Source organism: Oryctolagus cuniculus, chromosome 11, assembly GCF_964237555.1.
Source record: "Oryctolagus cuniculus chromosome 11, mOryCun1.1, whole genome shotgun sequence".
NCBI lineage: Eukaryota > Metazoa > Chordata > Mammalia > Lagomorpha > Leporidae > Oryctolagus > Oryctolagus cuniculus.
Window position 1 is genome coordinate 119699376 of NC_091442.1, and position 136577 is coordinate 119835952.

General features: G+C 66.5%; 3 protein-coding genes across 17 annotated transcripts in view; 2 read left to right on the top strand and 1 right to left on the bottom strand.

The window, feature by feature from the left end:
- Window positions 1-10499: 10499 nt before the first annotated feature.
- PRR5 (proline rich 5) lies at window positions 10500-49506 on the top strand. Of its 5 annotated transcripts, none has more exons than XM_070051520.1 (9): window positions 10500-10605; window positions 25640-25759; window positions 32703-32783; window positions 37217-37265; window positions 37648-37705; window positions 40688-40779; window positions 41000-41140; window positions 42541-42676; window positions 48733-49506. In XM_070051520.1, the coding sequence occupies exons 2-9, from the start codon at window positions 25650-25652 to the stop codon at window positions 49503-49505; spliced, it is 1440 nt and encodes a 479-aa protein (XP_069907621.1). In that variant the 5' UTR covers window positions 10500-10605; window positions 25640-25649; the 3' UTR covers window position 49506. The 5 variants fall into 5 exon arrangements, with proteins under 5 accessions (XP_069907621.1, XP_069907622.1, XP_069907620.1 ...); XM_070051521.1 differs by lacking the exon at window positions 10500-10605 and adding an exon at window positions 15533-15860; XM_070051519.1 differs by lacking the exon at window positions 10500-10605 and having other exon boundaries at window positions 25340-25759.
- Window positions 49507-49554: 48 nt separating this feature from the next.
- On the top strand, window positions 49555-88566 carry ARHGAP8 (Rho GTPase activating protein 8). 9 transcript variants are annotated; one of them, XM_070051527.1, is made up of 13 exons: window positions 49555-49651; window positions 63015-63207; window positions 64679-64822; window positions 65633-65720; window positions 67436-67567; window positions 68977-69063; window positions 73016-73114; window positions 73916-74026; window positions 81562-81635; window positions 84102-84179; window positions 84910-85038; window positions 87142-87245; window positions 88165-88566. In XM_070051527.1, exons 2-13 carry the CDS (start codon window positions 63111-63113, stop codon window positions 88480-88482), a joined length of 1461 nt encoding a protein of 486 aa, XP_069907628.1. In that variant the 5' UTR covers window positions 49555-49651; window positions 63015-63110; the 3' UTR covers window positions 88483-88566. The 9 variants fall into 9 exon arrangements, with proteins under 9 accessions (XP_069907628.1, XP_069907624.1, XP_069907626.1 ...); XM_070051523.1 differs by lacking the exon at window positions 49555-49651 and adding an exon at window positions 51661-51815; XM_070051525.1 differs by lacking the exon at window positions 49555-49651 and adding an exon at window positions 51822-52454.
- A 4244-nt stretch (window positions 88567-92810) lies between these two features.
- The window catches only part of PHF21B (PHD finger protein 21B), a 53521-nt gene continuing 9754 nt past the window's right edge, over window positions 92811-136577 (bottom strand). For 2 of the 3 annotated variants that reach the window (XM_070051536.1, XM_070051533.1), the window contains exons 3-13: window positions 112084-112176; window positions 109077-109403; window positions 108264-108407; window positions 103230-103281; window positions 102543-102619; window positions 100581-100635; window positions 99020-99042; window positions 97677-97835; window positions 96841-96916; window positions 96542-96645; window positions 92811-94591 (exon numbers count right to left, since the gene is read on the bottom strand). In XM_070051536.1, the coding sequence (XP_069907637.1) occupies window positions 94373-94591; window positions 96542-96645; window positions 96841-96916; window positions 97677-97835; window positions 99020-99042; window positions 100581-100635; window positions 102543-102619; window positions 103230-103281; window positions 108264-108407; window positions 109077-109403; window positions 112084-112176 (1329 nt within the window). In that variant the 3' untranslated portion in view covers window positions 92811-94372. The remainder of the gene's footprint in view (window positions 94592-96541; window positions 96646-96840; window positions 96917-97676; window positions 97836-99019; window positions 99043-100580; window positions 100636-102542; window positions 102620-103229; window positions 103282-108263; window positions 108408-109076; window positions 109404-112083; window positions 112177-136577) is intronic. The other variant, XM_070051534.1, reaches the window with a different exon arrangement.

Here is a 136577-nt window from a genome sequence, read left to right on the forward strand (position 1 = left end):
TCAAGTCAAGGAAGAAATTGTGTGGGGGGGTGGTAAGGTGCATCCCCAGGCCCTCATCAGGAGCCCACCCCCACCGTGCACAGTGCAGGGCTTCACTCTCCTGCCCGCCGAGGGACAGCGTCTCCAGTGAGCATCTGTGGTGCCTGTGCGGGTGCCAGGCCAGCTGCTCCGCCCGGCGGACACCGAGAGCCACAGGGGCCAGACACAGCCCCGACACTCTGCAATTACAGTCTGACTTAATCCCCACGGCAAACACTCGCCTGGTTTAAGGTGGGGCCCGAGAGGCAGGTGCACAGCTGCGAGGTGGCCACATGGGCGTGATGGGGGGGGGGGGGACAGAGGGAGGAAGCAAGGGCATCCAGGTGCCCTGGGCCTGAGAGCCCAAGCGCAGGCCAGCGCCCGAGCCGATTCTGTGACGCCCTGAGCAGATGCACAAGCCTGCAACTGGAAACATGGGTGACAATGCGGCAAAGATGCCCACCCGCGGGGCGCAAACGAGCTCCATTGGTGGGTGGGACACACCCCACACACACACACACACCCCTGCTGAGGGCACCAGTTCCCGATGCGCCCCGCCCCTCCCTGCTTGGCTTTTCTGGCGCCAGTTCAAATCCCCTGCTAATTCACCTGGGAGAGCGGTGGAAGATGGCCTAAGTGTTTGGGCTCCTGCACCCACGTGGGAGACCTGGAAGGAGCTCTGGGCCCCTGGCTTCCCATTGGCCCAGGTCTGGCCGTTGCGCCCATCTGGGGTGTGAACCAGCGGATGGAAGCCTCTCTCTCTCTCTCTCTCTCTCTCTCTCTCTCTCTCTCTCTCTCTCTCTGCCTCTGCCTCTCAAATAAATAAATAAAACCTTAAAAAAGAAAATTCTCCCAGTATCATGGCTGAGAGACAGTGGAATTTCAGGCTCAACAGAAAACCTCTGTCAAAAGAAATCAAACGGAAGTCGCACACCTGAAAACCGATACCGAGAATCGACTCCCGGACGGGCAGGAGCCGGAACCAGAGCGTCTCAGCTTCCACAGGCGACCACACAAAAGGGAAAGACGTTTCACAGGCCGAGCGTCGGGGACTGAGGCGAAGTCTCGAACGCTCTAATAACTGAGCCTTGGGAAGACAGAGAGAAGAATCGGGGGGAAACGGGTAAAATAAATGATCGAAGACGTCTCAGACCTGACGTCCACGGGTGAACGGCCCAGGTTCAACATCAACTTCAGGGCGCGGCGGCCACTCGAGAGGTCGGCGTCCCACGAGGGCGCTGGTTCCAGTCCCGGCTGCTCCGCTCCCGATCCAGCTCCTGCAATAGACCACCTCGCTCGCTCTCTCTCCCTCTCTCTCCCTCTCCCTCCCTCCCTCTCCCCTCCCCCCTCCCTTTCCCTCTCTCTCCCTCCCTCCCTCCCTCTCTCCCTCTCCCTCTCTCTCTCTCTCTCTGCCTCTCTCTCCTCTCTCCCTCTCTCTCTTCCTGTCCCTCTCTCTCCCTCCCTCCCTCTCCCCCTCTCTCTCCCTCTCTCCCTCTTCTCTCTCTCCCTCTCTCTCCCTCTCTCTCCTCTCTCTCCCCCTCTCTCCCTCTCTCCCTCTCCCTCACTCCCTCCCTCTCCCTCTCTCTCTTCCTGTCCCTCTCTCTCCCCCTGTCCCTCTCTCCCTCTCCCTCACTCCCTCCCTCTCTCTCTCTCTTTCCTCTTTCTCCCCTCCCCCGGCCCCATCATTCTGCCTTTCGAATACATAAAATAAATCATAACAAAAAGAAGAATCAGAATCCGGCCATAGCTGGTGACAACAGAGAGCAGGGGCGAGGCGAAAGGGAGGGAGGAAGAGAGAGAAAATTGCCAATGACCCATCCTCAGCAAATGTCCACCGTGGGACGGGAGGAGGAATTTTTTTTTTTGACAGGCAGTTAGACAGTGAGAGAGAGAGAGACAGAGAGAAAGGTCTTCCTTCCGTTGGTTCACCCCCCAAATGGCTGCTACGGCCGGTGCTGCGCCGATCCGAAGCCAGGAGCCAGGTGCTTTTCCTGGTCTCCCATACGGTGCAGGGCCCAAGCACTTGGGCCATCTTCCACTGCACTCCCTGGCCACAGCAGAGGGCTGGCCTGGAAGAGGGGCAACCGGGACAGAATCCAGTGCCCCGACCGGGACTAGAACCTGGTGTGCTGGCGCCGCAAGGCGGAGGATTAGCCTAGTGAGCCGCGGCACTGGCCTAGGATGAGGAATTTTTAATATACAATTTCAGTAGATGCAAAAACAAGTTTTAAAAATCTTCCAGAAAATAAAAATAAGGAATGGAACAGAACTTCACCAACCAGATAAAGATAAAAATAAATAAATGAAATAAAATACCCTATAGCCGACATCACGGTGAGTGGGGAGGGACCAAAGATTCCCCAGAGGCCAGGAACAAGACAAGGCCACCTCAGGCTGGCCCTGTGGCTCACTTGGTTAATCTTCCGCCTACAGCGCCAGCATCCCCTATGGGCACCGGATTCTGTCCCGGTTGCCCCTCTTCCAGGCCAGCTCTCTGCTGTGGCCAGGGAGTGCAGTGGAGGATGGCCCAGGTGCTTGGGCCCTGCACCCGCATGGGAGACCAGGAGAAGCCCCTGGCTCCTGGCTTCGGATCGGCGCAGTGCCGGCCGTAGCAGCCATTTGGGGGGTGAACCAACAGAAGGAAGACCTTTCTCTCTCTCTCACTGTCTATAACTCTACCTGGCAAATAAAAAAAAAAATTAAAAAGACAAGGGCGCCAGGCCGGCGCCACGGCTCACTAGGCTAATCCTCCGCCTAGCGGCGCCAGCACACCGGGTTCTAGTCCCGGTCGGGGCGCCGGATTCTGTCCCGGTTGCCCCTCTTCCAGGCCAGCTCTCTGCTGTGGCCCGGAGTGCAGTGGAGGATGGCCCAAGTCCTTGGGCCCTGCACCCCATGGGAGACTAGGAAAAGCACTTGGCTCCTGCCATCAGATCAGCGCGGTGCGCCAGCAGCAGTGCGCTGGCCACGGCGGCCATTGGAGGGTGAACCAACGGCAAAGGAAGACCTTTCTCTCTGTCTCTCTCTCTCACTGTCCACTCTGCCTGTCAAAAAAAAAAAAAAAGACAAGGGCGCCATACACACCTACACACATGCACACATACATACACCACACACATTCATACACACATACATGCACACCCATAACCACACACACACACACCCATAGCCACACGCACACACATGCACACGTCCTATGACCTCGTCCCGGTCAGTACATGCTGACCACGTGATCGTCCACTTAGCAAACCCTAAGAAAGCTGCAGACCAGCACCCGGGGCCTGGCTCCCATGACCAGCATGGAATGGGCAGGAGAAGGGGTCCGGAGGCCTGGGGTGCTGAGGGTGGGGGCCAGGAGGGGCCCAAGGCTGCAGGTGGTTGAAGGAGTCTGTCCGGGGTTCCTGCAGAGGCCCCCACGGCCTGCCAGGCTCTGCCAGGCTCTCGGGTGTAGGGGCAGGGGCTGGCTGCAAGTGACAGCCATTAGCCCAGGCTCCTATTGTCCCCAAGTTAAACCCCCGGGTGGGGGAGGGGCAGCTGTGCTGCCACAGCCGTTCCCACGGGGAGGGGGCAGTGACTGCCCCTCAAGACAAGGGTCTCAGGAACCAGATCCCGCCGAGCCCCTGGCAGGCACCCTCCTGGGCTCAGAGCCCAAGACCCCTACTGGCAGGTGACAAGCCTCGGCCTTGGCCAAGGGGGACCTTGGGCTGCGGGCGGAGCCCTCTCCCAGCAGTCCCGGGCCTGGGGCCTGCTCTTTGAGGGAAGTTTCTACTGAGCGGCCCCCTCCCCGCTCCCAGGCCCCCCTGCAGGAGTGCTGCAGCCTTGGTCACACCAAGCGGCACGGCTGGTTCCGAGGAGGGCTCCCAGCCCCCTCTCTGACCGGGGAGCTCCAAAGGGCAGGTCGGCCCCACACAGAGCCTGGGGCCTGTGAAGCCAGCAATCAGCAGAGAGAGACCCGGCCCCTGCGCCCAGCAGGCCCACGGTGCTGGCCAGCACCTCGGACGGAAGGATCCCTGGGTTCCAGCTGGGATGCAGGCTGAGAACAGAGGAACCAATGCCGGAGCCACAGCCAGCAGGGGGGAGGCAGGAGGCTGCGGCTCTCCACCAGGGGGACAGCAGCAGACGGCCAGCTGCACCCCCCACAGCCAGGCTCCAGCCTCTTGCTCCCCTCCTGGCCCTCCACCCCCGTCAGAGCACCTGATAGAAGAGGCTGCCTCTTGGTGGCCCCCGGGGCAGGCTCCCTGTCGCCACAGTCCCCCCGTGGCGGCCCAGGAGGAGCCCTGTGGGCAAGCAGGCTGGGCTCAGCACGGGGGCAGCAAGCCGGCGTAACAGGGGACACGCAGGGCAGCTCGCTGCAGGGACAGCTGGGGACGGCATGAGCGGGGGCTGCGCTTTGGCCAGCACAGCGTCGGGAGGCAGGAGGCAGGGGACATCCCACGCTGGAGGTCACGGCCTGTCCACAGGGCACAGAACACGCCGGTTGGAGAAGCGGCTGTAGTCACGCCCGCTAGCCCTGGAGTGGGAGCAGAGTGGGGTCCTCAGGCCTGGCCAGACCTGCGTTTTCTCTAATTCTTAGAGACCACCGTGATCCACAGGTGTGGGACCCAGGTGTGGGACCCAGGTGAGGTGCTCAGGTGAGGTGCACAGGTGAGGTGCACAGGTGAGGTACACAGGTGTGGTGCACAGGTGTGGTTGCATGTGTGGTGCACTGTGGTTGCACAGGTGTGGGATACAGGTGTGGTGCACAGGCGTGGTGCACAGGTGAGGTGCACAGGTGTGGTACCCAGGTGAGGTACCCAGGTGAGGTGCACTGTGGTTGCACAGGTGTGGTGCACATGTACACCCATCTGCAGGGTACACTCACCAGACGTTCACTGAGCACCTGCTGTGCGCCCAGCCCTGGTGTCCCTACCCCCAAGGGCTTCCCTCTGTAGCAGGGAGGGGTAGGGGTGGGGGTGGGGGAGGCACAGCTCGGGCTCCATCATCAGTGCGGCACGGCTGGGTGTGGACGGACCCTCCCCCCACCGCTGCCTGGGGAGGCGCCCAGCTTGAGCCAGGAGCGCAGAAGCGACAGCCAAGCCCGCGGCCAGGGCAGAGGCAGGGCACAGCCGGCCCAGCGTAGCTGCCCGGACCCCTCGTGTGCCCCAGAGCACGGCGCTGTGCAGAGGTAGCGGTCAGCCACAGGACAGCGCCCGCGGCCGTGGCAGGAGCCAGGGCTGAGGCTGAGCCACGGACACCCGGCCCTCAGGCCCGGCCCCGGTGAGTCCCGGCCCCTGTACCCCGGGGACAAGCTGTGTCTCAGCCTCTGGAGGCAGCGTCGTCCCTGCCTCGGCCTGCACAGCCGCCGTGGGCGGAGCATCCGCCACTCTCCGGTCACTTCCATGTCTGCTCACCCTTCTCGACTCAGGCTCCCAGCCCCCCTCAAAGGCCCACAGGGCTGAGCCCAGGTCAACTCATCACATCTGCAGGTGTCACGAGGAAGCTGGGAGGCCACGTGTCCACAGGCCACAGGGATTAGGACGTGGACATCTTGGGGGTGGCTGGTTTGGCCTAGCAGACAGCACAGCCCTGGGCACATCACTGCACACCATGGGGGCCTGTCCACTGGCCACAGGGCCTGTCCACTGGCCACGGGGCCTGGCCACGGGGCCTTCCACTGGCCACGGAGCCTTCCACTGGCCATGGACACTGGGGATCCAATCCCAGCTCTACCACCATGAGCTGTGTGACCTCAGGCAAGCACTTCACCTCTCTGTGCCCAGATGCCTGAGCCCCAACTGAGTTTCAAAGGAGACTGAGGAGGGCACCGCCTTGGTAGGTTCCCTGGGGTTACACAGGACCACCCACAGGCAGCACAGACGCCCTGGCCCAGGTGGGGGCGGGGCCAGCAGGGTGTTGCTGTCATGGACGCTGACTCGGAGTGCAGTCATCCACCCGTATCCACGGGGGGGGTCCCAGGCCCCGGGCAGGTGTCCCAGTCCGTGCAGGCTCAAGGCCCTTGCAGGAGTGCTGCGCTGTGTGCCTAGAAGGTACGCAGGGGGCCGGCGCTATGGCACAGCCGGTAAAGCTGCCACCTGTGGCTCCGGCATCCCATACGGGCACCCGTCTGAGTCCTGGCTGCTCCACTTCTGATCCGGCTCCCTGCTAATGCGCCTGGGAAAGCAGTAGAAGATGGCCAAGTGCTTGGGCCCCTGCACCCACGTGGGAGACCAGAGGAAGTTCCTGGCTCCTGGCTTCAGGCTGGCCCAGCCCTGACCATGTGGCCATCTGGGGAGTGAACCAGCAGGTGGAAGACCTCTCTCTCTCTCTCTCTCTCTCTCTCTCTCTCTGCAACTCTACATTTCAAATAATAAATAAATCTTAGGGCAATAAAGAACCTACACACGTCCTGCTGCGCACCAGAAGTCCTCTCTGGATGGCTGCGATGTCTCGCCGTGCCGTGTGGACGACTGTGGAGCTGCACACTGAGGAGCTAAGTATGAGAACCCTGGGCAGCTGTGCTCCCTGAGTGCGTTGCCTCTGTGGCTGGCTGTGTCATGGCTAACAGGGCTGGCCGCACCATGACTACCCAGGGCTGGCCGTGCCGTGGCTAACAGGGCTGGCCACACCGTGACTACCCCGGGCTGGCCTCGCTGTGGCTACCCAGGGCTGGCTGTGTCATGGTTACCCAGGGCTGGCTGCACCATGGCTACCCAGGGCTGGCTGGACTGTGGCTAACAGGGCTGGTTGCACCATGGTTTCCCAAGGCTGGCCGCGCCGTGGCTACCCAGGGCTGGCTGGACTGTGGCTGACAGCTGGCCGCGCCGTGGCTAACAGGGCTGGCCGCGCCGTGGCTAACAGGGCTGGCTGCACCATGGCTAACAGGGCTGGCTGCACCGTGGTTAACAGGGCTGGCCGCACCATGGCTAACAGGGCTGGTTGCACCGTGGCTACCCAAGGCTGGCCGCATCGTGGCTACCCAGGGCTGGCTGCACCGTGGCTACCCAGGGCTGGCTGCGCCGTGGTTAACAGGGCTGGCTGGCGTCCTTAGGCCCCAGAATAAGAAGTCTGAAGGTGAGGGCCGCTCCTCCAACACTCAGAGGCCCCGAGCTCTCCTGGGAGGTGGCAGGGGGCCTTGGGGGCTTGGGGCTCCACCCTGCGTGTGCCAGGGGCCTCCCCAGGAGGCAGGGCGGGTGTGCCGCCCTCTGCCTCCCTTCTTGTCTTTGGAAACCAGACTCAGCGGCTGCATCTGGGCGCCGTGGCTCTGCCTGCACTGCGTCTGTTCCCTGCAGAGGTCACAGGTCAGCAGACGAGGCCTCACTTGGCCACACGGGGTTGGCCCCTGAGATGCTGAGCTATAGAAGTGCATGGGCGGAGCCTACGCTCCAGTGAGAGGGAGCTCCGCCCCCACGTGCTGGCCAGAAAGGGGACAGGCTTACATTGGACTTCACTCTTAAAAACTCGGGCCATTCAGAGAATGGAAGACAAGCCACAGACTGTGAGACAGAGTTTGCAAAAATCACATCAGAAACTCCCAACAGTCTGCGGGAGACCGGAATGAAGGGAGTGGGCACTCGGTGCGCAGTTACAATGCCCACAGCCCGCGTCAGAGCACCTGGCTCCTGACCCCGGCGTCGCTCCCACACAGGCCCTGGAGGCAGCAGGGTGGCTCCGGTAATGGGGTTCCCACCACCCATGTGAGAGACCCGGATGGAGCTCCCAGTTCCTGGCACCAGCCTGGCCCAGTCCTGACCACAGGAGACATTTAGGGAGTGACCCAGCAGATGGGCACACTCTCTCTCTCTCTCTCATGGTCTCTGCCTCTCTAAGTAATGGTTTTCCAGAAGTTTTAGTTTTTAGTAAAGTTTATTTTTGATGCAAAAAAAATTTAAAATCCATGCATATAAGAGTTCATCAAAAATGGATGAAAGATGGCATTATGAAAGAACTATGCACATATATTTCAAAATATTTCACAACAAATTCAACTTATCTTCTTTTAAAAAATCAATTTTGGGGGCCAGCACTATGGCTTAGTAGGCTAAGCCTCCGCCTGCAGCACCAGCATCCCACATTGGCATTGGTTCGAGTCCCAGCTGCTCCACTTCCCACCCAGCTCTCTGCTATGGCCTAGGAAAATAGTAGAAGATGGCTCAAGTCCTTGGGCCCCTGCAGCCATGTGGGAGACCTGGAAGAAGCTCCTGGCTCCCGGCTTCAGCCTGGCCCAGTTCTGGCTGTTGCAGCCATTCGGGGAGTGAACCAGCAGAGTGAACCCTCTCTCTGCCTATAACTCTGCTCTCAAATAAATAAATGAAAAAAATCACTTTTTTTGAGAGGCAGATGGAGCTCCTGTCCACTGGTCCACTCCCCCAGATGTCCGCAATGGCCGAGGCGGGGCCAGGGGGAAGCCGGGAGCCAGGACCTCAATCCAGGTCTCCCCGTGGGGGCAGGGTCCTAACTACTGGGGCCATCGCCGCCGCCTCCCAGGGTCTGCAGGAGGAAGCTGCAGTCAGAAGCCAGAGCCAGGCACCAAATTCAGGACCCCAGTGCGGGAGCCCGGCTGAACCCTGCTCCCAAAGTCAACTTCAGCTTCTCACCCTGGCTTCCCATGAGCCTTTCAAAGTGTCCTCGTCTGTCCAGCAAAGGACCAGTATCTGGACTACGGAGAGAACCCTTAACAATCATCACTTAAAAAAAAAAAAGGCCAGGTAGAAAACGGGTAAAAGTCGTGAACAGACACTTCACTGAAACAGACTTGCAACCGGCAAATACAGCCGTTTCAGATGCCCACACCATCAGGCACCCCGGGAATGCAAACGACGCGGCAGTGAGGGGCCCCTTCAGGACGGCGGAAACCCAAACGCAGTGGCAACACCAGATGCCGGGAGGACGCTGGGCGAGCGAGCCACCCACAGTGCTGGCGGGCGCGGGTAGCAGTTTGGGTGCCCCTTAAAAACCAAAACACCGCTACCATACGACCTGGCAGCTACACTCCTGGGCATCTTTCCTGGACAACTGAAAACTTACATTCACAAAAACCCTGCACGGGGGGTGTATAGCAGGTTGATTGGCAAGAGCCCCCGTCATCCTCCAACAAACGCACTGGGACCCCTCCAGCCCGCAGAACCACCTCAGTGACAGGCCACAGGCCCCTCAGAGCCCGAACCGAGCGGGAGGCTCTCTGGGGAAGGCTGGGAGTGGGGAAAAAGGGGACCCCAGAAGGTCGCACACAGTAGGATGGCATCTCCACGACACCCTTAGCAAGCCAGTCACAGAAATGGAGAATCGACTCGGGGTGCCGGCAGTCAGGTGGGGGGCCCTGGTGGGCTGCTCTGTCGGGTGCCAGGCACCAGCTGTCAGGTCCCCTTACTCATGAGGGGCCTTCAGCAAGTCCATGGGGCCGGCGCCGCGGCGTAGTGGGCTAAGCAGGCTGGACGCACGCAGGCTGCCCCCTTGCCCGGAGCGCGGTCACCTTCAGGAAGGCCAGCCGCTCTCCTGTCCCACCACGACGCCGGGTCTGGAGCCGCCGGCTGAGCTTCAAACAAGCACAGCACGGGGAGAGGAAGCCTGCTCCGGTCCTGGGTCCGTCCCAACACGCACCTGTGCACAGCTGCCTCCCAAGCGCTCGGTGGCGGCGGCACGCACCAGGGACCACGAGGCGTCTTGGCCTGCACGCGGCACTGCCTGTCCCGGGACCGGCGCTGCCGTCAGCCCCGGCCCCCACTGCAGCAGAGAAGCCGTGAACGCCTGTCATAAGGCATGAAAAGGAACACTGGGGCGCAGGGTGTTGGATGTGACCTGGGGTGCAGGCCGGGGGTGAGGGGCGGGGTCCTCTCCAGGACGGGAAGTCTCAGAACTCGGGCATCAGGAGAGCCGGGGCCCAGCCTGCAGGTTTGACTCGGCGGGGGTGGGGGTGCAGGGCGGGGTCAGCAGTGCACGGGCTGCCCCGGGGGCTGATGGAGCTGGCCGGCCTGCACTTGGAGCATCTCGGCCCTCCTTTAGCCGCTGGACCGGCTGCCACCTTGCCCAGCCTGCCCCTCTGCCCAGCTGGGATCCGCCACAGGGCAGAAGTGCTGCAGCCCCTGGCCCCCAGCTCGGGGTGAGGCTTGGGGAGGGGGCGCTAGGCGGGCGCTTGAGGATGGGTTTCTGCGGGTTTCAGGCCTGGGCCCTGGAAGCCCCCAGCCCTGTGGGCGGCGCCCCCAGCCTGAGCGGTGACCCAGGTGAGAGACCTCAGCGACCCCAACCGGGGCCTCCTGTGGGAGCCAGGGGCGGGTGAGACCAGGGGGTGTGGGGGTGGGTGCCGGCGCCGGGGGAGGGTGCAATCCCGAAGGGGCGGGGGCGGGTCCTGGGGTGGGCGCGGGCGCCAGGGGAGGGTGCGACTCCGGGGTGGGGGATGGGCGCGGGCCCGGGGTGGGTGCGTCCGCGGCCCGGCTCGCTGCGCGTATCCCCAGCAGCACCCGGGTCCCGGCGGCGGCGCAGGGCGCCCGGCGCGGGCCCGGGGGCGGGGCTTGGCGGGGAGGGGCGGGGCCTCCGCGGCCCCCTCCCTCGGCCCCGGCCGGGGCTCCGGCTCTGCGCGGCGGCGGCGGCGGCGGCGGCGGCGGCTCGGGGATCGAGGTGAGCGGCGGCGGCGGCGGCGGCGGCGGCCCCGGAGGCCGGGCCGCGAGGGCCGTGCGCGGGCGGCCGGGTGTACGCCGGGCGCCGGGCCGTGGGCTGAGGTCGGGTCGCGCGGGATCTGCCGGGCAGGGCGGCCGCCGGGGTGGGGGTGCAGCCTCTGCAGCCCCAGGTCCCCCGGGACCCCCGGACCCGCCCCTTCTCTGAGTTTCCCTGCGTCCGAGGCGGGTCTCTGAGGATCTGCATGCGGGCCCCTGCCCAGCGCCTGTCCCCCACCCCCTCCCAGCGCCGCCCCTCCCCAGCCAATGCCCCCCCCTTAATGGACCAAACAAAGATGGTGAGGGTCCCCCTCCCTCTCCAAGCCCTGCCCCGCTGGCCTCCGGCCTGGGCCTGGCCACCTTCCTGGCAGGGCAGTGGCCCTGCGGAGCAGGGGGAGGCAGATCCCAGGGCAGAGGCCTGGGGCTGGAGCGCCTGAGGGATTGCGCGTGAGAAGCGGCCGAGACCCCTCCGGGGGCTGGACAGGTGGGCGCGTCTGTGGCCTGCGTGGCCCAGGCTCTGCCTCTGGCCACGTCAGGGTCCTCACTGCACCCTCCTGCTGCAGGGCCTGGCCGACGCTTTCTACGGTTTTTTTCCCCACCAGAGCCAAGGTGAGGCGCATGGTGCTGCACAGGGGTGGGGGTTCCTGGCCTGCGGGTCACAGGGTGTGGCCCCACCCCACCCCGCGGCTTCCTCCGGGCAGCCTCTGCATCCCCATCTGTGGCATGGGCAGCAGTGACATCTGTGCCCCGGATGTGAGAAGGCTGTGGTCGGTGGCAGGCGTGGTGTCGTGGCCTGGCTGTCCAGGTGTTAGGGACGCCCCTGGCGGGAGCGCGGCCCCCCAGGGCCCAGGCCTGGATCTGCAGGCGGGTGTGTTCCGGTGCGGGGCTCAGCGCAGGTGCTCTCCAGGGGCGCTCAGGACCCCCGGGCCGCCCTCCTTAACCGCGGTGCATGACAAATCGCCCCACCGATTGTTGTGGGGCACCTGGAATCGGCATTGTGCCAGCCTCCCAGCCCCATCCCGGTGCCTCCAAATGGGAGCCTCCTCCCTGTGGCTGGCAGCCACGGCCCCCGCCCTAGAAGGGCCCATGCTCAGGGCTGCTGGCCATTTCCTCTCCCAGAGCCCGAGTCCCCACCAGTCGCAGGCCGTCCCTCTGCTGCCAGATGGGCTGTCTTTTGTTTCCACTGTGGGGCTGGGGGTTGCTGTGGAGTCCAGCAGGCCTGGCTGGCTTCCCGGGGCCCTCAATGCTTCTCTTCGTGGTCCTCAGCTTCCTTGCGTGGACACCAGGGGTCATGGCGTCCCCCTCCCCCACACAGGGGCAGCCAGGGGGCAGAGAGGCGCCATGTGGGACGTGTCCCAGGCCAGCACCACATAGACCAGCAGTGGCCAGCGCGTCAGCCCCTGGCGGCTTGCACCTGTGCAGAGGCCCCGGCTGGCTGGGGGCGGTCTGGTGCGTGACAGTGGCTCCGCGGGCCTGGGGGTGGCCGAGCGGGGCTTCCCCGGGCTGAGCCGCCCGCAGGCATGGACCCGGCTTTCATTTTTAAGGCGGTTATTGTGTCTCCCAGGGCAGGGTCAGAGAGGAAGGCCGGGCCTCTCCCGGCGCCCCAGGCCATGCGGGTTCGTGGCATTCGTGGACTCAGACAGGGTCCGCTTCTAGGAGGAGGCCTGTGCTCACGAGGGATCCCAGAGAGAGACAAGCAAGCCGCTTGTTAATGCTCCCGCGCGCCCGTTTGCAAAGACCTCCCTAACCCAGCAGGCGGCGCCGGAGCCCCCAGTGGCAGAGAGACCCACGCCGAAAGGGGCAGCCACAGGCCACGTGGGAACAGAGCTGTCGGGGTCAGAGGGGGCCAGCGGCAGTCCTGCAGGGCACACTGCCCCGAGCCCCACAGCGTGAAGCCGCAGGGGTCTGGGTGCTGGGCAGGTCCCACCTCCCGCATCGGAGGCGGTTCTTGTCCATCAGAACCCAGCACCGTCCGTCCGGAAGCCCCGGGTTAGCGGAACGAGAGGGTGACTTCTCCTGTGACCTCACTGCCCATTTCGGTCTCCACATCGAGTCTTGGTGGGGAGCAACCAGCAGGATGGGCGCTTTGAAGGCTGTGGCTGCCGGGGGACTGCCAACACCCTAAGTCTCAGGGGCAGTCCCAGGGCTGGGGCTGCCCACAGGCCTCCACGTCCGGCCTCAGCCCCTCAGCTCCGGCCTGCCCGGGAGGAGGAGCCAGCGAGGGGACAAAGGGTGGAGCCAGAGGCAGGTGCACCTGCCATGGGAAGCCGCGTCACCTCCCAGAGCTGCAGCATCCGCGTCAGCAAAGCGTGTCCTGTGGGGCGCTCTGGGGGCCCCGTGCCCTGCCTTTCACACCTGCGTGGCCCCGGCGACTTCCCTGACCTCTGTCTCTCTGCAGTGGACAGGCAGCATCTTCCTGGTAGGAGTGTTGTGAGAATCCAGTGGCGTCACACCCAGGGCTCGGGACAGCCCCCCGGGGAGCGCCCCCTGCTGGGGAAGCAGGGATGTGGTGTTGGAGTGACCGGAGTTGTAGCAAGCCTGGCTGGGGTGGCCCTGCAGCCCGCCGTGCCGTGGCCTGGTGCTCTCGCCTCGAGTTCGTGTGCCCCCACAGTGCCACGCGCTTGTGGGCCCACCGCGCTGTGGCCTGCGGTAAGGCCTTGCTGTGGGCCCTGGCGTTGCCCTCGGCATTAGGATTCAGGGGTGTGCTGCACCTGCCGAGGAGTGAGCACTGGGCCCCCTCAGGTGCCTGGCGGAGGGAAGTGACAGCCCTGTCCCCGCGGGCGTGGGGACAGAGATGGGGTCGCTCTCGTGTTGTCTCTGACACCCACGGGGAGGGCGGGGCCAGGACCCTTTGTTCTGGAAAGATCGTCAGGGACGACTGTGCCCTGTGTCTCTTCCCCCCGTCCGGCCCCATAGCCAGGGCTGCCGCCTGCCGTGCGCCGGGCGCCGTCTCACCCCGGAGGCGGTCATGTCCATGTGCAGTTAACAGATGAGCAAAGAGGCCAAGTGGCCGCCCAGAGCCCGGAAGGTGCAGACGGGGGCTCCAACCGGGGCTGCTCTGGCACAAGGTTCGGGCCGCCCCGGCCCCCCACACAGGACGGAGGGCGCTGCTGACGGCCGCACTCTCGTTTCCCAGAACGCCTGGGCCGCGACGGGGCTGGGTGAGACCTTCCTTGGCCTCCAAGAGCAGTATCCTCGCGCCCCCAATCCACCGGGAGAAGACCCCAGGCCGGAGGGAGAGGGGCCCAGCCGGGGGAGGCGGCCCAGTTCGGGTCCCGGCTCCACCACGTGCACCCCTTTGAGTCAGGAAGGCTGCTCTCTGCCTCAGTTTGGTCATCTGTAAAACGGGAACTTTGATTTGCTCCCGGGGGGCTCCCGGGGCTGGGTCAGGAGAGGCGGCGGAGAGCGGTGCCGCCGAGCGGGCACCGTGGTGGTGCCCCCGGAGGCCTCTCAGAATTCACCCGTCTGCCCTGTCGGAGCCCCGGGAGGCCCTCTGGAGTCACGGTGCCGATGAGGAAGGGGAGACACAAAGACCACAGCGTCTGGCCCAGGGCCACACAGCTGGTGAGACCTCGGGCCCTGATTTGGACGGCCTGAGAGCTGTCCACTGCGGCCGCTGCTTGGCTGGTCCCAGTGACGGGGCACTCACTGCTCCACAAGCCCCTGCCACAGGACTTGGTAGTGGGGTGACAGTCGCCGGGACAACGTGGAAATGGAGATGGGTGGAGGATCCTGGGCTTGGCTTTGGCCCTGCCGGGAGCCCCCCTGTGAGGAGGTGGGGAGGGGGTCCCCTGCTCACACGGCGCCCAGGTGGGTGTCTCTCATCCCCCCCTTCCCCCACAGAGCAGACCCAAGGCGGAGAGCGAACAGAGCTCCCAACAGGAGAGCAGACAGCAGGTGCACTGTGGGCCCTTGGGATGGACGGATCCCGTTCCCAAGGGGAAGGCAAGCCCCGAAGCCTGCGCGGGAACAGCCCCGCGTTGTCGGCCACCTGTCCAGGGACTGGCAGGGTCCCGTGTCTGCCTCACCCGGGAATGTCCCGCGGAGACCTTTGCGCCGGCCCGGACCTCAAAGCTCCGGGGAACCCCTGGGCGTGGTGGCCACGCCCCTGCCCCATGGGCCCTGCCCAGTCTCGGTCTCAGGTTCCTCCCTGCGCAGGAGGCAGCAGGAAGCTGGGGGTGGGGGGGAGGGCCAGGGCAAGGGTGTGGGGGTGACGCACCTGGCCCGTGGCCACAGCCGCTTGGGTCCCATCCCCCCCCATACACGGCAGCTGCCGGGGTCTGTGGGCGCCTGGGCCCCACCCCCATACACATTCAGTGGCAGGAAGGGACTTGGAGAATTCCGGAAATGGAATCAGAAGATAGGTTCATTTTAGGGCAAAGAAGTTTGAAATCCACGCGTTCCCTCACAAGCCGGCGCCGTCTTCTCAGACTGGGTCCCACCAGAGTGCACCACAAGTGAGCGGGGCCCTGCACGATCTGGTGAGCCCCTGGGGAGTGCAGATCATCAGCTCCGTTGTAGACCCAGAGAGGGTGATGGTCCTCCCAAGGTCACAGAGCAGTAAGGGGAGAGCCAGGAAGGCTTCCCAGAGGAGGAGGCAGTGGCACTGGGCCAGCAGGACGGGGGACCTGCCTGGTGGAAGGCTGGCGTGCCAGGCAGGGGAGCTGTCTGCCGTGCACGGCTGAGCCGGCGCCCCGCCCTGGGCGTGGTCGGGTGTAGGTGCAGCTCGTGGGCGTTGGCAGAGCTGAGCTGACCTCAAAGTCACAGCCAGGCAGGAAGGAGCCCTGTGGACCCTGACCTCACCCTGACCTCACCCTGACCTGCCACGGCCACTTCCTTCTGTCTGGGCAGGAAAGGGCGCTCTGTGGGCTCCCGGCGGCAGGCCCCTTCCTGGGGCCTGCAGTGAGCGCTGATAAAATATTCATCAGACGAGCAGGCAGCTGGGCTTCCCGGGGCAGCACCCACCCCGGCCTGAGTCCCGCTGAGTCACAGAGCGCGTGCCACCTGCCCCCGGCCCCTCTGCCCTTTGGCCGCTCGGGTGCCAGGTAATACGTAAGCCATTCGGCCGCCCCGCAGCACGGGCACCCGGCAGGCTTGCAGAGCTCAGCGGGAAGGCGCAGGCCTGGCCAAGGCCGCAGGGCAAGGGGCCAGCGGAAGCCCACCTGGCGCCCCACCGGGGCGGCCCGCTGCCTGAGTCCTCTCAGCACCCCGCAAAGCAAGGTAGGTGCTCGGTCTGCCCGTGGAGCAGCAGGGGCGCCGAGGCGCGGGGAGGAGCCCCAGCGGCCGACCCCGAGGCCCCGGCCCGTGCCCTGCTCCGTGCTGGCCGGGCAACAGGGCCAGGACGGGCATCTGTCCCGCGTGGGCTCGTGGGGCCGTGCTGCGGCCGGCCTGGTGCCTTTGATTCCCAGAGGCACAGCAACAGCGGATTCGGCAGCAGATGGCTTCCTCCCCTGCACGTGGAGGGGGCGGCGGCGTCTTTGTTCGCTCATTCATAAAACGCGCTCCGGGCGCCCTGTCCCCGGGAGTGCAGCACCCGGACCCGCGCACGGGCTGTGTGGCCTCGGCCAGGTTGCTCTGCCTTTCTGGGCCTCTGTCTCAGGGTGTGGCCTGGGGACAAGCCGCTGCCTCCATCTCCACCCTGTCCTCGCGTCCACCGGGGCCGGACGGGCACCGAGTGGCTTTGGGACAGCTCTGGTTGACGCCTCTCCCCCCGCCCTGGGGAATAGCCCGGAGCGCGTGCCGGGACCTTCAGGGTCAGCTCCTTTGCAGGTGGACATTTGCTAAGCACAGAGCTCGGAAGGGAAGCTCTCTGGTCCCAGCTGAGGGAGTGGGCGGCAGGGGCTGGCCTGGGTTCTTGGGGCGCTCGTGGCTGTGTCCCATAAGCATCCCTGGCCTGGCTGAGAAGACTCGGGGGTGGGGCGGCACCTGGCGCAGCAGCTGGGGAGACCACGGGAGACCCCAGCGTCCCACACCAGAGTGTCTGGGTTCAAGTCCTGGCCCGGCCCCCTGCTGGTGCCCACCCCAGGAGGCAGCAGGGGGCTCGAGTCCCTGGGTCCCTGCCAACCATGGGGGAGACCTGGATGGAGTTCAGGGCGCCTGACTTGAGCCTGGCCCGGCCCCGTCTGTTGTGGGCACTTGGGGAGTGAATCAGTGGATGGAGGACCTGTCTGCCTGTCTGTCCGATCCGTCTCTCCTCTCTGCTCACCCGTCTTCCTTTCCGAGAAGTCAGAACACCGGTAGGAAGCGCGCCCGGCCACGGAGCAGCTTTGCTTCCTGTCCGTCCCGTTTGTGTTTTGTGCCCTGTCCGGCGTTCGCTCGTGCCGCTGAGTGAGGGCTGAGGGCTCTGTGCTTGGCCCCGGGACACCTGCCGCCCACGCTGCCCCCGGGACACTCAGTCTATGGGGGAAGCTGGCCAGACCCAGGCCGGTGGTGTGAGCTGACCGTCGCCAGGGAGGGCTTGCAGAGCTGGCTCCGGGCTGAAGCTTGGACTTGGTGGTGTGGCAGGTGTGTGGCGCTGGCTGCCCACGGGGAGCCGCCCAGCTTGGCGAGCCTGGCTGGGACGGCTCAGGGCTGCTGGAAGAAGTGGTTGAGGGGCAGAGGGACGGACACCTGCCTCAGCCCCTCCCACACCAGGCCCCCTTCCCAGGCCTCGCTGGGAGCTCAAGTTGACACAGTGGTGGCATGTGCCCGGGGAGCCTGGGTGGGCAGAGCAGGGGTAAGGCCGGGCTTAGGGTCCACACACACACAGGCAGCTCCTGATGGGCCCCGGCCTTCCAGGCCACAAGTGTCCAGGCCACAAGTGTCACCAGGCTCAGGCCCCGGGGCAACCAGCCACCTCCACTGTGCACCACTGAGGGGCTCTGGAGCCAGACAGCCCTGCCCAGCCCCTCCCAGTCTGCATAACCCCTCCCCTCCCCTCCCCTCCCAGCCTCAGCTTCCGCACCTGCAGCATCAGAGGGAGGCTGAAGGGGGCGTGGCGGGGGCGTGGCGGGGGCGTGGCGGGGGCCTGGCATGCTCTCTATGGGAGGGGCAGCCCCCTCCTGCGGGCTTCCTGGGGGCCCCGGGAGGGGCTCCGCGCCCTGAAAGAGAGCAATGGGGGAGTTTCCGTCCTTCTTGAGGGGCCCGGTGCGGGGGGGCATCCGAGCAGGCGCGGCCCTGGGAGGCAGGCGAGGTCGCCCTGGAACTCTGACTCTGCATTTGCCAAGCCCCTGGGACCGGCTGAGCGGGAGAAATGGGCCCAGGAGGCCCCTCATGGCCGGGGCCAGGTCACAGAGGCCCCTGGGCCCACGGCTCGGAGGTGCAGGCGCAGCGGCGAGAGGCCGGCGTAGAAAGGGGGACCGGCAGCAGGGTGGAGCCAGGGAGCCGGCCAGAGGACGCCTGCTCCCTGTGGCTGCTGACCAGCCTCGCCCTGGCTCCGCTCCGTCCCCTCTGCCTGCTGAGTCACCCAGGGGGCGTGGCCAGCAAGCGTGAGGGCGGGAGAGGGACCAGAGGTCCCTGGGGAGGTTGGGGGGAGGGGGCGGAGTGCAGGCCACAGTACCGGGTAGGTTCGGCGGGGGCGTCACTGTCACCCAGCCCCGAGACCTCTCCTCTGCATATGTGGGCGCTGGCGGCAGAGGCTGCGGGGGGGTGGGGGGGTGAGGCTGCCAGGCCCAGGCAGGGCCTCCGTCCCCTCCCACACTCAGGAGAGCGCTAAAGTCCTGTGCCGCTGGTGGTCAGCTCCACTGTGCTCCCAGCCCAGCAGAGTGAGGCCCCCACCCCACATCCTCCTCCCGGAGCAGCCCTGGAGGCCCGTGGCTGGCACGGGCACTGGGGTGGCCAAGGCGCAGGGCCAGGCACGTGTGAGGCCCTCGGGAAGCACTGGTGCCCCAGGAGGGGCTGCAGCCGGTCCCCCCAACCCAGGCACACTGCAGGACAGGACTGGCGCCCAGGGTGTGGCGAGAACCAGGTGCCGCTGGCTGACCGACGCTAACAGGGGCAGGGCCCAGCTGTCCAGGGGCTGGGCGTGGTGCAGGCCCAGGTGTGCAGGGGCTGTGTGGGGCCCAGGCCCAGGTGTGCAAGGGCTGGGCAGGGCCCAGGTGTCTGGGGCTGGGCGGGGCCCAGGTGTCCAGGGGCTGGTCGTGGTGCAGGCTGGGACTTGACCAGGGAGCCCCGGTGGCCTGGGCAGAAGCAGTCTCAAGTCAGGGGTGGGATTTTGCTCTGAGAAGGAGGTGCCGCCAGGTGATTTGTGGTCTGGGGGCGGGGAGCAGAATGTGTCTGATTGGCAGAGGCGGGGGGGGGGCAGAAGCACCTGGGCCCCGGGGATGGAGAAGAGAGGCTGCAGCTGTCGGGGGGGGGGGGGAGCCGGTGGCCAGCTGGCCAGGGCAGGGGCAGAGGGGAGACCACGTGGGGAGGCGCAGGGGCAAGGGGGCAGGTTTCGTGGACAGGAAAGTGCTGAGGTCAGCAGAAACAGAAACCGGAAGCCCATGGGTCACCCCAGAGTTACTCGGCTGTGCAGGTTGGCACCGAGGGGAGGAGCTTGCTTGGGGGCGTGGCTCACGTCTGGATCTCTCCTCCTCCCAGGTCGCACTCGCTGCGGCCTGAGTAACTCTGTTTCGCTGCGGGGCCTCAGGTGGGAGGAGGCGCGACACAATCCCACGTGCGCCTGTGGGTTGCAGTCAGCGGCTCGTGCTGAGCGAGCACCCGCGTCAACAGGTGCACTTACAGCCGGACAGGAAGGGGTTACCGTGACCCCTGCTGTGCAGGCGAGGACCCTGAGGCACTGTGGGGTGGTGGCAGCCACCCTGCCTCCCGAGGGACCCAGGGCAGAGGGCAGAGCTGGGCGGGGCCGGGAGGTGGGGAGCAGGCAGACCACCTGGGGAACCCACACGCCTTGTCTCTGGCTTCGGAGGCGTGGGTAGTGGGAGAGCGGCCTGGAAGGGTTAATGGGAGTTCAGGCAGCGTCAGAAGGAGCCGGGGGCTGTGCCCAGACCACCAGGGTCTTGAAATTGGGAGTTTATCCCGCAGGCAGGCGGAGGGCCTGGTCCGAGCCTCTGAGCGGGCAGGGCAGGGTCCCCCCTGGGCGTCCGAGTGGGTGTGCTGCCCCCTAGTGGAAGGTGGATGCCACAGGCAGAGAGGCCCGGGGAGAGCCGGGGTCTGGGTGTCCTGAGCCCATGGGGCCTGGGGCTGTAGGGGGTGGGCGTGGTCCCGGCAGGGGCGAGCCTGGGCTTGCTGGCTCAGGAGGCCCAGGGGAGCAGGGCGCCCCAGCAGCCTCCAGGAGGAGCCGGGTCCCCAGCCTGCCATCCAGGAGCCAGACGCTGGGATGGGCACTCCAGGGTCAGCCCCGGCCCTGCCTGTCGTCAACTTGAGGCCCTGCAGGTGAATCAGTGGCCTGGGGGAGGCCGCAGCGCAGGCCGGCACAGGCCGGGCCTCAGTAAGGGGCATTCCCTACCCTAACCCGCGTGCCCCAGCCACACCCGGGCCACTCCTCCCCCTCCCAGGGACCCCAGCAGCTGCAGAACAAGAGGAGCCCCGCTGGGTAAGCCTGGGGTGCTCTTGGCTCCGCCTGTCCCCGCGGGGCTGTCCCGCTCCCCCAGGCCAGGGGACCGTTCTCCAGGGACTTTTTGTGGGCGGGGCTGTGGGATTGCTCCGCGGGGCGGCCGGGGGACACCCCTCCTCCACCCAGACCGCCCCCCCACCCCCCGACAGCTCTTTCAGCTCCACTTGTGAAGTCCGGTTGCAGGCCAAGTTCCGGCCGGCCGACCCCCGTGTGGGATCTGATTCGCCGGCGGCTCGAGGCCGTGAGCAGGGGGACGAGACGCTGAGGACCCGGCTGGCTCAGGAGGCCCCTGCTCCCCAGCCAGCCCGAGCGCGGTGGACAGGCTGGCCGACGGGAGGCTGCGAGGGCCGCGCACCTGTGTCGGCTCCCGCACCTGTTCCCTGCCGCGTGGTCTGAATCGAATCGCGATGGGCATTAAAGAGGAGGAGGCTGTGGCCGCTGGTGCCGGCTGCTGGCTGACACTGCAGTCCTGGTGCGTGGAGGGAGGCTCGGGGCTGCAGCCAGCTGGCTTGCACCCCAGCCCCGCTGTGTGACCCGGGACAAGTCACTTAACCTTTCTGGGCCCCAGTAAGCCAGGACGAGGGCGTGGCTGCCTACCTCGTGGAATTCTAGCGTACCCAACCTGCTCACGCGGGCGGCCCCCTGGGGTCTAATCTCCCCATTTGAAGGAGGGGGAGACTGAGGACTGGATGGGAAAGTAGTGCAAGGAGGTGGGGACAGACCTGGCGTGGGGGGGCTCCGGCTCTGACCATAACCTGCTGGTGGACGGGAGCGGGGCTGTCGGACGCCCCTCCTCTCCCCGCCACGGGAGCCTCTGCAAACCGGCCAGGACCTCAGCTCCAGTGGACGCTGGGCTGGGACCCAGCCTGCTCTGGCGTGAGCCGGTGCTCCTCGGAGCCCCCGAGGAGGGGGAGCCACGGCCAAGGGGGGCCGTGAGTGCAGGGGCGGGGCCTCAGGGCGGGGAGGTCCTGGGCTCAGCGGGCAGGGGGTGGGGGCTCTGCCTGGGACCTGTCACCTGTCCCAGGCCAAGGAGGACATGAGGCAGCACCTGGGTGGGGCCCTGAGCCCACCGCCCGGCAGCACCCAGAACCCAGAACAGCCTCTGTACCGGTTCTAACAGTGAGGTGGCCCCGTCTCACGTGTGTGTGTGTGACCCAGCTCCCCTACTTTGTAACTAACAGCCCTCCAGCAAACTCCTTAGCCCCACCCAGCCTCGGTTTCCCCGACTGTGAAACGGGATAATACAGCTGGCGCGGCCCCCAGGCCCCTGGGAGGGAGCACTTCTCTCAGAAGACTTGGGTGGAGCCAAGGGCCCACCCCAGCCCAGGCGTGGCCCCGAGCAGCGTCTGTGAGGTCCCCCCATTCACACGATGCGAAGCGTGTCACTTCCTGACCCACGGCCATCCTGCCCGGGGCACTGCCCAGCCAGCCCCACCCGATTGGTGCCCCGGTCACCACGGGCAGCGTGTCCCCTCCCTGACTCGCCTGTGGGTCTCCATCTCTGTCCTCCCCAGGGCGAGGGCGGCACGCGCCGGGCAGGTGCAGACTGTAGGGGCAGAGCTTTGCGCCCTCAGCACGCCTGGGACCGGGGTTCGGAGCCAGCGTCCTGCCCCAGAGGGATTCCCCGTCGGCTTTGGGGAAGCACCTGGCTTCGCCACCAGGGGGCAGAAGTGCCCCCTCCAGAGCAGGCAATGCCTGGGAGGTGGGCGGGGCTCCGGCAGTGGGCGGGGCTCCAGTTTCAGTGCTGCCCCCTGCTAACTAACCCCAGGCCTGCGTCCCCACTGCGCTGGCCGCCTGGGGTTGGCTTCTCCCCCTCGGATGACACGAGGAAAGGGGCTGGCGTCAGGATCGGGAACGCGTCCTGGTGGGCCCCAGGTCTGGAGCTCTGGTCTGGGAGCTGCTGGTGACTCCCTGTGGCCCCTTCCAGCTCCGGCTTCCAGTCCGTCTGTCTGTAGTGGGGGGGGACAGGGCGAGGCTCAGCCTGCAGACCCCAGGCACCAGCCCTGAAGATTCTGACTCCTGAGAATTTTTGAAAATAAATTCAAGGGTTTTTTTTAATTGTATTTATTTTCATTTTATTTGAACGACAGAGATACGGACAGAAACAGAGACAGACAGACCTTCCACCTGCTGGTTCACTCCCCAGAGCTGGGCCAGGCTGAAACCAGGAGGCTGGCGCTCCATCCGGGCCTCCCGCGTGGACGTGGGCCATCCCCTGCATGTCAGCAGGAGGGCGGGGAGAAGCGGAGAGGACGTGGGAGCAGGCGTCCCCACCTGTCTCAGCCACTGCCCCAAACACCCTCCCTGCTGGCTGTGAGCCTGTGCACAGGTGCCGGCCCCATGCTGACAGTCGAAGCCAACCCAGCACTGAGGACGAAACCCCCCAGGCCAGCCCCTCGGCACAGCCCTCAGCACCCGGGGGTCTCCACTGCCCGTGGGGGGCGTGGCCTCCACGGGTCGGATCTCACCTGCCCCTCACACTCACCTGCGGGAGCCACAGCCGGAGGGCCCCAACCCTTGACCCCATCTTCCAGACGGGCAGACTGAGGCACGGGGGGTCACCTGACGTGGGAACAGGGCCAGGCTGACTGCAGCCATGGGCCCCGGGGACATCAGGGTCCTCTAGGGAACTGGCGCTGTACTTCTGCTGGCCCCCAGGGAGTTGGGAAAGAAGTACAGGCCCCACGGGAGGAGAGGATGAGGCCCTGGGGGGGGGGCGGGGGTGTCACAGTCTGCTGGCTTTGGGGACGAGGGAGTGACCCCCCATGTCCGCCGTTTCTTTAGCATGTAGCTTCCCTTCCCGGAGTGAGACACACTGCCCAGGGCCACCCCCAGTACAACTGCTCGGACCCCAACTCAGGCCCCAGAAGGGAGCAGAGGGCCGCTCGCGGGGGCAGCAGCAGCCCGGGCGGGACGTCACGCGGCCCGGCCCGGGAGGCGGTCACCTGACACCTCCGGCCGCCTCTGCCCCTCTGCAAAGCCCAGACTGCTCTGGCCTTTCCCTCCCCAGCACTGCAGCCCCGGAGCACGCGTCTGGCTGGCTCAGCTCTCGGCCCGTGCCCCCTCTCCGGGGGTCTGCCCGGTCCCCTCTCTGTTTCCGGCCTGGGGCGCCGGCTGCTGCCCTGGGTCCTCCTGCCCCGCCGTGTGCCTCTCTGCCTGCGAGTACTCCCTCGCTCCCGGCCCTGGCTGCAGACAGAGGCCACGAATCTGTGGCTGGGACCTAGGAGAGGTCGCCCGACTCCTCAGCGCCGGCTGGACACGGCCCTGAAGCCCCTGGGCCAGGCCGCTCCCGAGTCGTCTCCTCCCAGGGCCTCCTGCACCCCAGTCCCTCCCCGCCTCCTCCCCCGGCTGTGGGCTGTCCCCACCACGGGCCTCCCTTTCTACCGTAGCCGGCTGAGCCGGCTGAGCCCTGAGAACCACCCCCCCCCCAGCGGCCGCCATTCCCAACCGGGCCCCCTTCACACAGCGGGAGACAGCGACTCTGTCACAACCATCAAGTGTTTCCACCAACGTGGGCTGACTCCAGCTCTGTACTCTGTGAAGCACATGTTTATCCAACCGAGCACTTATTGAGCACCTACTGTGTGCTAGGCACGGGGCATGCAGCAGGGGAACAGTCCCCGTCGTCCTCAGTTCTGCTGGCTTCGTCACGGAGCCAGAGGGCGACCAGAGCCCGAGTCAGGGTGAGACAGTCAGAGAGGGGAGGCAACCCTCGGCCTTCGCTGAAGACTTCCTGTGGCTGGAGAGGGAACAGGAGCCGGGGTGGGGGCGCCGCTGCCGAGCAGGTGTGAGGACCTGAGATGGGGACAGAGCGCAGGAGGGTGTGCAGGGGGGGCTTGTTAGTGCAGTGTGCCCTCCTCCCCAGGGGGCAGGGGAGACAGTCAAGGGGTATCGTCGTCCAAGCCAGCTGGCCCAGGGGCTGGGGGAGGGGTGGAGCCAGGTCTCCCTGCGTGGGAACTCCGTGAGACCCCTGCCCGCAGCCCCTCGGGCCTCCGCCCCACACCAGCCCTGAGGTCTCAGTGGAACTCTTTCCAAAGCCGACCGGGAATGACTTTGATAACGACCTTTTTAGACTCTAAAGCAGGACAGGTGTCCAGTGCGTGCGTGGGAGGGTGTCCAGGATGCCTCCCGACTCCAGGACAGCACCGTCACACCTGTGCCTTCCAGCCGCTGGGGGCAGCGCGCCTTGGTCCCCACGGCTTCACCCGGGGGCGCCTCCTCCTGCCACCACGATCCCCTGCTCGGCGCAGCCCTGCCGCCCTCTCTCTGGCCCCTCACCCTGGCTGGGACGTCCTGGGCAGCTGGGCGCCTGTCAGAGCCCGGGGGTCTGGGCCTGGGGTGAGCGGCTCCGTGGGACAGTCTGCACGTGTGGCTCTGCCTCCGTAGCAGCAGGGGGCCACAGCGGGCACACAGCAGGCACTCAGGGAGTGCGGGCTGATTTGAAGCCAGCAACTCTCACGGGGTCTCTGGCTTTTGGCACGGGGCCCTCCAGCTGCTGAGCCATGGTCCTTGCCCCTGGTTTGGTGGAGGGGGCAGGTGAGCCGTGTGGGAACCCCAGACTGGGGCTGGGCACTCTGTCCAGGAGGCCTGGGTCAGGCCCAGCTCCGCTCCCTGTGGCTACACTATGTCTGGCACATTGTTCCGGGGGGGGGGGGCTCAGTTTTCCACAGAAGCAAGTCCCAGTGTGGTCAGGCAGCCAGCACCCAGGCTGGGCCCCCCGAAGCTGGGAGGGGGCTGCTGCAGCCACGGGGACTCCCAGACCTGCGAGGGAGGGGCGGCAGCAGCTCGGCGGGTCTCTGCCGGGACGACCACCCACTCCAGGTAGCCAGTGGGGCTGGAGCCCTGCCCCAGGGGCGGATCCAGGGGGCACCAGGCCCACCCCGGGGGCTGAGGGCCTCCACCCTGGTCTTCCAGACAACCGTGGAAGAGCCTGCGTCTGAGTTAAGGGGTCTCAAGGGAGCTGCCCGCGAGGGGCGACGGCGGCGAGAGGGGTGGTCCCAGGGAGGGCGCCGGCCCGTGCGTGCCGTCTCCCTGCGGAAGAGCGAACCGCGCTCAGCTGGTCCCCCGCGCCGGGCCCAAAAGGGCGGCGTGCGGCCACGCCCCCATGGTGTGGCCCCGCCCCCGCCCGGGAGGCCCCGCCCCGCCCCGGCGCGGGCCCCGCCCCCGGCCTCCGTGTGCGCCGGGGTCGGTGTGGACCGCGTTCCGGGCGCTGCACGCCGCGGCCGCTCGGAGCAATGATTAACCCTGCGGGGCGGCGGGCGCGCGGCCCGGGGCGGAGGCGTGGGGCCGGGGCGGGAGCCCGCGGGGCCGCTCGGCTTCCTGCTCTCGCCCAAGTTTCCTCGTAGAGCGCGCAGCGCCGGCCCGGCCCCGCGGCGTGGCGTGGCGCAGGGCGCAGCGCCGGGCGCGCGTGGGCGCGAGCTGGCCCCGAGCTGGCCCCGGGGTCAAACATGAGGACTCTCCGCAGGTTGAAGTTCATGAGTTCGCCCAGCCTCAGTGACCTGGGCAAGAGAGAGCCGGCCGCCGCCGCCGCGGACGAGCGGGGCACGCAGCAGCGCCGGGCCTGCGCCAACGCCACCTGGAACAGGTAAGGCCGCGCCCTCCCGGCCCGCGCGCGCCGCCGGGGTCCTGGGGCCGGGGAGGGGGCGCCGGAGCCAGGCCGCGGGGCCGGGGGCCGGCGCGAGCGAGGAGAGCGCCGGGGCGCGCGCGCTGCACAGTCGGCAGAGTTGTGTGGCCGGGAGGGAAGTTGGTGCGGCTCGCGCCGCGGGGTCTGCACGCGGGGCCGGCGCGGGCGGCGTCTCCCCGCGTCCGGGGCGGCGGCGGCGGCGGCGGCGCCCGCGCCGCGCTTCCTGTGCCTGCCTCGCAGGTCCCGCTGGCTGGGGGCGCGCGGCGGCTTCCCTGCCGCGGGCCCCCGGCCGCCCAGCTGTCTGCCGGGGCGCGGCGGCCGCCGGCATTCCTCGGAGGACCCTCCCCCCGCGGCCGTGCCCGGACCCGCAGCCGCGTGGGAGCCCCCCGCCCGCCTTGTGTGCGGGCCAGGGCTGGGATCCGGGAAGGGGACGCCTTGTTTTTCTGCGGGATTCCCCCAGCGTGTCTGCTTAGGCGCCTTTCTCGAAAATGGCCATTTCCACCGAAAGGAACGCGGGGGAGGGGTGGAGCGAGGCCGACCGTTGCGGGGGAGGGGCTGTGTATGCCGGCCTGGCGGCGAGGCTGCGCCAGATGCTGCGCCCCTAAGGACTCCAGGGCCGCCACTTGGATGCACTGAGACCCCCGCACACCCGGCGGGGCGTGGGCGCTCCTGGGCTTGTCTCCCTCTCCTCCTAGGTTGCAAACTGCTGGTGGGCCAGGAGAGGCCTGCCTCAGTTTCTCTCTCTGTCTCGGATGTGCAGCGTTCCTTGAAGCCGGACTCTTGCCGAGGGCTTGGGTCTGGGTGCCCGCAGCTCCCCCCAGCCCCGAGCTGGGGTCCCCAGATGGAGGTGGGGCCCTGGCAGTACATTGGCTTCCAGACCCCGCCCCCACGCACCTGTGTGACCCTGGTGGGTGAGCTCCCGAGTCTCAGGGCGGCGGTGCAGGGAGACCTCGCCTGGGTCCTCGGAGGGGTCTCGGATGTCCCCCGCCCCCATACCTGCAAGGCTCCGAGGTTCCTGGCCCTGGAACCCACGCCAGTCGCCACCCGTCTCCGGGAACAGGACCACTGCCACCTCCTGCGCTCTGCGTGCCGGGCCCAGGCGGCCCTGTGCACGGCCTTTAGCTGGCTCTGCCACCGTCCTGTCACCCCACCATCACCTCCGAGCTGCAGAGTGGCACCGGGAGCACCTGTTGCTGTCAGCCCCGCGGGCGCGAGGCTGAGCCGGGAGAAGCGCGGTGCCTTCCTCCGCCGGCCGGGCACTCTCTGGGGCCCCGCCTGTCAGGCCGGGCTGAGCTGCGGCCCCCTGTGGGACCAGGGTGTACCCCTTTTCTGTGAGTGCGTTACTTCCTGGGGTGCTGTCACACACAGCTCCCCTGGGGGCTGCAACCTGGGGGCTTCAGACACCAGGCTCTGTTCTCTCTGATCCGGGAGGCCGGCAGCCGGCACCAGGGTGTGGGCAGGGCCGCCGCCCCCTCCCCCCGAAGCCCGCCCGGGAGGCACCTCTGGCTTCCGTGGCCTTTTCTGAGTCCATCTCGCTCTCTCTCACCAAGACCCCCGTTCCCGGGCCCCCAGCTCCAGAGTGATTTCCTCTCGAGGACCTTACCGACTCCCATCCACGAAGACTCCCATCTCCAAGTCAGATCTGAGCTCTCAGGGGACAGGAATTCCTGGGGGCTGCTCCTCTGGGGGCCCCAGCGGTGACCTGGGGCTCCTGCCCTGACCTTCCTGCACCTCTGGTCCCTCACCTGGACCTGGGCAAGAATCCACAGCCCGCGGCGCCCTGAGGAGGGGGCTGGGTGCTCAGCCAGTCACTCCCTCCTCCTCCACTCATTCACTCGGCGCTGCGCGGGGCTGGCAGCTTCAGGTCCCTGCAGGGAGGAGTCGGGGACAAAGCAGGAGGCCGGTGGGGAATGAGCCGGGTGACGCGGGCACCGACCTCCCCTGGCCGCGCCCGGCCTCTCGACCCTGGAGGTGGCTCTGCAGGCGTGGCCAGGTGTTTGGAGTGAGCGGTGGCTGCAGATGGAAGCCAGGACCCTCAGAGGTGGCTCGGGCACCTGCTGCTGCTCCACAGGCTGGGTTTTGCCGCAGCCCCGCCTGTGCCCGGCCCTAGAGCTGGGCGCCCTTGACAGGTGAGGGCGTGGGTCTCTTGGGAGGCTGACCCGCCCTCTGTCTTCAGGGACCACGTGTCTGTCTGCTCCTGCACCCGCCATGGGCAGCCCCAGCTCCCTGTCACGGGGTCTGGACTCTGTGCCTGTGTGGGGCCGCCTTATAAGCTGTCAGGCCCTTCCTGGCGGTGGGGGAGGGCTGTGGGCCCCGAGAGCTGGGCGAGGCTCCCCCATGGTGGGCTCGGTGCTGGTCGTGCCCCAGGCCCAGCCTCTGCCCCTTGGCAGGAAGCCCTCGTCCATTCCTCCTGCCTCCCCCCCCTCCCAGGTTGCAGAGAAACTGCCGGAAGCGGCCTGAGACCCACAGCAGACCGAGGGCTGCCAATCGACACGTGGGGGCGTGCCGGCCCCTGAGCCAGTGCCCCCACCTCTGATGGGAATCCTCAGCCGGGGTGACTGAGACCGTAGCCCCAACATGTGGACAAAGAGTGGACCCCAGTGGACACGCTTCCTTGCCAGGCCTGGGTCTGTTATGGTGCTTGAGAGCGAGCCGTGCCCACCCCACCCCACCCCCCCGCACACGCCAAGTGGAGGCCTGGGCAGGCAGGAGGGAGTTGGTTGGTCCAGGGCACCGAACCTGGGCAGGCGCGCGACGCTTCACATCTCCCTCACTCCACTCGTGCACCCCCACGGCTGGGGTCAGCTTACGGGTAGGGAAACTGAGGCCAGAGGTGGGGGGAGACCTGATCAGGGTCCCCTGCTCACGTCGGGGTCTGGGGTCCGAAGCCAGGTCTGACAGGAGACGGCTGCCCAGGGCGGCACGTGCTGTCTGGGGCCAGGGTGCGGCGGGTGGTGGTGGTGCCCTGTGTGCACTCCCAGGTTCCTGGGCGGGGGCTGCCTGGGCCCTGCCGCTCTGCCACTGGCCCCGGTCCTCCCCGCAGACCCGCACCCCAGCCCGTGCAAGCCCACCTTGCCGCCCCCTGGGAGCTCCTGCCTCCTGACTTCAGCCTGGCCCAGCCCTGGCTGTGTTGCGGCCGCTCGGGGCGTGGACCAGCGGATGGAAGGCCTCTCTGTCTCGGACACTCTGCCTTTCAGATAAACACATCTGTAAAGTGGACAGAAGAGAGGACCTCGCAGTGAGGGGCAGAAGCTGGGACCCACCCAGCGCCTCCACCCCTGCTTGTGGGGGTCTCTACAGGACTGGAGGTGTTGGCGGGGGTGGGGTTGGAGGCCAGCAGGACTGCCTTCGGCTCTGTCCCTGTCCAGTCCAGCCTCGCCTGCCTTCCCTGGGCCAGGTACTGGTCCTGAGCCCCTCTGGGTGTGGTCAGCGTGAGGCTGGGCTTGGCCCAAGGGACCTTGAGGACGTGAGAGTTAGGGATTGGGGGGAGGGGGTGTACAGGAGGGCGGGGCTGCCAGCCGGAGCACCGGGGACTGGGGACTGGGGAACGCCCTGCCCTCTCTGCTTGGGCTGTTTGCATATTGATGACGCCTGCGCGGGCCATGCAAAATACTTGGCTTAAAAAACAGGCCTGCTCCTCACGTGCTGAATTTCCCGCCTGGGGCTGCCTTGTTGGGGCGGGGCCCACGGCTGATTGAGCAGCACTCGGGCCAGCGGGGACCTCCGCCCCCAGCGTTGGGAAGCAGCCAGCCCCTTCAGCACTGGGACTTTGGTGCAGCTGTCAGAACTGGGGGAGGACAGGGTGGACTGTGGGGGGTGCGAGCAGACGCGGGGGCCCTGCCCCGCTGGGCTTCTGGCCCCACCCCAGCCTCCCAGCACCCCTCCAGCTGCGGGCAGGGCCCCGTCCCCCTGCATGGCCTGTCCTGCCCATTTGTTCTGAGCGGGTTCAGGTGCCGGCCTCCCCGGGCAGGGGAGTCCCTGGGGAACAGCACAGGCCCCTTCCTGGGACTGGGGTGGAGAGTGTGGGGCCGCTTCCTGCTCAGCCAGGTGTGAGGGCACCTGCTGAGCAGCTCCCCCCCCCAAACACACAGGCCTGGAGCTGGTGTCTCCCCCAACCCCCCCATTTTCTTTAATTAACTTGAAAGGCAGAGCAAGAGAGCTTTTCCATCCGCCGGTTCACTCCCCAAATGCTGGCAACGGTCAGGTGGGAGCCAGGAGAGCCACCCGGGTCTCGCACGTGGTGGCAGGGGCCTAAGCACTTGGGCCATCATCTGAGGACCTCCCAGGTGCATTAGCAGGGAGCTGGGCTGGAACTGGAGCAGCTGGGACTGGAACCCGCACTGGGTGTGGAGCTTAGCCCACTGCGCCCCAGCGCCCTCCTACCCCCCCCCCATTTTCCAGAGGTGGGACTGGGGCAGGGGCAGCAGGGGTCCCAGGCCCCCTCCCTCCCTGATTTTTCCATCCTGAAGTTGAGAGTGGCCACCTGCTGCGTCTCGGGCTGGCCGTGCCCTCCAGGACGCTGGGGCTCTGGGCACCCTTTGATGGACAGCACCGCGGGAGGACGGAGGCGGGCCCCGCCATGCCCGGTGGGCATACACCAGGCAGGGGTGCAACCCCAGGCCCAGTAGAGCCGCCTGCCCTCCCCCCTCCCAGCCTTCCCATGGTCCCAAGAGGGGCCCGCCCAGCCGGGGGTCCGGGTCAGCCTCTTGGGAGGCCTGGAGTGCAGAGGGGTCTCTGGCAGAGCCCCACCCCGCCCCCCGCAGGGGCCCCAGGAGGCACACTGGTGTGACCCACAGGAGACCTGGCTCTGGGCGGGCAGGTGGCCACCACAGAGCCCTGCTGAGCCCTGCACCTGTCTGAGCCCGGCTGGCCACAGGCAGGAGCCCCCACCGTCAGGCCCTGGCCCCCAGGCATCAGCAAACCAGGGTCTCGCCAAGGGCCTCGGCTCCTCCCTCAGCGGTGCCCACCCTGCAGGCACTCAGCAGGTCCCAGCCCCACCTCCCGGGGCAGGAGGGTCTGCCCTGTGCTGGTGGTGGGGAGGGCTTCCCGGGGGAGGGCTGCTTCCCCTTGGGCCTGCTGTGGAAGCCCCTCTGCAGTGGCCTCCGGGGACAGCCGGGTTTCACTTCTGCCTGGGGCACGAGCGGCCCGCCCCTCCCTTCCTCTGGCCAGCAAGGGTTTTTTAACTTTTAACGGGGGGGGGGGGGGGGGGGGGCGGGGGCTGGGCCCTGGTTCAGCTGTGTGATCCGGGCAAGTCCCTTGCCTTCTCTGAGCCTCGAGTTTTCTGCTGTGACCTCCATCTAACCATCTCCACGTGTGGGCAGCCACGGGGAGGCGCAGAGACCCCGTGCCGAGTGGCCGGGTGTGGCTGGGGTGCCCCGGCCCAGAGAGGCAGGCCCTGTGCTCATTCGTCCCACCTGAGGGGCGGGAAGGTTGGGGTGCAGAGCCATTAGGGAGCGCGGGAGGCACACAGCCAGGAAGCCCAGGGCTGGGATTCAAACCTGGGCGGCCCCACCTCGGACCCCACCCCTCTGGGCGCCTGGAGACCTTCAGGGAGACCAGCTCAGGGGGTGGCCAAGGGCGTGGGCTCATTCATTAACTCCTGCATTGATTCCTTCATTAACTCCGGCACTTGGGGGTGGGGATGTCATGAAACCAACAGACCCCCCTCCCCCAAAGCAGACCGAGGCCCAAAAAGCCGCTCACAGGTGCGGGGAGGCGGGGCCTGAGAACAGGTGGCGGGGAAGCCCCAGGCCGAGGGCTCGGCAGGGCCGAGCAGGCAGGGTCCTTGCAGGGGAGGGGTGCGAGTGGCTGGAACAGGCCGAGGACCTTGTGGGTGGGGGACCAGAGCGGGCGGGGGTCCTTCCTGCAGGCTAAACGGGGGAGGGAGGGAGGCGGAGGGAGTAAGGGCAGGGCAGGTCCCTGGGGACAGCAGGGCAGGTCCCTGGGTGCCTCCTGCACTGGCCCTCTCTCCCAGTCATGCTGTGTCTCTGTCATTTGCATCCTGGCCCAGGGAACACGTGGGCAGGGGCCAGGAGGGCGGTGCCGGGACTGACACGCACGCACGCGCACACACACACACACACACACGCCCCGCCAGAAGATTCAGGGCTGGCCCGGCACAGTCCCCACCCTGTCCTCCCTCCCCCGCCCCCGGGCTGCCCTGGGATAGCTGGCGCCTCCTCCCTGCACCTGGCCCCACCCCGCCAGAACCCGCTCCTCCGTGTGGGGCCCCTCCCTGGGGAGTGGCCCCGGGATCCAAGGGTCACTCAGCTGTGAGCTGGGGGGCGTGGCACCGACCCTCCCCCCACCCCACACCCGCAGCTTTATCCACGGGGGTGGAGACTGACCTCACGTCATCCACGGAGACCATGGCCGTGGAGACCTCGGCCACACGCTGAGGAGTGCTGGGAAAGCCAGGGACGGCCTCTGAGCTGAGGGGCTGATGACAAAGTGGGGGGGCAGCGGGGGGGGCACATGCAAAGGTCCTGTGGCTGGTGGTGCTGCCCCGGGGGGGCTGGGCTGTGACTGACACGGGTGTCCAGTGCGCGGGGGAATCTCGCAGCTCACGGTGAGGAAGCCTTCGGAGCCGGGTGGGCAAACCCCGGGCAGGGGCCAGCTCTGGCTCACCCCTGTCTTTATAAATGAGCTTTTACTGGGATACTTGTTGAATTGTCGAAGGCGGTGTCGGGCGCCCGAGGATCCCCCACTTCTCAGAGCCGAGGTCGGCCGGAGAGCAGGTGCAGCGCGCAGAGGAGGCCTGGGGGCTGGAAAGGGGCTGGCCGGCTTCTGCTGTCCAGGGAAGCTGTCTGTGAGGAGGGCGCGGGGTCTGGGCTGGAGAGGCCTGCGGGCCATGGGGAGGGGTCTTGGGGCCTCTGGACAGCAGCTCCTCTCCCCTCCCCCACAGCATCCACAACGGGGTGATCGCCGTCTTCCAGCGCAAGGGGCTGCCCGACCAGGAGCTCTTCAGCCTCAACGAGGGCGTCCGGTGAGTGCCCGCCGTCTCCCCCGGGGCCGGGGACCCTGCCGGGCAGGGGCTGTGCCCGGCCGTGCGGGCCTGGGGCAGTGGCTCCGGCTGACGCCCTCGGCCAGGAGCACCGAGGGGCACTGATCCCTCCGGAAGAAGGGCCACCTGCCTGGTGACCCCGCTGGCATTCCCGGGAAGGCACCGCAGCCTGGCTTCCAGTGGCCTGCCGGGCAGCCGCGGAGGCCGGCGCTCAGGTCTGGGGGCCCCACAGCGGCTGGGAGAGCGGGAGCCTTGGCGCCGTGGCCCCGTCCGTCTGGGAGAAGTCAGCAGTTAACCTGCCCCAGGTTATGGAGAATGAGGTGGGGGTGGGGGCGGGTTCCTGGTAGGCCCCGCCCCCACCCCATGCAGCAGAGGAAGGTGCCCTTATGTGCAGGTAAACTGAGGCCCGGGGAGGGGCCAACCCAGAGCCGGGGGCAGCTGCTGCCTGTGCAGAGGCTGGGTCCTGGATGAGGACCCCCTCAGGAGCGTGCACTGGGACCCAGGCCCCCTCCCCTGCCCCAGGAAGGCGAGTGGACATTGGAGCCCTGTGGGAGCTCCTGGGACGTTGCGTCGCTCTGTGGCCGGCGCAGGGGTGAAGCCCGGGGTCCTGACGCCGCGGCTCCAGGTCTTCTCACTGAAGCCTCCTCGCTGCAGCCCTGAGCCCGGGGTGCTGCGTCATCTCCACAGACGGGGAAACCGAGGCAGGCCGTGCAAGTCAGTCGGCCACAGGCACAGGACGGGGGTGAAGCCGGGACACAGGCCCAGGACTCCGGGGCCTGGGGGTTCAGACCTGAGCCCCCTCCCTAGCCACGGCTGCTGTGGCTCAACCCCGGCGTGTTCTCAGCAACTCGCCGCGGCCCACGAGCTTTGGCCCCGTGGCGAGGTCCGAGACCGGAGCCGCTGACCGCACGCCTTGTCCCGCAGGCGGGCAGGTGTCTCGGCCGCGAGTGGGCCCGGCGCGTGGCCGCCCGTGGTTTGCCCCATTTGTTCCCGAGCACGTGTGTGTGTGGGACTCACGTGCCGTGAAATCGGCCCCTCTGAGGGGCAGGGTTCCGTGTTAGCAGACTCCTGGGGTCTGCGGCATCACCACTGTTCACCCCCAGGACACTCGGCGCAGTCATCCCTCCCCCCACAGACACCAGTCAGCCGCACTCCCGCCCGGGGGGCTCCCGCTCCGGGTGTTTCCGGGCAGGGGACCCCGAGCTGAGGCCTCCTGCGTGGGCCCCTTTCACTGCTGCCCACGTGGGGCAGGCTGCGTGGTGCGGGAGCGCCGTGGCCATGCTCCGCCGGCCGGTGGTGGACGCGTGGCCGTCTCCCCTCCGTGGCGCTCATGAGGAATGTGCCACTGTCCCCTTGGCCGCTGCCTCCAGGAGCGGGGTAGCTGGGTCCCGGGGCCCTGCCCAGCTCTGCAGGGGCTGCACTGCTTCACGGCGCCGGCCAGCAGAGTGGGGGCCCCTGCTGCGCCACGTTCTCACCGACGCCCGAGAGAGCGACTTGTTCATGAGAGAGAGAGCCTCCACATGCGGGTTCACTCCCCAAATGGCCGCAACGGCCAGGGCTGAAGCCAGGAGCCTGGGACTCCCTCCGGGGCTCCCACGTGCACGCGGGGGCCCAAGCCCCATCTTCTGCTGGCGTCCCAGGCCATGGCAGGGAGCTGGACCCAAGTGGAGCAGCTGGGGCTCTGGTATGGGATGCCGGCGGCGCAGCCGGCGGCTTAACCTGCTGCACCACAGCGCTGGCCCCTGCGTATCTGTTGTGGATATGCAGGAAGAGCGAGCCAAGCGTGGCGTCCCCGGCCCGACCTTTGACCTCGTGTCCCCTCCCGTCTGAAGAATGAACACGGCTCCCACCTGCAGGGGTCCGTGTGGTTGGAGCCCGGGTGTGTGAGCCCCACCCCCAGCTGGACCAGGAGTGGGGTCTCCCAGGGCGCTGTGGGCTGGCCGGGAGGTTGTGTGCTGGTGAGACTGATGAGGACTGTTCTCAGCCAGAGGCACTAGGACTGGCGCGGCCGCTGGCCATCAACCCCAGAGCGCAGCCTGAGGCTACCACCCCCCCCCCCAACAGCGCTGGCCCTCCGGTGGGAGCAGCCGACTGAGTTCATTTTATTGTTGTTAAAGACGTATTTATCTACTTTATCTGAAAGGCAGAGAGGGAGAGAGACTGAGCGAGACTGAGCGACTGAGAGAGCTTCCACCTGCTGGTTCACTCCCCAGGGCTGGCCCAGGCCGAAGCCAGGAGCCAGGGGCTCCCTCCGAGTCTCCTGTGTGGGTGGCAGGGACCCAATACTTGGGCTGTCGCCTCCCACGCGCACTGGCGGGGCACCAGAGCCCACAGCCTGACACGGCCCGGAGCAGCGGCTGAGCCGGCCTGGTGTGAGCTGATGCTGGACAGGAAGTGCGGGAGGCCCCTTGGTGACACTTGTCAGGTGGTGGGCGGAGCCCCGCCCTGGGCGTCTGCTGGTGATGGGCGGGTGGTCAGGCCCCATCCCCCAGGGACCGGTTCCCTCGGCCCTGGCCGCCTGCCCTCTCTGGGCTTCGCTCAGCTCCCAGGGCCCCGTCCACGCGGGCTCCGTGGGCACAGCTAGCCCTGACCCGGGCCAGAGTCGCAGCTCCCCCCACTCTCCCTCCTGTGGAGGGGGAGAGCAGCTTCCTGGTCCCCGCCCCCACCTCCGCGTCCAAGACGGAGAGTCCATGGGGCAGGAGCGGCTGTCACCTCTGACCCCTGGTGGCCGTCCAGCGAGTCCTGCTGTGCGCAGCAGGGCAGGGCCTTAAAGGGGGCGGTGCTTGGGGCCGGCGCTGTGGCGTAGCAGGTAAAGAAGCTGCTGGCTCTGGCCTGGCCCAGCTCTCGCTGTTGTGGCCGTTTGGGGAGTGACCCAGCAGATGGAAGACTCGCTCGCCCGCTCGCTCGCTCTCTCTGCGCCACTGCCTTTCAAATAAATAAATCTTCAACAACAGGTTAAGCCCCCGCTTGTGAGACCCACAGCCCACCTCAGCGCCAGTTCAGGTCCCGGCTACTCGGCTTCTGACCCGGCTCCCTGCTCACGGCGTCCGGGGAGGCAGCGGGTGGTGGCCCGAGTGCTTGCTTGTGTCCCTGCCCACAGGGGGGACCCCGACCGAATTCCTGGCTCCTGGCTTCAGGCTGGCCCGGCCCGGCTGCAGCTACATGGGAAGTCGTCCAGTGGATGGAATCTCTCTCTCTCTCTCTCTCTCTCTCTCTGTGTGTGTGTGTGTGTGTGTGTGTGTGTGTGTGTGTATGTGTGTATCACTGTCTTCAAATAAATATTTTTAAAAATCCTCGGGAGATGGACATTTGGCCCAGCCGTTAAGACACCGCGTCCCACTCTGGACGGCCTGCGTCCCAGCCCCGGCTCCGGCTCCCGACTCCGCTCCCTGCTCATGCAGACCCTCGAGCAGCAGGGAGGGCTCAGTGGTTGGATCGCTGGACCCGGTTCTGACTCCCGGCCGGACCCAGTCCCAGCGGATGCCCGCGTTTGAGAAGCGAGCGCTCCCTCTCTCTCTCTCTCTCTCTCTCTCTCTCTCTCTCTCTCTCTCTGTCCCCGTGCCGCCCAGCGACATGGTAAAAGCAAAGCCGGACTCCTCCGGGTCTGTGCCTGCTCAAGCCTGACCGCACGGCGGCCGTGACCACAGCGGCGGGAAGCTGACCCACACAGCCGCCAGCTGGTTCTCAGGGTGGGGTTCAATGAAACCGCTCTTCACGGTGACGCGGGATTCCTGTGGACGCCACGCGGCTGGGGGCCAGTGTCCTGAGCTCCGCGAGGTGGACAAGGCTCAGCTGGGGGCTCCCCCAGGCGGGGGGCCGGCCTGCGAGGGTGTCTTCCGCCGGGCGTGGGTCTCGGGGCGTGAGGGGTGCCCCTGCCTTTGCACGGGTCCCTTCTGGCCAGGTCCTCTTCCCTCCGCTTTGATGCACCGTCGGGGGGGTTACCTCTGGGAGAGCAGGAGCTGTGTGTGTGCACGGACTGCCGCGCCCAGGAACCCACGCTGGGAGGTGTGGTGTGGGCGCTGGCCGGGGTGCAGGCCTGTTGCCTGTAGAGGGGTTTGTGGGCAGGGGGCCGGCCGCAGGGCTCGTCCCGTGCGCGGTGCGGGCTGGCGAGCTGCTCTGGGGCACGGGCGGAAACCCCGGGCCCTGCCGGCCTGAGACACGCAGGGAGCGAGCCGGGCATCTGCTTGGTGTGGTGGGAGGTGCAGCGGGGTTCTCCCTGCCCCACCCCGGGAGCCCTCAGCTTCCTGTCCTGTGAGATGGGCAGACGTGCACTTGATGAACCCCAGCTGCAGAGCCGGGCCGGGGGGCGGGACTTGACCCCCACCCCCACCCCCACCCCAAGGTGCTGGGCTGCCCAGGGGCCGCCCGCTGCACTGAGTGGTCCCACCCTCACTCTCGTCTCCTTCCTCCCCCAGGCAGCTGCTGAAGACGGAGCTGGGGCCCTTCTTCACGGAATACCTGCAGGTGGGTGGGCCCTGGGCCGGGGGGCGTGGCCAGGAAGGACGGGGTCCCTACCCTTGGTGGGTGGGTGGGTGTGCGGCACCGACCCCAGCAGTGCCTGCCTGGGGCTCCGAGGTCGCCCTGCTGTGACCTGCGAGGTCAAGTGAGGAGGCGCAGGTGCCTGGTCCAGCCTGACGTCCCTGCGGCCACCTCCTGCCTTGTGACAGTGCCCGTGGGGCCGGCCATTGCCTGGGCGGGCGCCCTGAGGCCCCAGCTCTGCAGAGGGGCTGTGGGCTCCCCAGTGAGGCGCTGCAGCTGCCCGGGGGCGGGCTGTGGGGGCCCCGCCGGGGACACACCCGGGGCGGTGCGGGGGCGGGGCGGTGACGGCGCTCTCGTCTGCCTGTAGAACCAGCTGCTGACCAAAGGCATGGTCATCCTTCGGGACAAGATCCGCTTCTACGAGGGTGAGTCTGGCTGCCACCGGCTGTGCGCCAGCCCCTGGCGTGGGCTCACGGTGCGCTCGGCTCCGTCTGGAGTGTTTGACGCCATCCAACGCGTGTGCTCCCCTAGCAGGTGTTTGGGGAAACCGAGGCACAGCCTCTCCGCCTCTTGCGTGGGCCACGTGGCCACTCCTACCTGAGCGCCCCCTCTGCTGCCCAGGGCCCGGTCAGACCGCAGAAGAAGGGCCGTTAGCCCATTTCACAGATGCAGACGCTGAGGCCTGGAGGCCTGGCGCGCTTCCGGCTGAGGGCCCCATGCGTTGCCGTTGGTGGGGCCCAGGCAGGGGCAGGGCTGGGAGAGCCAGGAGACACAGGCAGCCACCCCCAGGGCCGGGCCGGGGCCACTTCCTGTCGGACCAGGGCTGGAGCTGGGGGAGCCTGAGGGGGCACCCAGCACCTGGGGAGGGTGTGCCCTCCAACCCCCCCCCACCGCCGCCTGCCCCTGACGCGGCACATTCCCGGGGTGCCTGCGCCGCCCACCCCTCGGCCAGGGGCGCCAGTGTCCTCGGAGAAGGGCGGCTTTGTGTGGCCTGGGGAGTTTTGCCTGTGGCGGCCGCAGGAGGCCCCGCCGCCCGTCAGGCCCCAGGGCTGCGGCTGGGAGGCCCCGCCGCCCGTCAGGCCCCAGGGCTGCGGCTGGGAGGCCCCACCGCCCGTCAGGCCCCAGGGCTGCGGCTGGGAGGCCCCACCGCCCGTCAGGCCTCAGGGCAGGCCCGGGGCTCCAGCTGGGAGGCCCTGCTGCCCATCATTTCCCCTTCAGCCACAGCGACCCCCTCGGCGCCCTGGGCTGGGATGGGTCCATCTGGACAGCAGCCCCCAGGTGGTCTCTGGGGACCTGGAATTGAAGGGGCCCTGGGCCCCACCCTGCTGAGGACGCGGAGGGCGCCCATCAGTGACCGGCTGGGGAGTGTTGGTGAAGGGGGGTCCTGGGGAAGGCAGCGCTGACCTCACCTTGGCAGTCAGGGAGGACTGCGTGGAGGTGGTGGCCTTGGGGGGCTCAGAGCAGTCTGTTCAGGATCTGGCCCCTGTGCAGTGGGGAAGCAGCGGGCTCCATCCCTCCCCACGCCAGGGTGGGTTCCAGTGAGTGCTCCCTCCAGCCGTTCACCCTCAGCGGGGACCGCTAGACGCAGTGGACAAGGCGGAGGTGGCCACAAGGCTGTGGTCCCGGGAATCCAGCCCCTGTGCCTCCTGTCTGGCGTCCAGCAAGGCCCTGGCTGCCAGCCCCCAGGCAGAGCCACTCCTGGACATGGAGGGGCTCCCTAGGCATGGAGGGGCCCCTCCCTGGGGACGACGACACTGGAGGCCTCCTGGGATGGCCGCAGCTGGCTTCCCGGCCCTGGAGTTGGTCCCCTCTCCTGGACCCTGACCCTGCTGGGGACCACATGACCAAACTGCCTCGCCAGTGGCCTCTGTGCCAGGCGCGCTGGACCCCACTCGGGAGCCTCTGTGCGGCCTTGGCCTCTGCCCAGTGCCCCGTGGCGCCTTTGGGGTCCCCCGTGTGAGTGGGGACGTGAGCCCAGCCTGCCTGGCTCACTGCTGTCTTGGGGCCTCCCCAGGCTCAGCGCGGGGCTCCTATCACGCACTGCACTTGGCCGGAGTCAGCTTCCTGCACTGCCCGAGAGGCGGGGCCTGAGGAACGCCCGGGGTCCCGCAGCGAGGCAGTGAGCCCAGCCCCCAGAGAGAGCCTGGCCCTGGCCGTGGCCGTGGCTGAGGCTTGGCGTCCACCGTGGACAGCATCTGCTTCCCAAAGCGTTTCCGCCTCGTGGGCAGGACATTGGCCGGCGCCCAGGGCCACTCCTCGGCCGGCCGGGACCCAGCCGCCCTCCTCTCTTCCCCCGCGGCCCCGGGAACTGAGGCGACTTTGTGTGCAGGCGGCGACGCGGGGCCCTGGGCCTCCCAGGCAGGTGTGGCCCCCTCCTCGCCGGGCAGGCTGGGAGCTGTGGACGGCCACACACAGAGACCTGGGGGCGGGGGGAAGCAGAGGACGGGGAGGAAGGGGGAGGCCAAGCCCTCCCCTCTCCCCCCCCAGGCTCCCATGGACCCAGAGGCCGCGGCCGGCAGCCAGGGGCCTGCTTCCCTGCAGGGCGCCCGCGGCCCTCGCCTGCCCTTGGGGCTGGGCCCCTCCAGGCACCAGAGGCCCAGGGGACGCTGGCCGGCGCCCGCTCCCTGGTTGCAGCCGTCTGTCCCGGCTCCACTCAGCCCAGGCCCGAGGGCTCAGGGCTGCACGTGGCTTCCCCGGTGCAGCCAGAGGCGCCCTGGGGCTCCCCAGCTGCCTCAACCCCGGGGCGGCAGAAGCTTGTCCACGCAGGACGAGACGTGCTCCCCACGGCGTCCAATCTGGCAAGCCCTCATCCAGCTTGGGTAGCACCTCCCCCAGGAAGCCCTCCCTGCTGACCCTCTCTCCTGCCCGTGCCCACCTCGGACATGGGCTGGGAGGAGTGAGCAGCAGCCTGGACCAAGGACCCCGGGACACCTTCCTGTTGGAGCCAGAATCCCCTATCTGCTCAGGGTGGGGTGGGGGGGTCCCCTTCCGTGTCCTGCTTCCTGGTCACAGGCTGGTCTGGGGCTCTGCAGGCCTGGCACATAGTGGGTGCTTTCCCCGTAGGTAGTGGGTGGGCAGACGGACAGGTGGGGGCGGGGAGCACTAGGGAGCTGGACGGGAGCTGAGCCTGCCGTGCGGGTCCGGCGTGTGACTGAGGGACAGGAGCCGCCGCCGGCCTCTGCCTCATGGTCGTCTCGGTTTCAGCCCACTGGTGGTGGGAGGCCAGCCGGCCACTCCTGTTTTACAGGTGGGGAAGCTGAGGCAGGGAGACGTCCAGCTCAGGCACAGGGCTCCCAGGTGGCGGAGCTGGAAGAGGCCTGAGGCCGGCACCGGGAGGGCTCGGCGCTGCCACGTGTCCTGGGGGGTGGGGGAGTCTGGCAGGCGCTGACCGCTGCCCGTGCCCACAGGACAGAAGCTGCTGGACTCGCTGGCGGAGACCTGGGACTTCTTCTTCAGTGACGTGCTGCCCACGCTGCAGGCCATCTTCTACCCCGTGCAGGTGCACACCGGGCGCGGGGACGGAGGGCAGGGGCGCCCCCTGCAGGTGGGACCCGGGATGGCCATGCTGCAGGCAGGGAGGCAGCCGGGCCTGGGGATGGTCAGTCCGGCCCTGGACGGGCTGCCGGAGCCCGGCGCGGCCCCTGGTTGACTCCACGCCTCCGAGCTGCAGTGAGGCCCTGAGCCCCGAGGGTCAGCGGCTCCCTGGCCTGTGCCCGCAGGGCAAGGAGCCGTCCGTGCGCCAGCTGGCCCTGCTGCACTTCCGCGACACCATCGCCCTCAGCGTGAAGCTGGAGGACGCGCTGGGCCGCGCCCACGCCCGCGTGCCGCCCGCCGTGGTGCAGATGCTGCTGGTGCTGCAGGTGCGTGGGCCGGTGCCCCCGGGGGCTGCGGCTGGGCGGGGCGGGGCGGGGCGCTCAGAAGAGACCTGGAGGGAGGGCGGCAGGAGCTGGCCCAGGCAGGGGGCGCCCGGGAGCCGGCGGGGGCTGCTGGTCACACACGGGGCCCCCCACCGCCGCCACGAGGACTCTGGGCATTTCCGCCCAGCTGGCTCTGCTCGGTGACCGCCTGAGGCCGGGAGCCCCCCCAGTCGGGCGAGGTCCCCTGCCCCCGGCAGCCACAGCCACCAGCGGCGCCCTCCGCGAGCTGCGGGCCCGTGTCACTGTGCGGGACCTGCTCGGCACCGCCAGCCGCTCCATTGGCCGGTGGTGAAGTTGCGTCCCTGCCGGCCTCACCCCCATCCTCACGGCTCCCAGCCCTTGTTCGGGGTTCCGAGTCCCCCTGTGCGGGAGGCTGGCGACTGTGTGGGCAGCCGAGCCGGAGACCTCAGGGCAGCCGGCGAGGCCTCCTGCCTGGCCAGACAGCTGTGAGGGCGACGGGGCCACCCAAGGTCCAGTTCCCCGGGGCAGTGGAGAAAGTGGAGCCGCAGGGGTGGCTCATGCCCAGGCAGTGCTGCCCCCTGGTGGTCACTCTGTGTTGTGCAGCCGCCTGGGCTCTGGATGGCGGATGGCGAGGCGCTCTGGGGCTCTGGTCCCGGCTGCTGGCTGCGCGTCCAGGGCCTGCTGTGTGCCCCATGGTTTCCTCCTGGGGGGCTCCCAGACGCTGGGGTTCTGGTCACGATGCGCGGCCTCCACTTGCTCCCGTGTGGTGGACGGAGAGGCGTGGCCATGTGAGTGACAGCTGACAAGTGGCGTCGTGCATGGTGGCACAGTGCTACCCCACCGTGGAAGCCAGGAAGGGTGGGGTCCCCGTGTGAGTCCCAGGTTAGACCTCCCAGAGGGCAGCCCCCCACCCCGGGAGCACAGGTGACAGCTCACGGAGGGGAGGGGCCCAGGCCCAGCCTCCTGCCCCGTGGTCTGTCCGTCCCCCGGCCTCCAGGGCTCAGGTCGGTTATCACCGCTTCTGGCCGCACAGTGTGTCCTGTGCCCCACGCGCAGCCCAGCCACTCCCCCACCCACGCACTGGACATTCACTCGCTGCTCAGGCCTGGGCTCAGGCAGTGACCCCTGCAGAGCTCCCGCAGGGGGAGGTGTGAGGGGCAGGGATGGGGCGTGGCGGGGGCGCGGGGCTGGAAGCAGAGTGGGGCAAGCGCCAGGTGGGGCCTGTCCAGCTTGCGCGTGCACCTGCGCCTGACCCGGCTGTGGCCGTGTGGTTTCTACGAGGCCTGCCCCGGGCCCCCCGGGGAGCGGAGGAGGCGGGTCCTGCTGGGCGGGCGGGCGCTGGGGGTGCCGCCGACCCTCGCCCTCCCCTCCTGCTCTCGCAGGGCGTCCACGAGTCCAAGGGAGTGACAGAGGACTACCTGCGCCTGGAGACGCTGATCCAGAAGGTGGTGTCGCCCTACCTGGGCACCTATGGGCTCTACTCCAGCGAGGGACCCTGCGCCCACACGTGCATCCTGGGTAGGGGCCGGCGGGGGCGGGGTGACCGTCCTGAGCCCCCCGGCCGGCCGTGTGCAGGACTGGACACACAGGGCCGGGGCGGGGCGCGGGCAGGTCCCCGGGGCCTGAGACATCCCAGCTGCTTTGGGAGCAGCGGAGTGGGGTTGGAGGTTGAATCCTGTGGCAGCGCCGTGTGCCCCCCGAGGGGACCCCTGGGCTTAAGGTGGGGGGGCATCCCGGGCCCAGGGGACAGCCGTGTGTGAGGACCGTGCTGAGTGTGTCCACCTCGGGGACAGGCACCCCCGGGCCGGCTTGCTGGCATGAAACACCCCTGCCAGGCTGTCTCAAGTGCAGAATCCCAGGCTGTGTGGCCCCGGCAACAGGATCCCGGCTCCGGCTCCGGCTCTGGCCAGGAGGGGCCTGTGGCTTCCTGGTTCAGGAAGGCCCTGCCTGGGCTGCTTGCCCTGCTCAGCCCTGCCACCTGCTGGTCACGCTCTGGAACTGCGGGGTTCTGAGTGGGCCACCCAGGGGCAGCCACCGCCCTCCTGCCCCCAGCTCTGCAGAGGCCTCCCCCCCACCCCACGCCCAGTCCCGTCTGTCCTCTGCTAGTCTGCACGCCATGGTACTGGGCCCCCCACCACACTCGGGCTCAATCCCCAGCCCGGCCCCCTCGGCCAGTCCACGGCTTACCTGTCTCCCAGGACACCCCCAGCTCCGTGAAGGCAGAGGCCAGGCTGTGGGCACCGAGATTCTTTAGCTGGGGAAACTGAGGCAGGGGGCGGCTGTGCGATGTGCCCAGGCCCCACCGTCCAGCCGAGACCCAGCAAAGGGGGTGGCACAGGCCCCCCCGCAGCGCCCCCCAGGGCTGGCAGCCGAGCCCCTGTGCCCCAGCAGGCAGGGCCTGGGCCCCGAGTCCGCCTGCACGTGTGGGCGGGCCGGCGCTGAGGCCGGCTCTCCGTGCCCCCCGCAGAGAAGCGGCTGCTGCGACGCTCGCGCTCGGGGGACGTCCTGGCCAAGAACCCGGTGGTGCGGTCCAAGAGCTATAACACGCCGCTGCTGAACCCCGTGGCCGAGCACGAGGCGGAGGGCGCGGCGGCCGGCGGCACCAGCCTCCGCCGGCACTCGGTGTCCGGGATGACGTCGTGCCCCGACGCGCCCGGCCCCGGCCCCACCGCCACCTTCCTGCCCTCCCCGGCCCCGCACTCGGGCCCCTGCCCCGGCAGACTGCACCCCGCCGAGCCCGGCGCGCCTCCCGCCTCCAGCCCCGAAACCCTGGTGGACCAGATCCTGGAGTCCGTGGACTCGGATTCCGAAGGGATCTTCATTGACTTCGGCCGGGGCGGGGACGCCGGCCGGCCCAGCTTCGAGGGACCGGGGGGCCGGCAGAGCGTCGTGTGAGGCTGTGGGTTTGTTTACCGAGCCCGGTGTGCACACGCACCTGCGGTGGGCATGCCGGACTTTTTGTTTTTTTAACTGTGCCGTCCTCCCCAGCCCGTGGTGGCCACCTCGTCTCTTGTCACTGCCCTGGTCACTTTACATCCCCAAGTCCGCCTTGGAGACCCTGTGCCGCCCCTCCCCCACCCCCACCCAGGTCTGTGTCGGGGGCGTCCAAGTTGGCGCCGCCCTGGTGAACCGGTCAGCTCCCTGGAGGGGGCGGGGATCGGCCACTCGCCACCACCCACTGCCCGGCATCCGCAGGCCCCTGCAGAAGGGGAAGCGGCCAGGCCCCGCCTTCCACTCCCCTGGCCCTGACCACAGCTGTCCGGGGCTCCCCAGGAGCCTGCCTTCCCTGCCTGGGGTGGCCGAGGGGCAGGACGGGCTGGGTCAAACTCAACCCACTCCCTGCCCCCCCGCTGGCATCTGCTGGCCCCGGGCGCCCTGGACATCTGTCCCTGCAGGTGGCTTTCGGCACCGGGTTGTCCGCCCCTCCTGACAGAGGCCACAGAGATGGCTAAGGGTTGGCCCGTGGGAATGGGGTGGGCACTCGCGGGGTCTGGCCAACTCTGCCCCTGGCGCTGGCAGGGACGGAACCGCTGAAGCCTGGCTGACCTGCGTGGGGCGGGTCGACCAGCTGGCAGCAGCAGCAGCGCCCGCACCTGTGCAGCTCCGGCAGGGGTCCCAAGCCTGACTCCCGGGAGTCTCCCCTGCTGGCAGCAGCCGGGTGGGGCCAAGGGAAGCCCTGTGGGGTGGCTGAAGGCTGGGGGCAGCGAGGGCCACACCTGGGCCAGACTTCCGGGCAGAGCAGCGAGGCCTGAAGAGGGGTGGGGTGTGGGGTCTCGGGTGGCGTCTGGTGCACCTGCTGACCCCCGCCCAGCACCCGGGCCTGTGGGAAAGGGGCGCCCCCTGAGCGAGTAAAGGACCCCTGGGTACGGTGGCCAGGGCGGGAGGTGGGCACTCCTCCTGACGCCTGAGGCCCTCCTGGGAGAGCTGGGCGGGGGGAGGTTGAGACGGGCCCGCCCACGCCCAGCACCTGAGGTTTGCAGGAGTGTGGTTGGATGATTGACAGTGGAGCCGTCAGCATCCCTGGAAGTGGGGTCCGGAAACTCGCGACCTCCACCTCTCGCTTCTCAAGTGTGGGATCCCGGGCCCTGCAGACCCTCAGCCCACATTGCAGATGCCCGGGTTCTCGAGAGAAGCGGCGGGGGTGGGGCAGAGGCTCCAGAGTGGGCCACGCCCCTCAGTCAGGTCAGCGTGACCAGGCCCTGCCCCTGCCCACGGGAGGAGACGCGGGGTCTCAGGAGGACCCCGGGAGTGGGAGGAGCCTCACTTAGGTGGCCACTGGGGTGGCCAGGGGCCCGGCAGGTTAGGCTGCCCCTTGGGACGCCTGTGTCCCACTGGAGAGCCCAGCCTCTCCACTTCCACCTGCTCCCTGCTGGTGCGCCCGGCGGGCAACAGGGGTGGCTCCTGGGCTTGTCCCTGCTGCCCACGTGGGAGACCCGGCTGGGCCTCTGGGGACCGAACCAGCAGGTGGAAGGTCTGCCCTTCTCAAATAAATAAACTTAGAAACGCTAAGTACCTGTGCTGACAAACCGCTTCTGAGACGTGAGAGAAGAGTGTGCGTGTGACACGGTGACGGTGACGCCGAGCGGGCGGTGGCCGGGATTTCCCAGCATCCTCACCGGCGGGCCTTGCTGACTCTCAGTGGAGGTCGATGGGCCGCCCACTCCCACCCAGCTCACGGACTCCTCAGTTTGATCCCCAGGCAGCGTGGGGGCGGGAGGGATTCCAAGTCCTCTCGCCCAGGAGCCCCCACCCCGGCCCCTCGGTTGGCCGTGGCGATGCGGCCCCCATGTCACCTCCCCCTCTGCACTCAGCACTCCTAGGGCTCAGCTGGTCAGGGGGACCTGTCGCCCGTGCTGCCTCCCCAGGCCCTGCGTGTGCACTGGGGCTCCTCCGGCCAGGTGGGCGCTGGGCAGGCGAGGAATCACCCCACAGTGCATGAATGGTGGGGGCTGCTGGGCTACCCCAGGCACGTGCACTCCCCAAGCCCCTGCTGCGGCCTCCAGCTGCTCCCTTGCCCGTTCCCACCCGCCCCGTCTGCCTGGGAAGGTCCTCGTCCTCGGGGGTCCCTGGCTCTGTCTGTGGGAGACACAGCAGCACCTGCCCTGGCCCTGGGTGGTTCCCGTGCGCCCCAGGGCCCCACAGGGCAGGTGTCCCGTGGGGGAGCCGCTGCACAGGGCCCCTTGTGAGGCCCAGAGGGTCCGTCCTGGGAGGGAGGGGCTTGTTCCTGCAGCAGGCAGGGTGGGCTGAATGTGTCTGGTGTCCCCGATGCCGGCCTCAGCTTCCGTCCCTGTGGACCTCGCTCTGTGTGGGCCCCTGACTCCCGCTCTGCCATGGCCCCTGCTGCAGCCACCAGCAACAGGGAAAGCTGGGGGGGGGGGCCAGGGCCACCTCCCCCGGGCTGGGACCAGAGCCAGCTCCAGGCACTCCTCTGCCCGGCAGCCCCCCACCCCCAGGATGTCAGGCACCTGTCCCCACTGCCTGCCGCAGGGCCTGGGGTCCAGTGCCCAGTGACGGGGGGCCACCTGCCGCGGTCTGAGCCGGTCTGATGCTCACGTGCACACCTGCGTGCACACACATGCATCCTGTACACACTCTTGTACACACACATGCTCGCATTCCTGTCCCCATGGTGACCTGGGGCCCCGAGTGCCGTCTGACCGTGGAAGCAGAGATGGTGGTGGGAGGCACCTGCCTGGATTTGCTGTCTTCGCCCTGTGCCTCGGCCAGCTCGGGGGCTGCCATCACAAAGGACCGTGCAGCTCTCGCTACAGACGCTTAGTTCCCACGGAAGCGGAGGGCTGGGGGAGGGTGCTGGCGGGGCTGGTGTTCATTGGCGGCCGCCTTCTCGCTGTAGCCTCACTGGCAGAGACAGCTGAGGGAGAGGTCCAGAATCTTCAGGGCCAGCGCTGTGGTGCAGCGGGTAAAGCCACTGCCTGCAGTGCCGGCATCCCATATGGGCGGCAGTTCAAGTCCCAGTGGCTCCACTTCTGACCCAGCTCTACTATGGCCTGGGAAAGCAGTAGAAGATGTCCCAAGTCCTTGGGTCCCTGCACCCACATGGGAGACCTGGAAGAAGCTCCTGGCTTCAGATCGGCACAGCTCCAGCTGTTGCGGCCAACTGGGGAGTGAACCAGCAGATGGAAGACCTCTCTCTCTCTCTCTCTCTCTCTCTCTCTCTGCTTCTCCTTCTCTCTCTGCGTAACTCTGCCTTTCAAATAAATAAATCTTAAAAAAAAATCCCCGAGGACGTGGGTCCTGTGAGTCCAGGGCCCTGCGTTTACGATGGTGTCGACTGTTAATTGCCTCCTGGTCCCCTCTCCCAGCAGCCACAGTGGGGGGGGGGGCTTTAGTGTGAACGCGGGGTCCTGGCGCCCTCCCTGTAGGTGATGGCCCCTTCAGGCAGCACGACCCCCAGGCCCATCCTGGAGGCCAGAGGAGAGTGGGCCTGGGGGCCAGCAGCCCAGACCTCTGTGGGAGCCTGCCCCCTCCCCCCGTGGCACAGACTGCTGGAAAGGGGGCACTCAGCAAAGCCTGGGAGACATGGGGGGCTTCCCAGGGGCCTTTGCCTGTACCCCTTCTCCATGTGTGTGAGAGAGGAGGTGCCCGTGCCTCTGTGTGTGTGTGTGTGTGTGTGTGTGTGCGCGAGAGGAGGTGCCCGTGAGGGGCGATGCCCCCAGCAGAGGACCCTCTGGGAGAAGGGAGATTTCAGCAGACAAAGGCTAGGAAGTGGGGGTGCGGGGAGGGGGTGCGGGGAGGGCGCCTCTACACTTGGGGCGCATTTGCGGTTTTACACTCAACCAGCTGGTGGGAAATGAAGTTAGGGGGTAAGCCGCCTGGCACAGCGGTGAGGCCCCCAGGGGACGCCACGGCAGAGGGCCTGGGTTCGAGTCCCAGCTCAGCTGCTGATGCAGCACCCCCCAGTGCAGCTCTCTCCGGGGGCAGCAGGTGATGACGAGAGGGGCTGGGTCTCTGCCGCCCACCGGGGAGGCCCAGGGGAAGCTCTGGGCTGCCGGCTTCAGCCTGGCCTGGTCTCAGCTGCTGTGGACGCTGGGGGAGTGAACCAGCCGGTGAGGGATCTTTTATCTGAAATAAATCAGACAATTAATAATTTTAAGGTAAGTGTATTCAGTGCGAAGACCTTTAAATCCGTGCACACACAGCGATCAGAAACAAGGCTCCGGGCATTGAGCAGAGAGCAGGGCTCACAACCCTGGCCACAGCACCGGGGCAGTCCAGTCCCTCGCCGCGCTGGGCCCCGGGGTGCTGGCCCGAGGCACGGGCAGGAACATGACCGCCTGCACCACTTTGGGCTGGAGCGGGCGTCACTCGTCCAGATCAGCAGGGGTCACAGCAGGCCGCGTCTGTCACCTGGGCACGCACGTGGGAAGCGGAGACCTTGGACTTTCCTGTGTTTCTAACGTTCTGCACCCAGCACTTGGGAACGTGGAGTTTGCTTTGTGTGGGGGAGGCAGGGAGAACCAGCTGTCCAACTTCACAGACGTTTGTGGGAGCAAATTTAACAAAGCTGGAATAACACCATTCGGATGCAACTCCTTCCAATCTTTCTCTTGCAGGCAAAGCCTTTGAAATGCAGGCGCTGGTTCTGAACTGGCTGACTGTTGGCCGGGCTGCCCAGGGAGCCACCAGGAGGAGGCAGAAGGCAGGCAACCTGGGCTGCGCGGTCCTCTCCGGTTCTCTCTTCCCTGTGAACGGGCGGTGCACCTGCTGTTTGCCTCACGGTCACCCCATGTGGTTGCTTTATCGTCTGTGTTTCGTATCACGAAGGCACGGCTGCAGGATCCGTGTGAGATCTGCACACAACACCAATGCCAGAGGAGCGCGGGGTCCCCTGGACACCTCTGCCTGCCGGGGCATTGCACTGGAGCCTTCCCTGTCCTCCGTCCAGATCGCTTCTGAAAAACAAACCAGGCAAACCGTCCCTGTGTCGCCAGGAACTGACCTCGCGTTGGCGGAGCAAAAGGAAAACAAAATGGAACAGGGCACGGGCGGGAAGAGGGAAACGGCTGAACGTGGTTCCCTGCCCTGTCCCCGCCCCTGCCCCTGCCCTGTCCCCTGCCCTGTCCCCTGCCCCTGCTCTGTCCCCTGCCCTGTCCCCTGCCCCTGTCCCCTGCCCTCTCCCCTGCCCCTGTCCCCTGCCCCTGCCCTGTCCCCTGCCCCTGCCCCTGCCCTGTCCCTGCCCCTGCCCTCGGAGGGATCAAGCACTGACATGGGAAAAAGCCCCCTCCCTGCGCCCACCCCGGGCTCAGACACGCGGGCCAGGACAGCACCTGACGGGACCACCTGCTGCTGTCCCAGGTGCGCTAGCAGGGAGCTGGAGCAGAAGTGAAGCAGCAGCAGGGACTCGAACCCGCATGCATGTGGGATTCCAGTGTCACAGGTGCAGGCTGATCCACTCCCCACCACGCCGGCCCCAAGAAGCCAGTCTTTTATTCCCTTCTCCCACGAGCTTCTGAAAGGGCTTCATTCTAGCAGGTACGCACTGGATTCGTGCTGTCAGCAGAACCGGCCGGAAGCGGTCCCCACTTGGGGGAGGGTACTGTCCTGGTTGGCTCTGAAGTCTGGCTTGGCCTAGGGGCTCTCCACGGGGCCCACCTTCTGCACGGGTTCCATCATGGGGACCCTCGCATCAGACGCCAGGCCAGTGGGGCTGCCTGGTTGTGCACTGTGAACCTCCAACCCACGGCGAATGCAGAGGCAGGGTGAGGGTAGAGCAGACGGGCCTCACCCCGGGTCCCGGGTCCATCCCACCGCTCCCACTGCTGTCCTCCAGCTGGCCAGCCCTCTGCGGGCTGCCCACGCCCCGTCAGACCCTTATAAGGGGGACAGACACTGCCCTGTCACGTTGGGTTGTCACTTCCTGCTGCAGGCACCACTGTCACACACAGGTCGGCTTCCGCGGACGTGGGTGCCTTTCTGTGGCTCACCTGTGCTTTGCTGTAGGGGACTCGGTTGCCCCCCCCCCCAACCCACAGATGAGGTGGGAGTCTGTTCTGTGCCCAGGGCCAGCATTCCTGGCGCGCCCCGCTGGCGCAGCTCGGGTGGGATGGAGGGAGGGAGAGCAGGATGGTTTCTGTGCAGCTGACCCGGGGAAGCCCAGCGGGTGGCTCTGAGGGACGGGCCTGTGCGGCCAGAGGGAGGCCCGGGCTGACTGGCTTGGGAACCTGAAACGCGGGGTGTAGCTGGGGTGCTGTGACGCCCGCTGTCCTCTGAGGCGATGGGGTCAAGCCCCTGATTGTGTGGGCTGCAACGGGGGACCTGGCGACCCTGGCGCTGCCCTGGCCGTGGCCATGCAGGGCAGCCCTGGATTGTGGAACTGGAGAGGCAGAGGAAGCAGGGGGGAGGGCAGGGTCCTTGGGAGGGACCCCCTGGCGAGGGCAGAAGTGGGGAGCCGGGTAGGGGGTAGGCGTTTGAGATGTCCCCGCTGCACCTGCCCCGGCCTCCTGGGGAGGCAGCAGGTGAGGGTCCCTGCCGCCCACGTGGGACACCTGGGTGGAGCTCTGGGATCCCGGCTTCAGCTGTCCAGGGCATCTGGGGGAGTGGGACCGAGGGCGGACACGCTCTCTCCGTCTTGCTGCAGGAAGGGACCCCGCGCGGTGGCTGTCACAGGTGGCACAATTCACTGGCAGGTAGATTTATTCAAACCCACTGCTAGGGGGCTGCGACAGGCGGTGCGGGCTGACCACGTGGCCCCAGGCTACCAGGGAGCAGTGGGTGGGCCGGCAGGCCAGCCACTAGCTGACCACCCTGCACCGTGGTTATTGCTAGGGGCCCAGGTCAAGGTCACCTCCACACATCTGTTTCTCTTTCAAATAAAACGAAAATAAATGTAAAATTTTAAAAAAAGAATTTGTGAGGGGATGACTCCCCAAGCCAGTGATGGGCCGGGAGAGGGTGTGGCAGTGGTGGACAGACGAGGGCCAGGAACGACCCAAGGGTTTGCCTGGGGCCAGGGAGACAAAGGAACAGGAAGCTAGGAGGGGCTGAGCTGCTGCCAGTGTCCACCCTGGGTGTCAGGTGGGCAGGCAGAGGCAGGACGCTGGCCAGGACCAGCAGGGGGAAGGGGGCGAGGGGAGAGGTGCAGGGATCCAAAAATCAGGGAGGTGGGGGAGGGGAAGCCGGAAAGGCCGGTCAGACCGGCTGTGGAAAATATCGGCCCTCAGGACTCCTGTCCCTGATGGAATGTGGTGACATCAGACAAGGAGTGTCCCCTGGCCTGGGGCTTGGGAGCCAGAAGCCAGCCCGACAAGGCTCCTGTGACCCCCCCGGGGCCCCAAGGCTTGGTCACCTCCCGTCCCGGGGCGGCTGTCCCTGCTCCTGTCACTGTGGGGCTCCGAGTCCCTGCCCCTGGGACCGGCGCCTGGCTCACCACATCCCTGTGAGTGGACGCAGGCCAGCCCGGACAGCGCCCGCCCAGGCGGATCGCGGGGCAGGTGCGGGGGAGCCCCCCGCGCGCGCGCCCTCCCGGCCCTGCAGGTGCAGCCAGAACCGGGTCCTCCGAGGCCAGCGGACCCCGGGGGCGGCCCGCCCCCCAGGGCAGGGAGCTCCGGCCAGGCGGCAGGGGCGGGGCCTGCCTCAGCCACGTCCGGGGCGGGGCCAGGTGAGCCGAGGCCGTGCAGGCCAGGCGTGCTGTGGCCAGGTAAGGCCTGCGTCGCGGAAGGGCGCGCTCTGGGGCCTGGGTCCCCGCGGGTTATCTGAGGCGCTCCTGGCGCCACGTGGGGCCGCGGGGGCGCCCTCTGGGCCCGCACCCCCTCCCCACTCCCACGCCAGCGCCCCCTTCTCTGGTTTCCCGCCTCCCCTCCTGCCCCGGCCCTCCCTCCCCTGTGCCTGGGCTTGGTCTGAGGCTGGGCTGTGCCCCCCCACACTTTGCCAGTCCCCCTTTTCCCCCTGTGTAGTGGAAACTCCCAGGGTCAGCTCGCTAAGCGGGAGCCCCAGGTGGGCACCCAGTCTGACGGCAGGTGGTAGGGCGCCAGGTCTGATGGCAGGTGGTGGGGCGCCAGGTCTGACGGCAGGTGGCCGAAGACACAGCCGAGAAAGCTGAGGCCAAGCTCAGGCGCTGGCGGGGGGCGCGGACACATCAGCAGGAGGGGCAGAACCGCCCGCGCGGGAGAGACCACTGCCCGGCCTGGGCTCTGGCCTGGGGAGTTCCTCGCTGGCCACCAGCGGGAGGGGTGGGATTCCTGAGCCTTTGTCTCTGAGGGCCGAGTGGGGCTGGGCCGGGCCTGGGCTGCCCGCGGCCGGAGCTCCTGGCTGAACCGCGGAGTGGACGTTTGTCCAGGTGAGCTCAGAACTGAAACCAAGACCGTAGGGCGGCTTGGCCTTTGTGTCAGGGGCTCGGGTGCGCGTGGTGGGCTCCAGGTTGAATGCAGTAACTCAGAATCCCTTGGGCTAGCACGGGGCCTGGGGGTGGGGTGGGTGGCAGAGGGAGGTGGGACACTGGCCTGAGTCTGGTCTCTGGGCGTTGGGGAAGTCTGGAAGGGCTTCCCGGAGGAGGCGTTGTTGAGCTGGAAGGTACGGGAGGGTGTGGCAGGTGGGGGGGGGGAGCTTGCCTGTGGGGCAGCTGGGGATTTTCTTGGATAAGGACATTGTGCCCTTGGCGTGCTGCTGCAGAGACCTAAGGCCGGGAGCGTTCTGGGGCGGGGACCCCCACCCTCAGATGTTGTACACCTGCCCCGTGAGTTGGTCGTGGGCACCCGTAGCTGGGGGCTTCAGTTAAACAGGACAGAGACGAGCTCGGGTCGCCCTGAGATCCCACTTTTTGTTTTTTTTTTTAAGATTTTTTTTAATTTATTTATTTCTTTGAGAGAGAGGGAGAGAGAGACAGAGACAGAGATGGAGGTCTTCCATCTGCTGCTTCACTCCCAAGATGGCCACAGCGGCTGGAACTGGGCCAGGCTGGAAACAGGAGCTTCCTCCAGGTCTCCCACGCGGGTGCAGGGGCCCGAGCACTGGGCCGTCTTCCACTGCTTTCCTGATGCGTTAGCAGGGAGCTGGGAGCTGGCTCAGAAGTGGAGCAGCTGGGACTGGAACCGGTGCCCATGTGGGATGCCGGCGCTGCAGCCCACGGCTCAGCCTGCTGCACCCCAGAGCCCCACCCTGCTTTAGTCTTCCCCCCACATTAAAGGCCCCCCCCACTCTCTCACTCCACCCGCTTCCTGTTGGGGGCACTGAGGATGGAGGCAGCAGGAGAGAGGAGATGGGATTTTTTCCCCTTTCTCTTTTTAACTTGAAAGAGACACAGGGGGAGGTTTTCCATTGGCTGGTTCACTCCCCAAATACCTGTGACAGCTGGGGTTGGGCCAGGCTTTGGCCAGGAGCCCAGAACGCAGTCCCCTGTCCCACATGCGTGGCAGGGACCCTAGGACTCGGGCAATCGCTGCTGTCTCCTCCCGGGGTGCGTGTGAGCAGGAAGCTGGCGTTGGAATCAGCCAAGAGGCAAACCCAGGCTCTGCGATACGGGTTACCGCGGCCCCGCGTTGGCAGCGCTGAGCATTCCTTCTGGAAGAATCGGTGCTGTGTGCAGCGCAGTCCTCGCCCGCCGGAGCCCGAGCACGGCCGGCTGAGTGGAGCCCGGGGCGCTGCCTCACACGGACCTGACTGGTCAGGCAGCTCAGCGGTCCAGGCTCCTGGGGAGCGGCCCACTCCCCTCCCCCACTGCCGTCGGAGAGCCGGGCGGAGGGAGCCCTGGCAGGCGGCTGGCTGGTTGGCTGGGCGCAGTGACCCGCGGGATGGCCGCCCACTGGGCCCTGGGGAGGCCTGGGAAGCCCCTCCCAGCCGGCCTGGCCCGCAGCCCTGTTCTGTGCCTCGGAGGCCGCTGCGTGGGCGCCCTGCCTGACCCTCGCGGTTCGCGTGGACGGCTCATGGGCCTCTCTGTACTGTGAATTTCCAGGGTTCAAGGGACACCCCGCATCGTCCCTGTGTGCAGGGGCCACAGCTGGCTGGTGCGTGTCCCCCCCGCCCACCACCGGCTCCCGACCTCCGCCTGCGCGGACAACCTTCCAGGTTGTGTTCCCCCAGTTTAGCGTCTCTCTGAGGTGTGAGGTCTGTGTGTCCCCCATAAACCTGCACGTGTTTGTGAGTGCAGCGCGACTCTGCGCCCGTGCACGCCGTGGAAAGCTGCGGCAAGCCGGACTCGTCCGTGCGGGACCTCGGCGCCCTCGGCACCCCGACCCCGAACAGCGGCCGCATCCCTTCAAACACCCGGGGCCCAGGCTCAAACGTCAGAGGTTCTTTTAGTTCTTTCTTTTTAAATTCAGGATCCAAATATTGCCCAGGCCTTGTGATTGGTTAATCGTTTAAGTCCCTTAAGAGCCCCTCCCCCACCTGTCTTCCCCCCCACTCCAGCCCCAAGGAGTTGTGTTGTGTTTAGACTTTGGGTCCCTGCACCACGGACGCACTGCATGCTGGGACTCTGTGTCCGTGTGACGATGACACAGCAACAGTGTGGAGGGGACAGCCTGGGGACGGTCCCGGGCAGCAGTGTGGTGTGTTTTGGGGACAGCCCGGGGAGGGTCCCGGGCAGCAGTGCGGTGTTCTGGGGACAGCCCGGGGAGGGTCCTGGGCGGCAGTGTGGTGTGTTTTGGGGACAGCGTGGGGAGGGTCCCAGGCAGCAGTGTGGTGTGTTTTGGGGACAGCGTGGGGAGGGTCCCAGGCAGCAGTGTGGTGTGTTTTGGGGACAGCCCGGGGAGGGTCCCAGGCAGCTGTGTGGTGTGTTTTGGGGACAGCGTGGGGAGGGTCCCGGGCAGCAGTGTGGTGTGTTTTGGGGACAGCCCGGGGAGGGTCCCGGGCAGCAGTGTGGTGTGTTTTGGGAGCAGCCCGGGAGGAGTTGGTGGAGGAGGCGGCTGTGAGTTGTGTCAGGCCCTGGTAGGGGTTTGATTTCATTCTGAGAACCGCAGGAAGCCCTGGGCACAGAGAGGGCGTCATGGGTGGTGCTGAGTGGCAGGTGGCAGGTGGGCTCTCAAGTCTGGAGCTGGAGGAGACGCCCCCTCACCCTGGCAGGTCTGAGTGTGGACGGCGGAGGCTGGCGGAGCCCCCAGCCCTCTCTGTGTCGGGGACAGAGCAGCCTGGGGTGGCCGGGAGGGGCCGAGCAAGCAGGTGGTGGGTGTGAGCCATGAGCATGGGTAGGACCTGGCCAGGCGGGGCCTGAATGCCCAGCTCTGTCCTGGGGTCTCTGCCTGTCCCCGTGTCCAGCCTGCGGCTGGCTGCGTGCTGGGACGCAGGAGGGTCAGGACAAGCAGACTTGGCAGAGCCCGATGAGGGCTCGGTCCTCACGCAGCTCTGGCCGTGGGGGAGCACCAAGGTACCGGTCGCCCAGGGACTGCAAAAGTGTGCGGGCTCGCACCTGCTGAGGGCTGTGAGCGATGGGTCCGTGGCGCTCTGCTGGTTGGAAGGGCGCGTTCTCTTGGCCGTGGTGGGCAGGGCGGCTGGGAGCCAACCTGCAGGTGCGGTCTGAGGTACCAGACGACGTCTAGGCAGGTGGTCCCTGATGTTCGATGGTTCCACTTCATAATTTTCAACACTGCAATGGTGCCGAAATGATCCGCCTTGACTAGAAACCACGCTTTGAATTTGGGTCTTTTCCCGGGCTAGCGGACGTGTGGGCCCAGCCTCTCGGGACGCTGGGCAGGGGCAGCCCCCAGGTCACCCGAGGAAGCCACATTCTGGGCGGTCTCCACGTGGGACCTGCGTTGTAACACGAGGGGCCCCTGTGTTCCGTCTTTGTCCCTGGTTTCTGGATTGACAGGTGCATCTCTGTGAATTGTCAGGACCTGATGGGTGGCTCCACGCAGGCCCCTGGGGAGCTTCAGGTGCAGGTTTGTCTCAGAGGAGCAAGGGTGGACCTTCCCCCGGGCCTCACTGCCCACTCGTGGCCGCCTGTGCGCCAGAGGCCCTCTGCTTCCCTCGTAGTCACCTGAGGCATTGGGCTCGTCCGCGTGCCCCTCACGACACTGGCCAAACTGCACCTGTGGCCCAGCCGAATTGATGGCAGGAGGAACCCTCATGAGGCTTCTGGGGGGCCTCCCCTGGCACCCCTGGGGGCCCCCCAGCCAGTCTGCACTGCCTGGGCACCTGGGCCAGCTGTGTGGCACCTGGCGGGGACAGGACCCCAGCTGCCCAAGGAGCTGCCAGGCCTTGATGGGTCCTGCTGTCCACTCACATACAGACTGGGGGAGGCGGTGCTCGGCGCCAACCTGGGGGGGGGCGTCCGGGACGGGAGACCCTTACTGTGCTCAGCTGGAGACCCCTGAGTGTGCAGCCCTCATCACAGCGCCCCTGGGTTGTATGGTTTTGCAGTTTAGGTTTGTTTATTTTGTATTTTTAGCTACTCGAGAGGCGGAGCTAGAGAGAGGGATGGATGGGGGGGACGAGCTCCCACCCTTGGGTCACTCCCCAGATACCCTCAAGACTGGGGGCTGGGCCAGGTCGGGGGCCCCCGTGGGTAGCAGGGGCCCAAGCACTCGGGCCATCCTCTGCTGCTGCAGGCGCATTAGCACAGAACTGGATTGGACGCGAAGCAGCCGGCCGGGACTCGAACCAGGCACTCGTATGGGAGGCAGAGTGCCAGGCAGCGGCTTCACCCGCAGCCCTGACCTGGGCTTTTGGGGGGGGGGGCACCGGGGTGGAAGGGGCGGGGAAGAGGAGTAGGTGCCGCTCTCTTAGGTTAAGGCGGAGGCTGCGGGAAAACACGTGCCGGGCTCCGAGCAGGCTCCTCAGCTCTGGGGGTGTGGGGGGCCCCGGGGCGGTGGCTGGCCCAGAACCACCGGGGCTGGCCCGGGCCGGGACCTCAGGCTGCGCTGTTGGCGTCTGTGCACAGTAGGGCGCATGGTAGGGCAGCCTTTCCCCAAAGCCGGAGGGGGAAGGGCCCAGGGCTGGGTGATTGCCTGTGGCCAGTGGTCCTGCAGGACGCATGCTCCCCGCTTGGCCCCCTCTGCTGGGATGGACGGGGCGTTCCCCAAAGAACCCCCAAGCCGGGTCTGCTCCCCGACGCGGAGAAAGCCCAACCCCGACACCGCGGTGCTGGAGGGAAGAGGCGTGAGTGAGGAGCCGGGCAGCTCTTGCTTAGCCCCCGGGCTCCCAGAGGGCTTGGGCTGAGAGGGGCGTGATCGCTCCTGCCCGGTTCCTGATGGGTCCGTGGTGTGCGTGGCCCTCCTTTGATTGGGTGGGGCTCTGTGATGGCAAAGTGGGCGCCAGGCGGTTTGGAGGCTGCTCTGCCCCAGCCTGGATTCCTGGGGGGAGAAACCCTGGATCTTATCTGTCCGGGAAACACGTGGCCCGTGCGGGCCGGCCGCACCTGCCCTCTCGGTTGGGTGAGCTCGCTCTGGCAAGTGGTTGATTGGCACACAGAAAGGCTGGGCGAGGCAGCCCTAGGGAGGGAGGCTGACGGCTGCGTGTCGGGGGGAGTGGCTTCCCCAGGAGGTGCACTGCGTTTTTGGGGTGGGGCTGTGTGCAGGCAGCTCCTGGTGCCTCCTGAGTTTGCTTCCAGGCTGCTTGTCTGTGACAGGTGCATCGCTGGGGCTGACCTTGGTGAAGGCTACATGTCCAGGCTAGCCCCAGGGGGGCCACACAGGGGCTCTGGGAGCTGGGGCTGTAGTGAGATCCAGTGCACGGGGGAGCAGGGACAGGCAGGTCCTGCACTGTGAAGTCTACGGGAAAGGTGGGGTGGCAGCAAGTCCCCACAAGCCGGGGTGACCCCCAGGGGAAGCAGCAGCCCCCATCCTCCCTGCGCCCAACAGCCAGGCCTCTCTGGGTGGCCGAGGGACCAGCCATCCACTCGCCCGGCCACTGCCTGGCACTCCTTCCACACCCACTACCTTGGGCTGCACCTGAGCCGTCGACCTCACTTTCCCAGCAGGTAGGGGTGAGGGTGGGGTCACCGACACCCCTCCCCAGTCCTCAGTGCCCAGCTCCCCAGCTTGGGGAGGGCTGGATTTGAAGGAGGCACCGAGGCAGCCCTGTGAGTCAGGTTGGGGCTCCCCTGACGGGGAAGGGAACCAGATCCTGTGGCTGCACCGGGGCCTTGGCCAGCTGGCTTCACCGTCACACCGGTCCACCCCCCGCCCTCAGAAACCGGGCCTCGGATCAGGTGATGGTGGAAAAACACAGGGGCCGCAGGCAGGGGGCTGTGGGCAGGGAAATGCGGGGTCAGGGTTCACTGGGGGATGTCACTCCAGGGCCGGCAGTGGCGTCACGGACGGAGTGCGGCTGAGCCCTGACCCTCCTGGTGCCTGGTGGGGGCCACGACAGGGACGTTTGACTGTTTTCCTTCTTGTTGCTATTTTCATTTGGGGGAGTGGCTTGGGTTTGAGAAGATTTATTTGAAAGAGTTACCGAGAGAGAGAGAAAGGGAGGAGAGAGAGAGCTAGAGCTTCCACCCGCCGGTTCACTCCCCAGTTGGCCACAATGGTTGGGGCTGGGCCAGGCTGAAGCCAGGAGCCAGGAGCTTCTTCGGGGTCGCCCACATGGATGCAGGGGCCAAAGCACTTGGTCCATCTTCTGCTGCTTTCCCAGGCCATAGCAGAGAGCTGGATGGGAAGTGGAGCAGCCGGGCCTCAAACTGGCAGCCATATGGGATGCCAGCACTGCAGGCAGCGGCTTTACCTACTGCGCCACAGCACCGGCCCTGTGGCTTTTGTTAATAGAAATTCTGGGAGGCTGCGGCCTCCCGGGCGGTGAGCACTCTGAGCGCCGTGCGACTTGGCACCGTCGCCTCCCGCACCTGTTACCCGGCCTGCAAGGTGCACCTGCCCGCTGGCCACCTGCAGGGGTCGTGACTCAGAGTCTGGGTGATCGCTGGGCCACTGCCCACGATGTGGTCACCTGCACCGGGCTCTTGCTGACCTTTGGACAACCCCGCAGGGGCTGTCCCCTCCCTGAAGTGGCCGTCGTCTCTGCGGGAAGCGTTTAGGACCTGCCTGCGTTTTTCATCACGCACTGTGTTTCAGTTTTACTCTGCTGGCGATGCCAGGGCTCAGTCAGGGCCCCGCCACAGAGCGAGTCTTGGGGTGTGTCCTCTGCCTCGGCCCAAGCTCTGTCCCACCCAAGACCAGCTCTCTCCCTGGGAAAGCACCCACTCTGGCCTTGGATCACCCAGGAGAGAGCCCTCTGCTCCCCAGGGACGACCCCAGGACCAGCAGGCACTGCCCACTTTCCAGTCCCACCCACCACCACGTTGAGCTGGAAAGCAGGTCCGGTCCGCCCCCCCAGGCCATGGCCGCAGGTGGCCACTCTCACCCACAACTTCCATGGGGGCAGTGCTGTTTGCCGTGGGCGGGGGTCCCACGTGGTGTCTCCCACCCCCATCGCCCTTATGTGTCAGGTCATTCGTGAATGCCAGGAGCCCTGTTAGCCGGGACGGAGGCACCACCAGCCAGCGTCCTGTACCCGACAGTTTGTGAGCAGCTGGTGGGTGGGAGAAGTGGCGGCCGCTCATTCTGTAACCCTCCCCTCCCCCACTGTGCCCCCCCAGTCCACTCTGCCTGCCCCCTCCCCCATGCACATCCCTCCCCGGCCACAGCCCTCCACAGTCCCCTGGGGCACCCCAGCCCCTCTTTGTGACCCCTCCCATCCACACAGCCGCCAGGGTCCCCCTGCCAGGCTCCCTGCCTCCATGCCCTACGTCCAGCTCTTGCCCTCAGCCACAGCCGTCCTGTCCTTGTGGGGGCCCGCGGACAGACGCGCATGGCCAGAGCCGCTGCCTGGCCTCCCAGCTCCCAGCCCAGTGGGGGCCTGAGGACTGTGGGGCTGTCCCAAGGTGGCGGGCTCTCTGCTCCCAGGGACCAGGAGGGCTCCCCTGGGGCTCCCATTCTGCAGGCAGGAAGCAAAGCTGAGTGAGGCCACCACCCAGCCCAGGCCACCCCAGCCACCACCCAGCCCAGGCCACCCCAGCCACTACCCAGCCCAGGCCTTTCTGGGCGGCTCCACCACCCCAGCTGTCTCAGGTCCCTGGGGGTGTGGGAGGTTCCAGGAGTCTCTGCCGTCACTGCCCAAGCGCCTGCTGGGCCTCCCTGCTGCTCGCCCCGAGTCCCTGTCCCCATGGCAGCTGCCCTGGTCAGGACCCCTCTGGTGTCCCCGGCTGGGGTTGAGCCTTGTCCTCCGTGGAGCCGGGGCGGCTGTGTTGGGAGGGCTTGGTGCTGGGGGTGCTGGGTCTGTGCCTGCCCGAGGCTGCCTGCCACCTCCCCATCCAGTGCCTCGGGGCTGGTCGTGGGGTTTCGCTTTGTTCTTATTTGAGAGGCCGGGAGAGGCCTCTCACCTGTTGGTTTGCTTGCCCCACACGCCAGCAGTGGCCAGAATTGGGCCCAGCCGAAACCCAGGTCTCTCACTCGGGTGGCGGGAGCCAAGCACTGGGGCCGTCACTGCTGCCCTCGCGACTCCGCGTTAGCAGGAAGCTGGAGGCCCGAGCCAGGACGCCGGGGCCCAGCTGGGATTGTAATCAGCAGGCTCAACGCCAGCCCCCCCCCCTCAGCTTTGACACTCTCGCCCTCAGCTGTGCGGCAGCTCTGAGCTCCTCTGTGTGGAGGTAAAATCCCGTGAGCAGCGCAGGCACCTGCTGGCTTGCTCCGTAGCACAGCGTGTGGGTCACGCGCGTGCAGTGTTGCGGGTGGCAGTGCCCCTGCCGCCCTGGTGGCTGAGTAAAACTGTGGCACACTCGGGTCCGGCGCTGTGGCACAGCAGGTAAAGCTGCTGCCTGCAGTGTTGGTATCCATGTGGGCACCGGTTCGAGTCCCGGCTGCTCCACTTCCGATCCAGCTCTCTGCTGTGGCCTGGGTAAAATAGTAGAAGATGGCCCAAGTCCTTGGGCCCCTGCACCCACGTGGGAGACCTGGAGGAAGCTCCTGGCTTCAGATCAGCACAGCTCCGGCCATTGTGGCCATCTGGGGAGTGAACCAGCAGATGGAAGACCTCTCTCTCTCTCTCTTTCTATCTCTCTCTCTCTCTCTGCCTCTCTGTAACTCTGCCTTTCGAATAAGTAAATATATCTTCTGAAAAAGCGTGGCACACACGGCCACTCGCAGTACGGAATCCTCGATGGCGATAACCACGCTCGGGCACCGGCCCCTCATCTGCTGTGCTCCCCGTCGTCATCTTCCCGTGTGCCCCTCCGCTTCGGTTTCTTAGCAAACCGTGTCCCGTGGCCGCTGGCAGCAACCCCGCGCCTTGGGTTCCGTGTCTGTGGGCTGCATCGTTCTCCCTGGTGGGTGATCTGACCTCCTGTTGCTCACCACGACCCCCGGCGCAGTAGGCTCGGCCACTTGCACACCACTCCGACGCCACACGGACGCGGGCTTCCACCATGTTCCCGAAACCACACCGCCCCGCCGGATCCCTGCTGTTAAGGGCGGCGCGGCCACGGTGAGCCAAGGAGATGGGTAGAACTGGCTGCCCCTGGGGAGGGCCAGACGGGGCCGAGTGTGCACACCCAGTGGGGTCTCTGGGACCTACAGCTTGTGGGAAAGGCGCCCAGACCTGCCACTGAGGAAGCAGAGAGCTGTGCTGGGGGGGCGTGGTTTTCCACGAAGCCGTCTTCCCCACGCAGCGGCCCCCGGCTGGTGCCCTCGCCCCTGGGAATTCCCCCCTTCCCCCTCCTCCAGGAAGGCGTCCTTGACTCCGCTGCTCCCTGGATGTCCGTTGACCCTGGCCTTGACCACACAGTGCCTGTGTCTCGTGGTCAGCTTCCTGGTCTGTCTGCCCCCCTGGAGTGTGGATTCCTGGCGGGGACCCGTTCCCCCCGGCCCCCAGGGTGGGAACAGAGCCCATGACGCACAGTGGGGCTGCCTCGCTCCCCCCATGGCTTTGAGTCGGCAGCACTTTTGTGCAGGAGGCTGGTTTCCACTCACTGCCCGCAGCAGAAGAGATGGCCGGCGAGATGCTCAGGTACAGCCGGCCCCAGCGTCGGCACCACCGGGGGAGCAGCAGGCTCCGTGGCTTCCGCTCTGGCACTGAGCACAGGCCCAGCGTTGCCGAGGTAGAGCCCATGGCGCTCCCTCCACGCGGGGCCCGAGGGTGCGGGGCAGGGTGGAGGCCACCCCCAGGCAGACACAGGCAGTTCTGGCAGTAAGTCACGGTCATTCAAATCGAGGCAAAGAATGTGCTAGAATGGGAGCATTAGCACAGCAAGTGGGCCAGGGGTCAGTCGAAGTGGGCCCGGGGTCGGCTTGGGGACTGGTGTGGAAGAGTCGGGGGCGGGGCCCTCATTGAGGCTCCTGGGGAGAGCTGGATGTGGCCGGAGTCGCGTGGAGCTCGGGAAGGCGGGGCCATGCACAGGTGTGGCGGGGGCTCCTGTCCCCCGAGGGGCCGTCCGCGGGTCTCCGGGGATGCCTCCGGTGAGGGCTGGCTCCTCCGTCGCTTCTCTCCACCGTCTAAGCTCTATCATCTGGGTGACAGTGGCTACTGTGTATCGTGAGGTGAGAGTTGGTGCATGGACGATGCACGTGAACAAGTCCTGTACGGTGAGTTTGTTACCAGGGTGTGTTGTCAGTTGTGCAATAGATGAGTGACGGGCGCAGCTGTCGGCCACACCTCTCCCTGCTCCCGCTGGGCCCACGGCCGCGGCCTTCCCAGAGTCGCTGGCGCCCCCTGGAGGCCAGCGGGGCTCCCGTTGAGCAGCGGGAAGTTTTCCTGCGGATGTGGGGGACTGAGAAACCACGACTTTTTGGGTTATCGTGTATTTGTTTTAATTGGTAAAATGATCTGTTTTCATTTTATTCGAAAGGCAGAGAGAGAGAGATCCCATCCGCTGGGTCTCCCACGCCCCAGGGCTTCTTCACTGGACGTTAGATTCGTCAGAGCCCAGCGTGCGGACACTGACAGCTTTGTTGTTTGTTGTTTGTTTGCTTTCTAGGGAGAGGCCTTCTCTTGAGTTCTCCGGTCCTGAGGCTGCCCCGTGAGGCTGCCCGCCCTCCATGGGCTTCTCCTCTGCGCTGGTGGACAGACGCCCATGTCGGGACCCCCAGGAGGCCGCTTCCCCACCCGCCAGGAGCGCACGGCTGGGCTGGACGTGGCGCAGCCGGCCCCGGCAGACTCGGCCGTGACAGGTGACATCGGCTCCTCCAGCCCAGCCAGGAGGTCACGGGTGGGTGACACCAGGGGTCTTCAGAAAGCCCTTGGGAGATGTGGACTGGGAAAGAACTACCATGGGCTTCAAAGTTGTCTGCACCCAAATCGGCTGTTAGTTCCATTTTCCACGAACGGCGTGAAGTCCCCTCGTCCAGTCCCACAGCTCAGAGAAGTGGAGCCCCCGTGACAACCTGCTGGGTGCCCTGTCCCGCCCCTCCCCCTGCCCCTGCCCCTTGTCCCAGGCCCTGTCCACTCCCACCCCACCCCTGCCCCCACCCCCAACTTCCACCCCCACTCCCAGCATCCCAGTCCCCACCCCTACCCCCAGTATCCCAGGCCCTGCCCGCCCCTGCCCCCTTGTTCCAGGCCCCACTCCCACCCCTACCCCCAGTATCCCAGGCCCTGCCCACTCCCACCCCACCCCAACCCTCTTGTCCCAGGCCCCGCCCCCTTGTCCCAGGCCCCACTCCCACCCCTACCCCCAGTATCCCAGGCCCTGCCCACTCCCACCCCACCCCAACCCTCTTGTCCCAAGCCCCACCCCCTTGACCCAGGCCCTGCCCCTTGTCCCAGGCCCCACCCCACCAGGGACAGGCCCACCTCCTGGCTGTCTCTGAGCCTTGAGGGGGGTGCGATGTCACCCTGTGCAGCATTCGGCTGCCCTGTGAGGCGCCAGGGTCTGTGTCTCCATCTTACAGACCGGGAGACTGAGGCCCAGAAGGGTTGGAGAATGCGGAGGGCATCCGGGACCAGGGAGCACTGGAGGGAGCGCTGCCTTTCAAACAAATCTTTTTAAAGTAGATGATTTGTCCAGAGACAGAGTGCAGAGAGAGGCAGAGACCAAGAGGGAGGTCTTCCGTCCGCTGGTTCACTCCCCAGATGGCCACAGTGGCCAGAGTTGGGCCCATCCGAAGCCAGGAGCTTCCTCCGGGTCTCCCACATGGGCACAGGGACTCAAGCACTTGGGTCATCTTCCACTGCTGTCCCAGGCCCTTAGCAGGGAGGTGAGTGGGAAGAGGAGCAGCTGGGACTTGAACCTGCGCCCCGATGTGGGCCGTCAGAGTCGTCGTGAGCAGCGGCTTCCCCAGCGGCGCCGCAGAGCCAGCCCTGCTTCGCTTCTCATGACAACGCCGCTGGTCGTTGGATCTTGGTCTGACCTCATCCTAACTGAGGACTGGGTGGCCGCGCACTTTGGAAGGGCCTGTTGAACCCTCCATGTCTGGGGACTGAGTCTGCCGTGACCTTGACATTCAGGGTTCCTGTTCCTGCTCTGCCCGGCTCTCGCCTTCCTCGCCCTGGGATGCCGCAGTCGGTGCGCAGCCAGCGCTCGGCTCACGGGGCGGTGTGCAGGGTGCGAGGCGGAGGGCGTGGCGGGGACACAGGGACCCAGGAGGCCCCTTCGCGGTCCTTCCTCAGGACTGACTTCCCATTTTGTCCCTCGTCTCCCAGATCTGCGGAGGAGCCAGGCGGCGGCGCCTGCACTGGGTGCAGGGAGAAGGCCCTTGGGGGCACCCATGGCCGGCCAGGACCCTGCGCTGAGCACGAGTCACCCGTTCTACGACGTGGCCAGACATGGCATCCTGCAGGTGGCAGGTGGGTCCCGCGCACCGGAGCGTGCGTGTTGGGGGCGGGCAGCCAGGGCTGTGAGATCAGGAAGCTGAGACCGGGAGGCTGGGAGAGGCTGACACTTGTCACTGTCCCCAGCACGTGGCCGGTCATGGCCGAGCGTCCCAGGCACGCCCTGCGTGCTGCAGATCCTCTCCCCGGACCCAGGCACGAGAGGAGGAGGGGTCTCCCGCCCCGACTCCTGCAGGCGGGTCTGGGGGCAGGGGCAGGCCGGCAGGGTCCCCAGCGGCCATGTTCACCTCCCGGGGCTGTGCTGCTTCCTGTCTCACGAAGCCCCGGCTGTGTGCCTGGCCCTGACCCTGGGTGCTCCATGGGGACCTGCACGGGTGTGTTGAGAGATGGACAGCACAGGTCCGGGCTGTGACGGAGGGCAGGGGCATCAGGACCTCTGACAGGGCTCTCGTACTGCCCAGGACGTGAGACTGTGCCCGGGCCACCTGGCTGCTTCCAGGGCCCAGGGTTTCAGGGCCCATCAGGGCTGCCTTCACACTGTGGGGAGGAGGCGGCGGGTGGAGCACTGCTGGCTTTGAAGTCCTTTGTGTCTTGATGCTGCTGGCCAAGCGGCTGACCCGGTGAGGGTGACTCGGCACGTGGGCCTCACTTTCCCATCTGTAGAATGGGGGCAGGCGTGCAGAGTCACTCGCCGGTGTGGGCGCCCAGCTGGTGCCGCAGTCACGGATGCTGCCCCGTGCCCCCAGCCCAGGCGGGCGGGAGGAGCCCGTGGGTTCCCCCCCACCCCGAGGCGGGCGCAGAGGCTCACACCGTCTGCCCCTCCAGGACACGACCGTCTCGGGAGACGCGTGGTCACGTTCAGCTGCTGCCGGATGCCCCCGTCGCACCAGCTCAACCACCAGCGGCTACTGGAGTGAGTGCCCCCCCCACTCCCCCGCCCCCGGCAGCTTCCTTCCGCCTCCCTTGTTGCACCCAGCTCTCGCTCTCCCAGGTCCACGCGGGGCCGCCTCTGGGTGCCCACTCCCTGGGGCCACACACACACACACACACACCCATCGCCAGCACCTTGGCTTGGGGGGGCGGAGTTTGGTTTCTCTGAGCCCTGGAGCTGCAGGTGCGCTCCATCTGGAGGTGGGGACAGCCCCGGTCCTGGGTGCGGAGCTGGCCCCGCTGTGGGGTGCCTGCAGACGACTTCCGGGCTGTGTGGTGGCGGCTGGGCTATGTCACCTCTGAGGCCTGGGGGGGGGGGGTCCTGTCTGCCTCCTCCCCGTCCTGGTGGCCTCATGGCCCCCTCTGCCTCTTCCCATGGCCACCTTGCCCTTGCCTTTCTCGTTAGAATTAAGATTTGTTTGTATTTATTTGAGAGGCAGAGTGACAGGAAGAGAGAGAGAATCTTCCATCTGCTGGTTCACGCCTCAAGTGGCCGCAACAGCAGGGCCTGGGCCGAGCCAAGGCCAGGAGCCAGGAGCTCCATCCGGGTCTCCCCATGGGGGCAGGGGCCCCAGCACTTGGGCCACCCTCGGCTGCCTTCCCAGGTGCATTAGCAGGGAGCTGCATCAGAAGCAGGGCAGCCGGGACCCGACCTGTTCTCACCCGTGGTGCCTGCGTCCCAAGCTGGCTTAACCGGCCCTGCATCTCCTCTCACGTGGACGTCAGCCGTGTGGGCGCTGGCTCTTCCTCCTCACCCCCCCCCCGCTGCCCCCACCCCCAGCCGTCCACGTGCTCGGCCACACCCCGCCAGGTGTGAGCTCCTGGGCTGGAGGTGGGGGGATTAAGCCCGAGTCTGGGAGCCCAGTGGGGTGGGGACGGGGAGCACAGCCCCAGGCGGCCGAGAGGCACCTGCTGGCCTGGGCGCCTCCCACTTGGCTGGACGGCGAGACCACTCCCACCTTCCCCCTTGAGGACCGCACCAGCGCCGCCCCCAGCCGTGGCCGAGGTCCTCGGCGCTCCGGCCCCTTGCGTGCCGTCGGAGGTCCCGCTCTGGGTGCTCTCTGGGACTGCTGCCCGGTGATGTGTCCCGGCACTGCAGTGCACGGTGGCTGAGGCCGAGCTGAGCTCAGAACCGTGGGAGGGGGACCCCTGGTGTTTCTCCGTCAGAGCAGGCGTTTATCAGGCTGGGCACCCGTGTGGACGGCAGCACGGGCAGGGGCAGGGCGGTGTGGACTCCGTTCAGATCCAGTTCTGCCCGTGACTGATCCACTGTGGAGCCACAGTCCCCGTGCTGGGTCGCTGGGAGGATTCAGTAGGTCAGAGCTCATGCCCGGGGGACCCATCGTCCAGCCAGGAAAGGCCGGTGAGCACCTGCAGTGGGCGGCGGCTGCTGGAGGCTTCTCCCGGGGCGGGGCCGGGCTGTCCCTGCGCCCGCTCATAGCCAGAGGGCCCTTGTGGGTGGATTAATTAGAGCCAATGACGGCACAGGCAGTCCCACACCGAGGCGGGGGGATCGTGGCCCCTGCAGCTGGGTGCCCGGCCTGGCCCAGACAGCTCAAGAACATGCCAGACCAGTATGTGCGTGGGGTCCCGGGTGGGATTCCCCCTTGACCCCCGGCTGGGCGACCACAGCTCCCGTGCTTGGTTTCCGCCACACACAGGTGCTTCTCACGCCTGGCCCTTGTGTTCCGTGTCCAGATACCTCAAGTTCACGCTGGACCAGTACGTGGAGAATGACTACACCATTGTCTACTTCCACTACGGCCTCAACAGCCAGAACAAGCCGTCCCTCAGCTGGCTCCAGAGTGCCTACAAGGAGTTCGACAGGAAGTGCGTGCCTCGAGCCTGCGGGGGGGGGGGGGGGGCAAGATGGGTGCTGGGGAGCAGGCAGGGGGTCCTGTGTGGCTTCAGGCCCGGGCCATGTCCAGCTGTGGCACCCAGGGCAGGGGCCAGCACCCTTGGCTTTCAGGGCTGCCCCTCCCTGTCCCCAGGACTGGCCTCTGGCCGGGTCAGGGCAGCCGTGGGCCACGCACACGCACACGCCGCTCACGCAGAGGCAGGGCCGCGAACCTTTGCGTGGAGGCTGAGCTGTGAGTTTCATGGCCTTTTCACGAGACAAGAATTATAGCTCCGCTGAATTTTTTAACCACTTAAAAGTATGAAACCTGTTTGGCTCGTGAGCTGCGCGATTCGGGCAGCAGGTGGATCTGGCCTGAGTCCCCCTCCCCCCACTGCCCCAGGTGCCAACCCCTGGTCCAGTGAACTTGAAAGGATTAAGGCCACACCCCCTCCCCTCGCCCAGAGCCTCTCCCTGCCTGCAGCACACAGGTGGCCGCCTGGTGGTGGTGGTGAGGCGGCCGGTCCCACGGGGCAGTCCCCTCCCCCACCGGCAGCAAGCAATAGCCAGTGTGTGCAAGGCAGGCCCCGCCCTCCACGCCACACCACGAGCCTGTGGTCTGGAGCCGGCAGCTTCTTTCCGGAGAGCTCTCTTGCCACACAGCCTCTGCCGTTGGCTCCTCCTCTCCAGAACATTCTGCCAGGCTACTCCGTCTCCTTTTTTTAAAAAATTTCAACTGTTGATTTCCACCTGTTATTTGAAAGAGGAGACAGAAGTTCTATCACCGGTTCACTCCCCGGGGGTCTGCAGCAGCCAGCGCTGGGCCCGGCCGATGCAGGACGCCTGGGCAGCAGGACCCGCAGCACCTGAGCCGTTGCCTGCTGCCCCCCAGCATGCCGTCTGCAGGGAACTGGGGTCGGAGCAGAGGCGGGACTCAGCCCCGGGCCCTCCTCTGGGGTGTGGTGTGGACGTCACAGCCGCGGTGCCAGTGTGGTGTGGACGTCACAGCCGCGGTGCCAGTGTGGTGTGGGCGTCACAGCCGCGGTGCCACCACTCGGCCAAATGCCCGCCCCCAGGCCCCGCCTTTTGTGGTTGCACCGTTCACCCACAGCGCTCACCGCCCGCTTTCTGGAGCGCTCCCCCTGCCGTGGGGCACCGCGGAGACCCACGGCCCTGGAAGGGTGGGCTTCGCGGCAGCTGCACTGCAGGCCCCTGGACACCCCCACATCCTGCCAGCCCCCCACCCTGCACTGAGGTCCTTCACCAGCTCTTCTCGGGGACCCCCCGGGAAGCAGAGGAAGGAGGGCAGAGGAAGGGTGTGCAGGGGTGAGCTCGCACACGCTCACCGGTGCCGCTGCCGCGTGGTGGCTGCACACCGGAAGTCCCGCCTCTGGCTGTGCAGGTACAGGAAGAACCTGAAGGCGCTCTACGTGGTGCACCCCACCAGCCTCCTCAAGGTGCTGTGGAGCGTCTTCAAGCCCCTCATCAGGTGGGCGGGGCTCGCCGCGGGGGGGGGGGGGGGCGCGCGCTCACGCTGGCTCCGGGATGCCCGTCCCTGCCCGCTCGGATGCCCGTCCCTGCCCGCTCGGGATAACCATCCCTGCCCGCTCGGGATGCCCGTCCCTGCCCGCTCGGGATAACCATCCCTGCCCGCTCCAGGATGCCCATCCCTGCCCGCTCGGGATGCCCGTCCCTGCCCGCTCCGGGATGCCCGTCCCTGCCCGCCCCGGGATGCCCGTCCCTGCCTGCCCCGGGATGACCGTCCCTGCCCACTCGGGATGCCCGTCCCTGCCAGGTCCCTGCCAGGCGGCCGCGGGCGGGCCCAGGCCTGCTCCAGTCCCTGTGACTCCGCGGGGTGTGCGCCGCCTGTTCTACCCCAGCGTGTTGTGCTGGAAGCCTCACAGACGGGAGACGAGCCCCGAGGACACTACCCTCCTCACCTCCTCACCCCTCACCCCTCCTCACCCCACCTCACCTCCTCACCCCTCCTCACCTCCTCACCTCCTCACCACCCTCACCCCTCCTCACCTCCTCACCCCTCCTCACTTCCTCACCTCCTCACCCCTCCTCACCCCTCACCCCTCCTCACCCCACCTCACCTCCTCACCCCTCACCCCTCCTCACCTCCTCACCACCCTCACCTCCTCACCTCCTCACCTCCTCACCACTCATCCCTCCTCACCTCCTCACCCCTCCTCACCTCCTCACTCCACCTCACCTCCTCACCTCCTCACCACTCATCCCTCCTCACCTCCTCACCCCTCACCCCTCCTCACCCCACCTCACCTCCTCACCCCTCACCCCTCCTCACCTCCTCACCTCCTCACTCCACCTCACCTCCTCACCACTCATCCCTCCTCAACTCCTCACCCCTCACCCCTCCTCACCCCTCCTCACCTCCTCACCCCTCACCTCCTCACTCTACCTCACCTCCTCACCCCTCACCCCTCACCTCTCCTCACCTTCTCACCCCTCACCCCTCCTCACCCCTCCTCACCTCCTCATCTCCTCACCCCTCCTCACCTCCTCATCTCCTCACCCCTCACCTCCTCACCCCTCCTCACCTCCTCACCCCTCACCTCCTCACCTCCTCACCCCTCACCTCCTCACCCCTCCTCACCCCACCTCACCTCCTCACCCCTCATCCCTCCTCACCCCTCCTCACCCCACCTCACCTCCTCACCCCTCACCTCCTCACCCCTCAACTCCTCACCCCTCCTCACCCCCTCACCGCTCCTCACCCCCCTCATCCCTCCTCACCCCTCCTCACCCCTCATCCCTCCTCACCTCCTCACCCCTCACCCCCCTCACCTCCTCACCCCTCACCCCCTCACCCCTCCTCACCCCTCACCTCCTCACCCCTCCTCACCCCACCTCACCTCCTCACCTCTCCTCACCCCTCCTCACCTCCTCACCTCTCCTCACCCCTCACCCCTCCTCACACCTCATCCCTCCTCACCTCCTCACCTCCTCACCTCTCCTCACACCTCATCCCTCCTCACCTCCTCACCCCTCCTCACCTCCTCACCTCTCCTCACCTCCTCACCCCTCCTCACCCCACCTCACATCCTCACGTCTCCTCACCCCCACCCCTCCTCACCTCCTCACCCCCTCACCCCTCCTCACCCTCCTCACCTCCTCACCTCCTCACCTCCTTACCCCTCCTCACCCCTCATCCCTCCTCACCTCCTCACCCCCTCACCCCTCCTCACTCCCTCACCCCTCCTCACCTCTCCTCACCCTCCTCACCTCCTCACCTCCTTACCCCTCCTCACCTCCTTACCCCTCCTCACCTCCTCACCCCTCCTCACCTCCTCACCCCTCCTCACGCCCTCACCCCTCCTCACCCCACCCCTCCTCACCTCCTCACCCCCTCACCCCTCCTCACTCCCTCACCCCTCCTCACCTCTCCTCACCCTCCTCACCTCCTCACCTCCTCACCTCCTTACCCCTCCTCACCCCTCATCCCTCCTCACCTCCTCACCCCCTCCTCACCTCCTCCTCACACCTCCTCACCCCTCACCCCTCCTCACCTCCTCACCCCTCCTCACCCCTCATCCCTCCTCACCTCCTCACCCCTCCTCACCTCCTCACCCTTCACCTCCTCACTCCCCCCCACCCCTCCTCACCCCTCCTCACCTCCTCCTCACCTCCTCACCCCTCCTCACTTCCCCTCACCTCCCTTTGCTGGTTGGACCCCTGCAGTGGTTCGGGGAGTGTTGCTGACACATGTCGCTTCCTCAACCTGCAGCCCTGGGGGGAGCAGGGAGTGTGAGCGTGCGTGGATGTGAGTGTGTGTGAGCGTGGATGTGTGTGAGCATGTGTGTGTGAGTGTGCATGGATGTGCGTGTGCGAGTGTGTGTGAGTGCGTGTGCAAGTGTGTGTGTGAGTGCGTTGATGTGTGTGCATGTGTGTGTGAGCGTGTGTGTGTATATGAGTGTGTGGGGGTGTGTGTGTGCATGTGTGTGTGAGCGTGTGTGAGCGTGGATGTGTGTGTGGATGTGCGTTGCGAGTGTGTGTGAGTGTGCATGGATGTGCGTGTGCATGTGTGAGTGTGTGTGTGAGTGTGTGAGCGTGTGTGAGTGCGTGGATGTGCGTGTGCAAGTGTGTGTGTGAGAGTGCGTGGATGTGTGTGTGCATGTGTGTGTGTGCGTGGGTGTGCTTGCCTGTGAGTGTGGCACGTATGGACATGAGTGGGCACGTGTTCATGTGTGCACGCGTGTGTGTGCCTGTGAGTCAGCGTGGCGTGGATGTGCCTGTGTGCAGCAGTGAGCACACGTGTGAGGCACACCTGTGTGTGTGCGCATAAGCACGGCACATGTGTGTGCACGTGAGCCTGCGCGTGCCTCCCCAGCTGCCTGGCCATCGCTGCTGGGACTGAACCGCGGCCCCGTGGAGCAGCCCCGGCGGGGGCTGCGTGCACTCCTGGTCCTAAAGTGGCCAGCGCCCCCCCTCCCCACCGCTGGGCCAGACACGCTTGGCAGAAGGCGGGATTCTAGTTTTTTTTTTTTTAAGATTTATCTATTTATTTGAGAGAGAGAGTTACAGACAGAAGGGGGGAGAGAGAGAGAGAGAGAGGAGAGAGAGGGGAGAGAGAGAGAGAGAGAGAGAGAGAGAGGTCTTCCATCCACTGGTTCACTCCCCACATGCCCTCGACAGCTGGAGCTGGGCTAGTCTGAAACCAGGAGCCAGGAGCTTCTTCCGGGTCTCCCACGTGGGTGCAGGGGCCCAAGGACTTGGGGCACCTCCCACTGCTCTCCCAGTCCACAGCAGAGAGCCGGATCGGAGGTGGAGCAGCCGGGACCTGAGCCGGCACCCGTAAGGGATGCCAGCACTGCAGGCGCCGGCTTAACCTCAGCACTGGCCCCTACCTGTGGTTCTTTAACCACATTCTTAGTTGTGTTCCCTGAATAGCTACAGTAAGGAAATAACATCGTTCTGAACAATAAATAAGACCAGGATGATACCATTTGTGGCAAACGAAGCCCTGGTGGCCGTGGAGCGGGCTGGGGCCGCAGCCCGGCGTAGAGGGGCTGCTCACGCCCACTGCGGGCCTCCGCAGGACCACGGCAGCCACAGCGCAGCCACGGCGCAGCCAGGGCTCCAGCTGGAGCCTGGTGGGCACAGCCCGGCTCTGCCTCCTGCCTCACTTCAGGGGAGAGACCCCTTCTCAAAGAGGGGCCAGGAGCAGGGAGGCCCCCAAGAGACGGTGGGGTTGCAGGACTCGCCCAGGGCCTGTCTGGCCCTGCAGGTCCTCTGCCCCCAGGGCGCTCAGGGAGGAGCGGAGAGGGGACAGCTGGGTGGGAAGTCGCCCCCACCCCCAGACCCCCGAAAGCCTGGCTGCCCTGGAAGTCCGCGCGGTGCCCTCCCGCCCCCACCGCAGGCCCCCAGCCCGCCCGCGGCCCCTGCCGGTTTCCAGCCTCTTCCTTCTGTTCTCTCAGCCACAAGTTTGGGAAGAAGGTCATGTATTTCAACTACCTGAGTGAGCTGCATGAGCACCTGCCGTCCGACCAGCTGCCCGTGCCCCCAGAGGTCGTGCGGTGAGTCTCCGCCAGCCCCGCCCCGGCCGGAGTGCCCTGCCCAGGCGTGGCGTGGAGTTGGCGGCATCCACATGTGTGCACAGTGGGCGACTCGAGCCGTGGCCCCGGGGTGTGACCGGCGATTCCTCACCTGGCCATGGGCGTTGGCTGTCCTGGGGCCCCTGGTGGCCGCGGTGCGGGGCAGGGGCGCCTCTCGGGGGCTGCTCGGGGCGGGGAGGCTATGATTCTCTCAGACGGCAGCTGTGGCCACAGCAGCTGAGGGTTCAGGCTCCCAGGCCACGTCCTGGCTCCCAGCTGCCCCCGCGTGTCCAGCGGTACCCCAGTGGGTCCCTGCAGCAGGGCCCCCCGTCTGAGCTGCTGACACTGCTCCCTGTCCCGGACCTGTGTCCACAGGGCCACACACCGAGGGCCCCAGGAAGGGTGTCTTTGCCCAGGGGAGGGGGAGGAGTAGACAGAGCGGCTGGGAGTCTGGTGAGCGCTGTCCAAGGGCTTCCCCTCCGACTCCCTCCCGGCCCCCCTGCTCAGTAGCGGCCAGCGCTGAGCACCCGCTGTGCAGCCCAGCCAGACAGGTCCCCCAGCACTCGGCCTCCAGTCAGATGCCTGGAGGCCACGTGTGTCCTCATGGTGGCCGCACTGAGCTCTGGCATGGTGGGGGGCTGCTGGGGGCTGGACCACCCTTCCTGCCGCTTGAGGTACTGCCAGGGGGGTGGGTGTGCGCACACGTGTGTGCCTGCGACCGTCCGCTGGTGTCGGGGAGCCCATGTCTCACCACATGGCAGCCGTGCGTCCCCGTGTCTGCAGGTATGACCAGCAGCTCCAGAGCCTGCACAAGGGCCAGCCGCCACCTCCGGCCAAGACGCCTCCGCCCCGGCCGCCCCTGCCCACGCAGCAGTTCGGGGTCAGTCTGCAATAGTAAGTGAGCGCGGGGAGCCAAGGGACACTGCTGGCGTGGGGACGCTGTCCCCGACCGAGGCTGAGCCTGGCCACCGTGTGTCTGTGGGGGGGGCTCGGTGCTGGGCAGGGCAGGGAACACCTGGGCCCCTGCCCTAGCTCCCGCCCCCAGGCCCGATGCTGGGAGCGCAGGGGTGGTCACGTGACTGGCTATGGCCAATGAAATGGCAGCCACCGTGGGCGTGCCGGCCAGAGGCTGGCGGTGGGCGTGGGCGCTTGGTTGGGCCGCTGCCCCCTGAGTGGCCATAGTGCGCCCTGCCAGCGCCTGTGCTGGACGCAGAGCCGGAGCGCGGACCGGACTTCTGCTGGGCTCGGCGCAGAGGTGAGGGCTGTGGTTACCGCAGCCGCCCAGGCCTCGTTCCCCCGCCGGCTTCTCCTCCCTGGGGAAACGGTGTCGCAGTTGAGGATCTTACTCCTCGGGGGGTCTGCACCACCGCCCATCCCCCCGCCTCGCCAGGCCAGCTTCGTCCATCTCTTAACGCTCGTCCCAGGGCACCTCCTCCAGGAGGCTTGTCCTGGCGCCCTGACTGCGTGCAGGGCCTCCTCTGTCGCAGCCTTGCTGTGTGCAGGCCGCCGCGGTGAGCATGCCCGTGTCCACTGCCCTGGCGGCAGTTGAGGTCCCCCCCCCCAGGCATTCGGGTGTGATTGACAGAACATTCTGGAGCTCCAGGGCCTGGGGGGGGACGGGGACTCCTGGAGAGCCGCTCGCACGGCGCTCGCGATCCGGTTCCTTCCCTGAAGCCCCGGTGTGCTCGGGGCCGTGGTGACCCGGAAGCACTTTGCGAGGTGTTGAGGTGCCAGGAGGCGCGGGGTGGCCGGGCAGGAGGGGGCTTGTCACTCGCCCTTCCTGGGACGTCACCGTCCAGGGCCAGCTGTGGCCGCAGGGATCGCCCCTGTGAGTTTAGGATCCCAGGGCGGCCAGGGCTCGGGGGCCGGGGAGGAGCGGGCCTGCCGGCGGGTGAGCTTCATTTCTCGTCCCAGTTTTTCTCTCACTGTAACTGGACGGAGCCCCGGCCCCCCTCATCCTGCAGGACCACAGGGGCTCACAGGAGGGGGCGTGGACAACAGAGCCCCGCCTGCTGCCCTGTGCACCTGCTGGCCTTCCTCCTGCCTCGCCCCTCCTCTGGGAGGCTTCCCTGGGGAGCCGCTTCTGTGGTGTGTGACGCGCACACACCCCGCCCTAAGGGGCCGTGTCTGACCCAGGGTCGGGCATCCGCCTGCGTCTCCTGGTTTTCCAGCCCAGGCTGGGTGCTGAGCGGGTGTCTGTGAGGTTGTGAGGTTTTCTGCGCCTTTGTGGCTCTGGCGCCCTCTGCTGGAAAGACTCTTCTCTCCCCGGGGGTGGGGGTGGCCTCGGCCATAGCCAGGTGCTGGAGCGGGAGGGCTGGTGATTGGGCTCCCGGGTTCCCTCCCGTCCGTCTGCGGGTTTGTGCCACGTGACCGTGCTGTCTGGCCGTGAAGAGTGTTCGGACGGCAGGAAGCGGTGTCCGGCTTTGTTCTTGCCCGAGTCGCTGTTCCCTGTGCCATGGACTTTCCCACTGACCTCGGAGTCGGCTGGGACTCCCACAGGGCGCCCGCTGCCCCTGGAGTCCTCCGTCTGAACACGAATTCTTCCGACTCCTGGACATGAGATGGCTTTCTGTTCATTTGAGTCTCTTGATTTTTTTTTAAATTTTTGATTTATGTGAGAGATGGAGAAGTAGAGATGGACGGACAGAACTCACATCACTGGTTCCCTCCCCAGTGCCTGCGATGGCCGGGGCTGGGCCAGGCTGAAGCCAGGAGCCAGGAGCTTCCTCCAGGTCTCCCATGTGGCTGCAGGATCTCAAACGCCCAGACCATCTTCTGCTGCCTTCCCAGGCACATTAGCAGGGAGCTGGATCGGAAGTGGAGCAGCCAAGACTCGAACTGGCGCCCATATGGTACCCAGGCCACTGCTTAACCCGCTATGCCACAGAGCCAGCCCCTAAAATCTTTTAAAAAAGAGGGATCCAGGGAATATTTTTTTTTAAAAAAAGAGCAATCTTGCAGCTATAAATTATTTTTTAAAAAGGTTGATTATTTATTTATTTGAAAAGTAGAGTTACAGAAAGGCAGAGGGGGAGAGAGAGAGAGAGAGAGAGAGACAGAGAGACAGAGAGGAATGGAACATCTCCCATCCGCTGATTCACTCCCCAGCTGGCTGCAATGGCCAGAGCTGCGCTGATCCAAAGCCAGGAGCCAGGAGCTTCCTCCAGGTCTCCCACGTGGGTGCAGGGGCCCAAGCACTTGGGCCATCTTCCACTGCTTTCCCAGGCCACAGCAGAGAGCTGGGTCGGAAGTGGAGCAGCCGGGACTCGAGCCGGCGCCCATATGGGATGCTGGAACCGCAGGGGGTGGTTTTGCCCGCTGTGCCCCAGCGCCGGCCCCCACAGCCATGAAGTCTAAGCTTTGCTTTACATGCGTCCTTTGCCCGCGAGTGCGCGGCCGTCCCTGGTGTCCACAGTGATGGACTCCGCGGCCCCCTGTGGACACCAGAGCCCCCGATGCCCAGGTCTCTGACACAAGTGCCCTCGTGCGTGCGTGGGCCTGCATACGACCTCCCGCACACTGTGCGTCACCTCCGGAAGGCGTGTCAGATCTAGCACGCTGAGGCGCTGCGCCATGGTGGGTGGGGAGTCGTGACCAGGACGGACCAGAGCAGGTGTGCGGGCTCAGCGCGGGTGACTGCTTCTCCCCGGATGTCTCTGGTCGTGGTTGTCTGTGGGTGTGGGGAGCAGGAACAAGTGCACTGTGCTTCCGTCTCAGCACACGCCACACTCCGCCCTCCTCTCTGGGTTTTCCCCGCTCCTTGGTTTTCAGCGGCCTGCTGGGAAGGTTCTGCGCCTGTCTGTGGTGCTTCGCTTTGCGCGTTGGGTTGGAGAGCTGTGATCGGCTACAGGCTTATACCCGAGCCACCCGCAAGCGCTCATGGGATGTGGGAAGAGCGCCTGCCTGCCGTGGGCGCCGTGGGCTCCGGGGTGAGCGTGCATCGGTCGCCGTGTCTTTGCTGTTCGTTCCTTACTGAGGGCGGGTGGCTGAGCTCCCCGACCGTCGCTGTCCAGTTGTGCGTTTCCCCGTTCGGGCGGGGAATCCGGTTTTAGGAGCAGAAGTGTGCGTGATTCTTGCATTTCCCCGGTGGGGGACCCTCTCTCGCCCTCGTCACGGGCCGTGAGTTCTGTCCTACAGCCCGTTTTGCCCGACGTGAGCTCCTGAGTTGCTGTTGACGTGGTCGGTCCTTGCTGTGCACTGTGTCTCAGCGCCGGCTTTCTCGTGGGGACGGCGTGGGGATGGCGTGGGTGAGGGTCTCTGCCTGTGGCTGTTCAGCTTAGGTCCTCGACGGTACAGCGGGGAAGTTGGAGTTTCAAATCCTGGTCCTTCCCAGGGCTGCAGCCTGACCCTCTCACCAAGGCGGGAGGTGGGAACCGCCGTGGTCACCCAGCACCGCTGTTGCCCTGGGAAACAGGGTCTGAGGGTGACGGCCACAGGGCCACCCTCTGTGCCACGCCGTGGCGGCTCCTGCTCCCCAGCGTCAGCCCAGCCAGGGCGCGTTTCTGTGATGTCAGTGAGGATCATTTGCTTCTCTGAGCCTCAGGTGTTTTGTTTTGTTTTAAAGGTTTGTTTGTCTGTTTGAAAGACGTGACAGAGGAAGGGAGGGAGAGAGAGAGAGGGAGAGAGAGGGAGGAAGAGGGAGGGAGAGAGAGGGAGGAGGAGAGGGAGGGAGGGAGAGGGAGGGAAGGAGGGAGAGAGAGGGAGAGAGGGAGGGAGAGGGAGGAAGAGGGAGGGAGGGAGAGGGAGGGAGAGGGAGGAAGAGGGAGGGAGGGAGAGGGAGAGGGAGAGAGAGGGAGGAGGAGAGGGAGGGAGAGAGTGTGGGGAGCAACTCAGACTAGACTATTACTGGAATTAAGACTTATTCTATGCATCTGCTCTCCCACAATATGGCGCTGGGAGAGGAGTAACAACTTATACACAGCTGCCTCTTGCCAACTTGAGTGATGACCTGCAGGAGCTGATCCTGCTCCTGATTGGAGGAGAGCAGCGTACTCGGCGTGTGGGTAGCAGAGTTGGGATTGGTGGAAGAGGACTATAAAGGAGGAGAGAGACAACATGCACCAGGAACATTTAAAGGGAACATCTATCTGAAGGAACACCTGTGCAGCCCCCGAGAGAGCCGGCCAGCGGTGTGCCGCTCCCCTGCGGAAGTGGGGAAAGTGGCAGGGGGAACCGCCCTTCCACGGAGGTGGAAGGGACGGTAGCCAACCCGGGAAGAACCAGCAGCAAACCCGGGGAGGGCTGAGCAGACAGAAGAACAGCGCAGGGTCCAGTGTTGCTCCTCCACGAAGAGGGGGAGCAACATGATGGTGCCGTGACTCGGATAGGAAACCTAGGAGGGAAGAAGCGGGAAGAAGTGGGAAAATACCGGAGAGAGAGACTAGAAGAGCCTAGGGAAAAGCCGGATGGAAAAGGTGCCGGAAGAAGCCATTGAAAGCCTAGGCATAGACTCGGATACAGACTATGGCGGGGAAGCTAGGAGATTAAAAGCGAAAGTGAAACCTAGAAGAAACTTAGACTCGGATACAGACTGGGGAGAAGCCAGGAGAAATGAGAGGGGAATGTTGTTGGAAGAAAAGTTAGGGAAACATACCGGGTAGAGAAAAATGTTAGGGAGGATGTAGCCGCGGGGGCAGGCTGAGGCGGAGACATAAGCTATCATGGGATTCTTCAAGTCACCCCAGGGAACAAGGGGCGAAAATCTGGAACCAGAGGCAGAGACGTGGGCCAGGTTGGAATCCGTCAGATTAGCCCGGGGAGCAAAAGACGGGAAGCCAAACCGTAAGGCGGAAATGTAAGCTATAGGTTGCATTTCGTCAGGTTAGCCCGGGAAACTTAGACTGAATACCAGTGGCGGAAACGTGAGCTAGGCTGTGTGATTCGCGGAAGCCGCTGCGTGCAGAGAGCACGCGGGGCACTAGCTGGGAGAGCACACGGGGCACGAGTAGATAGGGAACGCGCGGGGCCGTGGTGCGGGCGCAAAGGGCGCGGAGACCGTGGAGCGCGTGAAGCCGGGAAGCCGCCGCGGGGCAAGGTGCCGAGAAGCAGCCTGGAAGCCGCGGGGATAAGAGAAACAGAAGTTTAGAAGTAAAATGAAAGAAATAAGAATGCTGGTAGATAGAAGTAAAATAGGAGAAATAGGAATGCCCGGAGATAGAGAAATAGAGAAAAATAAGGCCTCCCTCAACATGGCAATGAGAGAGCTTGGATTTGGTCTGCCTGATTAGTAAGACGATAAGCACCTGTGGGCGGCTGCAGGTCACCGAAGACAGGCACATTATCAACACCACTAAGTCTCCCCACAAGACGGCAAGGAGAAGGCTCGGATTCGGTTTGCCTGATTGATAGGGCTTGTAAGCACCTGCAGGCAGTTCTAGCAGAGCAGAGCATGCGCTGCAGGGCACCGAACACAGGCACGCATCAGCGCCTAAAAACCTCCTCACAACATGGCGAAGAGAGGACCCGGATTCGGTTTGCCTGATTGGTAGGGCTTGTAAGCACCTGTGGGCAACTCCAGCAAGCAGAGCAGAGTGTGTGCCGTGGGGCACCGAAGACAGGCGCGTATCAATGCCAAAAAATAAAAAGAAAGGGGGATCTGTGGGGAGCAACTCAGACTAGACTGTTACTGGAATTAAGACTTATTCTATGCATCTGCTCTCCCACAATATGGCGCTGGGAGAGGAGTAACAACTTATACGCAGCTGCCTCTCGCCAACTTGACTGATGAGCTGCAGGAGCTGATCCTGCTCCTGATTGGAGGAGAGCAGAGTGCTCGGCGTGTGGGCAGCAGAGTTGGGATTGGTGGAAGAGGACTATAAAGGAGGAGAGAGACAACATGCACCAGGAACATCTAAGAGGAACACCTGTGCAGCCCCCGAGAGAGCCAGCCGGCGGTGTGCCGCTCCCCCACGGAAGTGGGGAAAGTGGCAGGGGGAACCGCCCTTCCACGGAGGTGGAAGGGACGGTAGCCAACCCGGGAAGAACCAGCAGCAAACCCGGGGAGGGCCGAGCAGACAAAAGAACAGCGCAGGGTCCTGTGTCGTTCCTCCACGAAGACGGGGAGCGACAGAGAGAGGGAGGGAGAGGGAGGGAGAGAGAGGGAGGGAGAGAGAGGGAGGGAGAGAGAGGGAGGGAGAGAGAGGGAGGGAGAGATCTTCTTTCCATTGGCCCACAACAGCCAGGTCTGCTCCGGGTGGCATTGGCAGAGGTCACTCATGGTGGCCAGCTGGTGGGGGCTTGGTGAGGAGGGGCCGAGACACTGCCGTGTGTTCCCGGCACCGTCCGGGCACAGTGGGGAAGGGACCGGTGCCCAGAGCCTCCTGCCACGTGCCCATCATGCGACCTCTGACCCCGGGTGTGAGGCCGGGGCTTGCCGCCTGCCCCGTGCCGAGCTCTCGGCCGAGTTCTTGGTGGTGGGGGATGGTCCCGGTGTGCTGCGGGGTTTTGCTGTGTGAGACGTCGGTCTGCGCAGTGGCCTGGACCCGGGTTAGGAGGCTGCATTCCAGGGCTCACCCGGCTGCCTGGGTTCCAGCCGCCGCCGTGCACGGTGGGACCCGGCTTCGCCTCTCCGTGCCTCCGCTTCCTCGTCTGAGCTCCGGCCGCTCTGAGAGCAGCGCCTCCCAATCCGGAAACAGGCACCGCCTCCTGCCCTCCCGCCTTCCCCGTGGGTCCTGGCGTCCTCTAGGTCGCACGTCCTGTCAGGGCAGCCTTGCTGGGGGACGTGCTCTCGCTCACTCCCTGCAGAACGAGCAGCCCCCGCGAGGGGTTACGGCTCGCGAGGTGCACAGGCTCAGCCAGCGCCGGTGTCCTGTGGGGTGGAGGGTGGAACGAGAGCCACCGAGCCCGGCTCCACGGCTCCGGGATGTGGCCCACCTCGTGTCTGCTGTCTGCCCGGAGCCAGAGTCAGGGACAGGGCGGTGACTGCCCCCGAGAAGGGAGGAAGAACTTAATGTCACGGGCACTGTGTCCCTGCCCCTCGGCCCCGCCCGGGCTGGCGTCGAGGGCGCGGGAGGAAGAAGCGGCCGCTCCACCGTGTCCCCGCCCGGGCTGGCGTCCAGTGCAGCGCAGATCTCAGCAGCGTCTGTCGTCCCCAGACGTCTGTGCCCTCGGCAGGAATCGGCATCCAGTCCTGGCTCCGGCCTCACAGCCGAGCCTGCCCGTGCCCTGGGCCTTGCTCTGTGTCCCCGTCCCAGGGGCCCCCTGGCCTCTGGAGGCTCCTGCTCGTCCCCTGGGGAAGCCCCCGGCCCTCTGACGGCGGGCTCGGAGGCTGCCCCGTCGTGTCTGTCGTGTGGCCCCAGACGTGCCGGCTCCTGGGGGCGGAGCCGCGTCTCCCCGACCCGGCAGCTGCTCAGCGTGCAGGACCCCAGCCCTCGCGGTCCCGCTCGCCCACATTGTCAGGTAAACGCTGCTGCCCTCTGCTCTCTCCTCAGCCTCAGAGACAAGAACCACGGCGACCTCATCCCGCCGGTGCTGAGGTTCACGGTGACGTACCTGAGGGAGAAAGGTGAGAGGCAGCCGCCGGCACCGCCGCCTGCGGGAGGTAGAGGAGCTGGAAGCCGCCCTGGGGAGGCGGCCGGGCAGGGCCGGGGCCCCAGCATGGCAGCCCCCGTGAGGTCTGGGCTCGAGGCCCGGCTTTGAACCCTGGCCTCGCTGTGCACCGGCTGTGTGGCCGGGCCGGGGCCTTCCCCTCTCTGTGCCCCCGTTCCTGCTTCCGTCCCGAGGGGTCAGCAGTGAGCCCCCAAGAGGTGGCCTTGGTTTGTAGACGCCGTCGCGGGGGCTGGGGGAGCCTGAGATCCCCCCAAGACTCTGAGGCAAACGCAGGTGCCGGGGAAGGTGTGTGGGGCAGGAGGTTGCCATGGAGCGGCCAGGCGGGGGCCCTGGCACCGCAGTGCAGGCTGCGGGCAGCGCCAGGCCGTCCCAGCCGGGACACTGCAGAGCACGCGTGTGGACTTCAGAGCTGACCCCGCACTGTCCCCACGGGCAGGCAGGCAGTGAGAGCTGACCCCGCACTGTCCCCACAGGCGGGCGGTGAGAGCTGACCCTGTGCTGTCCCCACGGGTGGGCAGAGGCTGACCCCGTGCTGTCTTCACGTGCAGGCGGGCGGTGAGAGCTGACCCTGCACCATCCCCTTCTGCCCTGCCTTGGTTGGTTTTCTTCCTGAGCAGCCTGGGAAGCCCCTCCTGACTCGGGGGCGGGGCCAGGCCTGTGCTTGTTAACCTGGGCCTGTGCATCATGGGTAGCACTGGCGTGTGGGTGTGGGGCTCCACCTCCAGCACCCCCACACCCTGCGGTCCTGAGGGCAGCACTGAGCAGACAGGCCACGTCTGCACCTGGCCCACGGCCTGGGTGGCCACGTCTGCACCTGGCCCACGGCCTGGGTGGCCATGTCTGCACCTGCGCCCACGGCCTGGGTGGCCACGTCTGCACCTGGCCCACGGCCTGGGTGGCCACGTCTATACCTGACCCATAGCCTGGTGGCCACGTCTGCACCTGCGCCCACGGCCTGGGTGGCCACATCTGCACCTGGCCCACAGCCTGGGTGGCCACGTCTGCACCTGGCCCACAGCCTGGGTGGCCACGTCTGCACCTGGCCCACGGCCTGGGTGGCCACGTCTGCACCTGGCCCGTGGCCTGGGTGGCCACGTCTGCACCTGGCCCGTGGCCTGGGTGGCCACGTCTATACCTGGCCCGCAGCCTGGGTGGCCACGTCTGCACCTGCGCCCACGGCCTGGGTGGCCACGTCTGCACCTGTGCCCACGGCCTGGGTGGCCACATCTGCCTGCACCTGGCCCACAGCCTGGGTGGCCACGTCTGCACCTGGCCCACGGCCTGGGTGGCCACGTCTGCACCTGGCCCACGGCCTGGGTGGCCACGTCTGCACCTGGCCCACGGCCTGGGTGGCCACGTCTGCCTGCACCTGGCCCACAGCCTGGGTGGCCACCCTTCCTGCTCCTTCTGTTTATGTCCAGCTCTGCCGTAAGATCTGAGACCCCTCCCCTGGGCAGACCCGCATCCTCTCTGCATCAGTCATTCATTCATTCATTCACGCTCTGCACACCCCCACCCCGGGTATCCAAGCAAGCAGAGCGGGGCACGTGCAGCGCCGAGCGTGTGACGGAGTTGTCCCTGTTGACCTGGGCTCCTGGGAGGGGCTGGTCGTGTCCGAGGCTCCCCCGAGGAAGTAGGCCTGTTCTGAGTCCGGAGGACGGAGGGGAGGCAGCCAGGCCGAGGGTGGAGAGGGGCTCTCCAAGGAGGGGGGGCAGCAGGTGCCAAGGGCCTGTGGTCAGCCAGAGCCTGCACACCTGTGGGGGGCAGGGCCAGACGTGAGGCCTTGGGGGTGCTGTGAAGACTCAGAACTCGGACCCCTGTCCCTCTGTCCGCGTGGGCACTGCTGTGCGGTCCCCAGGCCTGGCCTGGTGGGAGGAAGTCGTCCTGCACCCCCACTCCCACGAGCACGGCCCAGCAGAGCTGGGTGTGCACTGCCCACGATGGCGCCCGTGGCAGCGGCCCAGGAGGGCACCCCGTGTGTCTGTGCAGCCTTGTAGCTCACTGAATTGAAGCTGAGGCCTCCGGGGGCAGCCGGGGACTGCCGGGTCGGGCAGCTCAGCGCAGGGCCTTGTGAGAGGTGGGCGTTTGGAGGCTCCTGGGGGCCGGGTGTTTCTGTCGAGGGGCTCGGGGCCTCCTGCGGGCCGGAGAGGCTGGGTGCTCTCTCTGGGGTCACAGGGCTGCTCGCCCGCCGCTCCTCTGCAGGTGCCCACAGAGGCGGGCAATGAGGCGGGGCTGAGCGTGTGTGTGTGTGTGTGTGTGTGTGTGTGTGTGTGTGACGTGGAAAAGACTTAAGGGGAGCGATCGGGGAGGGGACCAGCGCGTTCCCTGCCAGCCGCAGGGGGCGCTGCCGCGGCCGGGGGAGTCGCGGAATGTTCTGGAAGTGTGCAGGCCCGTGAGACGCCCGGGGCTCCTCTGCCTGCAGGACTGCGCACCGAGGGTCTCTTCCGGAGGTCGGCCAGCGTCCAGACGGTGCGTGAGGTGCAGCGGCTCTACAACCAGGGTGAGCGTGGCCGGGGAGCACAGCCCCGGGGGCGGGGCTCAGGGCGAGCACAGCGGGGGGGCTCAGGGCAAGTACGGGGGGGGGGGGGGGCTCAGGGCGAGCACAGCCTGGGGGGGGTAGCTCAGGGCGAGCACAGCGGGGGGGAGGGGGAGCTCATGGCAAGCACAGTGTGGGGGGGGGGCTCAGGGCAAGCACAGCCTGGGGGCGGGGCTCAGGGCCGTGGCAGCCGCCCAGGAGCCCCAAGGGTGGTCTGGAGTGGGGGGCATTGGCCCAGTGTCCCCGGGGGCCAGGTGGCCTGGGGTCCATTGTGTCCCTAGGGCATCTCCACCTGCAGCAGGTGTGCACACAGCTGGTGGCACACGTGGTCGTGGCCATAAACACCCTGAACACAGGACACGGTTTCACGGGGGGCGACTCCTCCACGGCTGCCCGCGTGTGCGCTGCTGCGGCTGAAGATGGGGCGATGGCACCGGACGCTGTGGCCGCGCTCACGCGCTCACTTCCCTGGTCCACCCACTCCCCGTCAACCGTGCGGGCCGCGCGGCACGCGCCCATCCAGCCCCCGCTCCGTGACAGCTGCACCCCCGAGTCCCCAGAGCTCCCCTCTTGTCAGGAGCAAACCCACCCCCAAGAAGCCAGCAGCCGGGCGTCCTGCTCCTGCGGGAGGCAGGGAGGTGGCGGCGGGGCCTCAGGCGCCCCTGACGGGAAGCCCCTCCGTGTTCCGTGTCAGGGAAGCCCGTGAACTTCGACGACTACGGGGACGTCCACGTCCCCGCCGTGGTCCTGAAGACCTTCCTGCGGGAGCTGCCACAGCCACTGCTGACCTTCGAGGCCTACGAGCAGATCCTGGACATCACGAGTACGCACCTGCCCGGGGGCCGTCTGCTGGCGAGGTGGCGTCCGCCCAGCCCCGGCCCCAGCCCCAGCCCGCTCAGGCCGGCGCTGCCAGGCAGGAGAGGGGGCGTTGAGGCTGTCCCCACCACGCCCTGAGGTCCCTGACCCCTGGCCCCACCACGCCCTCAGGTCCCTGACCCCTGGCCCCACCACGCCCTCAGGTCCCTGACCCCTGGCCCCACCACGCCCTCAGGTCCCTGACCCCTGGCCCCACCACGCCCTCAGGTCCCTGGCCCCTGGCCCCACCACGCCCTCAGGTCCCTGGCCCCTGGCCCCACCACGCCCTCAGGTCCCTGGCCCCTGGCCCCACCACGCCCTCAGGTCCCTGGCCCCTGGCCCCACCACGCCCTCAGGTCCCTGGCCCCTGGCCCCACCACGCCCTCAGGTCCCTGACCCCTGGCCCCACCACGCCCTCAGGTCCCTGACCCCTGGCCCCACCACGCCCTCAGGTCCCTGGCCCCTGGCCCCACCACGCCCTCAGGTCCCTGACCCCTGGCCCCACCACGCCCTCAGGTCCCTGACCCCTGGCCCCACCACGCCCTCAGGTCCCTGGCCCCTGGCCCCACCACGCCCTCAGGTCCCTGGCCCCTGGCCCCACCACGCCCTCAGGTCCCTGGCCCCTGGCCCCACCACGCCCTCAGGTCCCTGACCCCTGGCCCCACCACGCCCTCAGGTCCCTGGCTCCTGCAGGCTTCAGCCAGGCCTTGTCCTGGTGGGGAAGGCGGGGTCAAGGGTCATCCTGGCCGGTGGTTGCAGTGCAGCTTGGCTGGGCAGGGGAGGCGGCCGGGGGCGTCCTTGAACTGGGTGTGTTGTGCTGGGCAGGTGGCGCCTCCCAGCACCTCAGCCCTCACCTGGAGGGGGCCCCGCTGGTGTACGTGGGATCCAAGGTGGTGTCGGGTTTGGATGTGGGCGCCCTGGGGGCGGCCGTGGTGCACGTGACCCATCTGTGGCCCCGCCTGCTTGGACTGTCCGGGGAAGGCGAGCCCAGGGCAGTGGGCTTGCCCGCCCCAGTCTGGACAGCCCCGAGCTGTCTGCTGATTACGGAAGTGGAGGAAGGAGGGGAGCAGGCAGGTGTGCCCCGGGGCGGGGCCGAGGTGGCGTCACCATGGAGACGGCACAGGTGCAGCGGGGACAGCGGCCGAGGGTCTGCCCCACCCCTGTACCTGGAGGCGGTTCCGGTGCTCTTGCTTCTCTTTCCAGGAGTGCATGGGTGTGTGAACAAGAGTGCCTGTGTGTGTGTGCACGGGTGTGTGTGGGAGTGCACGTGTGTGCATGGGTGTGTGAGTGGGAGTGCATGTGTGTGCATGAGTGTGAGTGGGAGTGCACGTGCGTGCATGGGTGTGTGTGGGAGTGCACATGTGTGCATGGTTGTGTAAGTGGGAACGAACGTGTGTGCATGGGTGTAAGCAGGAGTGTGCATGGGGGTGTGCATGGGGGTGTGGGAGTGCACGTGTGTGGGAGTGTGCATGCGTGGGTGGAAGTGCATCAAATACAGCACATGTGTGGCCAGGTGAGTGGGTGCAAGGTGAGCACTTGGTAGGTATCGAGGTGACGCTTATGGGGCTCAAATGGAGGGCGTGGTTATGGGGGGACGGGGAGGTCTTGGGGTGTGGGCCAGCCCCACCCAAGCCACAGGTGGGTGGGACCCTTCCTTCCCCGGGAGCAGAACGGTGCCAGGATCCGTGGGGCCGGGGCTCCAGCAGGTGCAGCCGTGGGGGCCGGAGCCGCACAGCCTCTGCCACGAGTGTGTGTGCAGCCACAGCGTCAGTGCGTGGCCCTGGCTGTGTTCCAGTGAGCTTGACTGACACAGCAGGCGATGGGCCGGGCTTGGCCCACGGAACCCCGGGCCAGACCACGGCCATTTATGCGAGGGCCCCGTGTTCTGGGGAGCGAGACACCGTGCACGTGGTAAAGAGGGGCTGAAGTGGACAGACGGACACGGAGGCTCCGGGCCTGACCAAGTGCAGGGTGCTCCATCCTGGGGGCTGCCCGCCCCCTGCAGCTGCGCCCTCCCAGGGATGGCCCTGCCCACGGCGTGGGCTCAGGAAGGGGCCTCGTGCCGTTGCAGACGTGGAGAGCAGCCTGCGCGTGACCCGATGCCGCCAGATCCTGCAGGGCCTCCCGCGGCACAACTACGCGGTGCTCAGCTACCTCATGGGCTTCCTGCACGCGGTGAGTGGCCCCGCCGGCCCCTGAGCCCCCCAGGCTGGGGTCCCGTCCACCCCCGGCCACACGGGACTGCATCCAAGACCCAGTCGGGCAGTGACTACTGGGAAGCCCCACCCTGCGGCCGGGGCGGGCGGCAGGTGGGGGTGGCAGGGCGTGCCCTCGGCTCCCCGGGGCGGGGCGTGGGGCGGTGGTCATCCTTGCCCAGCTGGACCCCCCGGTTCTTGTCCCCTTTGCTGATCTGAGTCCTCTGTGGCTCCGGCCTGGCAGGGAGGCAGGAACGAGAGAGCAGACCGGGTGCTCACAGGGCCGGGGGCGGGGCACCTGCCGTGCAAGGCTTTTGTGCTTCCTGGGCGCCAGTCTCCTCATCTGCACCCTGGGGGTGGTGACACCCACTCCCTGGGGACTGTGGCCATGGGGGCACGGGCTCCTCACAGCTGCCGCTGGCCAGTGCAGAGGTCAGAGGGGCTGGCTGGCTCGTGTCTGCTGTGCTGGAGACACCCCACAAGATGCGGAGGTGGGGTTGGGGGAACCCCGGGAGTCAGTCAGATAGAGCCCCACATAGTCGAGGCCAGGCTGAGGCCTGAGCAGGGTGGGTGGCTGACCGCATCACAGTGCCACCTGGCGGCTGACCATGTCACAGCGCCACCCCGTGGCTCACCGAGTCACAGTGCCAGCCGGTGGCTGACCATGTTACAGCGCCATCCAGTGGCTGACCGCATCACAGCGCCACCTGGCAGCTGGCCATGTCACAGCGCCACCTGGCGGCTGACCGTGTCACAGCGCCACCTGGCAGCTGGCCATGTCACAGCGCCACCTGGCGGCTGACCGTGTCACAGCGCCACCCCGTGGCTGGCTGTGTCACAGCCCCTCCTAGGGTTTAGCAGGGGATCCAGGCCCTTGTCCCACGTGTGGCCTCTTCCAGGTGTCCCGGGAGAGCCTTTTCAATAAAATGAACAGCTCCAGCCTGGCCTGCGTCTTCGGGCTGAATCTGATCTGGCCGTCGCAGGGGGCGTCCTCCCTGAACGCCCTCGTGCCCCTCAACCTGTTCACCGAGCTGCTCATCGAGTACTACCAGACGGTGTTCCCCGCCCACGCCGCCCCTGCGGATGGGGAGCCTGCCGGCGAGCAGGGCCAGCCCCTGGCTGCTGGGTGCACTGGGGACAGACGCCCCTCGGGCCTTGCCACGCCCGTCCCCCCACCGTGTCCCCTGACAGCGGCTGGGAGACCCCCCGCCTGGTGAAGGCGCCCCGGACAGCCCGTCTCGTGCCCTGGTTGCATGCTTTGTAAACTTGACATTAAATGGACTCAGAACCTTCTAAGAAAATTCTGTGCCTCGATTCCCGGGCCGTGAGCTGGGCCGGAGCAACACACCTGTCAGGACTGATGAGCACCACCCCAAGCGGCCCGGCTCCAGGTGGGAACCGAGGGCCTGGGGTCTCGCTGGGAAAGCCTCTGAACCCAGGACCACCAACAATGGGTTTATCGTGGCCCACAAGTCGGGGGTCGCTGGGGGTGTTGGGGTCCCCCCGGGGGCGTGCTCACGGGAGCGAGCACTTCTCCCCCACCCCCCCGAGCTCAGACACGGCAGGAAAGGTGGGCCCCGGGGTCTCGCGGATGCAGCTCGCACAGCCCCCAGTGGCTGGCTGGGCCCGCCGGGGGCCTTGGCTAAGCGGACACCCTGACAGCCACACACTCGCGGCCCGGTCGCCAGCCCTGCCGGTCAGGAGAGCCCCTCCTCTTCCCAGGAGGGAGGGACTAGCCCCACCAGGGACATTGCTCCAAGTCCTCTGTACAGTCATTCCCGGTCCACACACGAGCACTGAGAGACCAAGTCACCCTGCAACCTGCCGATCGCCCACCTCCACGGAGCTGGGGGCGCCAGAGGCGGAGACCGGGTCTCGGTCTTCCCACCTGTGAAATGGGGATCCCACTGCCTGCCCCTCCTCGCTCCGAGAAGCCAGGTCAGCAGTGTCAGGCCCGGGTGTGGCTGGGCCGGTCCAGCCTGCCGCCGCCTCTGCCTCCTTCCCCGGGTGGCCACGGGAGACGGGTCTGCCACCTCCCAGTGGTGAGGGCTGTCCTGGCTGGCCCAGAGCCACAGCGGCTCGGGCTTCCCGGCGGCCCGCCGTGCCACTCCTCTGCAGAGGTCGGGCTTGTGAACGCCCCTGGGGCAGCTTCGACGTGGGAGGGGTCCTGCGAGAGGCTCCGCCTCCTGCTCACCCCGCTGGGGACCAGGGCCCAGGCCTCACGGCCCTCGCTGGGGGCCTCCTGTTGGCCTTCTGGAACCTTCCACTTTCTCCTCCCAGTGCCACCCCCTCGGTCTCCTGCCCGTCTTCCTCTGGCCTCCATCCCCGCTGATCCCCTCTCCGTCATCATTTTTATTTATTTGAAAGGCAGAGAGAGAGTTTCCATGTGCTGGTTCACTCCCCAAACAGCCACAGCAGCCAGCGTTGGGTGGGGCAGACCATAAGCCAGGAGCCAGGAGCTTCCTCCGGGTCTCCCACATGGATCCGGGGCCCAAGCACGTGGCCCATCCTCACTGCTTTCCCAGGCCATAGCAGAGAGCTGGATCGGAAGGGGAGCAGCGGGGACTCGAACCGGTGCCAACATGGGATGCTGGCGCTTCAGGCAGGGCGTTAGTTACCCACTATGCCGGCCCCTTTCTTTTGTTTTGAACACAAGCCTCCAGCTCCCACGGCCCAGAGCCGGCCCAGGCCTGCAGAGGTCCCCTCCCGGGGCGCTACCTGTGCTCACTCAGCCGCCTCAGCCTCACGGCAGATGCCCGCCTAAGAGCACCCATGGGGAGCCCGGAATTAAGGGTGACACTGAGCCCAGTACCTGCGAGAGGCCCGACGCGCAGCAGTGACATACGTCCCCCCCCCCCGACTCGGGCCACCCACTGCCCTCCCCCAGGTCACCCACTGCCCTCCCCCAGGTCACCCTCTGCCAGCCCCCAGGTCACCCTCTGCCAGCCCCCAGGTCACCCACTGCCCTCCCCCAGGTCACCCTCTGCCAGCCCCCAGGTCACCCTCTGCCAGCCCCCAGGTCACCCACTGCCCTCCCCCAGGTCACCCTCTGCCCTCCCCCACGTCACCCTCTGCCCTCCCCCACGTCACCCACTGCCGTCCCTCAGGTCACCCTCTGCCCTCCCCCAGGTCACCCTCTGCCAGCCCCCAGGTCACCCACTGCCGTCCCTCAGGTCACCCACTGCCCTCCCCCAGGTTACCCACTGCCCTCCCCCAGGTCACCCTCTGCCGTCCCTCAGGTCACCCTCTGCCCTCCCCCAGGTCACCCACTGCCAGCCCCCAGGTCACCCACTGCCAGCTCTGTCTCCGTCCCTCGTACCAGAGCCACAGCCAGAGAGCGGCGACAGGGGCCCCGCTCCAGCATGGACCTGAGGGACCCCTCCCCCCAACACCTCCACCAGCGCAGGGGCTCAGCTCCGTGGCTCCTGCAAGTCCCTGCATCCAGCAGGGGGCGCTCAGAGCCTGCCCAGGCAGAGGGCGCGCGGCCTGGGACAGCCCAAGCCTCTCCCCGAGTGCGGGCGGTGCCCACGGTGCGTTCCCCCTCTGCTCCTCAGCACCTGCTCCGGGCCAGGCTCCCAGTGACAGGGACAAGGCGGGCACGCGGCCGGCCTGCCGAATCGCGGGGGAGAACCCAAGGCAGCAAAGGCACAGCTTTTGGTTCTTTTTAAGATTTACTTGAAAGGCAGAGAGAGCTTCCATCGCTGGTTCACTCCCCAAACAGCCACAGCAGCCAGCGCTGGGTGGGGCAGACCAAAGCCAGGAGCCAGGAGCTTCCCCAGGTCTCCCACGTGCGTGCGGGGGCCATCTTCTCCGGCTCTCCCAGGCCATAGCAGAGAGCTGGATCAGAAGTGGAGCAGCCGGGACTAGAACCGGCGCCCATATGGGATGCCGGCACTGCAGGCAGGGGCTTTACCTGCTACACCACAGCGCTGGCCCCTTGGCAAGCAGTTTGGCAGAGCAACCAAAAAGGCGGGCACAAGAACAAGACTGCGGCGTCATCAGAGAACCGGAAGCCGTGCAGGTGCCCAGCAGTGGACCTGGCAAAGGCCGCGTCCCGGGGTTCAGGTGACCGAGCGGAGGGTCTCCACACACGGCGCTCAGACCCACGGATGCGCACGGCGCCGCCTGGCTGAACGCCGCATCCCAACCCGTGGTACCAGCCGAGTTCAAGCTGAACAAGGCACACAGAAACGATGGCAGGGAGACGCCAGCCCCCAGAGGACAAGGGACATGGTCACATCGTCCTCCGCCACCTGCGATGCTTGCCGATGTGAAAGACCGCAAGCAGTCCCCTTCCGCTCCGGCTGAGCAAGCCCACGAGACTCACCTCTCCCAGGCTGAGGCTCGGAACCCTGAGCGAAACAGCACAGAACCCACACGCAGCGCGGACGCGAGGGCCTGCAGGGGCGGGGCGGGGGGCACACCCGGGAGGAGGGGGCAGCGCGGATGAGCGGGCTCCTACACGGCCTGCAGCTCCAAGAGAAGGCAGGTTTCTGGGGCAGCCCTGGCCTGCAGCGCCGGCATCCCACATGGGCGCCGGTTCAAGTCCTGGCTGCTCCACTTCCCATCCAGCTCCCTGCTCATCGCCCAGGAAGGTAGCAGAGAGGAACGCAGGCTCAAGTCCTTGGACCCCCGCACCCATGTGGGAGACCCTGGCTCCGGCCTGGCTCAGCCCCGGCTGCTGCAGCCATCTGGGGAGTGAATCAGCAGATAGCAGCACTCTCTCTCTCTCTCTCTCCCCCTGTAATTCTGCCTCTCAAATAATTTTTAGCAAAAAGAGAGCAAGACAGGTGCAGGGGCAGGGGCAGGAACCCACACGGGGGCAGTGGTGCCCTGGGGGGGCAGGTACAGCGGCTGGAAGCCCAGTGACCACGCGCGGCAGCTGAGGGCGAAGAGACAAGGTGGAGTCCACGCGGTTGCCCCACTCAGCGTCACCCGTGGGGCTGGCCGAGGGGGCCGGGAGGGGCGGCAGAGGTCAGGGCCCTGGCCTGGGGACTGCCAGCTTCTGGTGGCTGTAGTGCAGCAGCCCTGGGGGGCGGCAGAGGGCAAGGGGGGGCCGCGTCTCGTGGCCTGTCAGTCACTGCTGTTCCCAGTGTGCACAGGGGCACGGGGGCTGTCTGGGAGGGAGCCGGCGGGGGCGGGGAGGGGGTGTGGTGAGGGTGGCCAGAGCCCGCCCACAACCGAGAGATGGGGCTGCCCCTCCCACCCCTCAGGGCCTGTCTCTGACCCCACCCTCTCGCTGGGGCTGCAGCCAGGCCTGGGTCTGGGTGTGCTCTCCAAGCCCCTGTGGTGGTGGTGGTGTGGGGGGGTGCCGGGGAGTGGCAGTGGCAGGTGGCCGCAGCCTTGGGGCGGGGGGGCTCTGAGACGTCCCACCACCAATCCTGGCCTGAGAGGGAGGACCCGCGGGGAGGGCAGCGTGAGCACCCCTGTCCCCGCCCCCTCTCCTGAGGCAGGGCGGGGCCTCTCCAGTGCCCCCTCCCCGGCCATGCCAGCCCCCACCCCGGCCCCACAGAAGCGAGAACACAGGACCACACACGGCGTTGCAATCATCCATCAAGTTTAATGCTTCGTACAGAAGGAAACTACAGAGGCGTATGTAAGACAAACACTTCTCTCTATCGTCACTATCATCGGACGGTCCTCCCCGGTCCAGGCAAGCCCAGCTCCGGACACGTGGGCTGCTGCCCCCAGGGCCGGCCTCTCACACCCTCCCGTGACACTGAACGCAAACCCATTCGCGAAGAAGAGAAAGACAGCAGCGGACGTGGGACGTGGCCACGTGGACGCGGCAAGCCAGGCGGCACCCATCCGGCACCGCGTGACCCCACACAGGCCACCCTGCCCACCAATACAAGAATATAAAAATCTCGCTCAGCCGTGTGAACTGTAGTAAAATAGATCTGTATCGTACAGCACAGTTTCTCCCGGAGTCGTGAAATGGCAGGAGGGGTTCTGGCCAGCCCCCTCGCCCTGCACGTGTCCGCGTGCACGCGTGCGTGTGTGCGTGGCCATGGCCGCACGCGCACACGCGTGTTCAATGCAATTCGGCACCATGTGATACATGCTCGGGGCGGGAGCCCTGCGGCTCCTTGACACTTGTCTTGTGCTAAGTGGCTCGGGACCGAGCGGGCGGCAGGCGGGACGAGCCCGCACGGCCCAGCCGACACAGGAGCCGGTGCCCGAGCACCCGGGACCCTCGGCTCCCTGCTAACGAGGAGACGTCGAGAGGAGGGCACTCTCGCGTCTCCAAAGGCCAGGCTCTCCCCCAGACCACTGCCCCTCCTCCCCCCTCCCCCCACGCCCCCCTGCTTGCTCCAGGGAGACCCTCTGCGGCGGCCTCGAAGACCACCAGGAGCAGCCAGGGAGTCGGCGAGTGCCTTCTCCCACTGAACATCTCACAGTAAAAACGCCATACAAAAATGCAACGTGGTTTTCTTTTTTTTTGGCATAGTGTGTGTACCGGCAAGAAAGGTGCGGCCGCATCGGCACAGGTGTGGCCAACGGGGATGGGACGAGGCTCCTCCAGCCATCAGCCGAGCGGTCCGCCGGGAGGAGAAGCCCCCGGGCGCTGCCCAGTACAGGGGCCGCCCAGCACGGCTCAGAAACTCAGCGATGGAAGACGGGCCCGGCAGACTGCTGCCCGGGGCTGCAGGCACCGCCAGGCCAAGGCCTCAGCCGCATCCCCTGGGGAGCACGGGCCTCACGGTTTCAAGTGGAACAGCTGTAATCCTGAACCCTAATAATACTGACCGAAGGGGCCCGCGGGCTCTGCCCAGGCCAGGGAGGGCCTCGGAGGACCGCCCACTACCTCTACAACTCAGCTACGTCCCCTGCGGGACGGCGCCCTGGGCCGAGGGACCCCTCTCCCGCGGATGGGGACGGCTGGGCCCGGGCCCCTCACAGCCCCTCCTGGCTCCCGGGCGTCCCCTGGGGAGGCGAAGGGCGCAGAGGACTCCACCCCGCCCGTCTGGCTCTGAGAAACTTGCACAGCTTCCCCTCCCCCTCTCTCCCAGCCTCCGTCTACACTTGTTCCTGTCTGAATTAAGGCCGACAGCGCCCCCCGGTGGTGGCGGGAACAGGTCTCACAGCGCTCTGGGGGCCTGAGGGTCAGTTGTGGCCCTGGGGATGCTGTAGGGAGGAGTGCATGGCTGCCGCGGGGGGCTTGGTCCAGGGCCCGGCCAGCAGCGGGGCGGGGCTGGTGGTCGCCACGGCGACCTGGAGCAGCTGCTCGCCCTGGATCAGTCTCAGGAGGGCCCGGAGGCGGTCCAGGGACGACTGGGTGCCCCTCTGGCGGGCCAGCAGGCTCGTCTTAAGCTCCAGGCATTTCTGTCGTGGGAGAGGGGACGGAGAGGGGGTCTCAGAATCCACCTCTGGGGCATCCTGGGGCAGCCGCCCGCTCGGCGCTCCCCCAAAGCCCCCTCCTGCTCCACGGAGCCTGAAAGGAAGCAGGCAGCGGCAGAGCGAGTGAGGGCTGGGGCGCAGCGCACGGTGGGCGGGGACGTCCCCTAGGATGGCCGACGCTCCTGAGCCAGGCTGCTGCCTCTGTCCTCCTCCGCCTGCCTCGGATGGCCGACGCTTCTGAGCCGAGCCACCTCCTCGGCCCCCCTCCGCTGCCCCTGGGCCCACACTCCTAAGCCAGGCCTGCCCTCCTCTGTACCCCGCTGGGCCACGCTCTGCCAGGCCGCCTCCTCCACTCCCCTCTGCTGCCTGGCAGCAGCAGCGGTGAAGACCTCTGGCTTGCGGGCAGTGTGTGCGTGTGTGTGTGTGTGCACGTGTGTGTGTCTCTCCCCCCCCCACCCGCCCCCTCTGCTGTGTGGCACGTCCCTGGACTCGCGCAGCAAATGCTCGGGCTCAGAGGCTGCTTCTCGGGCTCCCAGACCCTCTTTCCGAATCTATGCGGACAGTCAGCTCAGAGCCTCTCCCCAGAGTACTGCAAGGATTTGGTGAGGAACTGCCTTTAAAGAGCGGCTTCAGGCCTGGCCCCGCCCTCACCACCACCACATTCATTGTCACCACCACATTCATTGTCACCACCATCACCATCAGTCATCACCACTACCATCATCACCAACACCATCATCACCACCACCATCATCACCAACACCATCACCACCACCATCATCACCATCACCGTCTGTGGTGGAATGAGACAGCCATGCCAAGATGGCTGCTGGCAACAGAAACTGCCTGGCAACAGGCCATGATTGGATGGCTTTGGAAACTGCCCAGCAACAGGCTGTGATTGGTTAGGGCATAGACCACCCCTTGACCGGATTGGCTTCCTTGGCTATATAAGCTGCTGTACCAACTGAAATAAACGAGTCTGTGGGCTGCTTGCCTCTGGCCTGCTTTCACCCCACTCCCGGGGTCTGTGTGGTGACTCCACACCTCTTGCCCTCACCACGCTCCTCCTCTCAGAATGAATCAACAGTAACAACCGTCACCATCACCATCACCACCATCACATCACCATCACCACCATCACCATCACATCACCATCACCATAACTTCACTATCACCACCATAACCACCATCTTCACCATAATTCACTACCATCACCTGTATCTCCACAATCATAACTCCACCATCATCAGCACCACCATCACCATTTCAGTCTTCACTACTGTCACTATCACCATCACCACCATCACATCACCGTCACCATCACCACTACCATCATCACTATCACCATCACCACCATCACCATCACCACTACCATCACCACCATCACCACCACCACCATGACATCACTGTCACCATCACCACCATCACCATCACCACCACTATCATCATCTTCACCATAATTCACTACCATCACCAATATCTCCACATCACCACCACCATTCTCACCTGGTCATCACCACCCTCTTCATCGCCCTGGCTCTCACCACCCTGTGTCCCACTGGACACGAGAGGAAACAGGTTCAGAGATGGGCAGGGCCTGGCCAAGGCCACAGAGCTGGGAAGGGGCAGAGCCAGGATGACTTGGTGGCCTGGCGTTTGCTGAGTCCCAGGGCCACAGCCCCACATCCAGACTGGCTGAGTGCTGCCTGCGGGGCCTCAGGAACGTCCATGGAGGTCCGGCTCCACAGCTCCACAGGCGGGCTCCAGGGGCAGCACCCGCCCACCCGGCTCCGGCTCCACAGCCTGGCTCTAGGGACAGTGCCCGCCCGCCCGGCTCCGGCTCCACAGCCGGGCTCCGGGGGCAGCGCCTGCCCGCCCAGCTCTGGCTCCACAGCCGGGCTCCAGGGGCAGCGCCCGCCCGCCCCGGCGCACCTTCACCGCCGACGCCAGCTGCCGGTCCCGCTCGCCCAGCTGCTGGTGCTCGCTCCGGAGCTCGCTGCCTCGCTGCAGCAGCTTCTGCTTCTCCTCTTCTTTCACTGGGACAGAGAAGGCGGGGCAGTGGCAGGAGGGCCGAGCCGAGGCCTGGCCTCGAGACGGGAAGTGCCCGGAGCCCCGTGTCCCGGTCCCTCTGCAGAGCTCAGGCCTGGGAGCGCCTGCACCCACCCAACTCCCAGAGGTCCCGAATGAGCCGAGGCCGGGGGGGAGGGGGGCGGCACCCAGGGACGCCTCACCTGTCTTGTGGGTGGCGCAGGAGTGCACGATGGCCAGCATCCCGGACCAGGGCACACCCTCATGTCTCTTTAAGGCCTAGGGGCAGATGGGGAGGTGAGCGAGTGGACAGGCCCTGGGATCGCTGGGGCCAGCCCGGCTGTGCCACCTCGGGGAAGGCATGCCCTCTCTGTGCCACGGTGACAGGGGCGGGGCCACTGCTGCCTCAGGGCCTCCACCAGGGACGACTTTCTGGGTCTCCCTCCCTGCTTGACCCAGGGTCCGCGGGATGTGGCTCAGACCCAAGGACTGACCCCTCGTCTCCTTCCCACGTCAGCGGCCTGACAGCAGCCACCCCTGAGAGGCAGGGGGCAAGCGGGGATGCCCGCCGTTGCACTGACGTGGGGAATGGACACCTGCTGCCCCTCGAAGGCCCTCAGGAAGCTGGGAGAGCCAGGCAGGCACAGTGCGGGCTGGCGGCTGCCACAAAGCCCAGGACTCTGGGAACCTACACCTCAGCAGCGTGTGCGGTCAGGACTGGGCACCACGTGTGGGGGCGGGGCAGGGGCCGGCCCAGGGCATCGCCGGTGCGCTGCCCACAGCTCTGCACACACGGCCGAGTGCCCGCTGCCGAGCGGGCCAAACTCCGTGTGCAAAGAATCACTTCCCATGATTCCCGGGGGCAGCCCGGGCGTGTCCACCTCTGTTCTCGTGAGGGGGCCTTTGCCCATACTTGGGTTAGCTTCTAGGAGCCCCTGAAGCAGGATCCGGGGTGTATGGCCCCAGACGCCCAACGTGCTAAGGTCGGGGACACCTGTTCACGCCCTCCCTGAGGGTGGCGCTGGGGGAGGGGCCGTACCTTCTGCTGGCACTTGGGGCATAGCCACACCCCCTTGGGCGGTGTCTTGAGGGGCGGATCGAGGCAGCCGAGGTGGTAGGCGCAGGGGCAGGTGCCGCAGGGCTGCAGGCCAGCCCCGCGCTTGCAGGCCGCGCAGCGTTCATCGTGGGTGATCTCGCTCTGAAAGAGAGGGCGGGGCCAGCTCAGCAGACCCAGGGAGGGCGAGGGGCGGGCCTGGTACGGCTCTCGCCCCTCCCCCCAGCTTTCCCTGCCCGAACAGGACTCTGGGCGAGGGTGGCAGTGAAGGGGGTCCCACTGCGGCCTGGGGAGGTCCCCCTCGGGGTTTGTATGGGACCGGAGACCTGTATCCCAGGAGCAGGGTGTGGCCACGGCTGACATCTTCCCGGGGGCACTGCCGTGGAGGGAGGGGCTGTGGCCGGACAGGAGCCTGGGCTCCTGGACGCCCTGGCGAGTGACCACAAGCCTCGGACTCCACTCCTGGATATAGGCTGACGCCAAGTGCTCCGTGTGCCCCAGCCCAGGCAGGTGCATGAGGCTGGTGGTGAGCCAAGGCCTTTGTGGTCAGTGGGCAGCACTGCCCAGGACAGGGACTGCGAGGGGGGGGGGCTCAGATGCCATCTGACCCTGCTCCTTGTCGTCCACCGACCTCAAAGCCGCCGAGACCGCAGGGCCTCCATCCGCGATGGCCGTGCCACGGGGCACTGCACACCAGATGTCCCTGAAGGCGGCAAGGCCCCCGCAACCCCCCCCCCCATTTCAGTGCACATGTCCAGGGAGGGTGGGGTGTCTGCCGGGGCCACATGGCGTGCTAGAGGCGGAGCCGGGAGTGGCACTGGTCACTGGCTCAAAGCCAAGCCTCCCCCATCAACCTGGGAACCATGGCCTCTGTGAGGGTGGGGCTCAGGCTGGAGGTATCTCCCGTCCCCGCCCTGGCTGGACACGAGTGTCTGTGGACACACTGCCAGGCTGGCCGATACACATGTGGCTGACAACACAGCCTACTGCTTCTCAGCAGTGGTGTGGCCATCACACACACAGGATCTAGAAAATTCCTCTAGAATTAAGTCAGACATTTAGGAAGGAAACCTCTGAGGCCATGTCTGCGAAGGAGGCTGCACTGGCCAGGGGCGTGGTGTGGGGGAAAATGGGAATGTGGGTGTGTGCGGCGAGACCCGGCAGGGTGGGCAGCAGAGGACCAGAGAGGGCCAGCTCTGCGGGGCAGGGGCCAGCTGCCACCCAGCCTCCCCTGCTGCCAGGGCCCTCTGTGGTCCCCAGCACCCCCGCACCTCAGGACTGGGCAGGGAGACCCCACCCCCAGGGTGCAGACGCGAGGGGACACGTACCTTCCAGCAGGGGTCCTCGTTGGCTAGCACAAGGAAGAAGGGCGGACAGCGTTAGTGGCACGGGAGCAGTGACCCAGGGCTGGGACCCAGCAGGGCTGGGGTGGCGGGGGTCTGCCCCAGGGCATGCTGGGAGCAGCAGAGGCCCAAGGCTGTCTGGTTTTCACACAAGGGCGGGATGTGCAGCCCCTGGACACTGGGTCTCGCGCCAGGCCGGGGCCAGGAGGTGGCCTCAGCAACAAGCCAGGGCGCTGCCCGTCCCAGGACCAGGGCCCTCGGTGGGAACCGAGGCTCCCAGAGCCCTCAAAGCAACTCCGTGTTGTCTCAGCTGCAAACCACTCTCATCCTAGTGAGTGCAAATGGCTTCCCCTGACGCACCTGTCAGTTACGCCCCCGGGGGAAGAACCGGCCCTGGGAGCCAGCCCTCAGGGTTCACAGTCCTGCCCTGATCACCCCACATGCCCCCGGGGGGAAGAACCGGCCCTGGGAGCCAGCCCTCACGGTTAGCAGAGTCCCGCCCTGATCACCCCACACACGCCCCCGGGGGAAGAACCGGCCCTGGGAGCCAGCCCTCAGGGTTCACAGAGTCCTGCCCTGATCACCCCACACATCAACGTCCCAGCTCCGAGGAGCAGGCAGTCATGGGCCCATTCTATAGGTCAGCGCACTGAGGCCCAGGGGAGGCGTCACACATTGAGCACAAGGAATCCAAAGACACAGATGGTCACTTCCTGCCTGGAGGACAGCTTCTGCTTTCCTAAAAGAAGCGGCAGGTGACTTCCTGCCGCTGGATGTGTGTGGATGTGGGCCCCCCACACCCTGCAAGGGGCCAGGCTGGCATGGGAGGGCGGGACCTGTGCGGACTCAGGTAACGGCCGCAGGCCCGGTCCAGCCAGAGCGGGGCGGGGGGGGGGGTTGCCAAAGGCCTGGCCCAGTGGCCTGGGGTCCACAGGGACCCAGAGGCAGAGCTGGGCTCTCTTGATGCCCAGAGCAGCACAGGATGGTGGCCAAGGTGCGGATTAGAGCCCCCAGCCCCGCGGGGGAGGGGTCTGAGCAGCCTGCAGCCGGGCAGGACCATGAGGGAGCCCAGGCCAGGACCTGCCCCGGGCCACACACAGCCCTGGGCCAGGGGCGATGTGAGCGCCGGACGGACTGAGAGGTGTGCGGCCCCCAGCCCCGTGGGAGGCAGGTCCCACCGCAGCAGCCGTGGCCATCACGGGGCCTGGTTCTCCACTCGGAGTGAGGGGACAGCCTGGAGCCCTGGGTCCCCGCCTTCCACGTGACAGGGGCGGAGTCCCCAGCTCAGAGCTGCCCTATCGGCCCTGCCCTTCCCAAAGCCTCCAGGACAGAGGCCGGGCCGGGCCTCAGGGCCTTGGTAACCGCACAGCGATGCCCGCCAGGAAGCTGCTGAGGTCTGTGCCGTGGATGGGGCCAGGCTCGGGCACTCGGGTCTGTGGCCACCAGACAAAGACCGGCCAAAGCCAAGGGCCCAGACCAAGACCGGCCAAAGCCAAGGGCCCAGGGCAGGTCGGGCAGAAGCCGCACGGCCGCGGCTGGCACTTACCTCTCGCGGTGAGGAAGAGGGAGCTGTGCAGGTAGCTGGGGGCCAGCCGTTTCCTCTGCAGGGACAGAAGAGCAGACAGCGCTGATCCACCAGCCCCGCCCCCCCGGCCTGGGACCCACCCCCCCCCCCGGGGCTCTGCTCCACAGCCATGTCCCCCCTCAGCCTGGAACCCACCCAGGGTGCTGCTCCACAGCCACGCCCCCCTCGGCCCAGGACCCACCCCCCAGGGCTCTGCTCCACCAGCCACGCCCCCCTCGGCCAGGGACCCACCCCCCAGGGCTCTGCTCCACCAGCCACGCCCCCCTCAGCCCGGGGACCCACCCCCCAGGGCTCTGCTCCACCAGCCACGCCCCCCCCCCACCTGGGACCCATCCACACGGCAGGGGGAGTCCCCTCCAGGGGTGAACCCTGGGGGCACGGAGGACGAGGGGCAGGGAGGGGGCGCTGGCCAAGGCCGTTCCCCACGGGAGGCCAGGGGCTCCCAGCTCTGCTCCCCAGAGGGGCTCATCGGCTGCAGGCTGGCACCGGCTCAGCACCGTCTCCCGGATAGTTTGCTCCACTGGCTCCAGGGTCAGGTGGGGCAAGGAGAGGCCGTGTTTGGCTCCCCCAATCCTGCAGACTCAGATGCAGGTTCTGGTACATTCCAGAAAGGGGGGGCTTTAGTCCCGGCTTCTGCAACCCCACGGTCCACACCCATGTAGAGGCTAGTGGTAGGGCCACAACTTTGGCTGTGGTGAGAAGGTTCTAGAACCATGGGACTGGTTCTAAAACCCATCTCTCTCAATGTGGCCAGGCCGCTCAGGGCCAAGGGAAGGGTATGTGGGTTCACGGCCCTGGGGGTGTGGAAGTGACTCCTGGTTTGCTACCGAGCCCACAGCCTGGGGGACCAGGTCTGGGTTCTGTCCACACAGCACGAAGACAGCAATGGAGACAGGGCCCTCAGTTCGGGGGACAGGCCGCTTCCTGGGACAGAATTCTCCGGGAGGGTCCCAGTGCCCGGGGGCGGGGCCTGCAGGGGAAGGCTCTCCCCACACCCAGGCCAATCACGGGGCCAGGACGGACAGGGGTTCCGACAGCCCCCCGCCCCACCCCCCGCTGGAGTTCAAGTCCACAAGATCCTGATTCAGGACAACCGGCCTGGACGGACCCACGGCCCTGCCTCCCACCCTCGGGAGTGGGGCCAGACGTGCCGTGTGCTGGCCTCTGTGTGCCACGCCCTTTCTCTCGGGACAGCGCCCTGGAGGCCCCCAAAGGCCTCCAGCCCGAGGGAGGAGCCCAGGCCGCGGGCTCTGAGGCAGCCCGAGCCCCTGCTGACCGCCGGCCAGCAGACCTTGACGTAGGTTTCATAGTGGACTCAGCTCCCTGGGCACGTGCTCCCGGCCCGGGTCGCACACCTGGGCTCCGGGACAGCCCGGCCAGAGGCACCACCCAGGGCAGCCGCGGAGACACGGGCTCTGTCTACGTCGGGATGGGCCCTGGACAGGGAGGCAATTTCTTGCCCTGGCTGCTCACCTGTGTGATGCCTGTCCTACCTGTCTAGAGCCATATGGAGGCCACACCGCCCACCAGGGCCCCTGGGGACACGGGAGGGAGTAGCGCCTGCGGCGGGAACACGCTGTCCCCACGCGTGACCGCTGGCACACACAGGTGGGCCCCGGGCTCCGGGTTAAGTGATAGAGATCCGAGGGGCTTCTGCCAGAGTCTTGGCGGCTCTTCCCCTCCCCTCCCCCTCCCCGCGCCGGATCACGCAGGAGGAAAGCCAAGCGGGCAGGTGCTCTCGGCACCAGGCTCCCGGCGCCGGCCCTGCGGCAGCACAACGGGCACCCTCACCTCCTGCTCCGTCTCCCACTCGGGGGCTCTCGCCGCACGAGGCCAAGACAGGGACGGGGTTTACAGCTGCCCAACCCCACTTCCGGGGAGCGGGGAGGGAGGCCCCAGGCGCCGCCCCCCGTGGGCCCCCACCTCTGTCTCCAGGAGGCCGCTGTAGGCGGGGTTGGCCGTGCTCCTCCGCTTGCGCTCCTGCCGCTTGCTCTGGATTTCTGCAAAGGCACAGACAGCGGCTCCTGGACCCTCCTGTCCAGGGCGCCCCTTGCTCACCAAGCCCCAGGCGCTGGCACCCCGTCCCGGGGAGGCCTCCGACGGCCGGGCAGCCTCCGGGACAGCTCCAGCTGCACGCAGATCGGAGGGAGAATGACCGCGCTCAGCACAGAGCCCGCCTGTCGCCTGGCTCACGGCCATCTCTGGGACCCTCGGGGCCGCAGCGCCCACTGGCCAGATGCTGGCCGCAGAGCGAGCCTCCCGGCCGCCCAGGTGGCCTCCGCCCGCAGGTCACCTCCACCAAGACCCGCGGCGGGACCGGCTCTGTGCACCTGAGGGGTTTCTCCTCTCGCTCCTGCCTTTGCTCCGACTGCCAGGCTTCCGCTACCTGCGGCTGTTTTCGCCTTCTTTTCTAACCTCTGGTTTTTCCCAAGCCTTTCCCACGCCTCTCACTGCTCCCTGGAAGGGACCAGACCCTCTGTGGAAGCAGCCAGGGTCCAAAGAAAGGTTTAGGATGATCCCACCCAACCTGGAGCATCGCGAACCAGCTGTCTCCACCGGGTGCCGTCCGCACCGCCCGCCAGCCCAGCCCGCCGCCGGCAGGAGCCTCACCTTCCAGGTGTTCCGTGGTGACCAGGCCCAGAGCTACCATGAAGGCGATTTTCTGAAGGGAAGACAGAGAGAATGAACGCGGCCTTCCGCTGCTCACGGCCCCACAGCTCCAGCCCGGAGACCCGGGAGGCCGGGAGGCGGCGGCTCACCCGGCTCAGCTGAAGCGCCCTTGAATCCTAATTGAAAACCAAGCATCGCCACACAGTGGAAGGCGGGGGCCCTATTAGGGCGCAGCCTGTGCGCACCGACACAGGGCTAGCGACACAGCTGGAGGCCTCAGCCGGCTGCACGGGCTCGGGTCCAGCTGCAGCCTGGTGGCGCCTGGTTACACATCCCAGGTGGACGGGGCAGAGTCCTGAGCAGCTGGCCCGTGTCAGTGGCCTTACCTGGGAGCACAGTAGGGAGGTGGAGCCCACGCCCTGCCCTGTGCCACAGCCCCTCCCCGCCTGCCCCCTCACTCACTGGCCTCTGGGGACCAAACAGCCAACTGCAGCCACGTTATAGCCAGACTCAGGTCCCACAGGCCCTCAGGGAAATTCCTTTTTAAAGATTTATTTATTCATTTGTTTGAGAGGCAGAGTTAGACAGACAGAGGGAGACAGAGAGAGAGGTTCCCATCCGCTGGTTCACTCCCCCAATGGCTGCAACCAGTCCGAAGCCAGGAGCCCAAGCCAGCTCAGCCATGACACCACAGCGCCGGCCCCAGCGGTGATTCAGGGTTCGCTCTTCCTAAGCTTACTGCAGGATATCAGACTTCTTGGTTGTAGTGAGTGTTCTTATTCTATTCTTTTTAAAAAAGATTTATTTATTTATTTGAAAGTCAATAACATAGAGAGAGGAGAGGCAGAGAGAGAGAGAGAGAGAAAGAGAGGTCTTCCATCTGCTGGTTCATTCCCCAGATGGCCGCAATGGCTGGAGCTGCGCCAATCCAAAGCCAGAAGCCAGGAGCTTCTTCCGGGTCTCCCACATGGGTGCAGTGGCCCAAGCACTTGGGCCATCCTCCACTGCTTTCCCAGGCCACAGCAGAGAGCTGGATCAGAAGTGGAGCAGCCGGGACTAGAACCAGCGTCCATGTGGGATGCCGGCACTGCAGGTGCCAGCTTTACCTGCTACACCACAGCTGGCCCCCGCGTGGTTCTCATAATGGTGGTCCCGAGTGGTAGAACTCCAACTCTGCCTTCCCATTTCAAAGCTGCCTCGATTTAAGCCGGTATGAAGCCCTGCGCTGGCGGCTGCTTCCCTTGGCAGCCACAGTCAGGCCTGCTGTGTCGGCTCCTGCGGCTGCCGGGGCCCGGCATGGCTCAGCTCCCGGTGTGAGGCCTCCCCGCTCTGTCCCCAGCAGGACGCAGGGCTGCCTGACGATGGCGCCTACTTTGGATCCCGCAAAACAGACACCCTTCAACCCACGCCCCCCCACCTGCTCTCTCCCAGGACCCCAGCTCCCCTCCCCAGGCCCCTCCGCTTCCAGAGGGTCCCGAGAGCTGGGGGTTGCAGAAGCTGCAGCCCCACCCTGAGGCGCTTTCCTGCGTGTGTCTCCACCCCGGCGCTGCGCACGCCCCGCGGGTGCTGCTCCCGTCGCCAGCTTCTCACCGCTGCAGCTGCACATTTTCCTAACTCCCCCGGCCGTACGCGCCCGTGTTTTCCGATTCCTTATTCGCCATATCTGTCTACAGGACCCTCCTTTCCCTCCAACTCCGCCCAGCAGAGCACCCGGCACCCGGCACAGCACCAACCCCGCCCCGCACCGGTCCAGCGCCCGGTGCCGGTGCCGATGGTGCTGCGCGCCGCCCTGGCTATCAGGCTCGCAGGCTGAAGGACTCCGCCCGCACAACCGCCCCGTGCAGCTGCGGCCGAAAGTGCAGGCTGCAGCGCATCCCCCATGCCCTGGCCTGATCCAGAACGGGGAGCCAGAGTGCCCGGGCGCTGCTCCCCGTGGTGGCTGCTTTGGGGACCGCGTGAGGATCGCGTGTCCTTGCGACACCTCAAGTGGGCGCTGTCACCACAGCGCCCGAAGCTGTAGCTCCCTTTGCCCTCCCAGGGTCAGCCCCAGGCTCGGGTGACCCGCGTCCCAGACAGCAGAGCGTCCCAGCCACGAGGGGCCCTGCCTGCACCTGCGCACCACAAGCTGCAGCCCCGCCCCGCCCCCACCCCGCCCCCACCTTTCCACTCCAAGTGGTTTCCTGGGGGCCCGTTCTGTGTCCTTTTTTGTGGCTAGGAGGCTCCTGGGGCGGCACAGGCCACGGATGTCAGGCGCGGGGCTGGGCTCAGGAGCTCAAGGTCCAGCCGGGACCTTGGGCAGGTCACCTGCTGCTCTGCGCATCCTGAGACAGCTATGACCCGTGTGGCGGTGCAGCTGTGACAGGATAGCGAGGACAGACCCCGGCTTCCCCGCGGTGGCCCGGACGAGCCGACGGCAGGTGTCCTCGGGGAACGAGCAGCACATCCCAGACACACAGGAAGAAGACGAACAGGAACAGGTCCTCCATGGACGTCGTGGCCCGGGTCCCGGGGAGCGCAACTGGCAGGTGGGACCAGCACGGTCACCGACATCCATCCCGACTGCAGGGAGTGGGAGGAACGAGGGGACGCACAGGGCAGGAACGCCTGATGGCGCCAGTGAGGTCCGCAGGTCAGAGGCCCATGCCAGTGCCAGGGGCGAGTCGCAGACCGGGCTGTGAGCTCCCTGGTGGCCACAGCAAAGAGGGACGTGGGGCCAGAAGTAATACCCCAGGGGTCCCTGGATCCTCTGCCACCCCTTGGAGGCGCAGGGGGCCCTGGTGGGGGTCGGGGGCAGCTTTGCGGCCCCCTGGGAAGCCTAGCCGTGGGGTTCCCTTGCACCCATCATCTTCATCTGCAGGAAAAGCCAAGACACGTGAGAGAGGACATCAAGGAAGGAGGGGACCCCGGGGGAGCAGCCAGTCCTTGCTGACTGTCCTGCGCAGTCCCACTCTGGCCCCAAGCTCACCCATCGGGGACACGGGCAGGGCCGCCTCCCAGCCCCGAGGCAGCACAGTGCAGACAGGGCCGGGGGAGGCGCCCGCTCCCAGGTCACTGCTGCTGGGCTTCGGCGTACCCACACGCACTGCAGGCCTATGGGAATCACCAGTGCACCGGCTGCCCCGAGGGGCCGGCTCTGGCCACGCCCACACCCTGCTTGGCCGCATGCACTGGGGCCAAGAGCCACTGGCAAATCTGCCATCCCGTCTGCCACGGCTCTGCCACCGCCTCACCGACCCCGGGCCACGTGCACATCCCCCACAGAGTCCGTGCCCCCTGGGCTCCCCGAGCTGCTCTGGCTCCCAGACACCCCCCCACCCCCCGTACAACTCTGCTTAGTCTCCACATAACCTCTGCCGGGGTCTTCACACCAGGACGCGCTCACTGCCCGGTTCCAGTTAGGTCACCGCCCGCACGCAGGCTGATCCCGCAGTCTGACATCACGCACACTGGCGGACGGAGACTCCACCCCTAAACCCGCCCCATCCTTGAGGCTGCGGCACAGCCTGGGGAGGCCGCAGAGGGCTCGAGGGAACCTCGGGCTGCAGGCCGAGACACAGCCTCACCACACACGCAGTAGGCGCTCAGGTGCTGCCACACTGAGCCTGCTGGCACAGGGCGGACTGGGTTCACGCCGAGGCCTCCTTTAGCCTCTGGCTTTGCCGGCATTCGGGACACGTCAGAGGACCCCACGGCTCCCCGTCACCCAGGGGACACAGCTCTGTCTCCGCTGTCCGGCCTCCCAGGGCCAGGTTCTGCCTCTGCCTTAGCCCCACATCCTCACGCCCACACGGCCCTGCAGCCCTGAACGTGCTGAGTTCCCCCACGTCCCTCCCGCCCACGTGGTCCCTGCCAACCAGCACGCCACCTGCCGCCGCTCCCACATTGTGCCCACTGCCAGGTCTCTGCTGCTCTGCAAAGCCTGCGTCCACCTTCCAGACACGGGGCTTTCCCCGGCTCCCCCCACCCCGTCCCTCCCCGGCTCTCTTCCTGGCTCCCTCCCCTCCCCGGCTCCCCCCCCCCTGCCCGGCTCCCTCCCCGGCTCCCCCCCACTTCCCATCCCTCCCCGGCTCCCACCACCACCACCCCCCCCCCCGTCCCTCCCCAGCTCCCTCCCGGGCTCCCTCCTCCTCCCCCCACCCCATCCCTCCCCCGTCCCTGGCTCCCTCCTCAGCTCCCTCCTCTGCTCCCTCCCCAGCTGCTCCGATGGCACCCAACATTGCCTGACCCGCCCCAGAGCCCTCAGCAGCCATGCGCAGCCCTCGGCAGCCATGTGCGGCCCTGCCAGGGGAAGGTGCGCCCTCAGGGTGGAGACCACGGATGCCCCCGCCCCTCTAATGTCAGCGCAGCCTGAGGAGCCCAGAGGGGCTGCTTGGTCCTGCTGGGGACGGCCAGGGCAGGGCAGCTGGAGGGGCCTTGTGTGAACAGAACCTCAGCTGAACAAGGGCTCAGCAGGCAGAGGACGAGGACCAGGTAGGAGGCGTCGCACGGACGAAGGCACAGAGGGCAGAGGCAGGCGGCTGCTGCCCCAGGGCGGCTGCGCATGAAAACCCCAGGCCACACCTGTCACCCGCTCTGGCCACTCACAGACAGGGGCCGAGGATCCACTGCGGCCTCCTTCCCCTCCGGGAGTCAGGGGCTGCCGTCAGCCGGGCGTTAGAGCGGCTCAGTGAAGAGCCTTGTTTTTTAATGCCGTCATCCGAGAGGGCAGAGCGACAGAGCGACATCTCCCACCCACTGGGTCACTCCCCAAAGGCCCACAGCAGCTGGGGCTGGGCTGCAACAGGAACCAGGAACCCAAGCCAGGTCTCCCCCGTGGGTGGCAGGGACCCAAGTAGGGGCCCAGGGCTGAGCTGCCTCCAGTCACCACTGGGGGCAGCGCAGGGCACTCAGCCTGGGGCCAGGACCACTGCGACCACTGCCCCACGCTGTCACCCCGCCACGCCACCCCGCCGCCAAGACCCGGCCTCTCAGGACCGCCCCGCAGGCAGCCAGCCCAGCTCCGCACAGTGGCTCCAGGCTGGGCCCTCACCCTACCTCGGGGTCCTCCTGGCTCGAGGGCCCGTCTTCCGCCTTCCTCCTGCCGGCCTGAGCTCCCTGAGACGGCGGCTCCTCCGGGGGCGGCCGCGACCCCGCCGAGCTCTCGGGCCGCGTCTGCACCTGCGGCTGGAGGATGATGACCTGGAAAAGGGGCAGGGGGCTGGGGGGGTTTCCAGTCCCGCCCGACCGCCTCCCACCGCACAGCATCCCCACCCATAACACCTTGGCAGTAACTGTGGGAGGGGCCCACAGCAAGGACTCCAGCAGAGGGTCCCTGTGCCCCAGCTCACGTCCAGGTAAACTGAGGCTGAGAGCCCAGCCGCACTCCCTGCCCGAGGCCATGGGGTTAGGGACGGGGTGGGGGCGGGGGCTCTCGCTGGGCCATCTGGCTGCACGGCTGACCCCTCCCCACCTGAAGTAGCTGAGCCACTGCGGGGGGTGCAGGTGGGCACCACAACCTGCTTTGTTTTTCTCTCTCTGCCCAGGGGGCCCCACCAAGACCACCAGGGTCAAGGCAGGAGGAGGTGGGCTCCAGACCTATCCCACCCCCACCCCTGTCCTGGCCGGCGCCCACCACCTGCATCACATCGCCACCTGTTCACACGCCACTCACGCACCTGCTCACCTCTCCCCCCACTCCGGCACTGGTCCACAGGTCCTCGGGTCACTCGTCCCTCCCGCGGCCATCCCTCCAGCAACCATCCGCTCACCTGCTTCCACCTCCCCTACCCGTGCGGCCACTGGTCCGCGTCCCTGCTGGACGACCCCCTGGGCCCGCCCTGCGCCATGCACCGGCCGGCGGGCACTCACCTTGCTGTCGGCACTGATGAGGAGGGGCTGCACTTTGATGCTGTCGCTGACCACGGACACAGCGGTGCTGGGGGCGGTGGAGATGATGGCGTAGGCCACCCCGGCACTGCTCAGGGGCGAGGTGATGGTGGCGGGCTGGGCGAGGGCCTGGGGCTGGCTGCCGGGCGTTGGCACATGGCTGACGGTGTTGTTGGCGGTGGGCAGGGCGGGGCTGGGGTTCTTGACGCTGACCGCGGTGGCCTTCTGGAAGGCTGGGGGCTGCTTGGGGGGCCGGTCCCGGCCCGGGGCGATGGGGAGGCTGTCTGGAATCAGAGTCTTTGGCCTAACCTGGAGGAAGGGGCAGGTGCACGGTCAGACACACGGACGCAGGCGGAGGGGCCTGGCTCAGAGCCTTCCCTCTGTGGGAGGCGATGGGGTGGCACTAGGAAGGCCAGTGACCCACCCGGGGTCGCCCAGAGGGCAGGCGAGACCTGGACTAGACGGCTAAAGGCAGCAGCGGAGGGATGGGCCAGAGGGTGTGGCCCTTGGGCAGAAGCTGGCAGGAGCCGTGGGGACTCCAGGGCCCAGCCCAGCTCTGCTTCTTGCCCGCTGGGACCCCTGAACACCAAGGGGCTGGCGGGGCTGTGGTTCCACTCCCAGGAGTCCACGCACACCTGGCAGGGTTCAGGCCAGGCAGGGACGGGCTGACCAGGGCCAGTCCTGGCTCCCTCGGGACACAGCAGGATGCCCTGGGCCCAGCTCCCTCGTTGGTGCCCTGCTGATGGGACACCCCCGCGGCCCCCGCGCAGCCCCTGAGGGACAACTCGCCCCTCGCAGGACGCCAAGTCAGCCCTGGGACGTCCTCGCTGGTGTAACTTGTTAAAAAGATCTATTTATTGGCAAGGCAGAGTAAGAGAGAGAAAGAGAGAGAGAGAGAGAGATCTTCCATCCCCTGGTTCACTCCTCAAGTGCTCCGGGCTGGGCCAGGCCGAAGCCAGGAGCCAGAAACCATCCAGGTCCCCCACGTGGGTGCAGGGTCCGTCCTCCGCTGCCTCCCAGGCACGTTAGCAGGGAGCTGGGCGGGAAGTGGAGCAGCCGGGGCTCAGTCCAGGCTGCCAGTGCCAAAGGCAGAGGCTTAACTCGCCGCGTCCCAGTGTGGGCCTGGGCGCTGCCTTCTCAGGGCTCACGGGAGGAAGCTGCTTTGCCTTCTCATCCTGAACACCCCTACCATGAGCCACAGAGGATGAGGGACTGGGTATGGTGTACACAGCAGGCGCCGAGCCACGGAGAATGAGGGATTAGATATGGTGTACACAGCAGGCGCCGAGCCATGGAGGATGAGGGATTGGGTATGGTGTACACCGCAGGCGCCGAGCCATGGAGAATGAGGGACTGGGTATTGTGTACACAGCAGGCGCCCAGCAAAGCTGAGCCATGGAGGATGAGGGATTGGGTATGGTGTACACAGCAGGCGCCAAGCCATGGAGAATGAGGGACTGGGTATGGTGTACACACCAGGCGCCAACCCATGGAGAATGAGGGATTAGATATGGTGTACACAGCAGGAGCCGAGCCATGGAGAATGAGGGACTGGGTATGGTGTACACAGCAGGCGCCCAGCAAAGCTGAGCCATGGAGGATGAGGGACTGCGTATGGTGTACACAGCAGGCGCCCAGCAAAGCTGAGCCATGGAGAATGAGGGATTGGGTATGGTGTACACAGCAGGCGCCAAGCCATGGAGAATGAGGGACTGGGTATGGTGTACACACCAGGCGCCAAGCCATGGAGAATGAGGGATTAGATATGGTGTACACAGCAGGAGCCAAGCCATGGAGAATGAGGGACTGGGTATTGTGTACACAGCAGGCGCCCAGCAAAGCTGAGCCATGGAGGATGAGGGATTGGGTATGGTGTACACAGCAGGCGCCAAGCCATGGAGAATGAGGGACTGGGTATGGTGTACACACCAGGCGCCAACCCATGGAGAATGAGGGATTAGATATGGTGTACACAGCAGGAGCCGAGCCATGGAGAATGAGGGACTGGGTATTGTGTACACAGCAGGCGCCCAGCAAAGCTGAGCCATGGAGGATGAGGGATTGGGTATGGTGTACACAGCAGGCGCCAAGCCATGGAGAATGAGGGACTGGGTATGGTGTACACACCAGGCGCCAACCCACGGAGAATGAGGGATTAGATATGGTGTACACAGCAGGAGCCGAGCCATGGAGAATGAGGGACTGGGTATTGTGTACACAGCAGGCGCCCAGCAAAGCTGAGCCATGGAGGATGAGGGACTGCGTATGGTGTACACAGCAGGCGCCCAGCAAAGCTGAGCCATGGAGAATGAGGGATTGGGTATGGTGTACACAGCAGGCACTGAGCCATGGAGGATGAAGGACTGGGTATGGTGTACACAGTAGGCGCCGAGCCATGGAGGATGAGGGACTGGGTATGGTGTACACAGCAGGTGCCCAGCAAGGCTGAGCCATGGAGAATGAGGGACTGGGTATGGTGTACACAGCAGGTGCCCAGCAAGGCTGAGCCATGGAGAATGAGGGGTTGGGTATGGTGTACACAGCAGGCGCCCAGCAAGGCTGAGCCATGGAGGATGAGGGGTTGGGTATGGTGTACACAGCAGGCGCCCAGCAAAGCTGAGCCACGGAGGATGAGGGTGCCGGGCGCTGACCCCGGGCCTCTCTGCACTGACACGGCTCGACATGCCCTGGGCGTCTCACTCAGTCCTCACAGGGCTGAGGCGCGGCAGGCACCTGCGCTGGGCCCTGGGCAGCTGGGGGCCAGGTGACTGGGCCACAGCGTGCGGCCCCCGCGGGAACACCTGCTCTGTCCAGGACACAGCGCCTGGGGCCAGCTGACTCTCTGTTCCAGCCTCCTCCTTCCTCCACGGAAACACAGCCCGGTCGGGGCCGCTAAACTCCCAGCGTCTCCACCGAGGAACGGGCGGGGGGCGGGAGGGGGCGGCGCAGAGGGACGGAGACCGCCGGACACGGGCCGCCCCACGCTCACCTGAGGTAGCACCGCGGCTCCTTGCCCGGCCAGCCTCTGCAAGGAGCTGACCTGAGGGCCCGTGACAGGCACTGTAGTGATGACGCCCAGAGCCTGTGGGACAGAGAGAGGCGAGCTGAGACCACCGCGGCCCCGCAGCCGGACCACCAGCGCGGGGGCCCTGCCTGCAGACGCCCAGCTTCTGCTTCCTTATGATGGGAAGCACGTCTCAGCAGAATCAACAGCCATCGAAGCCACCGAGTCCCGGCCACACCAGAGCCGGGGGCCGGGAACTCCACCCGGGTCCCCCACGCGGGTGCAGGGGCCCGAGCACCTGGGCCATCTTCTGCTGCCTCCCCAGGTGCCTCAGCAGGGAGCTGGATCGGAAGAGGAGCAGCCGGGACTCGAACCAGCGCCCCCATGGGGAGCCGGCCTCCAGGCAGTGTCCTGCCCCGCTGGCCACAGTGCCGGCCCCAGAAGGAAACACTCCTGGCAGAGCGGCAAACCAGTCCCGGCAGCAAGGAACGGGACGATTTCTCCCAAACAGGGTGGATGTGGCCGCGGCGCAGGGCTGGCCGTGCTGATGCCGGGAACTCGGTCCTGCCCTCGGGCCCCGGAGAGCTGTCAGAATCCATCCGGAGGAGCAAGGCGGCAGGAGCACCGGACGACAGGCGCCCGCGTTCCCACAGACCAGGCGCCCGCGTCTACGAGCAACAAAACAACTGAGCGTCACCTGTCACGGCGTCAAGACTTACCCATAAATCTGACAATGGCCAGTGAGACCTGCCTACTGAAAACCCAAACTCTGCCCAGACAAATCTAAGAAGAGCTACGAGAAAAATCTGAAAGACCCGAGCCAGGAGGTTCGGTAATTAAAAATTAACTCGGCACAATTAAAAACCCCGAGGCTGGAGTTCGTGCAGGAGAATGGAAAGCCCGACTGCTCCGAGTCGGCGGCGGACGAGTGAGCCGAGACATGAGTCGCAATTCGGGCAAATTCACAGCCCCCCCCGGCCCTTCCGAAGACCCCCTTGCGCCCCCGTGACACAGCTGTCCCGGGGGTTCCGTGGCAAGGACGAGAGAAATCCAGTGTCGGCGGTGGCGTGGGAACCAGAGGCAGCTCTGGTTGGACACCCGACCCCCGCGTGACGGTCCCTGCAGACGGGGTCGTGGAGGGTGACCGGGCCGTGGAGACGGAGCCCTCCCGTAGCGTCCTCATGAGAAGGGACCCAGGAGCGCTTGTGCCCCACCCCCCGTGCCTGTCCTGATCACAAAGGCACGGCTCCCGCTCCGCTCGGCCATCACCCCACCAGAACTCCTCCAGGCCCCGAGCCGGCCGCCTGCTCCTCTCGGTGGAGCCCGACTGCCCACTCCTGCCTGGGAGGTCCCAGAGGAGGCTCGGCACAGACCCGGCAGCTTCCTGTGTTCCTTGCCGGTGGCCTGGTGAGCGGCGCTGCCGTGTGGTCCTCGGTGCCACCCAATGCCCACTTTTCCAGGCGCACGTGGGGGCGTGGGAGCTGCCCCCGCCGTTACCCCTGACGCCCGCTGTCTCCCAGAGTCTGCCAGGTGAGTCGAGTGGAACCTCAGGCTTCTCCTGCCCCGGCCGCCTGCGCCTGGACAGCGGTCAGGTCCCTGGGTCCAGCTCAGACCCGAGAGGCGAGAGCAGCTGCTTGGTTCTGGGCTGCGGTGACTCCGCCAGGCTGGGGGCCCGGGCCCAGGGGCAGCTGCTGTGTCCCCTGCAGGCGCTACACAGGCGGCCACACGGCTCTCCCGTGGTCTGGTGTGGGCACTGCAGGGCAGGGCCACAGCGGCCCCGGGAGTGCGAATTCCAGCTTCGATGGGTGGGGGCTTGAGGACCCCATAGGGACTGTGAGGAATCTGCTTCCACTGGGCTTCCCCTGTGGCTAGGAGGCTGTGGGCCCGCACACTTTCCCAAGTCTCTGGGCGTCCTCTGTGTGCCCAGCTGCTCCGGCGGGCCGGCTCCCGGCTCCCCGGTGGTGACCAGCAACTGTCCCAGGAGGGCAGTAGTGTCCACACCCAGAGGGAGGGGAATGGGAAGCCGAGAGAGGGAGAAGGTGCAGTGGCTGCCGGACACTCGCGCTCCCGAGAGCTGGGTGGGAGAAAAAAGGCGGAGCTGACTTTGCTACACCCACCTGGTTGGGGGGGGGGAATGTGGAGAACCCACCCCCGGCTCCACAGAATCAACGCGCTCAGCCCTGAGCCCCCGGCGCACCTTCTGACCCCACCCACTAGACCCCTGACCCCAAGCCACCTGACGGAGGGCGGGGCACCTGCACCACCGTCGGGCCCAGGGCACCCAGCAGCTCCATGGGCGCTCAGAGTACGGGAGCCCCCAGCCAGGCTCCCGGGAGGACAGGTCCGTGCTCCGCACACCAAAGAGGGGACGGCCCTCTGGGCCAAAGCAGCTGTGGCAGGCAGAGGCCTGGCCGTGGCCCTTCCAAGACGGCTGCTTCCTCCCAGAACACGCGGTCGCCTTCCACCCACGCCAGCAGGGCTCCGGACAGTCCACTCTGACTGCTTCTCACCCCTGCTGGGGAGACCCCCAAGCACGTGCCCCGCGTCCCTGCAAACCTCTCACTGCCAAGCTGGAACAACGCTGTAGCTGGCCAGGGCCGGCTCTGTTCCCGCTGGGAATTAACGGAAATGGCAGCGCCACCAGCTCGGAGGCCGGGGGACAGCGGAGTTCACGGCCACCCTCTCGGGTAAATGAGCGCCACCGACTCCATTTCCAGCTCCAAGCACTGAGCAGAGAGTGGCCACGAGGTCAAAGACAACGTCAAGTCTCCCTGCATTCCTGGGGCACCTGGGACTCCCCAGGAAGGCTGAGACAGGAGGGCACACAGGAGGACACACAGGAGGGCTCACAGGAGGGGACACAGGAGGGCACACAGGAGGGGACACAGGAGGGCACACAGGAGGGCACACAGGAGGGCACACAGGAGGGCACACAGGAGGGGACACAGGAGGACACACAGGAGGGCTCACAGGAGGGCACACAGGAGGGTACACAGGAGGGCACACAGGAGGGGACACAGGAGGGCTCACAGGAGGGCTCACTGGAGGGGACACAGGAGGGGACACAGGAGGGCTCACTGGAGGGGACACAGGAGGGTACACAGGTGGGCACACAGGAGGGTACACAGGAGGGGACACAGGAGGGCACACAGGAGGGCACACAGGAGGGCTCACTGGAGGGGACACAGGAGGGGACACAGGAGGGCTCACTGGAGGGGACACAGGAGGGTACACAGGTGGGCACACAGGAGGGCACACAGGTGGGGCACAGACCAAACCAACAGGAAGCCACAGGTGGCTCTGGGAAAGCCCAGCTGCTAAACCGTCTGAGAGCTCGGGGCTGGGCCAGGAGCCGCGGCGGGGCCGGTCTGGGCTCGGGCAGCAGCATGGCTGCTGGGCCTTGCTCAGGGGGTTCCTCACCTGTAGCAGTAGGGGCCCCGAGGGCGGGTCCTCAGAGGAGTCCAGAGAGTGAGGCCCACAGCCAGACAGTGCCTGGAGCAGGCCCGAGGCCCCTGGGCACTGGGCAGAGGGCGACTCCCGGAACTGGGGAGGAGCGGGGGAGCCGGGCTGGCAGGAAGCAGGGCCGAGGTGCCCGGGGGCAGCTGCTTCCAGGGCCTGGCCTGAGCTGCAGGCCAGTGTGGACCCTGAGGGCAGGCGCTTGCCCCACCTGCCTCCATTTCACCCCCGCGGGCGATGTCTTCCTTGGCACAGGCTCTGTGGCCTCCCTGGAATGCAGGCAGCACCGGCCCCGCTCCCCTCTGGACTTGCGAGCTGACCCTTCCTGGGTCCCCTCGGCCCTCAGCTCGGGGGCCACACCCATGCCCAGCCGCTGCTCGTGCAGCCTCGGAGAGCCACCACCCCTGCACCTGCACCGAACAAGCAAGCGCCGATGCAGGTAACCGCTAATAAACATTACCACAGCACAGCGCCACGTCCTGCCACGTGAGCGCCACGTCCTGCCACGTGAGCGCCACAGCCTGCCACGGAGGCCGGCGCTACCCACACAAGAAACCCGGCTGCTGCCGAGAGAACAAGGCGGTTCCAGGCCGGGCCTTTACGCCTCGACCTCTGGCCTCCACTGGCCCCCAGCGTGTCCACGGGGGCTGCCTGGAGTCCACCTGAGCCCCAGGGACGTGCTCAGTGCCCCCGCCTTGCAGCCCGGCTGCCCCACACAGGGGGCAGGGCCACCAGGCCCACTGCCCAGGCGAAGAGGAACCAGCCCAGACCTGCAGGACCCCCCACCCGGGGACTCCTGCCCACGTGCACAGAACCTGAACCAACAGCAGCAGCTGCAACCAGGACGGCGCCCCTGCCTGGGCAGGGGACCCGGTCAGCTGGAACGCTCTCCCAGGGCGGCAGCCGCGGCCCGGCCCGGTGACCCTGACCGCGCTGGGCCGGGGGCAGGCTGCAGAGCGCGCCAGACTCCTCTGCCCCGACACTCACCCCTGCCAGCGGCTCTCTGCGCTGCAAAGTGGTTTAATTAACTTGAAAGGATGCAATTTTATGCTATTTAGTTGGAAGCCCACACTCTGAAGGCGTCCTGGTCTAAGGATCGGGGCACAGCACGGTCACGAGGTCCCCAGCAACCACGGGGGTGGGGGTGGGGGTGGGGGAACGCCCACACAGGCAGGTTCTGTGGCGCAGGGAGGGTAGGGAGGGTGTCCCGGGAGCCGCCACGCCGGCCGTGTCTGCAGCGATTCCACTGGAAAACGAGGACTGGGCTGGGTGGGGCTGGGTGGGGCTGGGAGGGGCTGGGCCCCCCACCTGCTGCCATTCTCAGGCTCTGCCTGCCGGGAAAGCCGGGGGGCACAGCCCTGGAGAGAAGCAAACGGCCTGCGACCCGGACCCACGGAAGGAGCCTTCCAACAGGCACCCCCTCAGGGAGGAGGGCAGGGCTCAGAGGACCCGGGCGGGGCTGGGGTCCGGACTCCTGTCTGCTCCTCGGGCTGATGCAGCAGCCCCTGGAGAGGGGCCCAGGGCTTGGCTCCAGGGCCACTGGCAACGGGAGCCCAGAGGGGCTGCCTCCCTGGGGCCTGGGGTGCCCCTCCCTCCTCCCTCCCGTGCGCCTCGCCTGGGGTCCCCGTGCTCGGGGACTCGAGGCTGTGCAGGAGGCCCCGGCACCCGGAGGGGCAGGCAGGCAGCTCCCAAGCAGATCACGGCGGGTGAAACCCAACCCCTGGCCGGGCCTGTGACTGCCGCTCCCCCTCCGGCCTCCAGACCTCAAATCTAATTTCCATGTCCGCCGGCCCAGGCCTCATCACCCCAGCACCCCCACTGCCCCGGAACCTGGTTTAGGGGACGTGCACCTGCACAGGCGGTGCGGGCAGCCGGATGACGGCTGGGACCTGCCCCGCCACCCCAAGGCCCCCTCGGTGACACTTGGCAGTGACGGCAGGGGGGCCCGGGACCTCCCAGCCTGGACGCCCGGCTCTGCTGAGGACACACCACTGTTAGTAAAGATGGAGGAGCGATCCATGGCACAGGGCTGGCTGTGCAACCTGACGGGCTCTCCCTGGGGCCTACACCAAGGAGGCCCCAGCCAGCCCTGGCACAGAGGCCCACGGCCCCACAGGAGAGCCGGTGTGGAACCCGCCCCGGGCCCATTCGCACGCACCACTTGGTCCTTCTGCTTTCTGAGCTGTGCACCTGCCCTGTGCCGGGCCTCCGGGTGCAGCAGGACAGTTACTGCCCGCAGAGTAAGGGGTGGACACCTCGGTGATGAGGGGCCCAAGGACATCCCGCCAACACAGACGCAGCACCTCCCCGTCCGGGCGAAGTCCACAGCCCGGGAGCCGCACACGAGGATTCCGGTGGGCACCGAGAACGGAGAGTGAGCGGCCCCCGCTGCAGAGTGAGGAGCTCCAGGTCCCCCATGGCTCAGCAGGGCGTCCGGGGTGTGCGTGGCGCTGGGGTCAGACGGCGGGACCGACTCCGTCCCTCCCAGTGCAGCCCCGCATACAGGAACCCTCCCCCAGGAATGGCCCGGTGCCACTCAGATGCCACGCCTGCCCCTCCCTGTGCTGTCCCCAAGTGAGAGTGCCCCCTCCCACCAGGAGAAGAGTCAGGCGCTGGCCCCCAACCCCCCACCCCGTATCTGACCGGCTGCAGCAGGGGCCTGGCCTGTGCCTGGAGAGGCCCTGCCCCTCCCGCCCCCCCCCAGCTCCCCTCAGAACTCAGGCGCCGCCCCTCCCGGGCCCTGCCCCCTCAGAACCCAGGCCCCACCCCTCCCGGGCCCTGCCCCCCTCAGAACTCAGGCGCCGCCCCTCCCGGGCCCTGCCCCCCTCAGAACTCAGACCCCACCCCTCCCGGGCCCTGCCCCCCTCAGAACTCAGACCCCACCCCTCCCGGGCCCTGCCCCCCTCAGAACCCAGGCCCCCCCCTCCCGGGCCCTGCCCCCCTCAGAACTCAGGCCCCGCCCCTCCTGCTGCCTGGACCGCCCTTCCCCTCTGCTTCCCATGCCGCCCCTTGATGTGGGCCTCACCGGCAGCCCTCCAGTGTCTGGGCCACAGTGCCCGCCACGGTGCCTGCAGGCAGACCAGGCGCACTGCGCCGTGCCCTCCGCACCAGCAGCTCCAAAGGTTCCCAGGGCAGACAGGGTGCAGGGTCAGGTGGGGTGTCTCCTCCAGCCTCCGTCCCCCCCCCCCGCCTGGGGGCCCAGCAGCAGGTGGCCCGGGTGCCACTCCTCCCTGGCGCACCTGCCTCCCTCGGGTGGGACGGGCTGTGCCCCCCGCCCGGTGTTTTTGGGGCACAGAAACAAGTCAGCACAGACGGCAAGCGTAGGACTGTGAGTGCCTGGAGCCTCCTCGCCGGCCAGACACAGAGGAAAGCCCGGCTCCGCGGCGACCTGGATTCAGGCTCGGCCTTTGGGCCGTGCCCAGCAGCCACGCGTGGGCTCACATCACAGAGGGGAGGTTCCTGCCCCTGCTTAATCCACACACGAGAGCCTCTGCCCGGGGCCAGGCGGCTCCATGGGACGTCCGGGCACAGCTCCAGGTCCCACCCACCATCAGCCTGCGCTGAAGGCGCACAGCGTCCCAGGAGGCCGGCAACGAGGGGTTGCGGGCGCAGGCTCCGCGTGGGAAACAAGATGAGGGCGTTTTCGCCTGGAGAGCAGCTGAGCAGAGAGGGCCACGAGGAGGGCTCCACCCCCGGCACTGATTGATGGCGCCGGGCCGACCCAGGGCCTGCGCGCGGGGACCAAGCTGCCCGCACGAGTGAATCTTTTCGTCATCACTCAACACTTGACAAGGGCAGCCAGGATCAGACAGACAGGAAGTCCTCCCCAGCCCCAGTGCCGCGCCCGCAAGGTGCCTCCAAGTTAAATCCCACCGTCAATCTTCAATCCGCTCACTGCAGGTGGCAATTCAGCCCCGGCGCTGGCACCGCTGCACGGCAGGAACGCCGGGAGCATCCCGTGTCCCGGGACTGCCAGCCTCCGCCAAGGGGAGGGCGGACACCTCGCACGGCCCGGGAGGACCGCGTCCAACTGGCCTTGACCCTGAGGCCGTGGGAAGACCCTGGAGCCCTCTTGCTGGGCCCACTCTAGGAAGTGGTTTTCACTTTTGGAAACAGGAAACACAGGAACAAGTAAGGGATGGGCGACGGGGAGCTGGACAGGGCTGGGATTCCACGTGTGCCCAGCTAACGAAGGAACGACGGCCGCGCAACCCGGGAGAGGAGCAGGGCGACCACCGCGGCCACGGTCCCGGGCTCAGTCCTCACCCCGGCGCACCTCCGGCAGCAGGTGCTGTCCACCCCCCGGCCACTGCCCAGGGGCTTCCCGACCGCCCTCAGCCGCCGCAGGCCCAGCCCCGTCCCTCGAGGTGGACCGCGGCATTCACAAGCAGTGGCTTATTCGGAAAAGGCTGCCCTGGTCTCCCCCACCCCCGATTCTCCGCGTGAGGCCTCACGAAGGTACAAAGTCAAGTGCCCCAGCATGGGCCGCCTCCAGGTGCCACCGTACCCCTCCCACAGCCCTGGAGTGGTGCCCCCCGTCGGCTCAGGCCGGGCCCCCGGGGGCTCCGGGGAAGCAGGGTCTTCGGCCTGTGACTCAGCGGGGTAGGGGGAGACTTCCGCACGCTGAGGCTCACCCTGGACCCGGGACCCACAGCCACACTCCAAAGGCAGACACCGCCAGGGAGCTTCCCACTTGCAGCCAGAATCAGTCTACCCCCCTCACTCGCTCACTCTCTCTCGGGGAGAGCACCTCCTCTCCCTCCCCTGGGCCAGGCCGATGCCCCCCCCAGCCCCCAGCCTCCTGGAGGATCCCACTGCTCTGGGCTCGAAGCTGCCTCCAGCTCTGTTCTCAGCGTGCAGGGTGTGCAGCAGGCCACTGCTGCTGCTCCTGGCTGTGTCTACCTGGGCAAGCGCCTTAGCCGCTTGGCTCCCCAGCTTCCCCCGGTACCCCAGAAAAGCACGCACAGAAAGTGCTCTCCCCCACAGCGTGGCGGGTCTCCCAGCAGGGCCACCTATGGCTGGTGTGGACACCGCAGTCTCTCGTGGCTCCTGGCTCGGACCCGACCCGCCAGCCTGGAGCTGGGACACCTGTCCTCGGACACCTGTCCTGGCAGCTGCCGGGCAGACCTGGGTCCAGCCTCAGGCTGCACACCCGTGTGCACACTCCCGCCCCTCCGTCCACTCCCCACCCCCACAGGCAGGTCCCTCGGGCTCCGTGTACACCCCAGATGGCACATCCCGTCCTTGGCACTCACGACACCTGCCGCCTACACCCATCAGAGCTCACCCTGAACCCGACCGTCCCACCTGTCATGGGTCGTCCCACCCCCTCCAGCCTCAACTCAGCCCCTGCTCAGTCCAGGCTCTCGGCGTCTCCCCAGCTCCCGTCTGTCCTCCAAGATCCCGAGCCGACTCAACCCCCACCGCAGGGCATCTGCCACGGCAGAGCTGTGCTGACCGTGGGGGGTGTCCTGGCCCCCATCGCTGCAGGCCAGAGCTGAGCGGCTGGCACCTGACCCAGGAGCCCGCATGACAAGACCACCCTGGCCACTGCTAGGAAGTCAGCCTGACACGGGAGCCACTGGCGGATGCCGGCAAGGGGCACACGCGTGCGTCCCTGCACCTGGGGCGAGTGCCAGCCCCGGGCCACACACCAAGGATGCCCGGGTCACCCCACCACCACCAGCAACACAGACCACTTCTTCCCCACGGGTGAGCCCCGGCTGTCCCACGCTCGGCAGGCCGGGCGTTCCGTGCCTGCTCACCTGCCAACACCTGGCTCCCAAGGCGGGGCTGCGACTTCAGGTGGCACAAGAACCCGGCCGGGCAGCGGGCAGCCGCGGGCGGCTCTGTAGGTGACCTGACCTGACCTCCGGCCTGCAAAGCTCTTTTCTCCCAGCAGCCGCCCCATCTCTCCAGCCCTGTGCTCTCACACGCTCTGCCAGCAGGTGAGCGGACAGGAGGCAGGCCGGTGCCAGCAGGGAGGACTGGCCCAGCACTGGAGGCGGAGCAGAGACCCAGCCGCTGTCCCCAGGGAGTCTGCAGGTAGCAGGGGGACCACAGCTGCAGAGCCTGAGCCAGCGAGGGTGGGGCTGGGTGGGGCTCCCCCAAAACCAGCTCCGCACCAGCACAGAGGCCAGGGCCCCCACCGGCACCTGCAGCAGCCCCAGAACAACTCCAGGGCCGGGTAGGCAGGCCTGCTCAGTCAGAGCTGCCGGCGGCACGGCTGTCGCGGACCGGGACAACACCCAAGGGCCACCTGCCGGCCCTCGGGCCCACCTTGAACTCCAGGGCCGGGAAGGCAGGCCTGCGCAGTCAGAGCTGCCGGCGGCACGGCTGTCTCGGACCGGGACAACACCCAAGGGCCACCTGCTGGCCCTCGGGCCCACCTTGAACTCCAGGGCCAGCCCAGCACCAGCAGCCAGCCTGTAAGCCGCCCTCCTGCACCCAACATGGCCGGGGCTCCCCGGGGTGTCCTCCTCGAATGGACACTGAGAAGGGGTCCAGCCCTCTGCTGGGTACACGCGCCTCTGCTCAGGGTGGAGCCAATCTATGTGCCCCCCCCCACTGTGTTCCCAGGCACCTGCGAGAGCGTGGCCCACTCCGCACGAGCCAGCTGGCCCGGCTCCCGGGGAACCGCGTGTCCCCACACCCCCCAAGACCCTCGGAGGCAGTCAGCAGAGCTGGACGCTCTGTCCTCTGGGTCACTGAGTGCCTGACGTGAGTCCACACAGGCCCCTCCCAGGCAGGGCTTCCAGGACACCTGCGCCCCCACCTGGCCCCACTCAGTCGGGCTCGGGGTAGGTGTCCCGCCACTGTCGACCACCGAGTCAGAACCCCGGCTGGGGAGGGTTGGCGGCGAGGGCCTGGGTTAGGGCTGGGTGGACGCAGGCGAGAGTGGCCCTGGCTGTCCACACCACGTGCACTGGCTGAACCCCCAAGGCCGGGCCTGGGGCAGCCCTCACAGAACAGTGATGAGTGATAAACTCTGGGCTGGGACATCCAATTCCCTGCACCCTCACGGACCCAGGCTGGAGCCTCCAGCCCTAACCACCTCGCCAGCGTTGGTGAGAATGGCAAAGGCAGTTACCGACAGCTCAGGTTTTCACTTGGGGGAAAACGGATGAGCTAGGGACCCGGGTGTCTGGCCGGCTGTGCTGTCCCCGTTTCACTAAAGGGAGGGGAAGCCTCGGACAGCAGAGACGTCCGAGTCCCCAGTGGCCCAGGGTCAGGTGGTGGCAAAGCTCCTCAGCCACGGTCAGCTCAGGCGTGCTCTGGACAGAGCCGGACCCGGTGCTGGGCACTGGAAAGCCGTCATGCAGTCAGTCCACAGACGGGAAGCAACCTCCTCCCTGGACAAACGCAGCCCCACTCCTGCCCTCCTGCGCTGTGGGCCCAGGGCTGGCACCACGGTCGCTGGAGGCCAAGGCAGGCTGGCAGGTGGCGCTGTCCAGACACGGGCGATGACCGCAGGTGCAGCCTGTCATCAGGGCAATGGCGGCCCAGGCATCCGCGGCTCCAGTCAGCCGGCAGAACCCACACTGGGCGTGGAGGAAGTGGGGTGCTGTCCCGGGCGAGGCCGCACACACTACAGCAGTGCACTGTCAGGATTCTGCACTGACCTCTCACTGGGCCCAGTCTGCAAACGCATCTTCACCCCGGGCGTGGACGGGCAGGAAGACACCGGGGGGCGGGGGGGGCTCTGGTCCTGGCCGAGGTGTCAGGTGCCCATGGAGGGCTAAGACACGGCTCCGGGTAAGGGGAGGGGCCGGCCCTGCACACAGCGGCCCCTGGAGCCTGTGGGTCTCCGTGCTGCACCCCCTCATCAGAGAGATCACGGGGATGACTCGAGTCCTACAGATGTCCGGGGGTGACATAACAGTCATCACTCCCACTCTGGACCCGAGAGCAAGGCCAAGCAAACGGAAAACTGGGGGCTTCTCGGCTGCATCCGAGAGCCGAGGCGCAGGACAAGCCGCTGGCCCAAGCACCGGGAGGCAGACGGAGGAGGGTGGGGGCTTCCGGGGGACCGCCCTTTCCCAGGGCTAACCTCCAGAAGTGACGGCGGGAGCAGAGCACCCCCACATCCCCAGCCTGGGCAAGGCCCTGCGACAGGTGGAGAGGGGGCACCATGGGAGGGGACTGTGCGCTGGCAGACCCTACCCAGGACGCTGAAGTCAGGGGAGACTTCTCGGAGGCAGTGGTGTCAAGTCAGTCAGCCGTTAAAGGATCAGCAGGAACAAGGCCAGAGAGCCAGGTCACGGGAACCCGGGCAGGAGCAGGAACAACAGAAGGTGCCCATGTCAGGGGCGCTGATGAGACCCCCGCTCCGGGGTGTTGGGGCTCTCCCCCGCGACCTCAGACGGGGAAGCACCGATCCCATTCTCTGCCTGGATGTGTGTGTGTTTGTGTGTCGGGGGGACTCTGAGTGAAGACGCGGGTCTGTGACACCCACACCTCGCTGCCTGCCCGGCTCTCACAGCCACAGCCACACATGGGACAGTGGGAGGGACCCGGCCAGGATTCAGAGCACACAGACGTCCCCAGGCAGCAGGCGCCTCCCCCCAGCCACGCGCACACACGAGGTTCACAGCTCAGATCCGAGCCCGAGTCTGACTTGGACGAGCAGGACCGGGAGGCGCTCGCCACGCCCACCTGGTTTCTGGGAAGGACGCCGCCTCCCCCTGCTACTGAAAGCTGTGGTCACCCCGTGTCTGCTCAGCACCCACAGAGCCGAGCAAAACAAACCATTAACAAATGATGTGGCGGTGACGAGCCCTCGAAGCCGAGAGAATCCCCAGCCGATCCTCCCCTGGCCTGCCTGTACCTCGGCCACAGGGCAGGGCCGGGGCCTGGCTGGGGATCCCCCACAGCACCCTCGGCTTCCGGCTTTGCTTCCCCCTTGCCGGGGAAGAGAGCAGAGAACCTTCCAGAAGCTCCTCCACCATCTCCACTCCCACCCACGCACATCAAGCCCGCCTTTCTCCAGAGACTGAGAGTCAAGGGTCCAAGCCCACGACCGACCCACTTCAACTCCCTTCCCCACCCTGCCCTACCACCAGCAGGTGCCGCCTCCTCCTGTACCCTGGTGTGATCCTGGCGGAGGGTGGATGGGGGCCTCACGTAGCAACCGCGGGGCTCCTGGCCCCGCCCTGCCCCAGCCAGCCTCGAGAGTGACTGGACCCCAGGAAGCAGGACCGATCAGGCATCTCCGCCCCAACCTGGCCACCGCAGCCACTTCTGATGGCACAGGCTGGGGACTGCAGCAGTGTCGCCTCCCTCGGGGGGAAGACAGGAGGGAACGGAGGCTCGGACATCCTCCCTCCCTCCGCAGCTGCCCGGCCCGGCCCGGCCCAGCCCGTCAAGCGCACACCCACGCTGCGGACCAGCGGCTCCAGGAGCTGTCCATGGTGCTAACCCAACGGGCCCCCAGGACCGGCGCCCCTCCCACCAAGACCGCCAGGGACCCGGCCCCCTCCTCACCCAGGAGAGGGCGCAGGGAGGGCTGTTTCATTTCCCGAATTTATCTTTGTTAGAAACAAAGCGTTTACAACTTGGCCTTAAGCTTGTCATCATGGGTCGCTCTGTGTGTATGTAAAAAAGTGCCCTGTGTCGTTTTCTGCAGTTTTTAAACTGTAACAGAATCAGCCCAGGACATATAACGCTGCTTCACGCTGCCGCTGCCGCACGGGCCCGCAGGCTGCGCTCCCCTCCACTGCCGCGGGCACCGGAGTTTCGCTTCAGTGGCTGAGACATTCAGGTCTCCTGGTCCACCCGGGACCGAGGCTGGCCAGGACACCTGCATCCATCCCCAGCTGCACTGGCTGGCTGGCAGCTTCTTCTAGACGTCCCCATTCCCACCCCCCAGCCCTCAACATGGACCCAGAGGGGACAGAACCAAACCTCGCCAGGTAGTCACCGGCACTCCCCGACAGAGGTGAGGCCGGCATCTCTGTGCGTCTGACTGACCTCCCCTTTCTCCTCCTCCAGGAAGGCTGACTCTGAGGAAGCAAGTGTACGTGCCCACCTGGTGGGACTGGACAGGCCAGTCCAGCGTGGCCCCTGGGTGAGACAGGCCCACCCACCCCAGGGGGAAACGCAGGGGTGAGCATCGCCCCAGCTCCCAGACCTGCCCCCAGTAACAACCCCAGAAGGTCTTTCCTCAAGCTCCGACCCCGCCCAGGAACCCCCAACCCCGCACCCCCCACAACAGACTCAGGGCTCAGGAACCCACCCCCAGGGCAGGGCGGGCCACACCTGGCTCACTCAGCTCCCCCTGCACAAGTGACCCAGGTGCACACAGGTCTGGAGCCTGGAGCATCCCCCCGGGGGTGTGGAGGTGGTGGGGGACAGGAGGAGCTGCTGTCTGGGCTGCCCCTCCCAGCAGCCGTGGCTCCTTGGGTGCTACCTGCCCAAGGGGTGCAGCAGCCACGGCCAAGTCCACCTGTGGCACCCAACACCCCAGAGCCTGCCACGGGCTCCGATAGGCACCGAGATGCTAGAAGGTGGCTGTTAGCGGGAGGGGGGCTGCTGGCCTCCTCCCAGACTCGATGCTGGCCCACTGCCCCCTCCCTGCCGCATCCAGGGGCACCCCGAGCACCTCCCCCTGCAGGGATGCGCCTGGGACCCGGCAGCATTCCCCTCCCCGCCTCACCCCTCCCGTTCCTTCCCCTCTCAGAGGCACCTGTTCAGAAACTGCCTCACTAACGCCTCACAGATGTGCCTGGTTTACAGGCTGGGGGCTTCAAACTTATCAGCTTAGCACTTAGCTCCTTTTCTCATTGAGATGGAATTGGTCCAACACAGACGTAACTGTTCTGGGGCCGGCGCTATGGCACAGTAGATTACGCCTCCACCTGCCGCACCCGCATGCCGCACCCGCATCCCATATGGGGGCCAGCTCGAGACCCGGCTGCTCCACTTCCCACCCAGCTCTCTGCTGTGGCCTGGGAGAGCAGTGGAAGATGGCCCGAGTGCTTGGGCCCCTGCACCTGCGTGGGAGAACTGGAAGAAGCTCCTGGCTCCTGGCTTCGGATCAGCCCAGCTCCAGTCGTTATGGTCATCTGGGGAGTGAACCAGCGGTTGGAAGGCTTCTCTGTCTCTCCCTCTCTGTTATTCTGCCTCGCAAGTAAATAAATAAATCTTTAAAAAAAAAGAGCAACTTTTCCAAGCACTCGCTCCAGTGGCTTGGAGGGCGTTCACTGCTGCACAGCCACTCCGCGCGCCGCCCCACAGGAGCACCCGGCCCAGAGGACAGGTGCAGGGTCACCCTTGTCTGCAGCCGCGGAGAACACACGGCGAAACACATCGGCTTGCAACGATGGGCCCAGAGCTCCCGGTGTCTCCAACGGGGGTGTCCAGCACCCTCACCACAGGCCAGGGCTTGGGCCGGGGCCCAGCTGTCCAGTGAAGAGATTTGCAGGGACTGCTGGGCTAGGGAGGGAGCAGAGGAGATGAGCCGGGCACGGAGGAAGCCACTGCCACTGTCACTGACGGCGCGGACTCGGGCCACCCTGGAAGGCTGCAGCCCTGCCGACGCCGGCCCCACGGTCCCCCCAAACACCACGGAGTCACTCTGGGTGCTGGCGTGCGTGTGTGTGTGTGTGTGTGTGTGTGTGTGTGTGTCTCCCAAGGGACTAATTAGCGGCTACTCAGACTCGACAGCAGCCGGGCCAGGGTCCTGCGCCCCAGCTCGGTCTGACCCGGGCCCGGGAAGCAACCCCTGTCACCCACTGCCGTGGAGCCTCCGCCCGGCTAATCACCGCTAATTGTGACACGGGCTCTGTCTTGCTGCAAACGCGCTCAGACTTGCCAATCAAACACACCGCTCCACCTTGCGTGTTCTTCCAAACAAACGTTCGTGCAAGGCGAGAAGGAACTCCCAGCTCTGTCCTCTCCCCCACCTCGGGGGTGGGACCACGTGCACAGAAGGGGTCTGGGGTCCACAGCGTCCCTGCGGGTGGGAGGGGGCGGCAGCAGGGAGGGAAAGCGAGCCCAGGAGCCCAGGTGAGGGAGGCAGGGGGCACAGAGCTGCCGGCGTCACCTGCCTCTCCCCCTCGGGGACACTGTCTCCCTAGCCGTCCCCGGCTGGGCTGATGGCTCCCCTTCAGTCCCCCGCGGCCCTCTGGTTCCCGCTTTCCCTCACCAGGCCGGGAACTGTGTGCAGATCTGTCTCCGTGATCCCGGGCACCTCACCCAGGGCCTGGCACACGGCAGACGCACAGGAAGCTACAGCTCCATGGACAAACGGCCCGCCCCTCACTCAGGACTCGGGACGCTGAGCGCCTGGCACCGTGAGCGGCCGACGGCAAGGCCTGGCAGGTCTGGCTTTGCACCTGCACTCTCTCAGCCAGAGGGCGGCAGTGCTGGCTCCTTGGTGTCCCTAAATAATACCCCCCGCCCCGGGGAAGCAGCACTGTCCTGGCCCAGCTCAAGGACACGGTGAGTGATCCTGGTATTTCTGGAATGGGAACTGACAAAAGGTTGACCCTGAATGTGACTTAATATAAAAGCATCGGTTACTATAGCAACACCGCCAGAGAACTGACTCACCCCTGCACCCACCCCACCCCCCAGGACGGGACCAAGGCATCGTAAGACCCCCAGCCAAGGCCCTCAGCCGGCCCCTGTGGCCTTAGCAGACGTCAACCCCGTCACCCTGCCCAGCCTCGGTCCCTTCCCCTCTCCGAGACTTCGCTTCTGCCCCAGTGAAAGGAGCCTGGCGCCCCTGCCACCTGCCACTGCCCTCGCAGAGACGTCAGGGATGAACGGAACAAGGCTAACTGCCTGGCGCAGGGAGAGTGGAGGAGGGGAAAGCAGGGGCGGCGCTGGGCACCGGCTGTGCAGTCCTGGGGGGCCAGTCCTGCTGAGCCCATTTCACAGATGAGGAACCTGAGGCCCAGAGGCTTGTCCACCTCCTCTAACAGGATGCCCGGGGCCCCAGTGGCGTCGGGATGGTTCCAGGCCCTCATCCCCCGCTCCATGCACAGGGCCAGGCAGCTCCGCAGGCCTCCCCGGCCCCGCCCCCGACAGTACCCAGCCCCCTCCACCTGGCACTGGCCCTGGCGTCTGGCCCCTGCCCCAGCAGGAACCACCCAGGACCAAGCAGTGAGAAGCAGACCCTCCGTCAGGGGAGGCTGTGGACTTTAATTAATGCCCGACTTCGTGTCTCTGGCACTTGTCTGTAACAAGGCTCGCGGAGGGCGCTGACCACCGATGGTGACTCTTATCTGGAAATCAACGCTCATCCGCACGTAGCTCACTCCAGGGGAGAGCCTGGCTGCCGGGGGAGGCTCCGGGGGACAGCGCGGTGCCGGCCGTGACGAGGTCGGGGGCGGCACAGCCACCACGCACAGCTCACACACACAACACGGCATCTGACCCGCGTCAGACGTGTGCAAAGGCGAACCAGGGGAGGCCCCTTACACGTCTTATTATCTTCATTTTCTTTAAAAGAGGGAGAGGGGGAGAGGGGGAGAGGGGGAGAGGGGGAGAGGGGGAGAGGGGGAGAGGGGGAGAGGGGGAGAGGGGAAGAGAGGGAGAGAGGGGGAGAGGGAGAGAGGGAGAGAGGGAGAGAGGGAGAGAGGGGGAGAGGGAGAGAGGGAGAGAGATCTACCCACTGGCTCACTCAAATGCCTGTAGCAGCGCCGGGCTGCAGGCAGGAGCCGGGACTCCACTCAGGTCTGGCACGCGGGTGGCAGGGCCGAGTTCTTCCGCCGCCACCTGCTTCTTCCCATGGTGCACAGGAGCAGAAAGATGAGCGGAAACAGAGCGGCCAGGCCTCAAGCCGGGCACTCTGACGAGGGCTGGAGTGCCACGCGGCGACTTCACCCCTGCCCCAAACGCCCGCCCCGGGGAGTTCGCTTACTGACCCAGAATGGGAACAGAGCGGGGCCCTTCCCACTGTGAGCCATGACGGCTGCAGCGGCGGCAGCCTCGGGGCTGTGGGAGGCCCAGCCGCCACGTGGCCCTGCAGGGAGCCCAGACCAAGGGGAGGAGCCACCGTCAGCACCAGCACCTGAGCCTGGCAGAGCCAGGGCCGGGCCCACCCACCACCAAGCTAAGGGTGGTGCCACAGACATGTCGGGTCACCTTCCATGCTTCGTGCATTCGTTGTTGTTTTTAAAGATTCATTTGAGAGATGGAGTTACAGACAGTGAGAGGGAGAGAGAGAGACAGAGAGAGAGGTCCTCCACTCGCTGGTTCATTCCCCAAACGGCCGTAATGGCTGGAGCAGCACCGATCCAAAGCCAGGAGCCAGGAGCTTCCTCCGGGTCTCCCACGTGGGTGCAGGGGCCCAAGGACTTGGGCCATCCTCCACTACTTTCCCAGGCCACAGCAGAGAGCTGGATCAGAAGTGGAGCAGCCGGGACTCGAACCAGCGCCCATATGTGACGCCAGCACTGCAGACAGAGGATTAACCCACTGCGCCACAGTGCCAGTGTTGTTGTTAAGGAAATACATTTTAAAATCTGTCCTAAGAAACCCCAATGCAGGTGAAGAGAAGTGTCTAAACAGCCATCACATAAATCACCATGGCAACAACCTGACAGCGGACTGACCAACGCCAGGGTCGCCGGGTCGCGGCTCCATCGGGCACAGCCCGCGGGGCTACGGTGATCACACCACTCGTGTTTGCCGAGGACCTGACAGCTTAGAAGGCTTTCCTCTCCAGGCTCCAGGTGGCAAACCCAAGGCCAGGGATTCTATGCCTCACCCCAGTGCATGAGACGAGCAACGCAAGAACCTAGGGCTGGGCCCCTCTTCCACACCCCACAGTCCTCACTCCATCCCTGGGGTTAGCCAGGCACCACAGCCTTCACCACCACCACCACCACCACCACCACCACCACGCCCTACCGCCACTGCCATCCTCGCTACCCCCATCTCCATCTCCACCACCATCACCACCACCATCATCCTCACTACCCTGACATCATCACCATCCTCACTACCTCCATCACTACCTCCATCACCACCACCACACCATCATCCTTACTACACCACCATCATCACCATCACCATCATCCTCATTACCCTGACATCATCACCATCACCGTCCCATCACCATCATCATCACCATCCTCACTACCCCCATCACCATCACCATCATCCTCACTACCCCGACATCATCACCATCCGCACTACCTCCATCACCACCACCACCACCACCACCACCACCATCATCCTCACTACCCCGACATCATCACCACCCTCACTACCCCCATCACAGTCCCATCACCACCATCATCACCATCCCATCACCATCCTCACTACCTCCATCATCATCATCATCACCATCACCATCACCATCCTCACTACCTCCACCACCACCACCACCATCATCCTCACTACCCCCACCACCATCCCATCACCACCATCACCATCACCACCACCATCATCCTCACTACCCCCACCACCATCCCATCACCACCATCACCACCACCACCACCATCATCCTCACTACCCCCACCACCATCCCATCACCACCATCACCATCACCATCACCATCATCCTCACTACCCCCACCACCATCCCATCACCACCATCACCATCACCACCACCATCATCCTCACTACCCCCACCACCATCCCATCACCACCATCATCACCATCCCATCACCATCCTCACTACCTCCATCACCATCATCATCACCATCACCATCCTCACTACCTCCACCACCACCACCACCATCATCCTCACTATACCACCATCATCACCATCCTCACTACCCCCATCACCATCCCATCACCATCATCACTACCTCCATCACCATCACCACTACCTCCATCACCATCACCATCATCATCACCACCATCACCATCACTACCCTGACATCATCACCATCCTCACTACCCCCATCACCATCACCATCACCACCATCATCCTCACTACCCCCATCACCATCCCATCACCATCATCACTACCTCCATCACCATCACCATCATCATCACCACCATCACCATCACTACCCTGACATCATCACCATCCTCACTACCTCCATCACCATCACCATCATCACCACCATCACCATCACCATCACATCACCATCCTCACTACCTCCATCACCATCACCATCACCACCATCATCCTCACTACCCCCACCACCATCCCATCACCATCATCACTACCTCCATCACCATCACCATCATCATCACCACCATCACCATCACTACCCTGACATCATCACCATCCTCACTACCCCCATCACCATCCCATCACCGTCCCATCACCATCCCATCACCACCACCATCACCATCGCCGCCCGTGGTCCTGCAGCCGGGGGCAGAGGGCAGACGCGTGATTCAGGGCTCAGGACGCAGCCGCGGCCCCAGAGTTCCCTCTCCCTCCACGCTGAGCGAGAGGCTAACAACCTGGGGCGACAGCGGGGGCAGCGGGAGTGGAGACCCGGGTCAGCAGAGGGTAAGCCACGCTCACAGCGGGACGACAGACGCTGGGAACAAGGGGTGCAGCTGCTGGCGGCAGGCACGTTCCAGGTGGGAGCCGCCGGGAGGTGAGGAGGAAGAAGAAATGTTTAGGAAGTGAAGGCGCAAGAAGAGGGACGGGGCCAGGGAGACCGTGGCCGGTGGACGTCTTGAGCCAGCGGCAGCAGCGACGGCTCAGCCTAGAAATCCCGTCTCTTGGGTGGCCACGGCACCAGGCTCCAGACACCCATCACTCACTCACTCACGCATGCCTGCCGCCTACCGGGCGAGCGCCAGGATTTTCTGCACTTGGCTCATGATGGCATCTGACAGCTGTCCAGGGCAGAGTTCACAGCAAGAAAATCTCACAGTCTCTGACCACCCACAGCACTGGTGGCCACCTCTGGATGCCACAGCAATGGCACAGCCCAGCGCCAAGGAGCTCGCGGAGGGCAGGCCCTGCGGTTCAGGGCCCCCAGGCCCCCGCCACACGCCGTCTCGTCTCGCTTTCACCCAGATCTCTCCCAACAGGTGGACGGATGGGCGGACGGGAGCGGACAGACGCCGGGGTGCCCTGAGGATCACAGCTGGGCCTTGCTGTGTGGACGGTGCGGCCCCTGCCCCACAAAGAACCCACCCAGGAAGGAGGACTCGGAGGGGCTTCCTGGGCGACTGGGTCAGCACTGGCGCGGGGCACGGCCTGGCCAAGCGCCGTGAACTTGGGGCAGCGTCCGGGGCGAGCTCCCCACTGCATCTGCAGAGGCTGCTGCCCACAAGGCACATGCGGCTGTCGGGGGTGGGCAAGGGCGGTCAACACAGGGACCAGGGCGTGTGCCAGCGAGAGCCAGGTCGTCAACAGAGCCCGGGCAGCCTTCGTCACCCACGTGCCTCGAAGCCCGGGCCCGGGGACCAATCAGAAGTGGCAGGCAGTGGTGTGGGGGTGGCTGTCTGCCCTGCCCACGTGGCCTCTGCCTGCCTCCAGATGTGTGCTGGGAGGCACAGCACGGCGCCTCCGCCCGGAGCCTGGCCTGTCCCCGGGGGGGGCATGGGGACTCTGTAAAGGGGACACAGCCCAGCCCGCAGGCTTTTTCAGTTCAGTGGACGGCAAGGAGCAGGGGCTGAATCACACAAGGACCAGAAAGTTAGCCGCAGGGCAGCTCCGGCCCTGGCTTCTCTGTGCCATCAGGTGGCAGAGCCGGCGCCAGGAGGAGGCTCACAGAGCTCAGTCTGAGATTGTACATGGGTGGCCATCAGAGTGGTCACTCAGAATGGCCTTAAGGACCAAGTCCCCGGCCTTTGTCAGGGTCCCCCGAGGTTTCCTGGGCTGCTCCCGACTCCACGACCGAACCATGGCAGAGTGGGGTTTCAACCAGGGAAGGCCGGGGCCCGGCCACTGACAGGATCTGAGCCGAGCCCGGCGCAGGTTAACAGCCTGATGCCAACTCCGATCTGGCGTGGATGTGACCAGCTTCAACCAGCAGAAGCACCGGGCTGAAGAGTGCCCCCGAGGGTCGTGTCCACCTGCAACCTCGGAACGTGGCCCTGTTTGAACCCAGGTCTTTGCAGATGCAATGAGGTGAGGCTGAGGCCACTCAGGTTAGGGTGGCCCCTAAACCCAACGCTGGAGTCCCCTAGAGGACGAGAAGACACGGGGGGAGGGGGCCGTGTGAGCGCGGAGGCAGAGATGGGAGTGATGCGACCACCGGCCAGGGACAGCAGGAGCCCCCGGTGCAGGGAGACGCAGGGAGGAGCCCCCCGCGCAGGGAGACGCAGGGAGGAGCCCCCCCACGGAGGACGCGTGCATTTCAGACCTCGGTGCTCCCGACGGGACCGTGAGCCGCTCCTGCTGCTCGGAGCCTGAGGCAGCCCCGGGACACCCGCAAGGCAGAGCAGGGAGGTAACAGGCAGGGGCCCTGCAGGCAGTGGCCAAGCCCACGGTGCCCCAGGCCCACACTCCCTCCCACATGCCACCTGCCGGGTCCACAGGGTCTGGAAGCAGCTTCTCTCCTGTCTCTCAGGCAGCTGACAGCGAGGGAAGATGGACCAGTCTCCACTTGTGCTGATCTGAATTAGTGTCGTTACAAGGGAGCCTGGACGAACAGGCAGGGAGGGCCACGCGGGGCGTGGGCTGCCAGTCACAGCAGCCCCTTCCCACCAGGGCCACGCTCCCTCCACACCCCAGGTCCAGGGCCACGCTCCCTCCACGCCCCAGGTCCTGCCCCCAGGGCCGCATTTACCTTTCCCCTCAACCAGACAAAGCAGCCGAGCTGCGGAGCCGGGTGGGCACACTCCTGCCTCCAGCCGCCCAAGTGGGGGACCGGGCGGGGGGGGGGGGATACATACCCGGTGAGTCCAGCTGCCCCGCCGTGTAATGAAATGTGTTGCTAAGATACGAGTGGCACAGAAGTTCATCAGGACACTGCCGCCGGGCCGCCGGCCCTTCTCCCTTCAAAGGCGGCTCATTTGGTTCCGGCCCCCGTGCTCCTAATTAGATCCACGCTATCGGAGGCTGCGCCCCCCGTTCCAGCCCACTCAGCAGAACACACTAATAAAACCGCTTCGACGGGCGCTGCCTTGCGCCGGGCGTGGGGGAGACTGTGGGACGCTGTATCTACAGAAACACACCTGAGCTCCACTTACTTATCTCAACGCGAGACGCGCACCCACGGGAGCCTGTGCCCACGGGCGTCTGGTCTCACGTCAGGACTGCACACTGCCAAACGCAGGGGTCCTGTGCTGTTTGAGAATCCGGGGTCGCCTGGTCCTGGCATCCAGGGGCATCTCAGGACCTTGAGGCGTGTCGGGGTCGGCCCCGCCCCCGCCCTCCAGTCTCTGAGCCCCGGATGGCACTGTGCAGGGGGTGTAGATGGGAGGGAGCGAGGTCACGGCCGCGTTACAACCCAGTGTGACAGGGCCACCAAGAAGAGGCACCCGGGGACGCCTTGTCCATGAGGTCAGGACGCCCGCTCCCAGAGCTGGCTCTGAAAGCAGAGGGCATGGCAGGCAGCTCAGGGGACGGCCACAGAGGGGACGGGCACACGAGGCCTCCAGGAGGGGCCCTCTCAGCTCCAGCCTTGGGAACCCACGGGAGCTCAGGCCGAGCAGGCTGCACAAGGCCGGGGCACAGAAGCATGGGGGTGCAGGTGGAAGCATGGGGGTGCAGGTGGAAGGGTGCAGGCCACACAGCCCCTGCCATGGGGCTCGTGCTCGGCACAGCCAAGCCCTCAGCAGGACCACGCACCGGCCCCTGCGGCATCGGCGTCCGCTGTCCCTGCCGAAGCACTCAGGCCACGGAGGCCCCGTGGGCCAGGGAGGTCTGGACCCCAGAGTCTCAGCACTGGGAACAAGCAGCCCGGCCTGCCCGCCCTCTGCTGCGGCTGCCGCTCCTCCCTTGGGGACGGATGGGCAGTTTGGTGGGCGAGGGTCTGCGAGAACCAGCCCCAGGCACCAGCTCCCGACGCGCTCACGAGCCGGGAACTCCTCCACACCAGGCTCTGCTAACGCCAGCTCCGATCAGTTTGGTTACAGGTGCAGCTCCGAGTGAACCAACGAGAACACCTCTTCCCCTCCCCCCCCAGTCCTGCCCATTCCACGTCTGAGGCCAAAAGCCTCCGGCCTCCCCAGGACACTGCTCCCTCCTCGGCCCCTTTTCCTCCTGGGAGTGAGTCCCCCCTTGCAGGCCCACGGTGGGCGTCCACCCCAGTGCAGACTCCGGGGACAGCCTGACACCAGGTGGGAGGAAACACCTCGGCTACCCCCACCCCGGGCCAGGGGAAGAGCAGCCAGCCTGAGCCAGTGACAGCCTGCGCACACCAGCCTCCACTCTCACTTGTGCAAATCCAACAGGGCTCTGGAAAAAAAAAGCCGCTAGGGTGTGGCCCAGGGTGCGCCTTGGATGCACACGAGAACTTCCTGTGCCCCACACTGCCCGCTGCCGCCCCACACCGCCCCACGCCGCCCCACACTGCCCCACGCTGCCCACTGCCGCCCCACACTGCCCACTGCCGCCCCACACCGCCCACTGCCGCCCCACGCTGCCCACTGCCGCCCCACACTGCCCACTGCCGCCCCACACTGCCCCCCGCTACCCACTGCCGCCCCACACCGCCCATTGACGAAGCAAAACTCCAGTGAGCCAAATCTCACTGGGGAGCGCACGCCGTGTGGCAGCTGGAGGGAGACAAGGCCTCTGGGCTGATGTGAGCGCTGGGCACGGCCCCACCCCCGGCCAGGTCCTCGGTTTCCCACAGGTAAGACCGGGGCACGGCCGAGGTGGCTCCGAAGCCCACCGAATCCCAGGTCGCCCAGGTCCGGGGCCGCTCGCGAACCTGGACAGCCAGGGCAGCCCGGGGCCTCCGTGCCGGAGAAAGCCGCACAGGAGCGCTTCCTCCAGAGCTCCCCAACAACTACCAGAGACGCGTGCCGGGAGGAAACCAGGCGCGCGGGCGCCAACGTGCTGCACCAAAATAAGCTGACTTTTCCTCCCATCTCCCACACACTCCTTGGACGCACCCGTTCTTTTCCACAGCAGTGACCCTCTGAGGCCCGGCCAGCCTCGGGTTCTCGTGTTGCCGCTACCAGAGTGAGAACACCGGGACC

Coding starts and splice junctions, on each gene's coding strand:
- PRR5 (XM_070051519.1), top strand. CDS start 25,623: ATGAGGACTCTCCGCAGGTTGAAGTTCATGAGTTCGCCCAGCCTCAGT. Junction 37,266..37,647: donor TCTTCACGGAATACCTGCAG/GTGGGTGGGCCC, acceptor GTCTGCCTGTAG/AACCAGCTGCTGACCAAAGG. Junction 40,780..40,999: donor CCATCTTCTACCCCGTGCAG/GTGCACACCGGG, acceptor CTGTGCCCGCAG/GGCAAGGAGCCGTCCGTGCG.
- ARHGAP8 (XM_070051527.1), top strand. CDS start 63,111: ATGTCGGGACCCCCAGGAGGCCGCTTCCCCACCCGCCAGGAGCGCACG. Junction 63,208..64,678: donor GGCAGACTCGGCCGTGACAG/GTGACATCGGCT, acceptor CTCGTCTCCCAG/ATCTGCGGAGGAGCCAGGCG. Junction 65,721..67,435: donor AACCACCAGCGGCTACTGGA/GTGAGTGCCCCC, acceptor TTCCGTGTCCAG/ATACCTCAAGTTCACGCTGG.